The sequence below is a fragment of the Pelodiscus sinensis genome, chromosome 31 (genome assembly GCF_049634645.1).
Source record: "Pelodiscus sinensis isolate JC-2024 chromosome 31, ASM4963464v1, whole genome shotgun sequence".
In the NCBI taxonomy this organism is placed as follows: domain Eukaryota; kingdom Metazoa; phylum Chordata; order Testudines; family Trionychidae; genus Pelodiscus; species Pelodiscus sinensis.
In genome coordinates, this window is record NC_134741.1 from 76,604 (window position 1) to 218,504 (window position 141,901).

A 141,901-nucleotide genomic window follows, 5' to 3' on the forward strand; every position below is an offset into this window, starting at 1 on the left:
GCGTCAATCGAACTTACGTCGGATCCATAGTTACGAACGGAGGTCCTCACTGCTGCACGGCGTGGCAACGCTGACTTCGCTTTGGCCGGCAGCGTGGCTACGCAAACAACGCTGCAGCATCCGTGGCTAGTATAACTGCGCAGCAGCGAGGGCCTCCGTTCGTCACTACGGATCCAACGTAAGCGTAGTTAGCATAGCCACGCTTCCGGCCACAGGCTGCTACGTACGCTGGCTGACAGCCTACCTCCCGCTGGCATATGTATATACAGTAATCTCCCTACCTCCCGCTGGCTGACAGCCCAGGTTCACGCCGCAGTGGGAGATCACTGCTGCAGAGCTCCTGCTTGCTCCTTCAAGCTATCAGGACCAGCTCTACACTGCCACCAGCCCTCACCTGGCTCAAGACCCGGTCATGCCCATAAAGGTGACACCCCCCCCCCACCATCACTGGGTAGCCCGACTCCTCACAACGTGCCCCAAGCCTCCACAGGTGCCAACACGCCAATAAAGTTGAACTCCCCCCCCCCCCCCTCCCCCGCTCCCCCACCATCACTGGGTAGCCCGACTCCTCGCTACGTTCCCCAAGCCTCCACAGGCACTATCTTAGGCGTGTAACTCTACTGCTTCTTTTATTGTGAAGGTCCTGCACCTGACAATCGGCCCAGCCGGACTTCAAAACAAAGGTGCCTTGGGCCCGGCGTCCCGCTGACCAGAACCTGTGTACATACTGTACAGTGTTTTTTGCACCCTGCAACAATGCCTCCAAAACACAAATCTTATGCAAGTGCTGGTGATACAGCAAAGAAAAGAAAAACCATCACCATGGAAGATAAAGTAGAAATAATAAAGAGATCAGAGAGAGGTGAAAATCCATCCTCCATTGGTAGAGCATGTGGTTACAGTCGGTCAACAATCGCAACAATTTTAAAAGATAAAGGTAGAATAATGGAGCATGTGAAACGCCATACCCCAATGAATGCTACGATTATTACCAAGCAACGCAGTGGTTTAATTATCGAGATGGAAAAGTTGCTGACAATTTGGATAGAAGACCAAAATCAGCGGAATATACCTATCAGTCTTTCTTTAGTGCAAGAAAAGGCTCGAAGCCTTTTCAATGATTTAAAAGCTACTCGTACAGCAAGTGAAGGTGATTGCAATGAAGAATTTGTTGCAAGTAAGGGTTGGTTCAATCGCTTTAAAAAAAGAACAAATTTGCATAATATTAAAGCTCAAGGTGAAGCAGCGAGTGCCAATGTCAGTGCTGCAAGTTCTTTTCCCAAGATATTGGAAGATATTATTGATGATGGAGGCTATTTGCCAGAACAAATCTTTAATGTAGACACAACTGGCTTGTTTTGGAAAAAAATGCCTGAGAGGACATACATTTCAAAAGAGGAAAAAAATGCACCAGGACATAAGGCATCAAAGGACAGGCTGACTTTATTACTTGGGGGTAATGCATCTGGAGATTTAAAGCTGAAACCTTTGCTAGTGTATCGCTCCCTAAATCCGAGGGCCCTACGCAATGTCACTAAGGCATCTCTTCCTGTTATTTGGAGGGCAAATTCAAAGGCTTGGGTTACACTTGCTATGTTTGAAGAATGGTTTTCGAACCATTTTGTCCCTACTGTTGAACGTTATTGCTTGGGCAAAAACATTCCTTTCAAAATTCTCCTTCTCCTTGACAATGCCCCTGGACATCCAAACACTTTAGATGACATGCACCCCAATGTAAAGGTGGTATTTCTACCCCCCAACACCACATCACTAATTCAGCCAATGGATCAGGGAGTCATAGCCTCCTTTAAGGCCTATTATTTAAGGAGGACATTCTCACAAGCTGTCAGGGCTACCCAAAAGGATGAGATGACCTTAAGGGATTTCTGGAAAAGTTATAACATTTATGATGCCATCAACAATATTGCTGATGCTTGGGATGAAGTGAAAGAGACAAATATGAGAGGAGTTTGGAACAAATTGTGCCCCCAATTCACACAAGAATTTCTAGGGTTTACAGATGATGAAATCGCCGAAACCAGGCAAACTGTGGTTGCTATTGGTAATAAACTGCAGTTGGACATCACTGAAAATGATATCATAGAGTTACTTGACTTCCATGGCAAAGAACTAACCAATGAAGACCTTATGGAACTAGAGCAGCAGATAGAATCTAGGGAAGAAAACCAAGACCTAGAAACTCCACAATTGAAAAAATTTTATACAAGAGAGTTAGCTGATGCTTTTTGTCTTATTGAAGCAGGAATGGCAAAGTTAGAGGAGCAAGATCCTGATACAGAGAGGTTTGAAAAAGTTTACCGTACAGTTACCGAAGGTCTGAGATGCTATGGGGCTATTTATGATGAGGAAAAAAAAAGCTTTGTCTGCACAAAATGATTCAGAAACACCAAAATGCTTCAGTTTGTCACTTCAGCATTCAGCAGTGCCTGTCTTTGGGTGCTGCAGTTTCTTATAGGAGCCATTGTGCTTTTAAATCCACATGCAGAGACACATCATCTGGAAAATTGGTATTCTGCAATGAGGCTAGAGTACAGTGTGTAGTGCAAACTTGGGGGCACTTTGCAAAGGGGTTCCCAAAACACCTTGTGTCCTCTTACGCAGACACACACACACACAAGCTGCTTATAACATTTTCAATATCTTTTAAAGATTTGATGCAGGGTTATGGAAAAAAATACGGCTCTGTCCTTCGTTACCTGAATATCACTGGATTACTCCTGAGCTCAGCTACTAAAGGGTACCAATGACCAGTTTAGAAATATTTCAGAAGGGTGCACTGCAAAAGCTCTTCACCTCTGCTTACAAAGAGGTCACATCTCTGAAGGCTATTATTTCATCAGTAGTGCTGCTATAAATATAGCCCATAGGGCTAGCTTGCCTTTCTTATATTCTGCCTTTCTTACATTCAGCAGTAATGGAGGGAACCTGCAGGCCTTTCTCCTGAAAGACATTGGCTTCTGGCTTGAGGCCTATGAACTTTGCCAAAAATAAATGGCCCAATAGTAACCGCCAGCTGGAAATAGAATGTGTAGAGAGGGGGAATTTTGTTCATAATAACACTGGCCACCCACAGGACCATAAGCTGACATGAACATCCACAAATGATTGATCACAACCGTGCCATGGCAATGAATTAGCATATATGATAAGTTGAGGTCATCAGTATCCTGTTGAGATCACCTTAGAATTAGAATGAGGCATAAGTGCTGACTCTGTGGGTACTCCAGGGCTTAGCATCCCCTGGCAGTTGGCTCCCTGCCCTTCCCCCAAAGTGTCTCCTGCCCAATGTGATCAGCTTTATCTTCCCTGGAGCACAGACCACAAAGTATATGGAAATTGCCTCCTCCATCAATGTGGAGGAACAGGGGCAGATGAGGATTTTCAGGGCCCAGGGCAGCACAATTTTGCAGGGCCCCCCCTTTGACACGGCGCATGTGCTCTGCCCTATATCCGCCACTGTGGAGGAAGGTACACACGGTTTTCACACACTCTCGTTAGAGATTACATAACCTGGATTATATTACAAATAAGAAATAAATTTATTAACTAAAAAAGGTGTATTTTAAGTGGTTAAAGAGATAGCAAACAGAACAAAGCAGATTATTAAGAAATAATACAAAGCTTGAAAACTAAGCTAGATTGACTAAATAAACCAGTTACAAATAAATAATAATTCCTCACTCTAGATATTGTTTTAGGTAGAGTCCTTCACAGGCAAGCGACATCTTTCTAGCCTGGGTCCAATACTCCCTGCCTTCTCTAGTTCAAGACCTTTTGCTTCCAGATGTTTTCAAAGGTTTTATTTTTGTATTTGTTAATTGTTGTGGGGAGGCAGAGGAAAAGCACATTGAAGACCTTAATTGTTTTCCTCCCCTGCCTTATATGGAATTTTCATAAGGTGGAAATTCTTTGTTTGATTCTCCTACCTCATAATGGAACAGTCTAGCAAATCAAGATGCAGGTTAGTATCAGGTGACCAGGTCACCTGACTCTGTAGCATCAGAACATCTATGAGTCATTGGCAGTATGGGGTGCTCACAGGAAGGCCAGGCCTTTCCACAGTTTGTTGTCCTCACTAATGGGCTGTCTGCCCTGTCTGACTTTCCACTATAGTACCTGAAGTGTTAGCAGGAGACATCACACAAAGTAGCATAGGTTGTCCAGCACTCTTGTCTGGCAACATCCATGGTCTGGCATGATTTTAGTTAGCTGGATGTCCACTCACCATGAGTGTGGCCAATTTTCCCATGGACCCATAAAAATTGTTTATAGCCATCAGCCTGGCTCTTAGTGTTCTTAGCTGTTATTTAGCTCTAATGGACCCCTCAGTGTCTTCTAACAGCCCAGTCAGCAGTGGAAGTGTTGGTAATGCTACTAGAAAATATTGACCTCCTGTAGTCTGGCAAATTCTCTAGTTTGGCACCAGTGAGGTTCTGAGAGTGCCGGACTAGAGAGGTTCAACCTGCACTAGTAATTAAAATGTCAGAGTTGCATGTAATTATGGGGACATGGGGAGGTCAGACAGTAGGGTTCAAAAATGATTAAGTCAAAACATACAAAGTAAATATCCACAAGTCAAACTCTGACAAGTCCTCAAGCAACATTTTTCTTACATTCCCTTTCTGTATGTTTTGATTATTATTGATTGAACTATTTTTGTCAGTTTGTGTGTGTACTTTGAAATTGACATTTACCAACATTTATAATTAAAAATTAGGGCTATCAATTAATCATAGTTAAGTAATTAACTAAAAAATGAATCATGATTTTAAAAGTCAATCACAATTAACTGCAGTTTAACCATACTGTTAAACAATAAAATACCAACTGAAATGTATTAAGTACTAGAAGATTTACCTGGGATTGCTTGGGTTCTTCAGGACTAGGTGTGTGGGTGCAGGAGTTAGGGCAGGGGGTTGGGAGGTGTGGGAAGGGACTCAGGGTAGTGTGTGGGGATGCAGGAGTTAGGGCAAGAGGCTCAGAGGGGTTGGGTGATTGGAGGGTGGTGAAGCACTGGAACAGGTTGCCAAGGGAGGTGGTAGAACTCCATCCCTAGAGGTAAGTCCCATCTTGACAAAGCTCTGGCTGGGATGATTTAGTTGGGGTTGGTCCTGCTTTGGGCAGGGGGTTGGTCTCCATAACCTTCTGACATCTCTTCTAGTCCTAGGATTCTATGTTTGTTTCATGGCTGGGGCTAGCAAGTTTGTACCTGTAGATGCTGTGTTTCTAATTGTGCTGGGAAAAGGAGTTCATGTCCCCTTGGGATCTTACAATGCACACAGAACCTTGAAACCCTGGCAGCATTGGGACTGTCTGAGGAAGGGAGGAATGTCTGCTCACTGTGAGCCTTCTGCCACACCAGGGCAATGTTTTCTCTGTCATGAGTGTATGACTGGACCGAAGGCATAGTCGGCTTAGCTACTCAGTACACTCCTTTTAAATGATCAAGTGTTTGTAAATATGTAAGTTTGACTCGAAATTTCAACACATTATATTATTATAATAACTACATCGTTCTTGTGTGGATTGTGCCCCATACGTTACTGAAACATTCTTTAATGTGATGTTTGGTGTGGAATTCCTCTGTGTCTGAGGAATCATTTCAGAGACACGCAGCAAATGAACATGGAACATTTCCGGTCCACACTCAAATATTGGTGTAAATGGTAAATGACAAGATGATGTTTCTAAATGACTGTGCTAAAAGGAGCATCCAGATTCACCAAGCCCCTTCCTGTTCATTTCTGATTAGGCATTTGTTCTGTGGGAAGGGATGAAGCCATGAAATCATTTCTGCAGTGCCAAGCGTGATGCAATCCCAGAGCACTGAGTAAAAATAGAATGTCAATGTTGTTTTTCTTTCTGTTGTGCAGGTGGATGTGATGTCTCCCAGGGACAGGTGGGTTTGTGATCAGTGCCACAGTGTCCCAAGCTCCTTGTGCGTCACAATGTGGGGGGGGCCAGTCCTGGGTTTGACCCTATCCCCTTGTCCACTCTAGAACCCACCCCATCTCCCTGCCTTATCCTGCTTTCCTGGTGGGGGAGCCAGCTTTGTCCCTGAGGTGGTAGCTATCTGGCTGCTGCCTATGGGGGTGGGTAGGGCTTGAACCCACCACCCTGAGGCTACAAGGGTAAGTGCCCTATTTCTTAAGCCACTCCAGAACCCAGCCTAGCCTGCTACCTTCAGGGCATCCCTTATCCTGCCTTCCTAATGTGGGAGCCAGTTCCATCTCTGAGACAACTAGTGTCGGCTGTCTAGCTGCTCCCAGGGTGGGCGGGACTCAACCCCCCCTCCCTCTTTTCCCTTCCCCCGTGCACTCTGTTCCCCATTGACATGGGGGCTGTGTCTAAACTGGCAACTTTTTCCGCAAAAGCAGCTGCTTTTGCGGAAAAACTTGCCAGCTGTCTATACTGGCCACTTGAATTTCCGCAAGAACACTGACGATCTCATGTAAGAAATCAGTGCTTCTTGCGGAAATACTATGCTGCTCCCATTCGGGCAAAAGCCCTTGTAGACAGCTCAGATTTGTTTTGTGCAAAAAAGCTCCGATTGCGAAAATGGTGATCGGGGCTTTTTTGTGCAAAAAAGTGCTTTTGCGGAAAAGGGTCCATGCCAATCTAGACGCTCTTTTCCGCAAATGCTTTTAACGGAAAAGTTTTCCATTAAAAGTATTTGTGGAAAATCATGCCAGTCTAGACGTAGCCGGGGTGTTTAACTTTTGACCAGAGTCATTTCAATTCAGTGGTAAAGGTGGAGAATGAAAGGTAAGGAAGAGAAATAAGACACATTAAGAATGGCCTCTGCCATTTGGAATTGTTTCTCCTGATAACTCTTTATGTCCCCATATGTTCACTGGGACAGAAGTTCCAAGGCCCTTCCCTTCCCTTCCCTTCCCTTCCCTCTGGTGACAACCAGTGTTGGTGTGATGATGGCAGTGAATGATGACAGGAAATGTTGTGTTTATGTCGAAAGAGTCAATGTCTCCAAACCCATCAGTGGAATCTGGAGAGAGAAGGAAGGACAGTCTCTCCCCTGGTGGGAAGGTGGCCTTGCAATTTGAGTTACGAGGACATGAAGGTAAGACAGGGGCCCCTGCTCCTGTGAAACCATATCACTGTACTTTAGTTTCATCTATAGATTCATTAAGACCTGGCCATCGAGTTGCAGTGTCTGTGTAACTGACCCAGTTCAGCTCCCCTGTGTCCCATGTGTTCTCCATTGAGGGGAAATGCTGTTCCCCTGTCCCTTCCAAAGAGCTATAGGCCACGTCTCCACTCCTGACTCTTCCTCTTGGTGGTCAGCATGCTTGATCCTTCTCTCTGAATCTCCCAGCAGGAACGCCCCACTTAGTTGCTGCACCTCCTATTCAAGTTGCCCTAATGGAAACCATGTTTCTGAGCAGAGAAAGTGCAGAGCAGACTCCCCATGGGGGCAGAGGGAGGGTCAGACAGCTGGACACTAACTGCCCCGTTGCTCTGAGAAGAGCCTCTAAGCAGGCCCTGATGCTTCGTGACAACCTCGAGGGTAGGCAGGATGATCATTTATATATGAGAGGATCCTAGTTACCGACAGGCTGCCTTCAGGCCAGAAATGTCTGATTTGTTAGCTTCTCTGCCACTTTCTTCTCACCTAGTGTTCATGTCTCTACTGCAGCTCAGGAAGTTAATGCCAGCATGTCCCAAGCTGAGCTCCCATGCAGTCATCCACCTGGAATGTCCACAGATTGTAGAACCATAATCTATGGAAGCTGGGGAAAGTTGGGGCATTTGATGTGCTGTGAGTGTGTGCAGGACTCCCCACCCATAAGCAGCCCACATCTGATGCCAGTGGAGTCACCCAGTAATTCCAGGGAGTCAGCTCTCAGGAGGTATGTCTACACTACCACCCTAGTTCGAACTAGGGTGGTTAATGTAGGCAACCGAAGTTGCAAATGAAGCCCGGGATTTAAATATCCCGTGCTTCATTTGCATATTGCCAGGCGCCGCCATTTTTAAAGCCCCGGTAGTTCGGACTCCGTGCCCGCAGCTACATGCGGCACGGAGTAGGTAGTTCGGATTAGGCTCTCTAATCCGAACTATCGTTACTCCTCATGGAACGAGGTGTACCAGCAGTTCGGATTAGAGAGCCTAATCCGAACTACCTACTCTGTGCCGCGGGTAGCCGCGGGCACGGAGTCCGAACTACCGGGGCTTTAAAAATGGCAGCACCTGGCAATATGCAAATGAAGCACGGGATATTTAAATCCTGGGCTTCATTTGCAACTTTGGTTGCCTACATTAACCACCCTAGTTCGAACTAGGGTGGTAGTGTAGACATACCCAGGGAGAGCATGAGGTTGTGGCCTGGGGAATTTTATAAAGCGAAGACAATTGTAGGATGCTTGTTATGGGGATTGTTGTTTTTGGCACCTGGTCAGAGGTTGGGAGCCACAAGAGAGACTGCTCTAGGCGAGAGCAATGGAGATAAATAACCCAGCTATTCATGTCAATCGCAGAGAGAGTCTCAGAGGAACGGAAAGAGGCTTCAACTTGTGTCCGTAAAGAGGCTGAAAACCCTGTGCTTAGGAGAAACTATGGCTCTCCGCATCACAAGCTGGTATGTCATGTGTCCCTTCCAACTACTCTGGGGAGGTCAGTTATCCTAATGGCCCCATACCCAAGTCTCTCCTCTGATTCATAAGCAGAGGCCAACATTTACTGCTAGGCATTTGCACAGCCAGCCCAGCTTCTTATGAGGGAGGAGAGTGAAAGAATGGGAAAAAAGTCCCTATGGGTCCGAACACAATTCAACATCCTGAGGCTGCCTGAGCCTTGTCAGTCAAAGGGCTCAGCTCCAGCAGTCTACACTGAGTGGAAACTCTTAAATTATAAATGGCAGAGAGGTCCCAAGAAACACAAAGTGCAGGGGACAGCAGGGGTTGGAGAAAGGAGGGGGCACATCTGAAAAAAGCAGTCGGCAAGACAGCCAGAGTTCAGAACAGAGTGGTGTTCTGCCACAGGGCCTCATCCTTCCCAGATGTTCATTTCTGCTGAGTTCTCTAAGGTCAGCTTGCCCAGGAAAAGGAGAGGAAACTGTTGGCTGTTTTTCATGTTTTGCTAAAGTCAGTATGCTCTCCCGTGTGTGTATTATGGGATTGGGAGCTCCTTGGGGCAGAGGCTGTTCCTGCTGTTTGGAGATTTCCTAGCATAGCTTGAGCACAACTGGCCACAAACAAACACAAATAAGAAGATTATAGGGAGAGCTAGTAGAGCCCTTATCAGGTAGGTCTGTGGTCACCAACCAGTCGATCGTGATGAATTCATTGATCACAGGGGCACAGCCACTCGATAGCAAGGAGGTGTTCCCAGCCCTCCCTTGCTCCCCACCACCTCCAACGAGGAACCCACACTGGCGCTACAGTCTCCCGCAAAAATAGAGCTAGCTCCAGCTTCCTGTTGTGTATGGGGAAGTCCCATGGCTCTGGGCCAGATCTGACTTCTCGGGAAGCACACGCTGTTGTGGGGAGAGCAGGAGCAGCAGGTGCACTTCCTGAGAAGCTGGATCTGGCACAGAGCTTCAGGACTTGGTGGCTCCCAGGAAGGGGCTAGAATCCGCAACCCTGTAGGAAGGAAGATAGGCAGCATGGAGAAGGAAGGGAAGACAAGAAAGTGCACACTCCTCTCCTGCCCACAACAGTGCGTGCTTTCTTGTCTTCCCTTCCTTCCCTGTGCTCCAGGAAGGCGGGGGTGGGGGTACAGTAGTTAAGATGGCGATGCAAGATCTGTAGTGCCTGGATTCTTAAAGGAGCCATTCATCCACTTCTTCCAGTGCTGCCTGCAGATCTAGCCTCAGAGATCCTTGACCCTGGAGACCCCTAGGTACCAGCTGAGCTGCTCCTGCCCCGTCCGCCTTAGCCAGACCCCCACCAGCACCCTGTCACCTGCCCCCTGGCCTGATCACCACCAGTGCTCTGACCCTGACCCCTCCTTCCTGGCCAGACAGCTACCCCCAGCTTGCTCCTGTACCCTGTTTCCCACCCAGATTCTGCACCCCCGTCCCACTCACTGGCAGTCCTGCCCACACACTGGATCCCTCATTTTTAGCCCCACCTCAGAGTGTAGAGGGATCCACAAAATCCACTAACCCTGGAACCCTAGAAGAGTTAATCTGACCTGAGGCCTTGACCTCAGTCCTATCTACCCCACCCCGATGGGGCTAGAGTGCCAGGGCTGTGAGGTGTCTCAGCTGGGGCCACATCAGTGAGGCTTGGGGGAGGGAAAGTTGGAGGGCTTGTTTTTTTTGCATATCACTTGTGTGTTCCCTGACTGATTTTTTTGTAGGTCAGTGGCCCCTGACCCAAAACAGATTTCCCGCCCCTGCCATAAGTAAAGACAATGCTGAAACATTTTGTGTTGGACATAATATTTGATTTAAAAATGAAACTTTAACAAGCCCCCAATTGGGGCCAAGCCCGCATCTGGCCACAGTGTCATAACACTCCTGCACCCCCACAGACCCCAAACTTGAGCCCATCATACACCGGAACCCCCTATCCTGAGCCTCTCACATCCCCAAAGTCCTGCACCCCCATATCTCCAAGTCTTCTGCCACAACACTCCTGCACCATCCACATACCATAAACCTAAGCACCTGATACACCCCAACCCAAGCTCCTATACCCCCACATCCTCAAGCCTGTGGCTTGATCAGCACCCCAACCCTCCACCTAACCCCAACACTCTCCGGCCTGGAGCCCACCTCCCTGAGCCAGCATCCCCTTCTCCTGCACTCAAATTCCCTCACAGACCTTGCACCTCTCACTTCTTCCCGCTCCCAAATTCCCCGATCCCACCCCAGAGCCTGCACCTCCTGTCTCAATCCAGTGAGAGTGAGTAAGGGCTGAAGACAGCAAATGATGGAGAGGAGGGGAACGGAGAAGGTGGGGCCTCAAGGAAGTGGTGGGCTCTTGGGGCAGGGATGGGGTAGATCTTGGCTTGCCCTGACATTTAAAATGTGATCCTGGGTGTAAAAAGGTTGGAGACCACTGAGGTAGGTCATTGAATACCTGCCATTCTAAAAAGTTCCTCTGACCTATCTTTAAAATTAAATAGTTCCTCACTTTTTGCTACCAGCCTTTCCTATTTGACAGGGAATCTCCCTCAGGCTGGAGAAGTGTTTTTTTGGTGAATACTTTTTGCAGTTCAGATGGTGAAATATCCCCAGACTGGCATACAGAGCCATCCTGCAAAGGAAAATCTGATGTGGTTGTCTTTCTATTTCCTTGCTAGGCAGATGCGACATTCTTGAGTGGCAGGTGGGTTGTTTCTCTAACAATTATGTCTCTGGGGCTGTAATTTGAAAGGTTCCTTTCCCCTTCCCTTTCCTGGGATCAGTGTGTCCCTGAATGAAAGAAACAGTAAGTGATGACAGAAAAGACTGTGTTTAGGCTTCAGGGTCTGACAGCTGTGAAAGATGCCATGGAGTCTCAAAGGAGAAGGAAGGACAACGTCTCCCCTGGAAAGAATGTGGTCCTGCAGCCTGAGTTCCAGGGATATGAAGGTAAAGTATGGGGATCCTGCCATCTGATGTCGTTGGGTCCCCTTTGTGCTCTCTTTCACTGACATACTCAAAGCAATTTGATAGATTCACAGGACACAGGTTTCCTTTCCAGCTCTGCTAGTCAGAGCTTCTCCTATCACAGGGGTCAGGAAACTTTTTTGGGGGAATCAGGGGCCACTTACCCACATAAAAATCGATCAGGGGCTGCACAGAAATGAGAAGCCAAAAAAAAAAAAAATAAACCAACCCTCACTGTGGCTACCAGTTGAGAAGGAGAAAGACACTCCCCACATTGCCCTCACACACGAGAGCCTGGGGAGGGCCCAGGCTAGTAGATTTTGTGTCCTCCAGTCCTACGGTGGGACAGTGGGAGAGCTGGAGTGCTATTGTAGACTCCCCAGTACAGGGAGGCCCCTGGCTTGAGGTTTATTCACCCCTGTCTTATCAGCACCATATGGCTGGCTTAGAATTCTATTTGTATATGTCTACACAGCAGGGCAAAACTCAAATGAAGCTACACAACTTCAGCAACGTCAATTGCGTAGCTGAAGTCAAAATTAGCTTATTTCAGCTTTTGGCGCTGTCTACACAGCAAGAAGTCAAAGGAAGAGCGCGCTCCCTTCGCCTTCCCTTATTCCTCATAAAATGAGGGTTACAGGAGTTGGAGTAACAAGTCCTCCCACTAAACATTTTGAAATAAAGGCTTGCTGTGTAGACGTGCGCTGTGTTATCTTGGAGTAATGTCGGTTATTCTGTAATAATGCTGCTGTGTAGACATGCCCTTTATTTGCTGTTTCAACTAGTTTGCCAGGCACTGATGCAAGGCTCACTGGGCTGTTGTTCTCAGGGTTCATTCTTCCTAAGGCACAACATTCCCAACACTTGATTCTCCAGCATAGTAGCTGGTTTTAAACAGAGGTGATTGTTACTGAGAGCAGCTCAGCCATATCACTCCCCATCATGTCAGAACTCCTGGGCATATACCATGTGTCAGGGGTCTCCTCCGCTATTGGTGGCCCTTGGCTCTTTCACTTACCATCTTGCTGCAGCGTCTCCTCTTCACACTCACTCCCTGGTCTTTATTTCCTGAACAGAGCAACTCCAGGGCAGGTCTCTCCCCCAACACACTGGTGAGAAATCAGTTTTTCTCAGCAGTGGCAGATATAGGGCAGGGCAAGCGGGGCAGCTGCCCCAGGCCCCAAGCTTCAATAGGCCCTGCACCGAGCCACCACACGGGAGCAAGCAGCGGTGCAAGCAGCCATTTGGGCCCCGTGCTCCCTGTGCAGCATGAGGGTGCAGCACGGAGCCCAAACGCCTGCTTGAGCTGCTTGATCCCGCACGGCGGCCTGGCTGAGCGGCACAGAACTCAGCCAAGCACCACGGTGGGAGGCAAAGGGCGTGACAGAGGCTTCAGGTCCCACCTCCTGGCCATGTACATCACCGCCTCACCTCCCACCGTGGCACTCAGCTGAGTTCTGCGCCGCTCAGCCAGGCCGCCGCACGGGAGCAAGCAGCACAAACGGCCGTTTGGGCTCCGCGAGTGAGAGGCAGGAGGGGGAGGAGAAGAGAAAGAGAGAGTGCGAGGCGGCAGGAGGAAGAGGAGAAGAGAAAGAGAGCGTGAGAGGCAGGAGGGGGAAAAGAGAGAGAGACGGAAAGAGAGGCAGGAGGCGGAGGAAAGCTGAGAGAGAGAGCGGGGAGACAGGAGGAGGAGGAGAGAGAGAGAGAGACAGACGTGGAGGAGAGACCTGAAAATCCCGTCTTATGACGGGCTATTGGCTAGTTTTTTTAAGAAAGCACATTTAATAGTGATATGTGAAACATGTGTAATGAAGTAATGTGAATATGCAATGGGCGACAGATTGAAACTGATTTGCGCACGCTCTACTACCTGTCGGCTGTGGCAGTGATGCATGCGCCATGTTACTCACTCCGTTTTTTACAGATAAATAACAATTTTATAAGTGTAAATTCGCTGACAACCCTAAATTATAAAATGACTAGCAGAGCGAGAGATGCAGGTAGAAAATGTAGAAGAATGTAATCTCAGTCTAAAAGGTACAATGGAAAAATTGAAACTAATAAAGAATTACTTAAGATTTACTACGAGCCAGGAGCTTTTTGTGTAGGTCTTTCGATTGTATCGATTGAAAAAGACCTGTGTAAAGAAATGGACTTTAATGACATAATTGAAGAATGTGCTGCCAAAAGAGCTAGACAGCTATAATAGACTTAAATACAAATGAATTTTTTTAATTATTAATGCAGAATTTTGTTTAAGAATGACTTACAATATAATTAAAATAAAAATTATCCAACTAAATTAAGTTTCTATCAAATTTACCCAATTCACATTTAATATGAAAATGGCTTTCAATTTGCACATTTGACACTTTTTTTCTATTTTTTCTCCAAAGGGGGGCCCCCACAAAATTGTGCTGCCCTGGGCCCCGCAAAACTCTCACCTGCCCCTGTTTTTCAGCATCTTCCTTTTCTCTACTCAGTGACCCCTTCCACCTCCTCATCTGATCTGAGGAAGTGGGTCTGGCCCACGAAAGCTCATCATCTAATAAACCTTCTTGTTAGTCTTTAAAGTGCTACATTGTCCTGCATTTTGCTTCACCCTTCCACCTCCTCATCCTTCCTTTTCCCCTGCCCCAGTCTCACAAACTTCCTCATTTGGATAGAGTGAAATTCCTGTGTTTGTTTTATATCTCTGGCCATCTATTCTGCTAATTAAAATTGTAGCTTATCAATTCCCATCATACACATCACCCAGAGTACTTGTGCTTCACAGGGTTAATATTTTGCTGAAAGATCCCTGTTTGGCTTTGACTACTTCTTGCTCCTGGCTAGGTGGCTTAGTGGGGCTACTGCAGTTCTCCCTTTCACTATTCCTTTGTCGCCCTGGAGGTGCTAGGCTCTGGTCTTTGAGGTAGCCTCCAGGCCAAGTCTAAGGACTGTAATTTCCCTGTTTTATGGTCTTCTTGACTCTGTGATGGAGTGTGGCAAACCTTCAACCCAGGGAAGATCTTTTGTTTCTCTGGGGTGCCTGACTATTCTCTTGGGTGTGTCATGCCAACCAAAGACAAAAGGAAAGCTCACTTCCCATTTTTCTATAGATTTCACTGTGAGTGGGAACTTGTTCTCTCCCCCACCTTCCATGGAAAATTACCTGGTCAGACCTTCCCGGTTAGGGGGTCATGTGCCATCTTAAGAGGAACCACAGCTGAGACTTAAAGGACAAAATAGGCTGTAATCAAGTTGTTAAGTTGATCACCCAGTCATTGAGGTGTCTGAACATTGGAAACACCCTCAATGTCTTTCATTTGCACATTGAAAATCATAAAGCATCCCATCCCCCATATCTCTAACTTTACACACAAGAATGATACATGCACCAAAAAAGATATACAGAGCCAGCTGATTGTGCCATTAAAATTGGTAGGTCACATGAGGTAATTTGTCCAAAGCATCTTTGAGTTCTGCATATTTGTATCCGTAAGTCAACTGCATAAACCAGAGGGGGGGGGGAGGGGAGGAAGGGAGTAGGAACCGTCACAGACTCGCTTCCCTTCTGCAAGATAACATGACACTGAGTTTCTCTGAGTTTCACTTTCTGACAAACTCCAGCTGGCACTGAGTAAGTTCCATTCCCCGCAGTACAACCCTTGTGTGCGTGCATGTGTGCGCATGTGCATGTGTGTGCATGCGTGTGGCATTGTCTCCTGCTGAGTGTCTGTGCTCAGGGGCATTCTCATCCCACTCTCTGTGTTTGGTTGCAGGGTGGAGACGCACCCAGCTCTATGCAGGTACTGTACATGCCTGGTATTTGATCTTTGAGACCTACCACCCCCTCCTTGCCCTGCACAGAGCATGTGAAACTCAACGGGCTAGAAACAGCAGTGTCACGGGGGGAGAAGGAGGGTATGTCTACACTGCCACCCTAGTTCAAACTAGGGTGGCTAATGTAGGCATTTGAAGTTGCAAATGAAGCCCGGGATTTAAATATCCAGGGCTTCATTTGCATCTTGCTGGGCGCCACCATTTTTAAATCCCCCTTAGTGCGGACTCCGTGCCCACGGCTACACGCAGCATGGAGTAGGTAGTTCGAATTAGGCTCTCTAATTCGAACTACCGGTACACCTCGTTCCACGAGGAGGGTTATATTTTATTTTAGATCAGAAGTGAAGTCAATCCCAAGTCCTCCAGATTTCTTTCTTTAGTTAATATCTGCATACATGCTCTTCCTTTCCAGTATCCTGACTTCTGCCATTTCTCTCTCTCTCACCCTGTTGGCATACGCAAGGCAAGCTCTGGGAGAGCAAAAGGAAGTATACCACCAAGGCAGGACAGCGGGTTCACTATAAGGGTATGTCTACACTACAAAGTTAATTCGAACTAACAGCTGTTAGTTCAAATTAACTTTAATAGCATCTATACATACAAACCGCTAGTTCGAATTTAAATCGAACTAGCAGAGCGCTTAATTCAAACTAGGTAAACCTCATTCTATGAGGACTAATGCCTAGTTCGAATTAAGTAGTTCGAATTAAGGGCTGTGTAGCCACTTAATTTGAACTAGTTGGAGGCTAGCCCTTCCCAGCTTGCTCTGGTGGCCACTCTGGGTCAAACCAGGGAAACTCTTCTGCCCCCCTCCTGGCCCTGGAGCCCTTAAAGGGGCACAGTCTGGCTATGGTGCTTGTGCCAGTTGCAAGCCTGCCAGCACCCAGCCAGCAGACCCTGCTCCTGGCACAAGATGAGCCAGCCACCCGCTGCCACCCAGCCCTCCGCCTCTTCCCAGGACCAGGCTGGTAGCCCCCCTATCCTGGCAGGTGGAAAAACCTTTTGTTCCCTGTCTCATATTTTTACAAACACTGCAAATGTCTCCCCACCAACTGGAGTATTTTTTTCCTGCTGTCTGTGCCCCTTTCCCTTTAGCCCTTCTCTTGGCCCTGCAGCCGGATGTGTGACCTCCACCCATGCTGTCAGTTTGGCTCCTGTACAGACTTTTCCTTCCTTCCAATTTCATGCATCAACTTCCCTCCATGAAGAAACTTAGGGGTAGGGATCTTTTTCTGGGTCAGAGGCCACTGACAGAAAAATCAGCTAGGGTCTACATACCACTGAGAGAAAAAAAACCCTCAGGCTACGTCTACACTGGTGCAATCTTGCGCAAGAGCTATGCAAATGAGGCTAAGAGTGGAATACTGCTGAGCCGCATTTGTATCTCTAATGAGCCGCCATTTTTGTGGAAGAGGCTCTTGCGCAATAAGCTGTCTACACTGCCCCTTCTTGCGCAAGAAAAACCCTCTTGCGCAATGCCATTATTCCTGAAAATAATCAGCGTAACAGCACTGTGCAAGAGGGTTTTTCTTGCGCAAGAAGGGGCAGTGTAGACAGCTCCTTCTTGCACAAGAGCCTCTTCCACAAAATGGCAGCTCATTAGATATGCAAATGAGGCTCAGCAATATTCCACGCTAAGCCTCATTTGCATAGCTCTGGCGCAAGATCGCGCCAGTGTAGATATAGCCTCAGTGAGGCAGCCTCTGACATTCCCCACACACCAGGGCTGTGTCTACATTGGCACCCTTTTCCGGAAAAGGGATGCTAATGAGACAAGTCGGAATTACAAATGCCACGGGGGATTTAAATATCCCCCCACGGCATTTGCATGAACATGGCTGCCGCTTTTTTTCCGGCTCGGGGCTTTGCCAGAGAAAAGCACCAGTCTAGACGGGATCTTTCGGAAAATAAAGCCTTTTCCGGAAGATCCCTTATTCCTCTTAAAATCAGGCAGGGCTGTGGCCCTGTGCAGCAGGGGCTGTCTCTGACCCCGTGCATCCCGCCCTTTAGGGAGGCGCCGCCCTGGCCAGGCCCGGGGGGGGGGGACATTGCGCCAGTCAGATCCCAGCCCTGGGCGGGGCCTTGAGATGCGCCTCCAGCCCGGGAACGGGAAACACCCGCCTCTGCCCACGGGCCGGTTTTGCAAACACCGCGGGCAGCTTGACCCGCGCGGCTGCGGCGTGGCCCGGCCGGTCGGAGCGAAGCTCTGGCGCTGGCCCTCCACGGGAGTTAGACCCGCTGCGCATGCGCAGTCCGACCCCCCCCATTCCGCACCACTCCGGCCGGATTGTCAGTGCGTCTAACCCCCCCTCCCCCCGCGGTCAGTCGCGGCCCCTGCCTGTCCCACTGGTCGGAGCCCGCCGCAGCGTCTGACCCCGCGCGAGTAGAGGGAGGCGGGAGCGCCCGCAGCGGTTACTGCGCATGCGCCCTGAGGGAGCCCTTTGTGCAGTTACTGGCTGCGCCGCTGCTCCCGGGAAGGGCGGGGGAGGGGCAGGAGGAATCGGAGGAGCCGAGGTGAGGAGCGGGGGCGCAGGTGACATCTCAGCCGGGGGGCTGCGTCTCGCCCAGAGCTTCCATCCATGAGCGCCCCCCCCCTCCCGAGGTCGGGGTGTTGCTCACGCGCCGGGGCGGGGGGTCGCGGGGCCGGACGCGGGAGGCGGGAGGCGGGGCCGGACTCGCTCGTTTCCCGGGGAACCGGACACGCGGAGACTCGCTGCGGCGGGAATTGTCCGGGGCCGTCGCGGAGCCTGCTGGTGCCTCCGCCCCCCCGCCTCTGCCCGGCTCCCGCCAGCGGAGCGTGACCCCGCGCACACGGGCCGAGGTGATGGAGCTTTTCCAAGAGCGCAGAGAAAGTTAGAATTTGGGAAAGGACTAAAGAATCCCCGACTCTCGGGTCTGTGCTCACCTCACTCGATCACACCCCATCTAGGTCCTGGAAGAAGTTTTTACTCAATTTTTGGCATTTGGTAGTATTTTGGCTGCTTGGCAGACCTTTTCAACAAAGAACAGTGATCGTGTTTCTGTTGCAGCTATTCTACTGTAAGTATTTACAAAAACAAACAAAAAACCCCAACCAACGTTAAAAACAAAGCAGTGAGTGAAATTTCTTTGAAAAAGTTGCAGAGAGCTGTTTGTTTTACCTGTTACTATAAGAAGCTAACAACAATTTGTTGGGGGGGAGGGGAGGCGAGGTGAAGAAGTCTTGGGGGGGATCCCAAAATCTCTGAGGATCTCAGGGTTTTTTTTAGTGTTGATTGTGTATTGAAATATGTAATGGCAGTAAAATAAAACAAAAAGATTTATTTTTAAAGAAGATGCTTTATAGACACTTATATCATCTCCTCATACTCCAGTGTGTTATAGCATGTCCAGCTGTATCATTTTGCGTCCTGTATATCTTGGGAAATTATTTAAAAGATATTTTGGAACTGCTACCAAAATATTAATCTGAGTGCATATGAAAATTAAGTTAAAAATGGTAAAGATCAGTTTCTGTGCCTACACCATCTATAATCTATTATGTGAGCATTTATCTTCAACAATGTATTTTAAACCCTACATTTTCTGTAGACTATATGGTGCTGGACGATATTGTGCATGTCTCCAAATTAAAAAGGACTGGGAAAATATTTCTCTTTAGTGATATAATAGTTGATAGTGGATTTTAACTGAATTTTATTATGGAGTTTTTGCTTTATGTAACTGAAAACTGACAATTTTGCTGCATGTCAGAAACAAAAGGGAACACTTCAGCTCCCTTCTGATGCCTTTATTTGCCTTCTGTACTTACACTTCCCTTTTAGTAATTTACATAGATATTAAAGTGAAAACAATTGCATAGATGGAGAAAATAATTCAAATTAATCTAAAAATGGAAAATAACCTGTTTAATATGGTACATATTTCTAGAAGTTAATGCAAAAACAAGGGAATGCAAATATGTACATGTGTATATAGACAAAAACAACAGTGCTATGTTTCTTGTGGCAGAAGGGGTGAAATAATGTCTGACTGAAAATAGAGAAGTGCCTTCAGCAAGAGTTTAATCTAACCCCTTTGTAACTAGAGCTGGGCCAGGGTAAGCCATGTAGCGGCTGTCAGAGCTAGACCAAGGCCACAGTGCGGCTGTTCCTAGTGCAGTGGTCTCCAACCTTTTCACACTCAAGATCACTTTTTAAATGACAGAACAAGATCTACCGCCTCGCCCCTTCCTTGAAGCTCTGCCCTCTCTATTCTTCTCCTCTCCATCACTTGCTATCCCCAACCCTTATACCGCTGCTTTTTTTCCCCCAATTCTTCTGTAGGAAGAGGTTTTTCCAACATTTGGCCTGTCTAGACTGGACCAAATGTCAGAAAACCCCCTTTTTTTCTAAGTCCCCTTATTCCTTGTGGAAAGAGGAATATAGAGGTGACCGAAAGATCATGTTTGCTCTTCCACTAAAAGAAGTGGAAGAACAAATGCATCCCTGGATGCAGAAGAGGTTTTTCTGGGATATCTCCGGAATCCTGAAAAACTCCTGCAGTCTAGCTGAAACCTTGCTGGGTTGAGACAGGATGTGTAGGCTCTGGGGTGGGAATGAGGGATTTGGGCATGGGAAGGGGTGAGAGGTGCAAGCTCTGAGAGGAAATCTGGATGCAGGAGAAGGTGGATAAGGGGACACTGGCTCGGGGAGAGGGCGCCAGGCCGGGCAGTGTTGGGGTCAGGTGTAGGGTTAGGGTACTAAGCAAGCCACAGACTTCTGGATGTGAGGGCTCAGGAATTTGGGTTGGGGTATGTGAGGGGCTCAGGGCAGGGGGTCCCAGTGTATAACAGGCTCCGATGTAGTGTCTGGGGGAAAAGGGAGCGCAGGAGTGTTATGATGCTGTGGCCAGATGGGTTCTTAGCTCCAATCGGGGGTTTGTTGGCCAGGCTTCATTTTTAAATAAAATACTGTGGCAAACAAAAAGTTTCTGCATTGTCTTTATTTCTGAGAAGGGCAGGGAACCTGTCTTGAGTCAGAGGTCACTGACCCAAGAAAAGTTAGTTGGGGCCACACAAGTGAGATGCAAAAAAACCCTCCTCCACCCTCCAACCCCCTCCAAGCTTCACTTAATGTGGCCCCAACTGTGTTGGTGGGAACAGGGGACATAGTACTGGGGAAGGGTGCTAGTGGGTGCTTTGGCAGGGGACAGGGTGCCAGTGGGGACAGAGTTCTGTAGCTGGGGACAGGGGAATGGGGACAGAGTTCTGTGGTTAGGGAGAGGGAACTGGGCAGTGGGGAGTGGGAACAGGAGGCAGGGGGGGCAATGGAGGCAGAGAGTCCCCTGCATCTGCCTCCTTCCAGGATTCCCTCACCTCCCGCCACAGGAAGCCAGCATGTGCCTCCTTGGGGCCCAACTTACACTCCCCCCCCCCCCCGGCGCAGGGAAACCCCGTGTGTGTGCCTGCCCCGGGGCCGACCCCCCTCCTCCCCTCCGGCGCAGGGAAGCCCCACGTGCGCGCCTGCCCCAGGACCAAACACACACACACACACACACACACACCCCTGGTGCAGGGAAACCCCGCGTGCACCTGCCCCGGGGCCAACCTCCCCCCCGCCGCGCAGGGAAGCCCCACGCGCACGCCTGTCCCGGGTCTGATCTGCCCCCCCCAGCGCAGGGAAGCCCCGTGCGCACACCTGCCCCGAGGCCAACCCCCCCCATGCAAGGAAGCCCCACACATGCCTGCCCCAGGACTGACTCACCCCTCCTGTGTGGTGCAGGGAGACGATGCTCCCTCCCACAGTACATCCAGCAGAGCAGCTAGCGCACTTTTGGAATCGCCGGAAATGGCGCTAAGCTGCAGGACTTCTGTCTATCCCCGGGAAGCTGACACTACCTCCATTTTCACTTGAGGTAGGTAGTGGGGCTTCTCGGGGGTGGGAGGGAAATGGGGGCGGGGCGGGGCGGACAGGATGCCATCGACCTGTTTGTGACCGCGGTCCTAGTGGGACAGCTGTACCACTGTACCACTGCTCCAAGACATGGGGCAGCCATCTGCCATGTGGCCCTGCCCCAGGAGCAGCTGAGCAACCACCATGGGTGGGGATGGGGCAAATCTGTGCAAGGGGAAAACTGACTGTAGGAGTGGATCACACATCTGGCTGCAGGGACAGGAGAGGGGGCAAGGTGCAAAATCAGTACAGGTGGGGGGAAGGTTAGAACAGGATCTGGGCCTATAGCTAGTAGCAGAGGGAAAACCCCAGGAACAGAGGGGCAGAGGTGATGGGGACAGGGAGCCCTCTACATTGCTGGTAAAAATGAGGTATGGGGGCAGATATGGTGAGTTTCCCATTTCCTGGATGGGGCATTTCAGGGCCTGCTTCCCAGGGCTGTGATCTGAATGGCACAATCTTACCCAGGGACTAGACAAGACAGCTTTTCCTTGCCTGATAAGATGGATTCGCCTGTTAAATTGGACTTGATGCCATGAAATATTTTAGATAAAGCCCCTTCCAAACCCTGTAATGGCCAGACCTGCTCTTGGGGTCTAAAAGACTCCCTGATGGGTTTCTGTGTCTGCTTAAAAGGAGTTTGTAAATGTATCCTATGTGGGGATTGTAGAAGGTTGGCTACTTTAAAATCTATTATTGAATGTCCAGGGATGTTAAAACATTCCCTAGTCTAGTGGGTTTGTGTGCATTACTCCCAGGATGTTCAATAATGGATTTAAAAGTAGCCATCCTTCTACAAAATAATTGTATCATAATTTCATCATCTGATTAGAAAGGGAGATATCTGAACTGGTTTGTTTACAAGTTCAATACTATAACACTGATTCAGATGTGAAGTTAAACATTATTATTAGCAGTATGATACTGATTTTGAAGTTAGCAGTACTATTTTGCTGTAACTGGCATTTGCATCTGATTGTCTCATTGGCATGTACATACCTCATTTTTACAATGTGATGGAATAGCAATTAAAACATTTCAAACTAAAGGAATTAACGTAGGATTTTTACCCCCATTTCCCATTATTCCATTACTTTATGAAGGGTTTGTTTCCATGACATGACATTAAAGTTATGACGTCAAAGCTCGCAAGTTACAGCACCTTAAATCTGACAGATTTCAATGGTCACTCTGCTCAGTTTAAATATACTGTTGCTTAAAAAATAGGGTGAAAGGGTGAAAGCTTCCACTGTATAGCTGTGTCTAGATTATATCCCTCTTTCGACAGATGGATGTAAATTAGACACTTTGAAATTGCAAATGAAGTGGGGATTTAAATATCCCATGTTTCATTTGCATAATCGAAAATGATTAGCCTCTGAATCAAATAACTGAAGAACTGGTGAATTCTCCATCTACTGATGTCTTCAAAGCAAAACTTGATGACTTTCTAGAAAATATTCTCTGGGGGAATAAACATTTGTGTTGGGGTAATGGGATTACATATAATGGCTTGTGACACACATGAAACCAGAGTGTCATCTAATGATTCCCCACCCCATCCTGTGAAACTTAGGATCTTATCCTATAAATTTTCAGCAGGTGTGTTTAATTTAAAATATTTGAATGGTCACCTTGACTTCACTAAATCTGTTCTTGAGAGGTTTTATAAAGTATCTCAGTCTATTGAGTCCTGATGAGGGCCTAGGCTTGTGCTACAAACAAATGGAAGAAGATTAAGGGCTTTAAATATAGGAGCCTAAATTTAGATACATGAATTCATATTCAGGCAGGTGAATCTGTGGCTTTTTTAAAATCAGAAACACTTAGAATCGAGTCCCATTGTTTCAGGTGCAGTTATGTTGAAACTCATTTCATTGACATAAATGAATATGGATTTGGGATCTAACTTGTGTGCATTGTTTATTGAATATCTAGACTCAAGCATTTTCCCACAATGGCAGAGTCTGGCATGTGTGTCACCAGGGACAGATTCTGTGAAGAATGGGGGTGTGGAAAGAATTTCTGAAATGTCTCCAATTTCTGAAATGTCCCTTTCTGAAATGTCTCCAATTGCCCTTTTCCCCTTTCCAGGCTGCAGAACACCCATGTCTTGCTCCAGTGCGGCCCATGGCCTGCAGAGCCAGGGAAAGAAAATGGCTGTGGCAGAGCCGGTGACCTTCGAGGAGGTGGCTGTGTATTTCTCTGAGGAGGAATGGGCTCTGCTGAACCCAGGTCAGAGAGCCCTCTACAGGGATGTGATGCAGGAGAATTATGAGGCTGTGAACTGGCTGGGTAAGGATTCCTGTCCTCTTGGGTGTCAGAAGCTGGGTGGGCTCTAAGGCAGCTGGATTGGATTTGTTTCAGGGTCCCTCATTGCCCCCTGCTTCCCAATGGCAGGAGTATCAGCCCCAATAATCCTGGCTCATGTGTGAGAGACTGTCCCCTCCACAACCCCTCGCATGGGGAGCAGGTTCAGGGACATAACAGTGGTGCTGCTCTTCCCACAGCTAAGTCTCAATGTACTTCCCCACTATCTTGCCCATGTGGTGCCTTGGCCGGGGGTGTCAGTGGAAGGGCCCAGGCAGGATGTCAGGGTCCAGAGTTGTGGGTCTGGGTGCAGCTGCTGTTAGTGCCTGCAGGGTACTCCTCGTGCCAATGTGCTGAGCCCCTGGATGGAGAGGGCAGTTCCCAGAGTCCTTACTTGCCTGTGGCTGATCTCTGACATGCTCGTTCCTGCAAGTGAGAGGGGCTGTATGCTGGGCTAAGGGAGGCAGTTTGTGTTCCACAAGCATTCTGCAGGGAGTAGCTCTGTAGTAGATAAACATGAAGTAAATTCATTTTGCATTTCAGGCACTGCAGTTGGTGTTAGAGACTTGTGTTCAATTCCCTGATATGCCACAGACTTCCCATGTGACCTTGGTCAAGTCACTTACACTGCACATGCCCCAGTCCTCTGACTCTGCAATAGCTGTTTATAGTAAGTCCCTGTTTTACAGGGCTGGGGAGGGATAAATACATTAAATAGGGGAGATGCTCAGCTCCATATAAACACCCTGGTAGCACAGTGGGGTCTTGGTTTACACTGGGGATCCCAGGTGCGGCTGTGACTGATAATCTGCACATCCCATAGCGGCTGCAGTGCCGTATGAATTGTTGCTGGCTCCACAGAGCGTCGTTACAGATGCTCAGTGTGGCTCTTTCCAGAGCTCTGATGCCAGCTGCACTTGTTGCTATAGAAGGACACAGGATCCATTTGTGGGCTAAGGTGCTCAGCCAGGTTTATTGTTAAATGAGTCAAGTGCTGTGTCCCAGCTCCTCGGGCACAGGTACAGTGAGATGTGTCCTACCCCAACAATGGTACTGACTAAGTCAGCAATCAGAATGCTGCGCCCCTCAGCCAGCACGAACATGCCCCTTCTGTGAATTCCCCTTTCATACATTGACACAAACAAGGTGAATATTGTGCTTCACATGGTGCTCCCCTCTCCCCCCCCATTATCCTTGTACTTGCTCACTGGAACAAAACATCCTTATCCCCTCATTCTCCCCTGATTTACATGGGGATCTGTGTGCTCTTCTGCCATCTCTTAGGAACATATATTTGCAGTTACTGCAGAGATTGGTGTGTGTTGTATCCTCTTTCCCTGTCTGGAATGTGCTGACCTGATTAGCTGGTACCTAATGCGCTACCATTCTGCCAAGGCCTGGCCTGTTCTGTTTCCCAGCCATTGGTTAATACTGTTCTGCCGAGGGCTCTAGCAAGTCCTCCATTCCCAACCTTCTTGTCTTTTTATGGGAGGATGGGTGCACATCATTCCGGAAAAGCACGAACAGAAAATAAGCACCGGGTTAAACACTGTTTCTTGACCATTTTGCTTTACCCATCCAGACATTCATACCCCTTGTGTCCAGTGGACTCCATGTTGTTTCATACATCCTGTGGTCAGGTTTTCTCATCAAGTTATTTTCAGTTATTCTTTGTCAGGATTGAGTATTGCTGATTGGACACTGAACAAGATGGTTTGGAATAACATGTGGTTGAAGATGTAATCCTACTGACCCAAGTCCCAGAATACACCTCCTACCATGCCCTTGGTGGGACTACTTTACTATAGTGAGAAGGATGTTGATAAGAAGGCCTGAAGACTTGTGGGGCCTTATGTGGGCAGTGAGTAAATACAAATGTGAAGGCAAAAATGCAGGAAACCTGGCACATTCCAGATACAGACAGGTCTGAGCCCTAGGTCTCCCTCTTGCCCAGAACAAACAAGTGCCAGGGAAGGCTGAAAATGGAGTCAGCAACATGCCCGTGCTCCATGACAGAGCCCAGCCAACTGTAATTCCTGCTGGGGTGGGGAATGAAGACAGAACACAGGCTGGACCCCCACAGCACCTCATCCTGAAGAGGAGGCAGCATGTCTAGCCAGTGTGTAACTGGGCAGAACATGAGTCCAAGGGAATGACTAGGAGCAATGTGAATGTGCAGAGCTTCTCTGAGGATGGGATGAAGGTTCTCAGTATGAGTCAGGTAAAATGTGATGTTCAGAGCAATGAGTGGGAACTGATGCGGCAGGAGCCTGACATCAAGCGCTAAGCAAACCAGCTGATAGGGGCAGGTGGGGAACTCCTTGCCTAAGAAGAGCCACAAAGGCAGGGGACAGGGCAGCCTTTACCTCCTGGAGTACATCATAGATGATATGTTGTGTCTGCAGTGCTATACACTGGGCAAGAATAGGAGGGTCCATTCAGTCCCATCATCCATATTCCAGAAGGCCACTGACTTTGGTGACACCAGCCAAGACAAGCCTCTGGGGGCCCTGAGGAACCTCCACCACTTGTGCCACAATAAAGGGGTTGTGCAAGAGGAGTTCAGGCAGGAGGTTTCCTCTCTCAGAGCAGATCTGGTAGCAGAGAGCAGCTTTCAGGAGCTGAAGAGATATAATCCTAGGGCTGGAAGAGACCTCAAGAGATCGAGTCCAGCCCCCTGCCCAAGGCAGGACCAATCCCAACTAAATCAACCCAGCCAGGGCTTTGTCAAGCCGAGACTTAAAAACCTCTAGGGATGGAGATTCCACCACTCCCTAGGTAACCCATTCCTGTACTTCACCACCCTCCTAGTGAAATAGATTTTCCTAATGTCCAACCTAGACCTCCCTCTCTCTAACTTGAGACCATTGCTCCTTCGCTCTGCCATCCGTCACTACTGAGAACAGCCTCTTTGGAACCTCCCTTCAGGAAGTTGAAAGCTGCTATCAAATCCCCCTCACTCTTCTCTTCTACGGACTAAATAAGCCCAAATCTCTCTGCCTCTCCTCATAGGTCATGTGCTCCAGCCCCCTAATCATTTTGGTTGCCCTCTGCTGGATCCTCTCCAAAGCGTCCACATCCTTCCTATAGTGGGGGCCGAGAGCTGGACACAGTACTCCAGATGTGGCCACACCAGAGCCGAATAAAGGGGAATAATCACTTCTCTAAATCTGCTGGCAGTGCTCCTCCTAATGCAACCTAATATGCCATTTGCCTTCTTAGCTACAAGTGCACACTGTTGACTCAAATCCAGCTTCTCATCCACTGTAATCCCCAGGTACTTTTCTGCAGAACTGCAGTTTAGCCATTCGGTCCCCAGCCTGTAACATGCTTGGGATTCTTCTGTCCCACGTGCAGGACTCTACACTTGTCCTTGTTGAACCTCATCAGATTTCTTTTGGCTCAATCCTCTAATTTGTCCAGGTCACTCTGGACTCTATCCCTGCTCTCCAACATATCTACCTTTCCCCCTACCTTAGTGTTATCCGCAAACTTGCTGAGAGTGTAATCCATCCCCTCATCCAGGTCATTAATAAAGATGTTGGACAAAACTGGTCCTAGAACCAATCCTTGGTGCACTCTGCTAGAAACCAATTGCCAACCTGACATCAAGCTGTTAATCGCTACTCATTGGGCTCAACAGTCTAGACAGCTTTCTGTCCACCTGACAGTCCATTTATCCAATCCATACTCCCTTAACCTGCTGGCAAGAATATTGTGGGAGACCGTATCAAAAGCTTTGCTAAAGTCAAGGTACATCACATCCACCAACTTATCCACAGAGCCAGTTACTTCATCATAGAAGTGAAATAGATTAGTCAGGCATGACTTACCCTTTGTGAATCCATGTAGATTATTCCTGATCACTTTCTCCTCTTCCAAGTGCTTGCAAATGGATTCCTTGAGGATCCCCTCTATGATTTTTCTGGGGACTGAGATAAGGCTGACTGATCTGTAGTTTCCTGGATTGTCCTTCTTCCCTTTTTTGAAGATGGGCACTACATTTGCCTTTTTCCAATCATCCGGGATCTCTCCCAGTCTCCTCGATTTTTTTAAAGATAATGGCCAAACACTCTGTAGTGACATTTACCTCAATACCCTTGGATTCATTAAATCTGGGCCCATGGATTTGTGTATGTCTAGCTTTTCTAAATAGTTCTTAACCTGTTCTTTCTCTACCGAGGGCTGCCCACCTCCTTCCCATACTGCGTTACCTAGTGTAGTTAGTCTGGGAGCTGACCTTGTCTAAAGACAGAGGCAAAGAACGCATTAAGCACTTGAGCTTTTCTCACACTCTCTGTCATTAGGTTACCTCCCTCATCCAGTAAGGGCCCCACACCCTCCCTGATTACCCTTTTATTGCTAACATTTCTTGTTACCCTTCACATCCCTTGCTAGCTTCAATTCCAATTGTGCTTTCCCCTTCCTGATTACTCCCCTGCATTCTTAATAATATATTTATACTCCTCCCTAATCATCTGTCCAAGTTTCCACTTCTTGTAGGCTTCCATTTTGTATTTAAGCTCACCAAGGATTTCCCTGGTAAGCGAATCTGGTCGCCTACCATGTTTGCTTTTTTTATTGCGCATCGGGATGGTTTCTTTCTGTGCCTTTAATAAGGCTTTTTGAAAATTCTGCCAGCTCTCATGGACTCTTTTCCCCTTCATGTTAGCATCCCAGGGAATCCTGCCCATCAGTTCTCTGAGGAAGTCAGTCTGCTTTTCTGAAGTCCAGGGTCTGTATTTTGCTACTTTCCTTTCTTTCTTTTGTCAGGATCCTGAAATCTACCATCTCATGATCACTGCTTCCCAGCTTGCCACCCACTTCTACTTCCCCCAGTAGTTCCTCCCTGTTTGTGAGCAGCAGGTCAAGCTGCACATGGCCCCTGGTTGGTTCATTCAGCACTTGTACCAAGAAGTTATTCCCAACATTCTCCAAAAACTTCCTGGATTGTCTGTGTACTGCTGTATTGGTCTCCCAACAGATGTCAGGGTGATTAAAGTCCCCCATGAGAACCAGGGCCTGTGATCTGGAAGCTTCTCTTAGTTGTCTGAAGAAAGCCTCGTCTACCTCATCTACCCGATCCAGTGGTCTATAGCAGACACCAACCACAACAATCCTCCCTGTTGATTCCACCTCTAAATTTAACCCATAGACTCTCAACAGTCTTTTCTCCCTCTAAGTACTGGAGCTCCAAGCAATCATACTGCTCTCTTACATACAATACAACTCCTCCTCCTTTTCTCCCCTTTCTGTTCTTCCTGAACAGTTTATACCCTTCTATGACAATGCTCCAGTCATGCGAGTCATCCCACCAAGTCTCAATCAAATCATAGTTCTTTGACTGGGCCAGGGCTTCTAATTCTTCTGATTTGTTTCCCAGGCTTCTTGCATTCATGTACAAACACATAAGATAACCAGTTGATCGTCCTACAGCAGTCTCTGCAGCTCTGAGATTTTGGAGGAAACATCTCAAAAGGAATACAGCAAGCTGCTGGTCGTCTCAGAAAACTGGGCGGCAGTGAAGATGGACATAGGACCACAAAGCTATCAAAGTGGCCCTGAGAGATTCCTCTATTTGCCCCTCTCCAGTCTGCCACTCCCCATTTATTCCTTATCTTTCTTTCCCTTTCCTTAGAAATCCCTCTGGCCTGCCAGCGGAATGGTGCTTTTGCTGTGTCGGTTGCTTGGGGAGGTTGGGGAATGCAGAGAGCACAGAGCCCTTTGGTGAGTTCATGTCAAGCTGCTGCTGAGATCAGTGCTGCTCTGTGGGGACACAGAGAGAAGCCCGTGGTGTTTCTGGGTTAGCCTCTGCTAAGCCCTCTTGCTGGGTGGGATCAGTTATTGCCAAGAGCAGCACTAATGCCCTGGGGGGCTGCTGCAGCAGTAGATGTTTTTCCAGGCAGCCGCTCCTTCGCTGGATTGTTCTGTTGCACGGCTGCTCCTTAAGCACCTTCTTTCATCTGGGCATCATTCCCTCTAGTGTGTCTGCCTGCACAGCTGTGCATGAGGGAGTGAAGGGCCACATGCACATGGAAGAAGGTCATGTGATGAGGAAATAGGGTATGGGGGGGGGGTAACTTGGGAACATAGGGGGCTAGTGGCAGGACCAGTCCGTGCAGGATACAACTAACCATGTTGAGAACTTAGCCAGAGTGAGAGGAAGCTCTAGCCAGTTTTGGGTGCCCATGCTGACCACCAGGCTTGCATCCCACAGGGCCGCTCAGAGATTGGTTCATCTGGAGAGAAATGGCTGGTGTAGAAGACTCTCGCCTTCTCTCTCATCTGCTCTAGAGCCATAAGAGCAGCGCTGTCCTCTTCTAGGAGACCAAGGGCTTTCTTCTTTCTTCCTGTTCTCCAAGCACACGAGGAGTAGCCACAAACCATTCCCCCTCATGTGGACAAAAGCAGCACAGTCTCAGTGTTCGTCCAGGACCCAGAGTTCTTCCCATTTCTCCCGGCACTCCCTGCGGAGGCAGAGATGATCAGGATTAGGAGCCACATTCAACCACCATGACTTGACTAGGCAAAAAGACAGCTAGTCCATGAACATGTGCACTCAGCTACTATTGCTGCTAGGTTTAAAAACAGGCCTTGGAGATTCCTCAGCTAGCCAGGCAGGGCAGGTCACTGGTATCCTGGCTCACTCTTTAAGTGCCAGGAGTGCTGGGCAGGTGCAGCTACAGAGCCCTGTTGCTGCCCCTGATCCCCTGGGGTAGTCTCAGCAGATGCCTTTCCTGCTCCTCCCCATCTCTGAGCCTCAACCCTCATCAGGCCAGGCAACCTCCCAGAAGGACTCCACAAAGCCAACCTCCTCCTACAGCAGTGGTCACCAACCAGTAGATCGGGATTTACCAGAAGATTTTAAAGCCGGGGTGGGCAATAATTTCTGCCCAGGGGCCGCTTCAAAATTTTTGAAGAAGCTCCATGCCACCCCGGAAGGGGCAGAGCCTAAACTGGAAGGGGCAGGGCTACCCCACCCTTAGACCATGATTGGTCTGGGGTGGGGGAGCCCCTTTGCCCCCCCCTCCCACTAGGCACCCATACCTTGGAAGAGGCTTGGCACGCTCCCCCACCCTCAAGCCAATCAGGGCCTGGGGAGCGCAGGAAGCCTTCTCTTTGAAGTGCTCTGATTGGCCTGTGGGTGGGGGAGCACGCAAAGCCTCCTCTGCTCTCCTCCCTGCCCAGTGAGCAGCTTCAAAGCACCAATTAAGGCCTGGGGGCAGGGGAGCAGCAGGGCCTCTGTGGGCTGGATCCACCCTGCCTGGCTGGCCAGATTCGGCCTGCAGAGACCTTTTTGCCCACCCCTGTCTTAAAGCCTCTGACAGGTTTGGCCAGGAAGTTATCAGGTGCTGGCACTTCAATTGCCCCTTGTGACATAGTGGGGGAACCTGGCTGGTTTCTATGCTGCTGGCTCTGGGGTAACCCCCACTGGCTGCCGTGGGTACCACAACCCAGCAAAACAGGATGAGTCACTATGCAAACCAGTATGGCCAGACACCCCCCATGGAGAGGAACAAAGGAAGGTGGAATGCTGCCCTGGCTGGGGGGCAGGGCTGGAAGAGAGTTAGTTGGTTGCTGGCTGGGAGCATAGAGGAGACAGCCTAGGGAAAGGGGCTGGAGTTTAGGGGCCCAGTCTCCCCCATCTCAAGGGGGCCTGAGGCATCCTAGCCCAGCTCTGTGACCAGACTACATCTGTGCTGTGCGGTAACCTGGAGAGGCAATAAACTTCCTCTATTCCACCAGCTGGTGCAGTCTGTTTGTGCCATTTCAGGGTGCAGGAGACGGGGGACCCCCAACGCGCCGTCACACCCCTCCCCTGTAGTAATGCTGCTCTTGCCTTGGAGTGGTCCCCCACCCCCAGAGCCTCGTGCTTTGCTCTGCAGGGTGTGTAAGGGAGAAGAGGGAGCCCGCTGACATCAGGGTGTCCCTCCTCCCCCCACTTCTGTACTCTATCTCCACACAGACCGAAGGGAACGGAGGAAGCTTGGCAAAGCAGATTGCTGTCACGCTCACACACTGTGTGTGTTTCTGTCATTCTAACAAACACACGCTGTTTCCCCCCCTCATCTCCTGACCTAACACATTCTTGGGGGTGGTTGTTACTTCTGTTACTTCTTGTAAAGTGGGTTATTTTGGGGGTTTGACTTGTCTGTGCATTTCATAATTTTCATTTCTCTCATGCTTACATTTAATTATTTGAATAATGAGTTTTAAATGCCTAACCTGTCGTGGCTGGAGTAATTATCCCTGTGGGAATTGTGTTCCTGTAAGTGACTGGCATGTTCCTGCAACCCCTGAGAGAGGCAGAGGATGGGGTCTTCACATGCTGTCCGTGCCTGCAGACAACACTCATGCAGCTCCCATTGATCAATAACAGGGAACTGTGGCCAGTAGAAGCTATGGGCTCAGTGCTTGTAGATGAGGGTAACACATGGAGCCATGGAGTCATTGTTATCCATTGCAGCTGCTTTCAGAAGTGGTGCAGGGCCAGGGTAGGAGTAAGCCTGTCTGAACTCCACTGGTCCACCACTCAGCAGCTGTCTCAGTTAAACTATGCCCAGCCAGAGCTTGCTTCCTGAACCCCTGTCCTAGCCCTGAACCTCTTCCTGCACTCAACCACCTGCCCAAACTCCACACATCTGAGTCCCCCTGCACCCAAACTCCTTCCCAGAACTTGCACCCTGAAACCCCTCCTGGACCCCAATCCCCCACCTTTGGCTAAGCCCAGAGCCACTCTGGAGCCACTCCAAACTCCTTGGCCCAAGACTAGAGCCTGTATCCTTATCCCAGCCTTAGTGAAGGTAAGTGAGGATGGGTGAGGAAGAGGAATAGAGTGAGGCCTGAGAGAGGAGTGGAGCAGGGGAGGGGCCTCAGAAGGGGCAGGAAGGGAGTGGGGCAAGGGTATTTGGGTTTGAGGTATATCTTACATTGCACTTCAATTTTGAAAAGTGATCTTTTGGTTAAAAAGGTTGAAGAACACTGTCCTACAGCAGATATATCACACTGGCGTTTGGCGGGCCTCATGCAGCCCAATCGAAATTTTTTACTACCTGCCAGAATATTTTTATAAAAGAATTAAGTGCTGGCTGCCTGGAGCATATGGCCAGGTGCCTACTCTCAGCTGGCTGGGCTGCTCTTCACTGCAGCAACTGCTCATGGCCAGCTGGGCACTCTGCACTGGGCTCTCCAGCAGGTGCTCACAGCCGGTCAGACTGCTCTGCACATGTGCTTCTGGCCAGCTGGGTGCTCCAGCAGGCGCTCACAGCTGGCCGCTGTGCTCACGCTGCTCCAGTGCCTCAGGTGGCAACATCAACTCCAGGACCCAGCTATTAGGTTGGGGGGCCTGGCTCTGTGGGAAGGGGGAGGCATTAGGTTGGGGGGGGCTGGCTTTGGGGGAGGAGGAAAGCATTAGATGCAGAGGCTGGCTCTGGGGGAGGAGAGAGGCGTTAGGTTGGGGGAGCTTGGCTCTGGGGGAGTGGAGGAAGATTGGGTTAGAACGGGGGTATGGGAGTGCCTGGCTCTGGGGGAGAGGAAGGGGTTATTTTGTTAATGTTTTGGTTTTTTACTTATTTATTCCCCAATAAAATAATAAAATGTATATTATTTTGTCAATAAATATAAATTTTTTGCAATTGCATGAATAATTATATCTTGATGCAAAATCTCAAACTTACAAAGTATCTGAAATTTTCCACAGAAGCCTATTCTATTAGATTAACCATGGTCTATACCTGTTTTTATTTCAACAAAACAAGATATGTATCATATATTAAATTTAAAAGTACCTTAAATTTATATTTAAATTAAAAAATATGCAAAATTAATTTAAAAATTATTTAATATGAGCAAATAATTATACACATCAAATTATTGTAATATTGAAAAATATACCTAAAACATAATCTATAAAATAAATAACTACAACTTTCCGACAAAGTACATTTTCTTTGGTGACCCTAAGGTTGCCAGGTGTTGGGTATTGGTGCTTTCTGCCTAGCACCTAATTTTGCTTTTTTTCTCAACACATTTTTTCTTTTTTGATCAAACCATCTGGGAATCCTAGGTGGCCCTGAAAGCTCTCAGTTTTCGTTTGTGCAGCCCTAGGTAGGCTTCGAGTTTGACATGTCTGTTCTACAGAGTATTCTTACAGTGCCAGCAAGCTGGCCTAACCTTATGAGGTAGGCGTGTGTGACGTAGTGGGGGTACCTGGCTGGTTTTCTGGGGCACAGACGACCTGTTCCTTGGTCTCGCCCCGTAGTTGACTCCCTCGGTCGCTCAGCCGAGAACCGGTCTCTGCGCGGTTCCTTTTCTCTCCAGGACTCCCGTTCACACCCGGACTGGCTCTCCGTGAACTCGTCCGCCAGCCTCCCGGCCTCCTGGGGGTTCTCTGGCCTCCGGTCCTTGAGCCACAGCCTCAGTTTGGGTGGGCACGCTTCATAGAACTGCTCCATCAGGACCAGCTTGAGCAGCTCCTCTGCGGTCTGGGCTCTGACTCGAGACACCCACTTGCGGCCGTATTGCGACAGGCGGGAGGCCAGATCCACATAGGTCTCCCGTGGCCCTTTCTGTACCCCCCGGAACTTCTTCCTGTACATCTCGGGGGTCAGCCCGAACTTGTGCAGCAGGGCCTCCTTGACTTGGTTGTAATCCCCTGGCTGTAGGTCCTCCAGCTGACTGAGCACTCCGGCCGCCTCCTGGCTCAGTGCGGGGATGAGCTCCTGCAGCCAGTCAGCTGGGGGAACCCGTTGCAGTCCACAAGCCCTCTCAAAGGCACTGAGGAACCCGTCAATGTCACCCATGTCCTTCAATTGGGCCACCACGAGCCTCTCCAAGCATCTGGTAGTCCTGGGACCCTGGGGCCCATCCGCACTTGGCGCAGCCGGTGCCCCGCCAGTTCTCCGCTCTGCCATGGCCAGCTCATGCTGCCGCTGCCTCTCTCGGTCCTGGCGGTCCCTCTCTCGATCTTGGCGTTCCTTCTCTCGGTCCTGGCGGTCCCTCTCTCGGTCCTCTACTTCCAATTCCTTGATCCGCAGCTGGATCTCCAGCCGCCGTAGCTCCGCTGGGCTGGCCCCTGCCCTAGATGGGCTATGACTTGCAGGCCTCCCGGGAGACGCTGTCTCATCTCTCCGGTGGGTTCCAGCGCTCCTCCCTCTCTCTGAGCCTGACACACTCTCAGGGGGGGTCTGGCTGCTTCCCCTGGGGACAAGATCCTGGCCCTGTGGCCAGCTGGGCAATCAGCTGGGCCTTGGTTGCTTTCTGCGCAGGCAAGCCCCTCTCTCTTCACAGCTCCACCAGCTCTGCCTTCAAGAGTCGGGCGTAGGCCATCTGCGTCCCCTCGGTGCAGACTCACCAGTCTAGTGCTGCAGCGCCCCACGATTCCCAGGAACAGCTTCGCTCTGTCTCCAGCACGCCTGGCTCCAGGGCTCTTGCTTCTACTGCGCCTTGTCGCTCGCCGCTGGAAGCTCCATCCACGGGGTGCAGTGCATCCCACTCCTGACACCAGTGTGACGGCGCGTTGGGGGTCCCCCGTCTCCTGCACCCCGAAATGGCACAAACAGACTGTACCAGCCGGTGGAATAGAGGAAGTTTATTGCCTCTCCAGGATACAGCACAGCACAGATGTAGTCTGGTCACAGAGCTGGGCTAGGATGCCTCAGGCCCCCTTGAGATGAGGGAGACTGGGCCCCTAAACTCCAGCCCCTTTCCCTAGGCTCTCCTCCATGCTCTCAGACAGTAACTAACACTCTTTCAGCCCTGCCCCCGAGCCAGGGCAGCATTCCACCTTCCTTTGTTCCTCTCCATGGGGGGTGTATGGCCCCTGGTTTGCATAGTGACTCATCCTGTTTTGCTGGGTCGTGGTACCCACGGCAGCCAGTGAGGGTTACCCCAGAGCCAGCAGCATAGAAACCAGCCAGGTACCCCCACTACGTCACAGCGTGGGTGTCACTGTTAGGGATGCAATCAAATACAGACACACATTGCAACTTTCTTCCATCAGGTTTGAGCTGTTGATGGACTAAACCGCTGATAAGTGTCTAAACTGCTGATAAGTGTCTAGTTGCTTCCAAAAGATGGTCTCTGTCCTGCAGTTAGAATCATCTCAATAGGATACATCCAGGCTGTGTCTAGACTGGCCACTTTTTCCGGGAAAGCAGCTGCTTTTGTGGAAAAACTTGCCAGCTGTCTACACTGGTCGCTTGAATTTCCGCAAAAGCACTGACGATCTCATGTAAGATTGGTAATAGAAATGTAGCCGTGTTAGACTGGTGTAGCTGAAGCAAAATGCAGGACTATGTAGCACTTTAAAGACTAACAAGATGGTTTATTAGATGATGAGCTTTCGTGGGCAAGACCCACTTCCTCAGATCAAATAGCGGAAGAAAATAGTCACAACCATATATACCAAAGGATACAATTAAAAAAAAATGAACACATATGAAAAGGACAAATCACATTTCAGAACAGAAGGGGAATGCGGGGGGAGGGGAGGAGGAAGGTAAATGTCTGTGAGTTAATGATATTAGAGGTGGGGAAAGGTAGATGTCTGTGAGCTAATGGTATTAGAGGTGATAATTGGGGAAGCTATCTTTGTAATGGGTAAGGTAGTTGGTGTCTTTGTTCAACCCCCCCCCCCCCCCCCCCCCGGAGAGTGTCGAATTTTAGCATGAATGACAGTTCAGAGGATTCCCTTTCAAGTGCAGATTTAAAAGGTTTTTGTAGCAGAATGTAGGTAGTTAAGTTGTTGAGACAGTGTCCTTTCTGGTTGAAATGGCAAGAAACTGTTTTTTCTTTGTGATCCTGTCTGATATCTGTTTTGTGGGCATTGATCCTTTGGCAAAGTGTCTGAGACGTTTGTCCAACGTACATAGCAGACGGACACTTTCGGCACATGATAGCATAAATTATATTTCTGGATGCGCAGGAATATGTTTTCTTGATCTTAAAACTCACTTGGTTAGGTCCAATAATGGTATCAGCAGAGTGAATATGTGGACAAAGCTGGCAATGGGGTTTGTTGCAAGGGAAGGTACCAGGGTTGGTATTAGTGTGGTATGTCCTGTGGTTGTTGGTAAGAATCAAGCAGGCACTTTTGGGCAAAATCTTGCCAGTCTAGACACACCCTGTAAGTGCATTGCAGATAGTGCCAAGCTGTAACAATGATAATATAATTGCATGCAGTGAGTACGAAAGAGAGTGTGTATCTTTGAGAGACACAGAGATGATATTTACCTTCCAACGATGTGTGAGACAGAGAGAGGGTGTGGTGTGGTGTGACTGCTGGCGGGGAAGTTTCTGGGAAACCTCATGCGCTTTTTCTTTAAGACACTGCAAGCTGTCCTGCTTCATCCCTGAGCCCTGTTGTCTCCCCTCCCCTGCACAGATGGGGTCATGAGCAGGGGAAGGACAGTTGTGTGTGCACCCATCTCTGTGTGTGTGCCACAGAGTGTGTATATGTGTGAGTGAGGCTATGTCTAGACTACAAGTTTTTTGGGGAAAAAGGTGTGCAAAATTTGGTCTACACTGGGCCAAATTTTGGAAAAAGCCCTCTCTTTTGGAAGATCCCTTCTTCCTCGTGGTGCGAGGAAGACAGGGCTTCCGAAAGAGCACATCCGCTCTTCCGCAAAAAAAAAAGCAGAAGAGCAGGTGCATTCCGTGGACATGGTGGAGTTTTTCGGGATACCTGGAAAATCGTGCAGTCTAGACATATCCTTATAGACAGACTGTGTGAGCTGGTGGGTGGGGAAATCTCAGGTTCAGCAGGGCCCTACCTCTGTAAGAAAGGAGCTCCCCCTTCAGAGCAGACCTCAGACCATGACAAAGGTCTCCCTGAGCCAGGCTCTGTCCCCTCTGCCCTGCTCTGTGCAGATGGGCACTGGGGGAGAGGGCTGGAGAGTTTGTGTGAGAGAGAAACAGACTGTGAACTGGCTGCTAGGGACATCTCACAAGCAAAGCGCTGCTCTAAGAAAGTCAGGCTGTCACCATTCACACTGAAGCAGCTCGGAGTTCTCTTGATCCAGGCTCTATCCCCCTCTGTCCTGCTCTGTGGAGTTGGGGTAGAGGCACAGGGAACACACTGAGATCTGCACTGACCTCTTACTCTATGTAGCTAGCAGGAGGGTCCCTCCTGGGAGAAGCTGCAGAACAGTGCAAGGTGGGGGATGGGTACCTCAACACATGCTGCTGGCTGTGCGGGCTCTGCTGATCAGCTAGTTGTCGCATGAATCCTGTGCAGCCACATGTGTGCACAGCTTACAGGGAACACAGGTGGAGAGGAACTCATTGTTCCAACCAAAGCCCTCAGCACTGTGAGTTGAAAAGCACAGGGACCAGATGGAGTTGAGTTTCACATGAGCTGGTCACATGCCCTTGCCTGCTCTGATGCCCACTATCTGGTTAAAAAGTCTATGAGAAAGTCAGTTTGGTAGGGATGAGATTTCCATGGCCTGTGAGTTTTGTTGATGGACCATCTCTCTGAATGTTCTGTTCACAGTGTGCTGGCTGGACTGGATGGAAACTACTTTGTGGGTGTTTCCACAGCAGTGACCATATTTGAAATACTGGTGCATGGTCCATGTTCATAACTTGAGGTACAAAAATGATGTCTACATACTGACAGGACACAATCACATCAGAACTTTCCCACTGACATAACATACTTTGCACAAGTTTTGTTGACACTGTTTAACAGTGGTAGCTCAGATGGCCTACATGGTCATATTTTAATCCTGTAACATCACAAGGGGATCTTCCTAGCACTAGATGAAGATCCGAGAAGAGGTCTGGCTGAAGGTGTGAGGAATGCGCCCACAAGATGGGAAAAATGTGAATGGTAGATTCTGTGCAGCTGAGAGGAACAAGAAATGGCAGTCCGGGCTGGCCACAAGAGGAAGGCTGGAAACCACACAAATACGCTGCTGCTGCTGCTGCTGGCAGAGTAGAACCAAGGCAGCAGAAGGGGAGATCAGCTAAAGCAACAGCCACACTCCCTGAAGAAGCAGCAAATCCAAACACCGCCATAGCCAGCCATGGAAGCAGCAGCTATTATGGGCAATGGCAGAGCCCACCTAGCCACAAGCAGTCAGAGGTTAGAAGTGTGGATCATAGGCAGGGTCGAAGCATCCAGCCAAGGATTCACCTCACTGCTCAGGCAACTTCTTCTGTCTCCTTCTGATTGCAGTAGAGCATCTCAGCCAATGAGTAGGGTGAGCCGAGGACCCTAGCCAGGAGCTTTGTGGACAGAGCCCTCAGGTAGCTGAAGCTGGAGAATTGCTGGGTCCTTTCTCTCAGAGTTCTAGTGACCTGCGGTGTGGCCACTGCAGTCTGAAATCTATCTGTGGGCAATGGTGTCAGACCTGCAAACCCTCACTAGAGCTCACCTTTTGAGTAGCTTGTTCCTATCCTGGCCTGCGATGGGTGGGGAAATGGAATGGGCCATGAGGGAGACTTAGTTGTACCCTAGAGCTGTGGTTCTCAACTTTTTGGCCCATGGCCCACACTGCTCAATGCAGACCTTTTGTAGACCACAGGCCAACCATCTATGATGACAAAATGGGTGTAAAAAAAGGATTGGGGGTGTGTGATCTAGATGAGAGCTAGGGTACAGGAGCAGTCTGGGTGAAAGGGGTGTAGGAGTGGGCTGGGAGTGAGGGGTCTAGGAAGGGTGCAGAAGTGGGTTGAGGGCAGTGGTTCTGGAGAGAAGGTTGGGTGCAGGAGTGGGATGGACATGCAGAGTATCAGCGGGAGGGGAGTATGTGAGAGGAATAGGGATATGGGATCTCAGTGGGAAGGTAATGGGAGTCCTTCATCTGGCTCCATGCCTCCCACTGCTCCCAGGTACCGCCCTCACTGCTCTCATTGGCCATAATTCTGGCTAATGGGAGCAGCAGGGAAAGCCTTTAGGTCAGTGGTCTCCAACCTTTTTAACCACAAGATAGCTTTTTCAATTTAAGTGCAATGTAAGATCTACCTCAAACCCAAATACCCTTGCCTGGCTTCCTTCTAACCCCTTCTTTGAGGCCCTGCCCCTGCTCCATCCCCTTTGCCGACGCCACCCCCTGCTCACTCCATTTCCCTTCCTCTCTGAATCTCGTTCACTTTCACCAGGCTGGGGGGTGCCGGCTCTGGTCTTGGGCCAAGAGGTTTGGAGTGTGGGAAGAGAGTGAGGAGGGATGGGTTCTGGAGTGCCCTAGGGGATAGGGCATTTGCTGGGTGGTGTAGGGTTGAGGGCTTAAGTCCCTCCACCCCACCATGAGAGTGGCCAGACACCCAACACTAGCTCCCTCAGGGATGCACCTGGCTCCCACATTAGGAAGGCAAGATAAGGGACCCTCTGATGGAATGGAGATGAGGTGGGTTCTGGAGTGGCCTAGGGGACTGAGGCATTCCCCTGGGGAGTGCAGGGTGGTGGGTTCAAGTCCCACCAACCCTGGGAGCACTGGGACAGCCAGCAGCAGTCAAGGCAGACCCCCACCACCACCAACCAAAGCACCTGGTGTGCACCATCCCTCCACATCCACAACAAGCCCTGACCCTATAGTCTCCACTGGCCCCAGTGCTCTACTACAGATCAAAGGGAGCTGCAGGAGCAGTCCCTGCACGCAAGGACAGCACATGGGGGCTGCAGGGATATGCCAGCCACTTCCAGGACCACAACCACCATCAGGACAATTACTCTGGACATGACAGGTTGGGCTTTTTAGAGCTCACTTCTCAAAGAATTAATTTTAAGCATAAAAGAAATGCATGTTAGGAAATACGCACAAAACTAAAAACTAAAAACCCACTTTGCAAACAGTAAAAGTAGGACTAATACCCAATGTACGTGTTGGGTCAGGACAGTGTGTGTTTGTGAGACTGACAGACACGCACAGTGTGTGAGTGAGAGAGATTTGCATTGCCAAGCTCCCGCCATGCCCTTCTCTCTGTATGCAGACAGGGTACAGGAGTGGAGGGAGGAAGGAGACCCTGACATCGGCACCTCCTCTCTCCTCCCATCCCACACCCTGCACTGCAAGCAGGAGGTTCTCAAGGGACAGCTCCAAGGCAGAGGGCAGGAGCAGCATGACAGTGGGTGGAAGAGCAACTGAAGTGCCAGCACTTGATAGCTTCCTGGCCAAACCAGTCAGGATCACCAGTCAGAGGCTCCAAGATTTCCCGGTAGATCCTGATCTGCTGGTTGGTGACCACTGCTTTAGGTGTTTTCCAGCCAGAGAAAGGGGGAGTGGCAGCACATGGAGCCATTTCCTTCTCCCTCAAGTCATATTCGGCCCGCAAGGCTTGCTCTCCTCCCATCCCCTGTAGTGGGAAGCTGGTGCTGGCACTCCAGCCTTGGGGGTAGGAGCTAGGAGCCATAGTGCCAGCACTAGCTTCACACTGGAGGTTGGGAGGCAAGTCCCAAGCCTTCAGCCCACCTTCAAGATTGTTGCAGACCACTAGTGGTCCATGGACCACACTTTGAGGACCACTGCTCTACGGGGTGCAGCAGAGCACTCAGTTACCCCAGAGAATAAGCTGGGCCATTCCTCAGGCAGGGGAAGGAATCTTTACCACAGGTAAGTATGTCCTTGGATCTTGTACTATTCAGAATCCAATCTCTGCCAGGTGGGGAAGGAACCTTTCTGGGTTGGTGACTCATATCCTGGGTCTGGAAGCAGTAATGGCAGGGACCTCAGGGACCAGCACTTGGTTAATTACTCCCCAAGCAGGTTTTCCAGTCTCCAAAGCTCATGCAACTGTTACTCCAGAGACTCAGGTAATCAATTAATATGTGACTAATTGGGAAATTTAAGGATGTTAGGGTGTCTCTGCACAGAAGAACAAATCTGGCCTGGTGCTGCATATCTCTATCACCGCTGGATTGTTGTCACAAATCAGACAAATACAAGTTTAGGGCCAAATCATGCATTTGAAGAGGGTAAAGCACAATAGCAACAAATAACAGAAACGATCCCACCCTATTCCTAGAAGAAAAAGAAGATAGATAGATCCCTGACACAAAAGGTATACGTTACAATAGGAAGCAGTGATTGAGGCCTGCGACCTACAACCTCATGGCTAGTTTAAAGCCATGAGGAAGGACAGCAGGGAGATCCCCCCAAGGAGTTGATCCGACTGGACCGGCACATCTGGAGCCGATGGATCCATGCTTTCGTCGTGGTACGGTTCCTCTGGGCAAGGCTCCTACCAGTCCTTCGACTTCATAGATCCATCCAGTGGTTAAGATTAAGGATGAATAAAAGAGTCCAAGTCCTTTTGGCACCGGCCAATAATCCAATGTGTGGAGCATTCTCACACACACAGTGGCTGCCGCACCAAGGCCTAGCCTCACCAATCTTAATCCAGTATCCACAGATAACAAATTGGTGGATCGTCACGGGAAAACAATAACCTACACATGTACGGATAGACAGACAGACGAACTTGAGTTTCCCTCAGAGCACAGCTTATAAACCCTCTGAGGCAGGAAAACAGAGATAGCAAACGGGGTGCAAAACAAAAGGGTGGTGTGCAGAATCATGGGACAGTGTGCACCTGCATACTGCATGCACAACATAAAGAGGGTTGGGTGCATAGGTAGGAGAGGGGTGCAAAAGCATTAGAGAGGAGTGTAAAGGCTATTTTGGTGGAAAAAGCCTGTACAGGAGGGATATTAAAATGGAACCCAAGCAAACTCCATATTGAATTCTTATCTATGGGTAACACAATCTCCTGGGCAAAGCAAGAGTTGTGAGGAAAGGGAGATCATCGGCAACAGCCACACAGTTGAGCAATTGGCTAAACTGACTCAAACTAATTTCTTCTCATAGCAGATGTCACTTATGCATTTCCATCAAGTCTAACTGATCCATCAGTCTATCTTTAACTCTTGTCAGAGAGTATGGGGGAAGGATGGATTCTCTCCTCTGGGGAAGGGTTGTGAGGAAGGAGAATGAATTCAGCTCATGATTATGTAATCTTTCAAACCATTATTTGCATATGATCCCCCTTTTCTGTTCCCCTTTCAGGGTTTTCCTTTAGGCTCAGCACAGAAAATTACTCCTGTCTAGATTATCTCTCTATTCCAGCAGGTGATGGGACGCTGAGGGAGAACAGTGAGGAGAGTCTTCTTCAGGAAGGACAGGAACAAGTATCTCTATGTGAGATGCTATTGGAAAGATCTGAAGGGCATGTTTTCCAGAGACGTGAGCAGGGAGAGACCTGTGAGAGTGAGCATAGCCCAGAAAGACAGCAACAAATCCATCTGGTTCAGGGGCTGAGTAAATCTACTCACAAGAGAAGAAGAGTAAAAAGAAACACAGAAACAGTTCAACAGAAAATCGACCATCAAAAGGGACCCAGTACTTCCAGTGACTGTGGGGAAATCTTCCAATGTAGACAGGCCATAATTGTACACCAGAGTATACACTCAGGGGAGAAACCCTTCAACTGCTCTGACTGTGGGAAAAGCTTCAGTTGGCGCTCACATCTTATTAGTCATGAGAGAATTCACACAGGAGAGAAGCCCTTTGACTGCTCTGACTGTGGGAAAAGCTTCAGTGAGAGGTCAAGCTTTGTTAGGCATAGGAGAATCCACACAGGAGAGAAACCCTTCAACTGTTCTGAATGTGGGAAAATCTTCAGTCAGAACACACACCTCGTTCGACATCAGAAAATCCACACAGGCGAGAAGCCCTTTGACTGCTCTGATTGTGGGAAAAGCTTCAGTCGGCGCTCAAATCTTACTAGTCATCAGAAAATACACAGAAAGGAGAAACCCTTTAACTGCTCTGACTGTGGGAAAAGCTTTAGTCGGCGCTCACATCTTATTAGTCATCAAAGAATACACACAGAGGAGAAACCTTTTGACTGCTCTGACTGTGGGAAAAGTTTCAGTTGGCGCTCAAGCCTTAGTAAACATCAAATAATGCACACGAGAGAGAGACTATAACTGCTCTGACTGTGGCAAAAGCGTCTGTCAAAGTGCAGACCTGAATCTACACCAGAGAGAAACTTTCTGCTGCTCTGACTGGCAAAACCTTCAGTCAGAATGCAAACCTCATTGAATATCAAAGAATCAACATAGGCGAGGAACTGTATAACCTAAGTCCTCTTTAAGCTGCATGGCCATGTGTAGCAATCTATTAAGTGCTGTGGTGGAAAGAGATGCCTCTATGCACTAACTTGTGGCCAGTGGACTAGTAGCTATCCCATGACCAGTAGCTATTCCATGGCCCCAGCCCTAGAGTTGTCATGGCAGGGAGAGGTGCCTCTCCCCCTCCTTACAACCACCTGAGTTGGGGGAAAGAGAGCTGGTGGGAATCTTCTTTCCCCATTGTAGCCCTTCAGTAGACTGTACCTCAAACCTCTCATTTTTAGTGCACCCCAAAACCCACACTTCTAGCTTTTCTCCCATTCTGTCCCAGCCCTGTACCCCCTTCCTACAATCCAACCACCCAAGGCCCACCTCTACCACATGAATTTTGTTCTGTGCATCAATAGGTATGTTATGCATTCCCTCCATTTTGGTGCCCATTACAAATTCATTCCGCACGTGTGTGGGAAAAATTGGATGGAACACTGTATAGCTGCCCTGAGTATGAGAGAAGCTTCAGTGAACACTCACACCCTATTGCACATCAGACAGTTCACATAAGACAGAACCTCTATAATTGCTTTGACAGAGAGCAAAGGTTCAATTCAGAGAACACAAAGAGGAGAGACCCTATTTTAATGTAATAGGGTTTTCTGGGGGCACCACGGAGCAGATCAAATCAGGTGAATTGCTTAGAGACAGGGCTACTTACAACTGAGACGGAGCGGGCTGTGTCTGGGCACAGCTGAGGGCGTCCTCTCAGGGTGAATTGCTCAAATCCAGGGCTCCTTACAGCCCCCAGACTGGTGACCTCTCCAAACAGGCCACAAACCAGTCCCACAGAGCGCTTCCGCCGCCTGCCTGAAGCCTCACGAGCAAAATCCCTCCGACATCCCAGCAATATCTGTGCCCCAGATGGTCCCGGGCCTCATACAGAGGTGGGGGGTCCTAGCACCCAATCCCACCTACCCCGAACAAGTTCTGTCCGGTTCCAAGAAACCAGCCACAGATCCCTGGTCAATTTACTCTCTGGACCTTACCCACAAATCACGCTGGGCCAATCCTTTAGCATCTAACATCTAAAGGTTCATTATTACAGTAAAGAAAAGCCTGAGGGTAAGGTTGTTAAAGGAATAGTATGTTACATGCATCGAATCTCCCAGTTCTCGATGCAGGCTCTAGCAGAGATGTTACAGCTGCTGGTTTAAAAGTTCTTGTTGCACATCCTAGGATCAGGATGGTTCACAGGTCTTCCGGGCTCTTCAATCCCTGCAATGCTGCCTCTGGGATGAAGTGCTGAGCTGAGAACAAAATGGAGACCACCACATGGCCTATTTATCCCTCCTTCCTGGTCTCTTCTTGGCTATAGCAGGTCACCTGGTCCACCTTATTCCTGTGTTGCCTGCTGGTAGGCCTTAGGTATGAGTTACTACTCATTCTTTAGGTGTGTCCTTGGCCCATTGAGTGCCATTGTCCCGCAGGCGCCTTGCTGATTAGCTTGTCCATAGGCCGGGCTCTGCTCAATGCTCAACCACATGCAGAGAAATATTCAGTCTCCACACAGATTACAGATTCCTAACTACACACACAGACATCACACAATCATACAAATAGCGTACACAGGATCAGCAGACCGCAAACTTCTATTCAACACCCCACATGGCCCCCTTTTATACCATTTTCTGGGGCCAACACCCCCACCTATGGGTGCAGCAGCGACCTAGCTGCTCCCCTCAAAATCCAGTAACGTGACAACAGCCCAAGTCTGAGGGTCCTCCACTGTAAAGCATCAAACCTTTACAGTTGTGGACCCCCAGACTTGGGTTCTAAGTAGCCCTATCTCTAAGCAATTCACCTGCTTTGATCCTCTCATTTGTAAAGCAACTATCCAGTAAGTAGACACACAAGAAATCCTTTAGATGTGCCAGCTTCTCCTGTGCCACAACCAGTACCACACCTTACACAAATGAGAGATTATGAAAATCAGTTTTACCAAATCTGAGCAGATTCTTTAAGACCCAAAGGACCAACCCCATTCCCGGGTCAATTTATAACGTACATTTTACCCAAAAGAGCACACTGTACCAGTCCTTTAGAATCTATAATCAAAAGAATGAAATAAAAAGATTTAGAGTAAAATTGTTAAGGAAACAAATTACACACCCAAATTACAATGTTTCTGATGCAGGCATGTAACAGAGATTCAATAAACTGCTATCTTAAGTCTTTGGAACACATATTTTCTTAGTATGGGTCATCAGTACCTGAAAGGCTTAATTCATAGCAAAGATGTTCCTGAAGTGGGGAGGAGGAATGTTTAACTCCTACTCTGCCTTAGGCTCTGCTCCCAACTCCATCTGTACGCCCAAACACCCAACCCAACCCCACCTCTTCCTACCCCCATTCTCTTCTCCTCTTGCCCACATCAATAAGCTGGGAAAAACACAATCATGTCCTGAAACATTCCAAACCAGTCTCACACTGCAATCTAGAGCTGTGAGAAAGGTGATCCAATCTATCACCTCCAGATAAAGGGAAGAGCCTAGAAGATTAAAGGAAACTTAGGCTGTTACCTTTCTGACCAGCAAGGACCCTCTTATCATAGTTGGGGTTGTGAAATTCTAGTGTATACATTTTTCCAGGTATAAACTGATTAAAATGGTGGGACATAAATTATTAGATAATCATGTTAAAATATTAGAACCAGCTAGTGAAATTTCAGTAGAATGATTTGTGAAAGTTCCCCTCCCCCCATGCTTTATAAAATTGATTTATGGACACAAATGTGCATAACTCGAAGATGCTTTGGACAAAATACCTCATGTAACCTATCAATCTCAATGTTATAATCAACTAGATTGGTAGCCCTTATTTTGGTATATGTATCACTCTTGTATGTAAAGTTAGAGATATGGAGTATGGAATGCTTTATGATTTTAAATGTGCAAATGAAAGTCATCAAGAGTATTTCCCTCAAAGTCTAGATAATCACCTGTAAACAGCCCCTTTTGCCCTTTAAGTCTTAGCAGTGATTGGTCTTAGGAAGTCATATGACCTCCCTAACTGGTAGGGGCTGACCAGATAATTTTCCATGGAAGGGGAGAATGTAAATCAGAATTTCCGCCTGAAAGAGACTGAAGTCTATTGAAGATGCAAAGTTTTTCAGTCTCTTTGACTGGCATGGCTCTCCCAAGAAAATGAATCAGATCCCAGGAAGAAAGATCTTTCCTGACTTAGAGGTTTAGCTGAAATAAAAACAGTTTTAGGGTAAGTTTGTACTGAGTTTTAATATTAGAACTAGCTATGCATTTTCTGTTATTTTAAATTTGCAATCTGCTTTGCTCTGCCTGTTTTCACTTAAAACCATTTAATCCTACTGCTTGTGCTTAATAAAATCACTTGTATTTACAATCAAGCCTAGTGTAAATGATTGTTACCTGGGGGAGAGCAATCAGTATGTACATCCTCCTTCCATTGTTTAAGGGGGTTTATCTGAATGATTTATTTGGGGTTCTGATCAACATTCCCTCTAAGCTGTGTGTTTCTGCAGCCACCTGTCAGAAGGCAGCACTGTTGCACAGGTGATCAGGCCGCACAACAGACCACTAGATCCGGCTTTACACAACAACAAATCCACAGTGACTAAATATATCTTTAACAAACTTTATTACAAGCAATTCAGGAGCAGTTTAAAAGCAATATTTAAAACTAGTAATTAGCAATTAAAAAGCAGGTTAAAGCAATGTTTAAGTTGAGTAGTTAACTGTTTAATTCTTAACCCAATTTAGCGTCTAATTCTTACCCAGTTTAACACATAAACACCTTCACATATACCACTCGTCCTCTGGGGCTGGCCAAACCCCAAGTAATGTTGGTGAATTTGGTTGAGGTGGAAGTTTGACGTGGACATCACCCCAGTATGCCAAATTGATGGACTCCAACTCATGTGGCAAAATGGTGTGATATATATCGGCAAGGAACAGTTTGAATGGGGGTGATGTCTGATGATCTCACCACCTGCGAGTGTGCTTGCGACCAATCTTGGAACATCTTGCTTACAACACCCAATTCTGCTCTCCTAGCCATGAACGATAAGCAACGGAGAGTCCTTGGTCAAGTTCTTTCCTCGTTGACTCCTTTTGTTTGGGAACATTGCTTCCTTTGTGCAGTATTGCTTGTCTCAGCACACAGTCTTTTTCTCAAAGTGATAAACAAGTCCATAACTTGAACCCTAGTGTGGCCTCTCTTCAGCTCACTTACTGTTAATTCACTCATGCCAACCATTCACTACCCGTGATTCATGACACACGCAAAACTAATTCAAATGCCAGTTGATTAGCAAAGCACCTGTGGTTGGCAGCAGCCAACAGCATGTGTTTCTAATGGTGGTGCATATCTGCACATGCTTTGGTGCACAGGACAAAATTTATTCTGAACATGGATGGAAAAAATTAGAGGGAACATTGGTTCTGATCCCATTTGGGGATCTGCATTTTCCTTGGACCTGATGAGTTGCAGTGTCTATATTGTTCCTTGGGAGTGGGGAGAGAAGTGATTTCAGCTCTCTGTCTTGTCTGGGTGAAGACCAAGTGAGCTGGCCTAGCAGGACAGGGTGGTGAGAAGCCCCAGAGAGCATAGAGGTGAGTGTCAGTGTCTTCAGCACTCCAGGAAGCACTCCTAAAGGGTCTTCTGTGACTGCATCCCATCACAGCAGCGCAGTGAGCAGGGTAAATGTGTGCAGCTGGATGCTCTGAATGCTAGTCATGATTTTAAGTGTGTTCTGAGGCTATGTCTAGACTGCACAGTTTTTCTGGGATACTTCTGGCATTCCGGAAAAACTCTACCACATCCAGAGAACACGTCTGCTTTTTTGGAACAGTTTCCAAAAACGTGAGCGCATTCTTTCAGCATCCATGTATTCCTTTCTGAGAGGATTAAGGGATGTTCCGAAAGTGAAGGTTCTTCATCGAGTAGTGTCCCCGAGGGTGCTCCACTCGAGGTGCTGGGGTCGTCCCGGCGCCGCAAACCGGAGGAATTTTCACTAGCAGTAGCCCCCTACTGGACCGCGCATGCGCGAGTGTCCCTTCGCGCCTTTCATCTGAGCGTGGTCCGGTCTTGTCAGTTTCTCTCCAACCGTCCGCAGCCGCAGACGGAGTTAGTTTAGGCTCCCTTCTCCTCTCTGAGGGGAAAGGGAAAAACCTTCTTAGTTATAGTTGTTACTTGATTAGTGTTAGGTAGTTATCTGTTATACTGTTTCTAGTTGTAGTTCCCTTTTAAAAAAAAAAAAGCCGCTTTTTCTTCAGCGGTCAGTCAGTGCCTTCCTGACTGAAATTGACTAATAAACAACAAAGGACGCAAGGATGCCAGGATCACCCGGCTTCAAGAAGTGCCTCCAATGCCAGGAGGCTATCCCCATCTCAGATGGACATTCCCGGTGTGTCAGATGTCTCGGGGACACTCATGTCCCAGCCAATTGTGGTCACTGCGTGAAGATGACAGCTCGCACTAGAAAGCTGAGGTTGAGAGTCCTTTTGTTCAACAAGGCTCTCCAAGCTCTGGAGGTCTCCGAGCCGCACTCTGCATCTCCTGAGCAAGCCCCCAAGATCCACGGGACACCGAGTGGCACCGCGGACAAGCCGGGGAGCTCTGGCTATGCGCCGAGACCCCCCGCGGGCAAGGCGGGCAAGGGCCGTAGCTCTTCTGCCCCAACTGCAGCCTGTCCCAAAAGCTCCACTCCGACACCCAAGAAGGGGTCGAGAGCAGAGTTGGTGCCGGCAACGGCTTTAACGGCCATTGTGGAGCCGGCAAGAGAAGCCCCGGCACCGGGAGTTCCGGCGCATGCGCGCCCGCAGCCAGCAGTGTCGGCACCCACAGCGCCTTCCATAGGTGCCGCTCTGGGCTCCTCGGTGCCGGGCATATCGGCACCGGATGCACCTCCGCCGCAGGAGTCTCTGCCAGCCCAGCTTCCTGCTTTCACATTTCCGGAGGATCAAGCTGCACCGAGCCTTTACTCTGCCGTTCAAGTGGCAGACGTTCAAGTGGCAGAGGCTACTTCACTGTCTGCTGTTCTGCCACAAGCACCTCCTCAGCCTGCCTGCAATGCCTCGGTGCCAACCAAAGCACAACAAAAGTCTGCAAGGGTCCGGACACCATCAGTAACGCCGGACAGTGTCACCTTCTCACCTGGACCTGACTCACCTACCTCGTCCCATGCTGATTACCGTCGTCGTATTCACCGTTACACGACCTCCAGGGAACCCTACTATAGGCCATTTCATCATTCACCGCCACGTCGGTACTATCGGGACCGCTACTCACGGTCTCCTTCACGCTACTATAGGAGATCCCTTTCACCAAGATCCCCAAGACGTACAGAGTGCCATCGTCGCTATGACACAGTGAGAAGATACAGCCGTTCTCCCTGCCGCAGTCGGAGGGGTGACCGATGTTATCACGAGTACTCTTCTCATTCATCTCACTGCAGAAGGTATTCGCGATCGCGATCACCGCAATCTTCTCGGCATGAATCTCCACACGGTCTGGACGAGTCTACTCCTTATGTCGCACCACCATCCTCGGCTGGGGATTTGGATTCTCAATATCAGGAGGATAAGCAGGACCACACTCCTCTTCAAGGACAGCAGAGCCCTGATTCCCTGGCGCAGCGTTCCTCATCTTCGCCAGATGACGCAGTGATCCCTGTGGACTTGTCTCCTACGGAGGACCACAAGTAGTTCCAGGAGCTCTTCAAGAGAGTTGCACAATCCCAGGACGTTCAGACCGCGGACGTGCAACAGAAACAACATCGGTTGCTTAAGAATCTACAACCTTCCCAAAAGTCAAAGCTCGCTTTTCTCTTTGATGACGCTATACTGGAGATCGCCAACGACATCTGGCAGACGCCGGCCACATGGCTACCAACTAATAAGCGGTCGGACAAGAAGTACTTCATCACTCAGAAAGATATGGAGTTTCTGTTTACACATCCTCAGCCTAACTCCCTTGTGGTGGATGCCGCACAGCAGAGAACAAGATCGTCTCAGACCAAGAATCCCTCAAACGACAAGGAGGCCAAACGACTGGATATCTTGGGCAAGAAAGTATATTCCTCCTCTACTTCTGCTCTGAGGATGTGTAACTTTGCGGCACAGCTAGCAAACCACGATTTCGATAACTATTCGAAACTGATCCCTCTTTCTGAGCACTTGCCGGATTCCAAACGTCAGATGCTCAAGGCAGTGATACAAGAGGGCTATACGGTCGCCCAAACAGCCTTGCAGATCGCCCTTGACACGGCTGACGCAGCTGCTAGATCCGCAGCTTCGGCCATAGTCATGCGTCGGGCATTTTGGCTACACCAGGCTGCTGTCCCAAAGGAGATGCAGGCCAAGGTGGAGGATTTGCCCTTCGATCGCAAGTCGCTATTTGCTCAGTCAACAGATCAGGTCTTCCACTCGGGCAAGGATACACGTACAACTTTGAGAACGCTAGGGATGTACAAACGTAGGAAATACATACCCTACAATAGACAAAGACCATTCTCCTATGCGACGCCACGCGCCAGGCCATATGAGCAACAGAGGCCAAGACAACGGCCCCAGAAGCATCGCCAGCAACCCAACAAGACGCCTGTCCAGCAGCAGGGCCGACAGCAGGTTTGATGGGTTGATCAAGGGACTTCGGACCACCCCGTTAACAGAGACTCAGGACATCACAAAAGGCGTATTCCATCATCGTCTCAGGCCTTATCAGCATCGTTGGGCTCTCATATCCACTGACCGGTGGGTTCACGATGTAATCACTTCAGGATATGTCATCCCCTTCACCTCTCTTCCCCCTCCCTCCCCTCCTGCCCCGTCCCTTTTCAGGGACCCCTCTCACGAGACTCTTCTACATCAAGAGGTGTCACGTCTTCTCATATTAGGGGCAGTAGAAAGGGTGCCGACACCTTTTTTGGGGAGAGGGTTCTACTCTCGCTATTTCCTCACCCAGAAGAAATCAGGGGGTTGGAGGCCTATCCTGGACCTACGTCGGCTCAACCGTCATCTGAAAAGGCAAAAATTCAAGATGGTCACGTTATCTTTGATCATCCTGGCTCTCGACAAAGGGGATTGGTTCGCGTCCCTCGATCTTCAGGACACCTACTTCCATATAACGATACACCCGGCGCACAGAAGATTCCTTCGGTTCACAGTGGGGTCCAACCACTATCAATATCGCGTGCTGCCTTTCGGACTATCGGCAGCCCCACGGGTTTTCTCCAAGACCCTTGCGGTAGTGGCGGCCTACCTGCGACGCCTCGATATTACAATCTTTCCATACCTGGACGATTGCCTGCTAAAGGCTCCCACACTCGACGAGGCTACGAGGGCAGTGTTTATAACTACCACTTTGTTCACAGCCCTCAGGCTCATAATCAATATCGAGAAGTCCTTCCTAACACCTACTCGCGACCTGGAGTTTATCAGCGCAAGACTCGACTCCCTAACCGCGAGGGCATACTTGCCCGTGAAGAGGTTTCAACTCATACAAGACCTGGTACAATCAATATCAATTTCCCCAAAGTCCCAAATACTTACCTGTCTCAACTATTGGGACACATGGCAGCCACCACATATGTGGTTCCGCATGCCAGACTCCATATGAGAAGTCTTCAACATTGGCTGTTCACTGTGTACACGCCCCAGGTGCGCAGTACGAACAGGGTGGTTTCTCTGCCCAGTCAGGTGCGGACTTCCCTGGCATGGTGGGACAACCCCTACAACATGCTAACAGGGGTCCCCTTTCATGCCCGAAAACCATCTCTACAAATCACTACAGATGCCTCTCTGCTCGGCTCGGGCGCCCACCTTCGGGAGCTCCGTGCGCAGGGTCTCTGGACGCCCCAGGAATCACTACAGCATATAAATTTTCTCGAACTAAGAGCAGTCTTCAAGGCCTGCAAGCACTTTCTGCCCATCATCCGAGGACACTCCGTACAGATTCTCACCGACAACATATGCACGGTGTATTACATCAACAAGCGGGGGGGTCGCTCCCGCTCCCTGTGTGCGGAGGCTGTCCGCCTGTGGAATTGGGCTATTCAACAAGGTATCACCATAACTGCAGCATACCTTCCTGGCAAGGACAATGTAATTGCCGATACTCTGAGCAGGCACTTCCTCTCACAGCACGAGTGGGAATTGCATCCCGAAGTGCTCCGTGACATCTTCTTGCAATGGGGTTTTCCCATGGTGGACTTGTTCGCCACTCGACACAACAGGAAATGTCCTCAGTATTGCTCACGAGCAGGCATCGGCACGAACTCTCTCGGGGATGCCTTCCTTCTGGACTGGGATCGTCACCAATTGCTATATGCCTTTCCTCCTCTTCCACTCATTCCAAGGGTTTTGGAGAAGATAGCACTGGGCGGCACAACCGTGATTCTGATAGCACCTTTCTGGCCCAGGCAGATTTGGTTAACACAGCTGTCGAGAATGTCAGCGGCCTATCCACGACGACTACCGCAGCTGTCCAACTTGCTATCCCAGAAACACGGCACGGTTCTTCACCCAGCCATCGACCGCATGCACCTCACAGCATGGCTCCTAGTTGGCTCCAAGCTTCGGAACTCTCATGTTCCGAAGAAGTGAGACGCGTGTTGGTTAACGGTAGACACAGTACAACGCATAAATCCTATCTCTATAAATGGCGCCGTTTCCATTCGTGGTGTTTGGCAAAGGATCTTGACCCTCACTCGTCGTCTATACAACAGATACTGGATTATGTGATGCATCTAAAGACGACGGGACTAACTATTTCTTCTCTAAGGGTGCATCTAGCGGCAATTTCAGCCTTCCGTCTTCCCGTTGATGGCTATTCAGTGTTCGCCCACCCTATCACCAAGAGATTTCTGAAGGGGTTAGGCAACTTGTATCCGGCCCACAGGATCCCACCAGAGCCTTGGGACTTGCCTCTAGTATTGGACACTCTGACTCGCACACCCTTTGAGCCGCTTGCAACGTGTGGTCTACGGATGCTCACGATGAAAACTGTGTTTCTACTTGCCATCACGTCGGCGCGTCAAGTAAGCGAATTAGCAGCTCTTTCCGCTGATCCGCCGTATACGCAATTCTTCAGTCATGCGGCAGTACTGCGTGTCCAACCAGCGTTTTTGCCAAAGGTCAACTCAGCTTTCCATATAAATGAGCCCATAATCCTACCGACTTTCTACCCAAAGCCTCACTCCTCATTGGAAGAAGCACGTCTACACACCCTAGATGTCAGGCGAGCACTGGCCTTTTACCTTGACAGAACTCAAGTCTTTAGAAAATCTCAACGGCTTTTCCTTTCTACAGCCGAATGCTCCAAGGGCAAACTACTTTCGGCACAGCGTATTTCCCGTTTAGTCGTTGCTTGCATCACACAATGTTACGCCTTGCGCAACAAATCTCTTCCGAGCGGTCTTCGCGCTCATTCCACCCGGGGCATAGCAACATCCATTGCCTATCTTCATGGAGTACCATTGCAGGACATATGCAGTGCAGCAACCTGGTCGTCCACCCTCACATTCGCTAAACACTATGCCCTTGCGAACATACTTACCTCCGATTCGAGGGTAGCTCAGGCTGTCTTGTCTACAGCCCGAAGGCGATAGGTCCGAAGCACTCATGTCACGTTGGACCACTGCTGTGTACTCACCTCGAGTGGAGCACCCTCGGGGACACTACTCGATGAAGAAAAGAGAGGTACTCACCTGGTGCAGTAACGTCTGTTCTTCGAGATGTGTGTCCCCGTGGGTGCTCCACGTCCCACCCTCCTCCCTGCTTCGGAGCCTCTATTTATGTCTTTCAGATGCTTCCGGTTGGGAGGAAACTGACAAGACCGGACCGCGCTCAGATGAAAGGCGCGAAGGGGCACTCGCGCATGCGCGGTCCGGTAGGGGGCTACTGCTAGTGAAAATTCCTCCGGTTTGTGGCGCTGGGACGAGCCCAGCACCTCGAGTGGAGCACCCACGGGGACACACATCTCGAAGAACAGACGTTACTGCACCAGGTGAGTAACTCTCTTTTTTCTGAAATTTGGCCCCATGTAGATGGGACAAATTAAAGAAAAGCCTCTTCCACAAAAAAAAAAGCAGAAAATGCAAATTGTGGTTCGCAAATTGTGTATCTTTTTACAAAAAAACCCAAACCCTGCAGTCTAGACGTAGCCTAATTGTGGTTTTTGGAAGACAGAAAAAGTGGTTATTGATTTGTTATTTTTGTTGGCTTATTTTGGATAAGGGAAATAGAGCCAGGAAAATTAGCAAAATGAGTGAGGTTCAGAAGGAACTGAAGCTGCACAGAATCCAAGAAGCAGACAGGGAGGCAGACCATAAGAGACAAACTGAGTTAGAGAGGACAATGTAGCACTTTAAAGACTAACAAGATGGTTTATTAGATGATGAGCTTTCGTGGGCCAGACCCACTTCCTCAGATCAAATAAAAGTGGAAGTGGGTCTGGCCCACGAAAGCTCATCATCTAATAAACCATCTTGTTAGTCTTTAAAGTGCTACATTGTCCTGCATTTTGCTTCAACTACCCCAGACTAACACGGCTACATTTCTATCACTGAGTTAGAGAGGCTTGAGATAGAAGCCCAAATTGCTGGGGATAAAGCTATTCATGAGTGAACCCTGAAACTACAGCAACTTGAGAGAGACAGAGAAGAAAAAGCCCATCAAAGGGCCATGGAACTGAAACAGCCTGAACAAAAAGCTGCATGTGATTTAGCCTTAGAAACTCAGAGGAAAGCTCATGATTTAACCATAGAAGCCCAGACAGAAACTCAAAGGGCTGCTCTACAGGAGAGAGAGGCTGCATGAATTCGCTGTACTTGACTTCAAGAGTAAGCACCCCAGTGCTACAGGACCCTCCTTCCCAAAATCCCAAGGATGGCACTGACTGTGTCCCACTTATATGATGCGCCTAGTGGTCTCACTGCACATTTTATCACCTTTAAAAACTGCAATATCCATTCAATTCCTGAGAATATTGTACCATTCATTTTGGGAAATGCCCTTTTTAATATGGCAGAGTCCATCCCAGGGATTGGTAGCAGTGGTAAAGAATCTTGTGCTAAAATCCCAGATGGGGAGGCAAATGTCACAGGGGCCATGAAGAGGACAGGAGTTTGTCTCTGATTCTCCTCCAACTGAACTGGACAATTAACAACAAGGGAGACGGGTGGAAGAAGACAGCTCCGACCCTGAGTTATTGCCTAGTGTCAGTGAGTCTTTCTAAGCTGTGGTACATTTGGGAGGGACTTGGGAACAGCATGGGATAGGTCCAACCCCAGGAGGCACAGTGGTCTGTGTCATAGGGTATGTCTATACTTCAAGCTTCTTTCGAAATAAGCTTTTCCAGAAGATATCTTCCAGAAAAACTTATTTTGAAATAGAGCATCTACACACAAAAAGTGCAACAAAATAGTGATTTGCTATTTAAAAAAAAGTGTCCACACTGATTGGACGCTATCTCACATTTAAGGCCACCTGGAACTAGTTCACACAGGGCATTAGGTCAGCATTTGCTTCCTGGAGCTGCTGCCTAAGGCTATCTGAGACGCGAGCTTAAAGGGACCCCTCTGGACAGCCGTTTATTAGATTCTTCTGCTTGCTTGCCTACCTTTCTTAGGGTACATCTAGACTGGTGGGTTTTTCTGGGATACCATTTGTATCCCAGAAAAATTCTGCTGCGTTCAGGGAACATGTTTGCTCTTCCACCTTTTTTTGTGGAAAAGCAGACATGCTCTTTCAGGGAGCCCTGTATACCTCATTCTATAAGGACTAAGGGCTCCTCCAAAAGAGCAGGATTTCCCACCATTTGGCCCTATCTAGACAGGGCCAAATGGCAGAAAAGCCTCTTCTGGAAAAGCTATTGGAAAAAGCAATTTGTGTAGCTTTTTCCAGTACAAGAGTGTAGTCTAGACCTAGCCTAAGGGACAACAAAGCATTTTTTCTGCGTGCTCTCATTGCCCTGTGTGACGGGGTGAATCCGTCCCCTCCCACGGGCCAGAGCACACCTGAGGCACCAGGCCCAGGTATAGACTGGTGCGGCCTCCCCCGCCCCCCGGCAGTGCCGCGCTGGTGCCCTGAGCTGCGCACTGCATTTAAAAGCAGCAGCTGGCCGGGACGGAAGCGGCCAGAGATGCCAGAGCCAAGGTGGAAGCGGCCAGGGACACCAGGGCCAGAGCAGAAGCCACCAGAGATGCCAGGGCCGGAGCAGAAGCCACCAGAGACGCTGGGGCCAGCTGGGAAACAGCCAGGAGCAGAAGCTGCCGGGAGCACGGGAGCCGAGGCCAAAGAGGGCAGAGATGCGAAGGCCGGGATGACAGCAGCCAGCGTGGCCGAGACCAGGACCCAGGCTTCTGGGCAGGAACAACACCCACGATTGGCGGAACAGACTCTTCCAACCCCTGTGGGGAACACCCAGTGGAGGAGCATCTGAAAGTCATAGAAAGCAGTCCCAGGACAGGGCTGCCAACACAGACAGCAAACACCCAGAGAGGGGTGGTGAGTGAATCACGTACAAATCACCATTCGGGTGAGGTTGGTGTGGCCTCACCCTAGGGTCCTGGGGCCAGAGTTCGGGAGCGGAGGAGGGCCCAAGTTCCCCTACCCCACCTAAACTAAATACCGCAAAGATGGTGAAGATCGTTCTTCGGGAGGGATTTTCTTCCTATTGAACTCTTGCTAGTGATGGGGGGGGGAGGGAAGAGATGCCCCAAAGCAGGCGCAGACTATACCCCGTCACCCATAGCTGCTGTGCGGGGACAGTTGGCTCATGGGGGGAGAGGACTACCCTACTTCAGGCTCGACCCTTTTATATGAGCACACCTATCCCCTAGGATTTACAAGCCCAGATTAAACCTGGAATCGGGGCCTCCGCACCATTAACGTGGGTGCCCCGATCCCACATACCCCAGGGGTGGGGGTGGGAGTGTGACATTCTGCTTTTGGAAAATACAGTACTCCCTGCCATGGAGCTGGAGCTGGAGCTGCCCCTGGGCATGCGATGGTGCCACACTCCTGTGCGGCAGTTTCTGCAGGCTGCCTTCATGGCCCTGCATGAGCTCGACTCCGAGCTCATCATTGAGAACCTCTGCCTGTGTGCAGGAGCAAGGCCCTTGCAACTCTTCCCCTTTATGCCCCCAACAGTGGAGAGACGGTTCTGGAAGCTGGATACCAGTTCCAACTGGTGGGACCGGCTGGTGATGGAGCAGTGTGATGACCAGCAGTGGCTCCACAACTTCCATATGAGGAAGGAGACATTCCTGGAGCTGTGTGCCTGGCTTGCCCCTGCCCTCAGAAGATGGGACACCCAGATGTGACCCACCATTCACCTGGAGAAGCAGGTTGCCATTGCAGCCTGGAAGCTCTCCACACTGGACACTTACCGGTCCGTGGGCAACCAGTTTGGTGTGGGGAAGTCAACTGTTGGGGCCCTCCTGGTGATCTCAGGCTGCAGTCTTTGGAGGGGGGAGTACTGAAAAGAGGGACCCTAGGGAAAGGGGAGATTGGGAGTGCAGGAGGTGGCGGGGGGAAGCCCTGTCCCTGGGGGGTTCTGCAGTCCTGCCCTCACACAGCCCTGCTGGGGAGGGTTCCAAAGGGGGGTGGCTCCTTGGGTGTTTATGGGAAGGGAGAGGGAGGGGACCACCCAAGGGGTCAGGCACCCCCTTTGATTCTCTGTATTGTTTCTTTGTTTGTCTCCTTCAGGTGGTGAGGGCCATTAACAACGTTCTGCTGGGCAGGGACACCCCCTTGGGCAACTTGGACCCCATCATTGCTGGAATTACCACCCTGGGCTTCCCCAACTGCAGGGAGAACCCACATCCCTATCTGGGCTCCTGACCACCATACACTGCAGTACATAAACCAGAAGGGATACTTTTCTGTGGTCCTGAAGGCCCTGGTCAACCACTGCAGCATCTTTGTAGGCTTTTGGGGGAAGGCACATGACGCCCACGTCTTCCGCAACTCCAGCCTCTCCCAGAAGCTGGAGGCTGGCACTTTCTTCCCTGAGCGCAACATCAGGGTTGGGGATGTTGAAATGTCACTGTGCGTTGTGGGGAATGCAGCCTACTCCCTCATGGCATGGCTTATGAAGCCCTACGCTGGCCACCTTGACCCCAGGCCGCCTGGGCAGGGCCCGCATGCAGACTGAATGTGGCTTGTCCGCTTGAAGGCAAGATTCAGGTGCCTCCTGACCTGCCTGAATGTGGGGGAGCAGAACATCCCCCAGGTGAACTCCGCTTGTTGTGTGTTCCACAAGAGTGAGGAGAGGAAGGGGGAGGCCTTTCTTCCGGGGTGGGGGGAGGGCAGAGGCTGGCTGGGAGGGATGGGCTTTTGAGCAGCTGCCGTCCAGCAGGCCCATCAGGTAAGGGTGCACATCTGGGAGGTATTGAGGGAGAGTTTCTTTCAGGGATCCCAGTAACTCTCCACAGGGCCTTGCCTTGTCTCTCTATGCCTTTCCCACAGCACCTCTCCCTTCTCCCCTCCAGCCCTTTTCCCTGCAGACACAATAAAAACATCTGTTTTGTTTTGAAAAACAAATTTGGGTTAGAAGTAACAGGAGGAGGGGGGATGAGAACCTGGAAAGGGGGGAGACAGATAACCTGGGGGGGAAGGCTCAGGGCTGGGGCTGAGTGGTGTGTAACACAAGTGCTTCCTACGCCTCATGCGTGGGGACCTCTTTGACTTTGGTGGGGTGTCCAGGGAGAATAGAGGAATAGGTTGGTGGGAGCTGAAGCAGGGTCAGGCATGGGAGGGAGAGCCAGGACTGGGGCAGGGATTGGAACAGGGACTGTTGCTGGATAGGTCAGGAGCTCCTAGATGGTTGAACACATGTTGCATCCCTAATGCAGCAGCTCAGTCCATATCTGGGCCTGCCATTGCACATCATCGCAGGCTTTCTAGGCCAGCGTCTGCTGCGTGTTCCACGGGATGGCGATGTGCTCCCTCATCAGGTCCTCATGGTCCCTCCAGTGCCTGTGGCTTCCCTGGGGTCAAGCAGCTGGCTTGGGTGGTGTTGAATGCCCATAGTCACAGCTGGTCCAGTTGGGGAGAAGAGAGGTGGTCACTCATCCCTGGAGACACTGTCCCTGAGGCCTTGCCTTCATGTGTGAGCTGAGAGCAACAGTTCCTGGGCCAGAGGACGGTGATGTCCTGGGAGCAAGGCCATGTGTGGCCTGGACAGTGGGCCTTTCTTCACAGGGGCCCAGAGGCCCCCATGGGACCATGCTTCCCACCCCCAACCCACGCACAAGCAGGCAATGGGAAATGAACAGCCATGCTGGGATCCAATGGGCAGAAGAGGGGCCTCAAGCTGCCTGGGCTTCTACTGGGGCTGCACACACACTCCTGCACCTGGCAGTCCTGTCCCTGGGAGCGGTGCTGCCTTGAGCATGCAATCCTGCCTATGTGTCACGTGTGGCACTCCAGAGTCTGTGTGCATGCATGAGTGTGCCCTTGTCCCCCGCCTCCTTCCAGCAGTGGCTTGTGGTGAGAGGGTCAGATGTGTAGGTGGCCTCCCCAGAGCCTGTGAGCAGGAGCCTAGGGGTGCTCTGGTGCTGTCTCCCGGGACTGCATGGTGCAGACTGGTGTTGCACATGCATTCATGTGCACACACTGCAGTGAGATGGCCAGGCCAAGTGACGATTATACCACAGTATCTCAGCGCCCACCACTCCCATCTAGTGTGTGTGAAAAACTAAGAGCACTCACCTGATGATTCCTTCCTGGCCTTGGAGGATGCCTGGGAGAATCCAGGCCAAGGGGTACTGGCTGCAGGATGATGGTGGTCACCGTGCTCTCTGTTTTCTCCTCCTCGTGGGCTGTGACCCCCAGACAGGCAACAACAGGCATCTCTAGTCCCTAGTCCACCACCGACAGGTGAAGGGGCTGCATGTCCCCCAGGTCATCAAAATCCTAGACAGAAGTGGGGTCCTGCCCTAGAGTGTGAGCTGCACTCCTTCACCATGGTGTAGGCTTGCCAGAGCGCTTTCACTTTGTTCTGAACCTGCTCCAGGGTTCTTGTGTGGCCCTTTGTGGCCAGGCTCTCAGCCATCCAGCCATGTATGTCCACATTCCTGCATCTGGAGCGGAGCTATGGCACCTGGCAGACTCCTGGGACAGTGCTCCCTGGGACAGGCAGGAGGTTCTTGGTGGACTTATTGTTGGGATTTAATGCCCAGATGACAGGCAATGTGTGCTGCACTGTGGCTGGAAGCTCTGAGGGCTGACTTCCTGCCACAAGCCCTGTCCCCTGTGTCTGCAGCTCTAAGAGCTGCTAGGGAACAGGAACTATAGCATTTCAATGAGTGTGGACACCTCTTTTTTTGACAAAACTCCCTATACCGCCTCCACATACAACTTCCTCCAAAAAAAAGCTTTTTCAGAAAAGAGCTTATTCCTTATGGAATGAGGTTTAGCACCATTGGAAAAAGCCATCCGTTATTTTGACTTTCTGTCCAAATAACAATTGTAGAGTGGATGCTAGTATTGATCTATCTATCTAGTCCCACACGCACCTCCCTATCGATTTATCACTATATCTATCTATTCTTATTTCTCCAGCAATGGATCTTCCCCCTTGTCTTGGAGCCCCACCTTCACCCAGTGGTATCGCTCAGAGTGGGACTTGGTGTTTCTTATCAGGCAGGAGACATGCAAATACAAGTGTCTATTTTCTGTTTAAATCTGTGCCTCTCTCTGCCCAAGCTGCACCCGCAGGGACAATTCGCTGCTCCCTGGGTCTGGGCAGTGACCAACCAGTCTCTGGAGAACTTCCCCTGCCAGCACCAGGGACAACGGGACTTTGGCTCTCTTCACTGTTAACTTTGGAAGGTGATTTCTCCCCCTAGACATGCTGCAGAGGCAGAGGAACTTCTACTGTTGCTGTGGCTCCAGGGGTGATTTATAATGTGGCTTATTATGCCCTCAGGAGTCTTTCCTCCTCTGAGCACCTTGAGCAGGGTGGATGGTGCTGAGAGCTCCAAGGGAAAGCTCAGAAGCCACAGAGCAACCGAGGTAGGGTAAGAGGGGGGCAGGGCCAGGCCTATGCGTGGCTGCAGAGCCACAGAGGCCCCCTGGCCAGATTGCTCCCTGCCCTCTGGCTCCCCAAATGCTCAGCAAAGGCCCCCACCAACGAGCATGTAGGTGGCTGCTGACACTCCAGCTTGAGATGGTAGGAAAGCAGGGGCAGACCCCCTCGCCACTCCCCCTCAAGGGGCTCAGTGTGGCAGGAGATGTTGCCCCAAGAGCTTTCTCCCCCACAATTGAGAAGCAGAGAAGCACTCAGGGCTCCAGACATGCTATTAAATAAGCCCCCTCAAACCCAGGGGCACATTTGGGAAGAGAAACTGTGCCACACACTGGCCTGCCCCACACACTCGCCCCCTTCTCTTGCTGGCAAGGCCAGAATGGCAAAGGCTTCAGTGGGAGCAGCCAGGGCTCCCGCCTGCCCAGCAACTCCTTCCCAGAGCCCAGCTGGAGCCAGACCAATGGTCAGAGGAGCTGAGAGGAGGTTTCCAGGCTGAAGACAGCAGGCCCACAGGCCCAGACACAGCAAAGCCATTACCAGTGCGAAGGGATTCGACCCCTCAATCTCCTGATCCAGTCAGACACCATCTTTAGGCCACTTCTAGCTACAGCAGCTGGCACGCTCTGGAGGAAATACCTAATTCGTGCAGGGCTGCAGGCACACTGCTGCACGCTAATGAGGTGGGTGGGTTTTAAATTCTTCCTGCAGGACTGGGTGAGCAGCCTACAGGGGACTATAGTGGAGAGTTCAGTCACCTCTTTACTGATTGGCTACCAATCCCAGCATGATATGCTGGCTGCCGAGCTTTGGAGAGTGGATGGAAGGCAGGCCCCCCTTCATAGGGTGAATCTCCCATTTCCTCCTGGCCATCCCTGATGGAAAAGTGGCGGCCGCAGGGGCAGGGGAGCAGTTGGGAGAATGTTAGCCTGAAAACCTAAAGGTTCCTGACCCAGTTCTCAACTTTAGCAGAAGCCTTTGTCCTTCAGGCTCAGCCCTTGTTTGGCTCCTCTGTGGAGAGCCCAGCTGTGTGTCCTGCAAGGGCCTTGCTTGCCCTGCTCCCCCACCTAGGAGCCAACCAACCCTGCCTCTCTTCTCCTGCTCTGCCTCAGCCAGGAGAGGGAAGACAGCTTGGAGGGACAAGTCTGTCAGCTTGGGGCCTCTCTCTGTGGCTTCTGTCACTGCCAGGCAAGGGAAGGCTGAATCCCAGCAGCTTTCTGCCCCAGAGTGGCTGGATTTTGGGGAGAGCAAGTTGGAACAGGGAGAGGACTACAGGAGGCTGTCAAAACAGGTTAAGGGACCCTCTGAAGGTAGCAAGGAAGGGGTTGGATTCTGGAGTGGCCTACAGGATGTGGCATTTGCCTGGGGAGCACACAACTGGGGCCTTGAATCCTGTCTCCACCCTGGGAGCAGCCAACATGAGTTGCCCCAGGATGGACCAGGTTCCTGAATTTGGAAAGCAGGATAAAGGACCAGCTGAAGGGTAAGTCAGTGGGATGAGATCTCCAGTGAATCTGGGGATAGGGCATCAGCCTCTGGAGCTAGAGCACAGGATGGTTGGACTTGAGTCCCCCCCTCCACCCACTTAAGCAGCAACCTGGCAGCCAACATCAGTTGCCCCAGGGATGGAGCTGACTTCTGCATTAGGAAGGCAGGATAAGGGATGCCCAGGAGGTGGGGTGGGTTCTGGAGTGGCTTAGGAGACAGAGCATCCTCCTAGGGAGGCAGCCCCAAGCCCCACCCACACTGGGAGCAACTAAACAGCTGCCCCAGGGATGGAACAATGGAGCCAAGGCAGGCCTACTCCTGCCCTGGCCCTGCACCACTCCTGGAAGCAGCTGGCAAGTGCAGCAGTGGCTCCATGCACTGACCCTTATCTATAGACTCCAGCCCCATACCCTTCACTAGCCACTGTTCTTCATCATTGATCAATGGCAGCTGCAGGTGTGGTGTCCACAGGCAAGGCAGCATGTGGGGACCCCCTGCTCTGACTTTCTCAGGGGCTGCAGGGACATGCCAGCCACCTCCAGGAGCACAATTCCCACAGGGATAATTACTTCAGCCACAACAGGTTAGGCATTTTAGAACACACTCCTCAAAGAATTAAATGTAAGTTTGAGAGAAATGAAAGTTATGGAATGCACAGATCAGTCAAACCCCTAAAATAACCCACTTTGAAAGCAGTAACAGAAGTAACAACCTCCATGTATATGTTGGGGGAGATTGACATATTTGCATTGTCAAGCTCCCTCTGTTCCCTTCTGTCTGTGTGGAGATAAAAGTACAGAAGTGGGGGGAGGAGGGACACCCTGATATCAGCATGCTCCCTCTTCTCACTTCCACAACCTGCACAGCAAGTGGGAAGCTGCCAGGGAGGCAGCTCCAAAGAAGAGGGCAGGAGCAGCATGACCGTGCGGGAGGGGCAACTGACATGCCAGCACTTGATAACTTCCTGGCCAAACCTGTCAGAGGCTCCAAGATCTACTGGTAGATCCCCATCTACTGGTTGTGACCACTGATCTAGAGAAAGGGGTAAACAGTGAGGTGGCAAAATTTGCAGATGATACCAAACTGCTGAAGATAGCTAAGACCAAAACAGACTGTAAAGAGCTTGAAAAAGATCTCACCAAACTAAGTGATTGGGCAACAAAATGGCATATGAAATTTAATGTGGATAAATGTAAGGTAATCCACATTGGAAAAATGAATCCCAACTATACATACATATACTAGATGGGGACTAGTTTAGCTACAACTACACAAGAGAGAGATTCTGGAGTCATTGTGGATAGTTCTCTGAAATATCCACTCAGTGTGCAGCAGCAGTCAAAAAAGCAAATAGGTTAGGAATTATTAAAAAAAAGGATAGAGAATAAGACACAAAATATCTTAATGCCTCTATGTAAAACCATAGTACTCCCACATCTTGAATACTGCATACAGATGTGGTCGCCTCATCTCAGAAAAGATATATTGGCATTGGAAAAGGTTCAGAAAAGGGCAACAAAAATGATTAGGGGTTTGAAACGAGTCCCATATGAAAAGAGATTAAAAAGACTTGAACTTTTCAGCTTGGAAAAGAGACTAAAGGGAGATATGGTCAAGGTCTATAAAATCATGACTGGTTTGGACAAAGTGAATAAGGAAAAGTTATTTACTTATTCCCACAATATAAAAACTACAGCTCACCACATGAAATTAATAGGCAGCAAGTCTGAAACAAACAAAAGGAAGTTTTTCTTCACTCAGTGCACAGTTAACCTGTGGAACACCTTGCCAAAGGTTGTGGTGAAGTCTAGGATTTTAATGGGGTTCAATAAAGGGCTAGATGACTTCATAGAGGTTAGGTCCATATTATCCATGATGAGTAGGAATCGTGTCCCTAGCCTCTGCTTCTCTGGAGGTGGGTGACAGGGGAGGGATCACATGAGGATTACCTATTTCCAAATAGCTTATTTATCTCTTCCAGCCGAGACTCACAGGTACTCAGAGAAAACCCCGCCTCTCGGTTCCAAGACTTTGAACCCTGCAATCTGAGTTCAGCTTTCAGTGGGACATGCTGGTGAGATGTTGGTTTGTTGTAGATCCTTGGGAATCATTGCTTTTGCCTTCTTTCCCCTCTGGCTCAATTCCATTTTGTGCATCTTGACTTTCTCAATCTAAGGACTTTGGAGAAGCCTATTAAACAGCTGCTTCAGTGGCACAGATCTGGTAGGAGGGGCTCCGGATAACAAGATTTGAGCTGTGACTTAAGTTTTTCCCACAGTCAAAGCAGGTGAAGGGTTTCTATTCAGTGTGGGTTCTCCTATGCGCAACAAGGTTTGAACTCTGACTGAAACTTTTCCCACAGTCAGAGCATCTGAAAGGTTTCTCTCCTGTGTGGGTTCTCCTATGTGCAACAAGGTTTGAATGCCGACTGAAGCTTTTCCCACAGTCAGAGCATCTGAAGGGTTTCTCTCCTGTGTGAGTTCTCCTATGTACAACAAGATTTGACCTCCGACTGAAGCTTTTCCCACAGTCTGAGCAGCTGAAGGGTTTCTCTCCTGTGTGGGCTCTCTTATGTTTAATTACATCTGATCTGTGTTTGAAGCCTTTTCCGCAATTGGCGCAGCTATGGGGTCTCTCTCCTGTATGTATTGTGTGGTGATCTATAAGGCATGAGCGCCGACTGAAGCATTTCCCACAGTCAGAACAGCTGAAAGGTTTCTCTCCTGTGTGGGTTCTCCTATGTACAACAAGGTTTGAACTCCGACTGAAGCTTTTCCCACAGTCTGAACAGCTGAAAGGTTTCTCTCCTGTGTGGGTTCTCCTATGTACAACAAGGTTGGAACTTCGACTGAAGCATTTCCCACAGTCTGAGCAACTGAAGAGTTTCTCCCCCATTTGGGTTCTTTCATGTTTAACAAAGTCTGACCTCTCCTTGAAGCTTTTTCTGCAATAAGAGATGGTGAAGGGTTTCTCCACTGTGTGGGCTCTTTTATGTTTAATAGTGTCTGACCTGTGTTTGAAGCCTTTTCCATAATCTGAGAAGTTATGCGGTCTCTCTCCTGTATGTATTATCTGGTGATCCATAAGGTATGAGCGCCGACTGAAGCATTTCCCACAGTCAGTGCAGCTCAAGGGTTTCTCTCCTGTGTGGGTTCTTCTATGTGCAACCAGATTTGAGCTCTGACTGAAGCTTTTCCCACAGTCAGAGCAGGTGAAGGGTTTCTCCCCTGTGTGGGTTCTTTCATGTTTAACAAGGTCCGACCTCTCCTTGAAGCTTTTCCCACAGTCAGAACAGCTGAAAGGTTTCTCTCCTGTGTGGGTTCTTCTATGTGCAACAAGGTTTGAACTCCGACTGAAGCGTTTCCCACAGTAGCATCTGAAAGGCTTCTCTCCTGTGTGGGTTCTCCTATGTGCAACAAGGTTTGAACTCCGACTGAAGTTTTTCCCGCAGTCAGAGCAGTTGAAAGGTTTCTTTCCTGTATGGGTCCTCCTGTGTCTAACAAGGCTTGAACTCTGACTGAAGCTTTTCCCACAGTCTGAGCACCTGAAACGTTTCTCTCCTGTGTGAGCTCTTTCATATTTAATAAGAATTGCACAGTCACTGCAAGCGCAGGGTGACTGTTGATGTGGGATTTTCTGTTGAACAGTTTCTGTGTTTGCTTTCACCCCACTGCTCCTATAACTAGATTTACCCTGTCCCTCTCCTGGATGGTTTCCCGGCTGCCTTTGTAGGCTACACTGACTCTCACAGGTCTCTCCCTGCTCAGGATTCTGAGAAACATGCTCTTCAGATCTTCCCAATAACTTCCCACATGGAGCCATTCGCTTTGGTTCTTCCTGCTGAAGACTCCTATTACTGTTCTCAGTCAGCTTCCCATCACCTGCTGGGACATAGAGAGAATCCAAACCAATGTCATTACCTGTGCTGAGCTGAAAGGAAACTCTCAAAGAGAAGTAGAAAAGGAGAAATACGCTGTCATGATCATGAGAGATGGCCTGCAGCCTGGGGACTAGGGTTAACTACACCTAACCCAGGTAGAGTTGGCCAATAGGAATGTAGGTATGTAGCCAAACACAAACCCCATCTTGTTTTTCCACGAACCCCATCTTATTTCCCCCTCCCCCAGAGAGCAAGAGAAAGGCAGTCAGCCTTTAATGCCCTGGGAACGCAGGTGTGGTGCCTGTCCCTGACTCTACCATAAACAGAAACCAGACAGTAAATGGGCTAGCTGACGCCTGGGAGGCCTCCCGTCGCCGTGATGGCTAGTATCAGTAATTGACATGCCTGCACTGTCTCAGAAGAGGAATCTTCGCCCATCACATACCAGAGGTGCCCATTGTCTGCATCTTCTCAGGTGTGAATTATGCTTTGCACCCTTTGTGGGAAACTTGGCATTCAAAGCCATTTTTTTCCTAATTGGCCACTTGAGACCAGGAAGAAGCCCATGTAACCCAAGGGGTATAAAGAGGGTTGAGTTGCCCACCCAATTTGAGCTCCAATCACCTACACCTGCTGGCAGGTATTGATTGTCTCCCGAGGTCCGTGGGACGCCCAACCTCGCCCTACTTCTTCCCGAGGGATTGAGAAAAAAACGCTGGCCACACCAAGTCTGGAACGCAGGGGTGAGAATTGTACCTGCAATGTGTTTTCTTTATTTGTACACTCTAATTGTCTCTCTGTTGTAAGTTAGTTACTTTATTATAGTTTTCTTAAGTCAAACTGCTTCATTTCTATTGTAAACTGCCTTTGGTAAGGTGATTTAGCTATAAACTTTGGGAATAAGTGGGGTGCCCTCATTCACTTATAAATACATTTTATATATATATATATATATATATATATATATATATATATACACACTGAACCAAGTTTATTTGTTTTCTCTTTCTTTCTCCTATAAATAAGCCAGTGAGTGTCAAGCTTCTGACTTAAACCCGTGCTGCTGTACCCGAACTGAACACAAACAAAAAAAACTTCAGCCGGTCATAAAGGGACAGTTATAGGAAGAGCTTGGGCGTTTGGATCTGTGTCACTCCCAGGTGACAGGGTCCACTGGGGCACTTCTCAGCCTTTCCTGGGCTGCCCGCTGCGAAGGAATTACAAATTCTAGCAGCTAAAATCTGAAGTGTAATAAGCTCTTCCTGTACACACTGGGGCGTCTGTTAGCCTGTTTGGCTACCCTCTGCGACAGGACCTCGGTCCTAGCAGTAAAGTCACGGACGTTAAACTATTTTTCGGGGCGCCCTCCAGCCTCCTAGTCTGCCCGCTGCAACGAGACTTTGTGTCTCAGCAGTTAAAGACTTGGGTGTAACACACACGCACACACTGCCCTGACCATCGGCTGACAAGGTAGAAATTTCAAACTAGGACAAAGGAAAGTTTGGTTTCTCCCTCATTTGTCCCTGAGCAATTTCCCTCCAGCTACTGAGGGGGACAGACACTATGTCTCCCTCCAAGAAAAGACTCTTTACTATCTGTAAGTAGGGTAAAGTTTAGATAAATCCATTAGGTTTTATTGTTTTATGGTTTGGGAATGGGAATCTGATGTCTGTGCATTTAAAAATGGGTTTTCCTCTCCTTTGTAACTAAGCTCTCAACCCATGGGGAGGGGGGTTTCCCCCATGAGTATATTAATTAGTGACTTTTCCATCTAATCATTATGCTTGCAACAGGAATATTGTGGTGACAATAAAAGTTCTCTTTTCTTTTTATTAACCTGGTATTGGTTGATTTTTGTGTCCTGGTTTTTACTTTTGGGGCCGAGATTTCTGAAGTGGTTTCTCCCTGGTTTCCTTATCACTACTTGGGTGGTGGCAGATTTTTTACCCCCAAAATCTAGGTTTTTAAGATTTTTTTTTGGGGGGGGGGGTAAGTATTATACCAAAGCCTGGAAATATAAGGTTTTGGGGTACTTTTGTGGGCCCCCACTTCTGCATTTATTGGGCCAGAATAGGGAAGGAGCCTTGACACATGCCCAAAGAATGGCTGGAAAGGTTGAATAGTCATGAGTTGAGTTCACCCTCCTTCTCTATAACCCTTCCCCCCTGCCCAGCACCCTCAGATTGGAGTTGAAGACAGGTTGAATGAGACTTGATGGAAATGCACAAGTGACACCAGCTACAAGGACACAGAAATTAGTTTCTGAGTCAGTTTAGCTGACTGCTCACCTTTATGGGTGTGTCTGAGGATCTCCCTTTCCTCACAGCCCTGGAGATCTGGGACCCGCAGCTCCTCTCTTTGCTCCAGCCAGGAGATCACAAGCTTTGGAGACTGGAAATCCTCCATGGGGAGCAATTAACCAAGTGCTGATCTTGTTCATTAAGGTCTGTGCTATTACTGCTTCCAGAGCTATGCTTGGAGTCGCCCACTTCCTCACCTTGCAGAGACTGGACTCTGGCTTGTACAAGATCCCAGGACACACTCACTTGCAGTAAAAGTGCATCTCCCACCCCCTCCCCCCCCGCCTTAGGAATGGCCCAGCTCATTCCCCAGGGGAGCTGAGTGCACTTCAGCACTCTCTAGGGTACAGCTAAGTCTCTCCGATGGCCTGTTCCATCCTCCCACCCGAGGGCAGGACAGGAACACACTGCTCAGAAGCACAGCTCTAGTGAGGGCTGGCAAGTCTGACACTGAGGCCCACAGACAGGGCTCAGACTGCAGTTGCCACATGGCGGATCACTAAGACTTGGAGAAAAAGGGCCCAGCAGAGCTCTAGAGCCCCAAGGGATCTGTTCTACAAAGCTCCTGGCTGGGGAGCTCAGCTCACCAGGCTCTTTGGCTCAGATGCTCTACTTAAACGAGGAAGTTGTCTGTGCAGCTAAGTGAATCCTTAGCTGGTTGCGTCAGGACCTGCCTATGCTCCACACTCCTGATCCCGATTGTCTGTGCCAGGGTGGGTCCTGCTAGCTGCCCACAACAACCGTTGCTCCCATGGCCACCCAGGGCAGTGCCAGGCTGTTCCTGTGGCTGGCCAGGGTGGAGACTGGCTGTGTTACTTCTCTGGCATTGGAGGGTGTTGCTGCAGTTCAGTTCCCTCTCTGCAGCCTTGGTTCTACTTTGCCAGCAGCAACCTTTGTGTGGTTTCCCAGCCTTCCTCTTGTGCACAGTTGGGCCTGTCTTTGGTGCCACACTGGGCTGCAAAGAATCTACCAGAAGCAGGAAAGGACTCTGAGTCTGTGCCTTCATTCCAGGGACTCAGCACACTGTCATGAGGGGACCCTGCAGGCATTAACAGCAGCTGCACCCACCCCCACAACTCTGGTACCTGCTGTTCCTACCTGGGCCCTTCCATTCACACCTCTGGCCAAGGCACAACATGGGCAAGATGGTAGGGAAGCACTTTTGAGACCTTGGCTGTAGGAAGAGCAGCACCATTGTTATGTCCCTCAACCTGCTTCCTCTGGGTGAGGGCATGGAAGGGACAGTCTCTCACCCAGGAGCCAGGATTACTGGGGCTGATACTCTTGACACTGGGAGGCAGGGGACAATGAGAGACCCTGAACCAGCTTCTGATACCCGCGGAGACAGGAATCCTTACCCAGCCAGCTCACAGTCTCATAATTCTCCTGCATCACATCCCAGTAGAGGGCTCTCTGACCCGGGTCCAGCAGAGCCCATTCCTCCTCAGAGAAATACACAGCCACCTCCTCAAAGCTCACTGGCTCTGCCACAGCAATTTCCTTTCCCTGGCTCTGCAGGCCAGTGGCTGAGCTGAAGACAGACATGGGTGTTCTGCAGCCTGTCGGGGGAAGAAGGGCAATTGGAGACATTTCAGAGGGGGCTTAAATCCTTTTCACATCCCTATTCTGCCCTGATTCTGTCCCTGCTGACACACATGCTAGACTCTGCCATTGTGAGCAAAAGTTTGAGTCTAGCTATTCCATAAATAGCAAGACAAATTAGATCACAAATCCATATTCATTTCTCTCTGTACCTGGCTTGAGTTTCAGCACTACTTCACCTATATCAATGGGATTCAGTTCTGAGCACCCAGTGTTTTCCAGAAATAAGCGACTAATTATGCTGCCTGAGCATGGCTGCAGGTGTCTAAATTTAGTTTCTAGCTAAAGTACCTCTTTCCCTCCATTTATTTATAGCACCAAACTCAGATCCTCTCATAAGGACTAAACCAACAGAGACTTTATAAGCCCGCCTCATAACAGAGATGAAATTACATTAATACCAGTCAAATGTTTATTATTAAGCATGTGTGGTGAGTTTTTGCAGGATGAGACCCTAAGATTCATAGATTCATAGTAACCAAGAGGAATGTTAGCAATGCAGTCTGACCCCCCTCTGTGGCACAAGCCATTACTCTTACCCTAGTTATCCAGGCACACAGCTCTGTTTCCCTACAGCATGGCTGCGTCTAGACTGGCATGATTTTCCACAAATGCTTTTAACGGAAAAAATTTTCTGTTAAAAGCATTTGCGGAAAAGAGCGTCTAGATTGGCATGGACGCTTTTCCGCAAAAGCACTTTTGGCGGAAAAGCGTCCGTGCCAATCTAGAAGCGGTTTTGCCATCGGGGCTTTTTTGCGCAAAACAGTTTTTACCTGTCTACACTGGCCCTCTGGTGCAAAAGCATTTCTGCAAGAGGGCTTATCCCTGAGCAGGAGCATCATAGTATTTGCGCAAGAACACTGACAATCTTACATTAGATTGTCAGTGTTCTTGCGCAAATTCAAGTGGCCAGTGTAGAGAGCTGGCAAGTTTTTCCGCAGAAGCAGCTGCTTTTGTGGAAAAACTTGCCAGTCTAGACGCAGCCCATAGCTACGTCTAGACTGGCATGATTTTCCGGAAATGCTTTTAACGGAAAAGTTTTCCATTAAAAGCATTTGCGGAAAAGAGCGTCTAGATTGGCATGGACGCTTTTCCGCAAAAGCACTTTTTGCAGAAAAGCGTCCGTGCCAATCTAGACACGCTTTTGCGCAAAAAAGCCCTGATCCCCATTTTCACAATCGGGGCTTTTTCGCGCAAAACAAATCAGAGCTGTCTACACTGGCCCTTTGGCGCAAAAGCTTTTGCGCAAAAGGACTTTTGCCCGAATGGGAGCAGCATAGTATTTTCGCAAGAAGCACTGATATCAGACAGTAGGAAGTCAGTGTTCTTGCGGAAATTCAAGCGGCCAGTGTAGACAGCTGGCAAGTTTTTCCACAAAAGCAGTTGCTTTTACAGAAAAACTTGCCAGTCTAGACACAGCCCATGTGTTCTAGAAAGTCATCCAGTATTGAGTTGAAAACATCAAGAGATGGAGAATCCACCACTTCCTGTGACGAGCGATCATCCCTAGCAAACATTTGTGCCTGTTGTCGAGCCTGAAGTTGTCTGGCTTCAGCTTTCACATTGAGCCGTATCCACTAGACCAGTGGTTCCCAACCATTTTTTATACTGTGGACCGGTAAAGCCATTGACAAACTTCTGGCAGACAAGCAACATTTTCTTTGCAATAACAAATATGCAAATGAAATGCTGCCAGTCCATAATGGATAAGACTTTGCCAAAATCTACAACATAAAAAAAAAATTCAGAAAAAGAATTCCCCTCTCGTTATTGAGTGGGTGACTGGTGCAGGGAGGGGTACCCACAGGTGCAGGGGGCATTTGGGGCTCCCTATTTAGTAACTGAAATATTATCAGGAGCACAGGAGTGGGTGCCACCTATTACTATCACCAGTCACCTTTGCCCTCTCTCCTCCTGCCTCATGAGGTGGGGGAGGTGCCATTGTCTCTCCCCCATCTCCTTCTGTACAACCCCTGTCTCCCCCTTCCTCAGCCAGTCTGCTCTTGCTCCCATAGTCACATCCCTCCCTCCCCTTCGCATCCCCCTTCCCTCTTTTTGCGGAAAAGCGTCCGTGTCAATCTAGACACGCTTTTCCGCAAAAAAGCCCCGATCGCCATTTTCACGATCGGGGCTTTTTTGCGCAAAACAAATCTGAGCTGTCTACACTGGCCCTTTTGCACAAAAGGACTTTTGCCCGAACGGGAGCAGCATAGTATTTCCGCAAGAAGCGCTGATTACAGACAGTAGGAAGTCAGTGTTCTTGCGGAAATTCAAGCAGCCAGTGTAGACAGCTGGAAAGTTTTTCTGCAAAAGCAGCTGCTTTTGTGGAAAAACTTGCCAGTCTAGACTCAGCCACACTGTCCTGCATTCTCATCTCCTGACCCAACACATACTTGGGGGTGGTTGTTACTTTTTGCACACTGCTTGCAAAGTGTGCTACTTTTGCTTTTTGACTGGTCTGTGCATTTCATAATTTTCATTTCTCTTTTATGCTTAAATTTAATTCTTTAAGTGGTGAGTTCTAAAATGCTGAACCTATCATGGCTGGAGTCATTATTCCTGGGGTAACTGCTGGTCCTGGAAGTGGCTGGCATATCTCTGCAGCCCCTGATAGTGGCAGAGTAGGGTTCTCCACAGCTGTCCTGGCCTGCAGATATCACTCCTGAAGCTTCCATTGATCAATAACAGGGAATGATGGCCAGTAGAAGCTATGGGCTCAGTGGATGAGGGGCAGCACATGGCACCATGGAACCATTGCTGTCCATGCCAGCTGCTTTCAGGAGTAGTGCAGAGCCAGGGCAAGAGTAAGCCTATCTTAACCCCACTGTTCCAACACCCAGAAGCTGTGTTGAGTTAAACAGTGCTTGAGTTAAGATGCTGGTTCCTGCATCTCTGTCCCTGTCCTGAGCCTCCTCCTACACTCAATCTCTTGCCCCAGACGTGAGTCCGCCTGCAGCCAAACTCCTTCCCAGACTGTGCATCCTGAAACCCCTCCTGGACCCCCATCTCCCAACCTAGGCTAAGCCCAGAGCCCCTTCCGCACTCCAAACCCCTTGACCCAAGACCAGAGCCTGCACCCCAACCCTCTACCCCAGCCAGATGAAAGTGAGTGAGGATAGGGGCGGAAAAGGGAGGGAGCGATCAGGGTGAGGTCTCGGAGAAGGAGTGGAGCAAGGCAGGGATCTCAAAGAAGGGGCGGATGGGCAAGGCTATTTGGTAAACCTAAAAAACAACAAATGGTCTGGTAGCACTTTATAGACTATCATGAGATTTCGTGAGCACAGCCCACTTCTTCAGATGACCAGAGTTTTTGGTATTTGGGTATGAGGTAGCTCTCACATTGCACTTAAATTGAAAAAGCAGTCTTGTGGTTAAAAAGGTTGGAGACCACTGCATTAACCTATACGCTTTTGGTTAATCAATTAACTGATAATAGACTAGACTATTACATCCCTAGAGCTAACTCTGGTGCTCTCCTCTGAGCCCACTCTGGCAAGGAGGGAGGACACCCCCCTCTGCTGGTACCTGGAATCACATTTCCCTGGGGCAGAACATGGGCAGGGCCATGCCCCACAGGGAGAGATGCAGGAGCAGGGGGCTTGAAGAGGCAGGGTGGAGACAGCAAGAGAGGGAGGATGCAAAAGGTGATGGGCAGGCAGGGAGGAAACAAGTCACCAGCTGCTGCCTAGCACCTGCTCCCATGGACTAGCCATTGCTACTGGAAGCGCAGTCAGTGCCGGATGGCAACAGCGCGGGGCCCCGCAGGGAAACGCCTCCCTGCCCAGTCCCTGGGCATGTACTGCCCGTCAGATCCCAGCCCTGGCAAGGACCCTGAGATGCCCCCGAAACACCCGCCCCCGCCCCACGGGACGTTTGCAAACACCGCGGACGGGTCGGCCCGCGCAACCGCGCCCCGCACACACCGGCCCGGAGCAGCACCAGCAGCTGGTCGCAAGTTCGCTGCTTAGGGCGCAGCCCCCGAGCTGAGCATGCGCAGTAGCCGCTGCTCTCACTCTGCGCGCAGGCGCGGACCGGGGCTGGAACTCGGCGAGCGGCTCTGGGTCCAGCGGCGGCTGCTGCTCAAGTGGCGGGAGCCGGTTCCTGCGGGGGCGGGGGCAGCCCTAGTCTCAGCGAAGGGCCGGAACCGGAGTCCTTGGTCCGCGCCGGCTCTTCCGGGTTTCCCGCGCGTTCCCGTTCGCGCCAGTGCTCAGACCCCGCCCGGCCGCCGCCTTTGGCCCCTGAACGGAGCCCGCAGCCGCGTCCGGCGGGTCGGGCGCCCCCCCGCTTACTGCACATGCACCGCCCACCCTGCGGGGCGAATTCTCAGGGAGCTTCCGCTTCCGGTCCGTGTCGGGAGGGCGAGCGGAGCAGCAGAGCGAGGTGGATCGAGGGGGGGGCCGGGCGGTCACGTCGCTGGGGGGTTTCCCTTGCTACCCAAATCTCTGGCTGCCGGAGGGGCCGCCCGCACCGGCGCCTGCTCCCCCCCCCCCCCCGAGGGAGGGACTGGCTGAGGAGTAAATGCTGCCGGGATACTCGATACACTAATCACCTGGTCGCTGCCCCCCCCCCCTTTGCTGCGGTCACAAGGGCAGGCTGAGCGTGACCCACAGCGGGGGGGGGGCAGCATCCATGTATCTGCCCTTGCACTGCTCACCTGGCACTTGCAGGGGAAGAGGGAGGGGAGCTACAAAACGGGTGGAGCCTGAGGCCAGGGCCTCTTTGAAACACCATGTGCAGCAATAACGCTGCCTGAAATCTTATTTGTTCCGTTTAAGGCCGGAGACTTTGCATCTTTTGAGAGGTGATGGTGCTAGTCTGGCGATAAAGACTTAACTTTTGGAATCCTGCTGACATGGATTGTAGTCTGACTTGCCAGTGACCTATCTTCTCCCCCTCCCCCCTGTTGCATAAATTGATGGTTTCGTCCCCTTGGAGGCTAGTCTGATTTACCCCAAGAAGAGAGTCACACTTTCAGGCTGGGTCCAACTCAAGTTTATTGGTTGCAACCAAGGTACGGCTAAGGAACTCAATGTTCAAAGCAGAGCCGACCCTGAGCGTTGGCTAAGCATCCTTTTTATACTTTCTTTAACTTTCTTATCTAACTTGGCACGTCTTGATTTGTTACCTTAGCTTCGTGTTGCCGCGTTATTGGTTAGCATATTTCAACTCTATTCCATTCAGTAACAACCACCAGTATAGCTTACTTAAGCAATAGCAATTAGCAAATTTCCCTAACTCAAGTAATACGTGTACTCCAGTCCTTGAGAAATGGGTCTAAACAGCTAGTTCCCCTTTTTACTACAGCTTCTAAAACATGCGCAATTAGCTAAATGATATGTGCTGTTTCAAGCTTAAGTAATGGAAGGGGGAAGAAGCACACATAGTCTTTACTATATTTTACTACACCCCCATTCCCTGCACCTGTGAAAAGTCAGATTGGTAACAAAGGGACAAAAATGCTCATTTTTGTGCCATTGTGAAAAGTGAACTCAAGAATTACTGAAAAAGAAATTTCAATCTAACAGTGCATCAGTGACTCCTACCCAGCCTGGTGTTTCCATAGCCGCAGAATCTGCCCCTTCCGTGCCTCCTGACGGGTGGGATGTGGAGGGACATGCCCAGCGAACAGGTCCCACAGGTATATGGGCACATGGTTTGGTGGGGCAGGAGAGAGAGGTTGTTGGTGCTTCCTGATGTTCACCCTTGGTGGGGCAGAGGGGTAGCTGAGAGCTGGATATGAACTGGGGCACACAGAAGTGTGAGAGAGGACTGCAGAGTATGTGGGGGAATGATTTGAACACAGGATAAGGAGGGGCCCTGACATGAATGGCGCAGAGATGGAGTTCTGGGTGGGGCAGTTGACTGAGGGTACCCAATAGAGGCCCTGGCATGGGCAATGGGTGAGCAAAGCGTTTGGGGTTTTTAATTTTTTTTTATCAGTGCTGGTACATCACGTATTGTGGAAGAAAACATTGTCCTCACTCTGAGTTTGTAAGCAACAAGTAGCCAGAGGCAGTTTTATTACGAGCTGCAGCAAGGGAAAAACTGGTTCGGACGGGGGGGAAGCCCCCCCCCCCCTCCGAGGCAGATCTTCGAATACAAGCAATTATGAAGCAGTTTATATACTGTCTATTAAATATCATAACAATAACAATTAGTCTCCTTCCCATTACAAACACCAATGACTAATAGTTATTTAGTTCCACCCAGATGCTCCTTATCTCAAGGTCCCTACCAGAGTCAGCATTCTATCCTTATCTCCGTATGGAGGCGAGAGGCGAAGGCAGCGTCTAATTACAGATCTCGCGTTGTCAGGCCACAGACTTAGCCTGACTCTTGCTCTCTTGTTAACAAGACCAAGATGACTGCATACAAATTCCCTTATTCCCTTTTCCTGCCTCCACAATCCCCCCTTTTGTGCCCACAGCACAACTATCCCTCCAAACCTTTACCTTCATTAAACATTACACAATTAGCACAAACACAAAAGCTATCTCTACCACCACATCCCTTACAACAACAATCAAATATGAAACTTTTAATAAGCAAAAGCAATATAATCATTAATATCCCCAATATAATTCTATGATGGGGCTGTTCTATAATTTTAGTAACATCATTCAACATATAATTAGTAACCAAATTAGGGAGGGCAGGTACATGCTGATAGTACCTGTCCATAAGCACAGAGTCCAGATCAAAGGGAGAAACCAAAACCACTCCCACAAGTTTCTCCTTGGCAATATACAATACTTTGCTTCTTTCACCAAGGTCAGTTCTTAATGTCCTTTTGTAGTCACAAATCTTTGGGCTTTGCTGGTGTCAGAGGAGTGAACTTTTCCTCTTTTTTTTTTCTTGAAACAGTCGTGGTTCAGCATCATGCAGGGGAGAGGTTACCAGCACATCACCCTGTAATATTTTGGTTCTTCTGGTGTCCAGCAGGTAGGAAAGCAGGACCAGAAGAGAGAGGCTTATCAGCAATCGGGGTAGGATCATTTCGAGATGGAGGGATCTTTTTGCAGCGAGAAGCATTGGCCAACAGTCAGTTCTTGGCACTTCACAGCAGTGTTGGTGGTTAGCAAAACTTGGTAAAGGTCTTTCTAGAGCAGTCTTTCACTGATGGACATATGAGTCTCTATTCTCTGAGCTAAAAGCCAGCTAGCTCCTTTGGAACCAAGGTTATTTCCTAGGAATAAAGCAAATTGTAAAAACAATCCAGCGTGGTTGTTTGGTTGTTTGGTACCAGCCTTATCAAAGTGAGGCTCTTTTGGAATGTGGTTGCCAGGGGAACCAGGGTCACAGTAACTGTTGAACTGTTTTACTTCCCAATCTGGCCTAATACTTTGAGTTTGTCAGTTCTCAGCAAGATACCATGGACTGCCTCAGTTTACTCCTATAGTTCCTTTCTCTTGACTTTGGGGTTCTCCTTAACCCACCAGGTTAAATACAATTTAAGGGGTTTTAATTTACTCTGGAAGTACGAGTACAGCACCAGCACTGTTATAAATGTTATAATCGAAACTTCCCACATAATTTGACACACACTATTCAACTCCATCTTTAAGATATTTCATCGCCTTACTGGCGCTGCCCATGATTATAGGTTTGACCTCTACTGCCTGGTTGAGTGCTGCAGAGGTAGGTGTTTGGCATGGTCCACGGTGTTTCCCTATCTGTGTGTACCTCAGACGGCCAGCCCCGACATATCTTTGGGCATTGGCCACCAACTCCTCGATCTTTGCCTGCAGGGCCAGTAAACCCTCCTCTAGGTACTTACTTCCGCCGTGCCACTCAGAATCTCGTGTTAGGTTACTCATCACTGCCGAAGTGTGATAGAGCCGCATTCCATCAACGGTAAGGATCATCCGGCGAGGGGCTGTTATACACACAGACGGATATGTAGAGGGGCAGGATGGAGTGATCTGTCTGGGTAGTCAAACACCAGTAGGTACCGTTTATTTGGACCAGCTTGATGTTTTTGTTTCTCTGAGACAACCACATCAAACCTAGGCAGATTCGTCATGATGTTAAATGGGCAGGTACATAAAATTTCCTTATCAAAGTGGGTGCAACAATCCCTGGGCATAGGGAGGCTCCCACACCTTCAGAATAAGTGATGCCCTCGATCTATCTATATGCTCCTGCTTTGGTACAGGCAGGGAGGTTACCATTCTGATCTGATCTGAGTGAGGAATCCCCAGAGGGGCCAAAAACAAACTGTTATACTATGCCCTGTCCAGGTGGGCCTTTGGGTCCTCATGGATTCTCTACTTCTCCACTCCCATGGGTAGGCACGGGGGAGATGGGGACTCACCACCCTAAGGGCTGGGTGGTCAAAGCTATCCTATTCTTCAATACTGGCCTTCTAATACCTTTAATTTAGTTCCATTAATTAACAATCCAATTAATCTCTGGTCCAAATATATGGTTAGGTTTAGTGAAATGGACACAGAGCTGGACAGATCCTTCAAACTATTCAGGATCAATCGGTTGGCTTGGCTGGTGTCTAGGCCTTTACAGGTACTGGATATTACTGCATCTACCAGCCTGGATTCTCATACAATTTCTGGGCTATGACATAAGTGTTGCTGACAGAGTTTTCAGGCCCAAACCAATCTGCGATGGTATCCGCTAAGCCCCTTCATTGCCTAATCAGGCACTTGCCAATTTGATTAGCCAGTCTAGCACACAGCTGGTCTATACCAGTGTGGAACATCACCAAGGTAAGGACCAGTGACAGTTGTCCTAGTTCTGGGACAGGTCTGTTCAGGACATGATGCACAATTGGGAGGCTCTATTTTGTCCTTAAGAACCTGGTTAATAATATCCAAATGAGGGCAAGTTAGCAATGGCCATTGTTTAACAAATAACAGCCATGCCTCAGGGGTTACCTTTGTCTGGGCTTTAAGTGGTAAGCCCCAGTGGGAGTCAGTAGGTCCAACTTCAGTAGCCTAATGTTAGTGTTTAGCTTCTTTCCCACAATATTCCATACAAACTTTAACTCAGAGGACTGTGTATTCTTTGTCCTTGTAGTGTTCATGTTGTTACAATAAACAAAATAAATGTGAATGAGGGGTGGCCCAAGGCCATGAATTCCCCATTGCTATTAGTGTGTATTTGTTCTATGTATGTGACTTGAAGGAGGTTACATTGACTAGAGTCACTGTTTCTCTTATAGGACCAAGCATGGTTCACAGATATTTAATTGTTAATAGGAACCCATGCAATTCCATAATTCTTGAGGCCTTTTAAGGCATCAGGCACCAACGAGTAGCAGGGCAAGTAGCTGTTATTGCAATGGTGAGGTTACTAGTTTCCTCATTGTTGTGGGCATCTTTACTTAAATATGCTGATGTCCCACTTGCCCGTGTTGTTACTTATAGATTTCTTATTATCTCTGGCCAAACCACTTTTATGGTTGGTGTGCAAATTTGCAGAAGCTAAATATTTCATTTGTGTAGCCATTAAAGCAAAACCAATCCGATGGGGGAAGAGGGCTGGTAACCCACTCCCAGTCCTTCTGTTCACGTGCTGCACTCCTTGCTTCCTTCCAGTTCCTTTTTTGTTCACCTGTGGAGACATTGTTAACATTCTCCTAGCCTAAACAATTTCCAAACTATTATCCTTTCACTGAATTTTAAAGTTGCCAATTGATTGGGCCCAATTATTAATTTTGATGGTTTAAATTAATGCTTCTGCTTTTCTCAAATTATCCTTTCATTAAAACAATATCCTACACACAACAATATTTGCAATACGTATTACAATTAAGACACACAAGACAAACTTGGACAGAACACAAACTTATTGTGTCATGACACAGAACCATGATTTTTTGTCGTTGTTGTTTGTTGTTTTTCTTCAGCTGGCACCAGTGCTTTCTGATGATCTGAAAGACAAAAAAACATTTCTACCCCCGTCGGGGTGGTCCATTATAACTTAAAATACTGCCTAAGATCTGTTAGGGGAATCGGTTACAGCTAGTTCCTTACCACTTCCATGGGCGAGTGAGCTATAACTTTACGAGAACAAGGGCGCTTCATCGGTACTCGTGACCTTCCACTCCCTCGAATTACCTCTAGAGTTGCTAGCCCTCCCCAACAGTGGCATGCCTCAGTTTCCCTCTTGTACCACAGATTAGGCTTAATGTGTGAAGCTATAATGCTTCTCCTTAGCACAAGGTGTTGGTTAGTTATTGTTCCAGCAAGCAAAAACTTTTCTTTTCTGTCTCCTTGTTAGGGCAGATTTAGCTTCTAGTGATTACATCTTCAAATTCAATTCCCACTAGTTGGCTTTTAGGGTGGCTTTTAGGTTACGTCCTCCCACGCCCTCAAGCTAATTATAACTGTGTGAGGGAAAGATTTTAACTGTTTTTTTTTCTGGACGGCCCCCACTTGTGCATTGAGAAACATCCTTGGGTAGCCTGTGATTCCAGCCGGAGAGGCTGTAGTTATCTATTCGCTAACAAGGGCTTGAGAATCTCCTAAAGTTGCTTGGCAGCCCTTTCCTACTCTTGCGTTGTGTTCTGTGTATATGTTTCCAACCAAAATGCCTAGGGCCAATATGGCTTGATGGTCAGCAGGCATTCCTTCCTTGAGAATTTGGAGGAATACTTCCCACAAGCTGTCAAGTCTATTCCAAAACTCAGTGTTTTGCTTTGGATCGGACAGATTTGTAACTAGAGCCTGTTCTTCCAAAGGGAAGATCTGATACCTTTCAATTATCTTCTGTGCCTCCTCTCTATCTTCAGTAATGTGTGATAAGGGCCCATATAGGGCTGGGCATAGAGAGGAGTAGAGGGGGTAATGTTGGGCCAAATTCCCCCCAAAGCTTGGGAGAGGCTGTGCACTTGCGTGGGTGGATTTTTGCTTTTCTGAGTTTCAATCTCATCCCTCAGGGCTTTAATTTCTTTCTCTGTCAATCTGTCAAATGCTTACAGGTCCTTGGACCATGATGCACGTACATGTAGTACGCAGGGGTGCCTTTCAGCAGTCTGGGGGGGTATGCTTAGACTGACTCCCATCCATTTTAGTCATTCAAGGGGAGCATCCTGTCCAGTCCCCGTCTGTTCAGTGGCTTATAGGAAACTAAATCGACACACTCCAAAGAAGGGGTCTGCTGGGTCTAGAGTGTCAGACCTTATCAGCAGCTCATGAAATAAGGTGAGTCGTCACTCCCTCACATATCTGCTCGGTCTCGAGGTTCGGCTGACCCCCCTTGCGTTCACAACTCCCTTGTGGGAGAGCCCTGGTGCGGCTGGAATCAGCTTACTTTTCAGAGACCTGGGCAGCGGCATTCACACTCCACTCATTACATTCACACTCAGCATGCTTTTCACACAGAAATTTTCCCACTTTTAGATGCATCTCTCATTATGGACCTCGTCCATATTTGGGGCGGCAAACAACACTGTTCCCCCAGGGGCGGCAAACAACACGTTTCCCCCCAGAACCACAGCAGTTCCCAGCACTGCATAAACCTAGGTGCCTTATGTCCGGACGCAATACAACCTTCTTCCCGTACCCGGGGCGGCACCACCAATACCACAGCAGTTCCCAGCATTGCGTAAACTTAAGCCTACTCGGGGATAACAAAACAACCTCCCCGGAACCGTTTTGCGTCTGACCTTGTTGCAGATTCAAGAAGTTCGGATGGCGTGAGCCCACAAGAAGCAGATGACCCTACAGGCAGTCCTCCTCCATACCCCAGTAGAGATTTCAAAAGGTCTCTTACCTCTCGTTTGGCGCCATGGGGATGAAGGGGGATGGTCTGCAGCCACTGTCGCTGTCTTCAATCAGGCGTTGCCATCCGAGTCACGGCACCAAATTGTGGAAGAAAACATTGTCCTCACTCTGCGTTTGTAAGCAACAAGTAGCCAGAGGCAGTTTTATTACGAGCTGCAGCAAGGGAAAAACTGGTTCGGACGGGGGAGGGGGGGGGAAGCCCCCCCCTCTGAGGCAGATCTTCGAATACAAGCAATTATGAAGCAGTTTATATACTGTCTATTAAATATAATAACAATAACAATTAGTCTCCTTCCCATTACAAACACCAATGGCTAACAGTTATTTAGTTCCACCCAGATGCTCCTTATCTCAAGGTCCCTACCAGAGTCAGCATTCTATCCTTATCTCCGTATGGAGGCGAGAGGCGAAGGCAGCGTCTAATTACAGATCTCGCGTTGTCAGGCCACAGACTTAGCCTGACTCTTGCTCTCTTGTTAACAAGACCAAGATGGCTGCACACAAATTCCCTTATTCCCTTTTCCTGCCTCCACAGTATGCACCCTCTGGACCTGCCCCTACATTGCTGAGCTTAGGATAGTGAAACTACTCCTGTTCCCCAGCCCAGAGGTAGTCATGGCTGCAGAGAGCCCTGTGCAAAGTCTCTGGAAAGAAACAACGCGTCCTATCTGCCTGGAGGATTTCACAGCCCCTGTCACTCTGAAGTGTGGGCACAATTTCTGCCAGACCCCTCTCAGCTCTCAGTGCAGAGACACTGAGCAGCAGGGACTCCTCCAGCCCAACAGGCAGCTGGCAAAAATGGTAGAACTAGCCAAGCTGCTGAGTTTCCAGGCAGCAAAGAGAGCAAGATGGGACGGGGTGTATGGGGAGCACCAGAAGGCTCTAAAGCTGCTCTGTGAAGAGGATCAAATTCCCATCTGTGTGGTGTGTGACAGATCCCAGGCTCACACAGTGGTGCCCATACAGGAAGCTGCCCAGGAGTACAAGGTACAGAGTTGCTTTCCAGTGTAATGGGAAATAATGTTGGGTTTTAATTCTAGGCTAATTTCACTGACTGGCACAGGTGTGACACAGCTCTGTAAATCCTTCATGGTACAAGAGATGCTGTAAAAAGTAAATGTTCTGGCTTTGTGGCAACTTACATGAAGTCTTTACAGATACCTGATGTGGGAAATGTTTCTCTGAATTTCTGAATCCTGAGACTCAGCCCTCACTGGTGCCAGGAGGAATATCTGCACAATAGGAGATGTTAACAATCAGAGAGTTTTCAATCACAGGAGCTGCAGGCCAGTGTATAGGAGTGAGCTGCCTTGGAATTGGAGAAGAGGAGATTACAAGCTGTTACTGATGGGTTGAGAAGCAGTAGTAATTTGCATTTGCCTTATGGATCCACAATGGCATTTGGGCCCTGAACAACACCCAGCAAGAGACAGTCCCTGCCCAAAGCAGGTCACAGTCTAGTTAGACAAACGGTGGGAAGGAAAAGTGCGGTAGCAATTTGCTCATGGTCACCAAGTAAGTCAATCATAGGGTTTATCCGAGAACCCCGGTCTTTCCAGGCTCAGTGCAAGGCCTTAACCATTAGGCTATATTCTCCTGCCTCTCAGCATCACTGAACAGTGATGAAGTGTGACCCTTAGGAGGGAAAGATGTTTTGATAAAGCCCCAGGCCTAGTAGGGAGAGGAGGCTTCCCACTGGGATGCTGAACTCCTGGGCTGCTCCATGAGAGGTTAAACTCAGATGATGCAGATGACACTAGAGAAGGTTGCTGGTCTGGATGCTGTGTTGGACCCTGAGTGCCTTGAGTCCACCCACAGCAGGGCTGTCCATGCCAGGCACCACTGGGATTCAATGGGTTGTAGCAAGAGTTCAAATTGGTTAACTCATGAGCTAATGCTTATCGGTGCAGTTAGCAGTTAAACTCCGCGTTGCCCCTGGCAGTTCCCATTTGCCCCTGGCAGCTAATGTCAGTCTGCAGCTGCTGGGAGTCCCCACCTGCTGGCAGTCCTTGTGGCCACCTCCGGCAGACCATGGGAGAGAGCTCTGCCCCCAGGAGAGCCTGGGTCGGCTACTGGCCCTGCCTGTCAGCAGGTTAAAAATATTGTAACTGATTGTAATCTGTTACATGATTAGTATTTGTAACCCTTTTTACCTCCCTAATCTCCACCTGCATCATTCTTTATGAAGGTGCCATCACTGATCCATCTCCCACCCTCACAGGCATCCTGCTGCATCCTCAATCTCCTCCTGTCTCTTTTTCTGTGGACAAAGCCACATCCAGGGCTGAGTACCTGCCAGACAGGGACAGAGCTTCACAAAACTGGGACGGTGTAACTTAAAGGCAGAGAAATGGGCTCCTAGTGTCTCATGGGGTTTGCCCTGGTGCTTATTTCTTCAGGAAAAATTGGAGGCCCATTTGAAGACTCTGAGGGAAGAGGGAGAAAATCTGCTAGGAAGGAAAATGATGAGAGCGGGGAGAAGCCAGGAGTGTCTGGTAGGTGACTGTGGCTATGAACTGGCAGTGAGAGGGCTGTGTTAGGAGGCAGACTCCTGTGTGGCCTTGGTGAGGTTGGGCTTGTTTGTGTTTCTCCTGGATCATGGATTGCTGAGTTTAGATCCATGTGTGGACAGGTTCTGAGCTTCCATGTCAGTGAATGAATTAATGTCCAGTCCCTGTGACTTTCCCAGAAATCCTCCTAAGGAAGCTGACTGTCCCTGTGAAGGGCTGTCTGCTGAGTCTGCTCACTTTGTGCATTATCTTTGCTTCTTTTTTTCTCCCTGGCTGTGTCTAGACTGGCAAGTTTCTCCGCAAAATCGTCTGCTTTTGCGGAAAAACTTGCCAGCTGTCTACACTGGCTGCTTGAATTTCCGCAAAAGCACTGACGATCTCATGTAAGATTGTCAGTGCTTTTGTGGAAATATTATGCTGCTCCCGTTCGGGCAAAAGTCTTTTTCCGAAAAACTTCTGCACAAAAGGGCCAGTGTAGACAGCAGAGATTTGTTTCCCGCAAAAAAGCCCTGATAGCGAAAATGGCGATCGGGGCTTTTTTGCGGAAAAGCGCATCTAGATTGGCCACGGATGCTTTTCCACAAAAAGTGCTTTTGCACAAAAGCATCCTGCTAATCTAGTCGCGCTTTTCCGAAAATGCTTTTAACAAAAAACTTTTCCATTAAAAGCATTTCCAGAAAATCATGCCAGTGTAGACCTAGCCCCTGGGTATCTCTGTCAGGCCGGTGCTGAGTCCTGCTGCTCTCTGTATGAAATCCCAGTGCCCATAAATAACAGAACATGCTGCCCATAACAGACATGGGCACATCCCTTTCAGAGGGACATGGAGGCCAAAGGAGATGTTGGAAGAGACACCTCTGCTTAGTAACCACAGAGAAAAACCCTCTTGCGCAATGCTGTTACGCTGATTATTTTCAGGAATAACAGCATTGCGTAAGAGGGTTTTTCATGCGCAAGAAGGGACAGCTCCTTCTTGTGCAAAAGCCTCTTCCGCAAAAATGGTGGCTCATTAGATTTGCAGATGGGGCTCGGTGATATTCCACGTTTAGCCTCATTTGCATAGCTCTGGTGCAAGATCGTGCCAGTGTAGACATAGCCATAGAGTCAGATGTCACAAATTTTCCAATAAGTTCTCCCTGCTGCCCGCTGTGTTGCCCCTGCTGTCAGGCTGGGACAATTGGAGGGATTCTAACTGCAGGACTGTTAAAGCTGGGACTCACTAGCCAGAACTTATCATCAGTAAATGAAATACAATCACATGGCATTGTTTCTGTCCAGGTGTGAGATGGGGCAATTCCAGCCACCAGAGGAAATTTCTCCTGAATTGGAAGAACAAGTCAGCAGTTTCTCCCAGAAAACAATTGCGTTGTCAGAGACTTTGAGGCAGTTCACAGGTACCTAGAAGGGATGGAGAAGGGGAAAGTGATTTAAGTATCTGAAACTATTGAATCTGGCCTCTGACTCCAGCCTTCCCCTGCCTTAATTCCCACATGAAGAATGACGGCCCCATCATGCTGCTCTTCTTAGAGACACTGAGCGAATAGACAGAACTGCTAGGAAATAGTCAGGAGTTTTCAAACTTTGAACCTCCTGTTAGTGTGAAAGGGATCAAAATGAGTAAAGTTACTTTCATGGTAACGCCTTCTGCCACCACAGCTCTAGGTTATGATGAGGCTAATACTCTCAGTGACTGAGCGAAACCAAGTGGGAGGAGATGAGGAGAGAAAAGTAAATCTCATTTACAGCTTGTCTCACCTGGGACGGGAGTGAGTCTGCAGGGATGTTGGCTCCATTGCTGGGAAGTGCCTGAGGGAGAGAGGAAACAGAAGGTTTCAGACCTTTTCATATTAGACACCTGAGTATGTCTCTGTTTGGTCTTTTATACACTAGAAATGCAGAGTTCAGAGTGGGGACATTGTTATAAATAGGAGAGTCTGTAATCTCACCTCTCTTCTCCCTTTTCCTACCAGACACTCTGCCCTTTGCACTGAAGAGAGCAAGAGGAAAATCCCTGGGAGCTTTCAGACAAGGTGAGTTTGTAGGAGGAAAGTGTCTTTAAATTATGAGAAAATTCCCATGAAAATATCTTCATGGGATTGTCATTAAAGTTACCAACCAGACCCAGCAACCGTGGCACACGCAGCCCTAAATCTAACCCACTGATCAGTGAGGATACCCAGAGGCAGTGAATTGGGGACCTGCAGACCACTTTGAGAAACACTGGTCTATGAAGTGTGATGCTAATGGTGTGGAGTTAAAGCACACAACGGACGGCACCTTCGGACTCAGTTTTCACTGCTGTCAGTTTTAATATGGGGTTGGTTTCAAACAATCAATAGGCTGAAAGTCTGAGAGCTGAGTGCTTCCACTGTATCAGTTTATTCATGGCGAGAAACTGTTGGATTCCCAACGGCTCTTCAGTCTAGTGCAGGTCTGGGCGAAATACAGCCCATGGGCCAGATCCGGCCCACAATGCTGGGAGAACCGTGGGCTGGTTCTGTGCTTGCCATGCCCCATCTGCAAGCCACTCACAAAGCAACTGTGAGCCCGGAGGGGAGAGGGGAAGGCTTCAGGCACTGCTTCCAGTGTGGCCAGGACAATCTCATTGACCGGTTTCTGGGCAGAAATGAAGCACCATGCCCCTTCCCCTCCAGCTCATAATTATTCACACACGCATATAGCCCTGCAGTCTGTGTGAGGATCGGGCAGCCTGCCTGAGAAAGGTGCTTGGCTGCTGGCCAAGAGTCACTCAGGTAAGTCTCCCAGCCAGAGCTTGCCTCTGGCACCCCAACCTCTCCCTTCCCCTCCTAATCTCTGCCCCCCATTCCTGCCCCCTCCCCACATACCCAAACTCTGTCCTCTTCCTGCATCTGTATATACAAGAGCTCTCAGCGGTCAGAAACCCACAGCCCCTTATTTATCTACTCAGCCACTTCTCTAAATTAACTTTTACTTTAAATATCTAACGAGTAGTTGGCTAATCCAGTGCCGCAGGTCACACCTTCCTCCTTCACCCAAACTCCCTCCCAGACTCCTCTCTCCCTCTTGCATCCCAATCTCTTACCCACACTCCTGCTCTGTGTCCATCCCAGAGCCTGCATTTCCTCCATTGATGTAATGTAAGAGTGCAACTCTCAACCATTTTCCAAAATCTTGGACTGGCCCCCCCATCAAAATTTATTGCCCACCACTGGTCTAGTGGGTACGTCTCAGTGAGAGCCAATAACTGAAAGCTGAAGCCGGACAATTTGACTAGAAAAGAGGCACAAATGTATGATAGGGAAGAGGACTAGCTGCTGAAACAAATGAGCAAAGAACTGGTGGATTCTCCATCTCCTGATGTCTTCAAATGACTGGGTGACTTTCTAGACAACACGCTATGGGGAAGCAGAGCTTTGTGCCTGGGTAACTGGACTAAGTGTAATGGTTTGGGCCACAAGAGGTCAGACTGCATAACTAAGAATATCTTCTGATCCCATGAATCCATGAATTTTAAGATCTCATCCTGCAAACATTAAGCTCATGTGTTTAATAAGCACCTGAATACTCATATTAACTTCACTTACTCTCTGTTGTGAAGAAGTTTTAAAAAGTTTGTCAGATAAGAACCAAAGTTTGTGCTGCAAATCAATGAATGAAGACTAAAGGTTTTAAATACAGCAGCTTAAATTTAACCTACGTCCGTGTTCAGGCAGGTGAATATGTGGCTTGTTATCAGAAACATTGGGTGCTGAGAACTGAATTCCAGTGTTTCAGGCATAGTAATGTGACTCAAGCCAGTTCCAGAGAGAAATGAATGTGGATTTGGGATCTAACTTGTGTGTGCTGTTTATGGAATATCTAGACTCAAACTTTTGCCCACAGTGGCATATTCTAGCATGTGTGTCACCAGTGACAGAGTCTGGTAAGAATGGGGGTGTGGAAAGGGTTAAAGCCCCTTCTGAAATGTCTCCAATTGCCCTTCTCTTCCTGCCAGGCTGCAGAACACCCATGTCTGTCTCCAGCTCAGCCCCTGACTTGCAGAGCCAGGGAAAGAAAATGGCTGTGGTGGAGCCGGTGACCTTTGAGGAGGTGGCTGTGTATTTCTCAGAGAAGGAATGGGCTCTGCTGGACCCGGGTCAGAGAGCCCTCTACTGGGATGTGATGCAGGAGAATTATGAGGCTGTGAGCTGGCTGGGTAAGGATTCCTGTCCCCTCGGGTATCAGAAGCTGGGTGGGTTGGATTTGGTTCAGGCCCCTCAATGTCCTGTGCCCTCCAGTGTCAGGAGTATCAGCCCCAATAATCCCGGCTTCTGGGTGAGAGACTGTCCCCTCCACATCCCCTCCCAGAGGAGCAGGTTCAAGGACATAACAATGGTGCTGCTCTTCCCACAGCCAAGGTCTCAATGTGCTTCCCATCATCTTGCCCATGTTATGCCTTGGCCACAGGTGTTAGTGGAAGGGGCCAGGCACCATCAGCAGTTAGGTCTGGGTCTGGCTGGTGTTAGTGCCTGTGGGGCATCCTTGTGCTGCACTGGCCTGAGCGTTCAGCTTGTCCATGCCCCACAGCTCAGGGTTGTTGCTGTAGAAAGACACCAGTCTCCATTCAGGGGCTAAGGCTCTCAGCCAAGTTTATTGTTGAAGGAGCAGGGCGCTAGTGTCCCAGCTCCCCAGGCATAGGTACAGTGAGACTTGTCCCACCCTGACAAAGGTACCAGCTCAGTCAACATCCAGAACACTGCCCCTCAGTATGAGGCAGCTGAAACGGGAGGCTCAGAGCGATGGGTGGAAGCTGAGGCAGCAGGGGCCTGACATTAAACTCCAGCGAGCCAGGTGATACAGGCACAGAGGTGGGCGACAGGACAGCCTTTATCTCCTGGGGGACATGTTGTGTCAGCTATATACTGGGTAAGCACACTGGGGTCCACCCAGTACTGCCAAGCATTGTCCAGAAGGACACTAACTTTGGTAACACCAGCCAAGACCAGCCTCAGGGGCACCCTGTGCCACAAGGATGGGAGTGAACAAGAGGAATTCAGGCTGGAGATCTCCACCCTCGGGCCATGGGGCATATCTGGTTGCAAAGACCAGCTTTCAGGAGCTGAGGAGATCACTACAGCTCTCAGATTTCAGAGGAGACATCTCAGAGGGAGCCCAGCAAGCTGCTGGTGGTATCAGAAAACTGGGCAGCAGTGGAGGCAGATGAATCCCCTGGGGCCACTTTCATAGTCTTGTGGTCTTACCTCTACTTGCCCCTCCTCAATCTGCCACTGTCCAGTTGTTCCTCACCTTTCTTTCCCTTTCCTTAGCAATCCGTCTGGTCCACCAGTGGAATGGGGCTTCTGCTGTGTCGGTTGCTAGAGGGAGTTGGGGAATGCAGGGAGCCCAGAGCCCCCAGGCGAGTTCATGGCAAGCTGCTGCTGAGATCCCTGCTGCTCTGTGGGGCACAGAGAGAAGCCTGTGGGGTTGCTGGGTTTGCTGCTTGGTGAGGCTGCTTCTCATAGAAGCTGCCAATGTCGAAGGCAGCTCTGGAACCCTGCTGGGCTGCTTCTACAGTTGCTGCTTTTCTGGGCAGCCCCTTCTTTGCTGGATTGCTCTGCTGCTGCTGTTCCGTCAGCGTCTTCTTCCTTCCTGCTGGCGTTCCCTCTAAGGCAGTGGTTCCCAACCTGTCTCTCACTGAGGACCACCAAACCCAGACACAAACTTTTGGTGGCCCAGTAACGTTATATTTGCATGTTCATTATTCAAGTAATGAATATGCAACTAAAAAAAAAATCTCAGAAAAAATTCCCTTTTGGCTGCTGAGTGGGGCTCTTGTACTCAGAGTTAAATGTAAGTGCAAGAGAAGGAAAAAGTATTAAATGCATAGACCAGTCAGATCATTAACATACACACTTGGAAAGAATGAAATGACAGAGATGCATTGCAGGTAGTGCCAAGCAGTAACAACAATATTAATACAGTTATGTGCAGCGAGGTGAGTGTGAAAGAGAGTGTGTATCTGTGGGAGACACAGAGATTGTTTACTTTCCAACCAAGTATGTGACACCAAGACTGTGCATGGGTGCGTAAGGGAGGAACAGATACTGTGCATGTTCTGGCTGCTACAGGGGAAGTTTCTGGGAAATCCCATGCACTGTCTCTTTAAGACACTTCAAGCTGTCCTGCTTTGTCCTTGAGCCTTGTTGTCTCCCATCCCCTGCTCTGCACGGGGGGGGGGGGGGGGGGGGGGGTAATATGAGCAGCAGAAGGAGAATTGTGTGCATGCTTCTCTCGGTGTGTGCATGTCATAGAGTGTGTATTTATGTGTGTGCATGAGAGACAGACTGATCTGGCTGCTGTGGAAATCTCAGATTCAGCAGTGACCTGTAAGAAAGGGGCTCCTCCTTCAAAGCAGACCTCCAACCATGGCAAAGGTCTCCCCAAACCAGGTTCTGTCCCTCAGGCCTCCTCGGTGGAGATGAGTTACAGGGGGATGGAGAGTTTGTGTGTAAGACAGACTGTGTGAGCTGGCTGCTGGGTGCATCTCACAAGCAGAGCACTGCTTCTGAGAAAGTCAGGCTGTCACCATTCAGACTGAAGCAGCTTGGAGTTCTCCTGAGCCAGTCTGTGTTCCCTCTGCCCTGCTCTGTGGAGTTGGGGTATAGGCTTAGGGGACACCCTGAGATCAGCACTGACCTCCCCGCACGCTATGCAGTTAGCAGGAAGTTCCCTCCCAGGAGCAGCTGCAGGAGAGTGCAAGGTGGGGAAGGGGCACCTGAGCACACTCTGCTGGGCAGCGTGTGAATCTCTCCTGGGTGTGCACAGCTTCCAGGAAGCACAGGTAGAGGGGACTCATTGTTCCAAGCAAAGCCCCCAGCACTGAGAGTAGAAACGCACAGGGGCCAGATGGAGTTTAGTGTCACATGAGCTGGTCACATGCCCTTGTCTGCTCTGATGAACCATGGCAGGCATTGCCCACCGTCTGGCTGAAACGTCCATGGGAAAGTCTGTCCGGGGGGGGGGGGGGGAGGGGCGAGAGGGGCAGATGAGCTTTCCAGGGTCTGCATGTTTTGTTGATGGACCATGTCTCTGAATGTTCCACTCACAGTGTGCTGGCTAGACTGGATGGAAATGACATTTTAGATGTTTCCATAGCAGTGACTATATTTGAAATATGGCCAGTATTCATAACGTGGGGTACAAAAATCATGTCCACATGCAGACAGGATAATCACAATAATCACGTCAGAATGTTCCCATTGACACTGCACATGATACACTTACACAATTACAACAAAATTGTGCTAATAGTGGTAGCAATATGACCTACATGGTCATATTTTAATCTTATAAGATCACAGGGGATCTTCCCAGCACTAGAGGAAGGTCCAAGAAGGGGTCTGGCTGATTGTGTGAGGACTGCGCCCCCAGGGTGGGAAAAGTTGAACGGTAGATTCTGTGCAGCCAAGGGGGACAACAAATGAAAGGCCAGGCTGGCCACAAGGAAGGCTGGAATCCAGAATCCACACAAAGAGGCTGGTGGTGGCAGAGTAGAATCAAGGCAGAAGAGGGGGAGCTGAGCTACAGGAACAATGCAGCTATCGCCCCAAGACACTCCCCTTTCCCCCGAAGCAGCAGCACAACCAGACACTGCTATGCCCGCGATGGAAAAAGCAGCTATTGTGGGCAGTGTCAGGGCCCACCCAGCCACAGGCAGGGATTAGGAGTGTGGAGTGTAGGCAGGGTCTGAAGTAGCCAGCCAAGGATTTGCCTCATTGCTCAGGTAATTTACTCTGCTTCCTCCTGGTTCAGGTAGAGCATCTGAGCCAAGCCAATGAGCAGGGTGAGCTGAGCCATGCCCCCCAGCCAGGAGCTTTGTGGACAGAGCCTTTGCGGAGCTACAGCTGGGGAGCTGCTGGGTCCTTTCCAAGTTCTAATGACTTGCCATGTGGCCGCTGCAGTCTAAGCCCTGCCTATGGTTCTTGAGCAGCATGTTTCTAGCCTGGCCTGGAGTGGGTGAGGGGATGGAATGGGCCATGAAGGAGACTTAGTTGTACCCCGGAGCTGTGGTTCTCAACCTTTTTAGATCATGGCCCACACTGCTCAATGCAGCCCTTTCTACGGACCACAAGCCAACCACCTGTGATGACAAAATGAGTGTAGAAGAGTGTAGTTTGGGTGGGAGGTTGGGTGTAGGAGTGTGCTGGGAATGAGGGTCTGGGTAGGAGGTAGGGTATATAAGTGGGCTGAGGGTAGGCGTTCTTGCCAGAAGAATGGGGGCAGGAGCAGGTTGGGCATGGAGGGACTTTGGGAGGGGAGTGCCTGAGAGGGATAGGGGATGCGGGATCTGAGGAGAAGTCACTTACTTGTCTCCATACTTTCTGCCATTCCAAGGCACCTCACCACCCCCCCCCCCCCACTGCTCCCATTGGCCATAATTCTGGCTCACCTGTAAAATGGTCACAGACCACTAGGGGTCCATGGACCATACTTTGAGAACCACTGTTCTCAAGGGTACAGAGGAGCACTGTCAGCCGACGGTCAGGGCAGTGTGTGTGTGTATGCTTCCGAGAAAAGGTTTAACGTCCGTGTCTTTACTGCTAGGACCGGGGTCCCGTCGCAGAGGGTGGCCAGCAGGCCAACAGACGCCCCGTTATATAGAAAGAGCTTATTACACCTTAGATTTTAACTGCTAGAACACAGGGGTTCCTTCGCAGCGGGCAGCCTGGGAAAGGCTGGAAAGGTGCCCCAACGGATCTTGTCACCTGGGAGTGACACAGATCCAAACGCCCAAGCTCTCCTTATGTCTGTCCCTTTATGACCGGCTGAAGTTCTTTTAAATTGTGCTTGGTTCTGTTACAGCAACTGAAGGAGTCAGGTTAAAGCTTAAACAGTTACAGGTTTATTAAAAGACTTATAAAAGCATATGGTTACAATGGCTATTGCTCTATTTCTTAAATGCTAACAAATACAGATTTTAAAAATGGTTACAAAGAAAATAAAGATAGAAAATAGAAATAATGGTACCAAGTGACAGCTTAATCTTTAAAGAGCTCTAAGTCTATGTATATATATACTTAAACAAAGGACCACATCTAGGTACAATTTTTACCCCTTTCTGTGCCTCTCGACTCCAGCGTGTCAGGCCAGGGCCGGTCTCTCAATTCCTAGGAAAGACGAATACGAGGTGGGCGTCCCCTTGGAACCTCGGGAGATCAAACACCAAACCCGACCAGCAGATAGATGGTAGATTGACACTCAAAGAGAATGCGCTGCTGGACCTATCTTTATACCCCTGGGGGCCCGTATTCTCTTTCTTATCTAAGATGCCGAATTCTACTGGTCCGTTTTGTGGCGCCAGTTCTTACAAGCAAGTTTCAAGTTAATTTACACTTGCAAGAGAGATAACTAAATTGTGAGCACTAGACATTTTTTTACTGGGCGAGAGATTCCTCCCCCCGCGGATGGATGTGTGTTCGTATCAATATGGGTTAAGTCAAGGGCACTCCTTGGCAGCCTCTTGGTCAGCAATTGGCATATCTCTGTTTATAGCCATTCATGGTCACACAGCCTGGGCCTTCTGCTCTGTGTGCCCTGTATGCTCCAGGCAAGCAAAAATGGATGTTACAAGGGGGTTCCTGTCTGGCTACATTCCACCCCCTGATACGACACACCACATCCCAGGATACAAGATGGCGGTGATACCAGCACCTCTTGCCCACCTTGGGGGAATCTAGAAGTGCCCGATGGCCGGAATAGAAGGTTCAGGATCTAGGAATTGGCGAGGGTCCTTTCCTAGTGCTGTATATCGAATGTGCACAGAAAAGATAGCTGCATTAACTAGGCATTGCACAATACATAGAGCTATGCAGAAAATGATTACAAAAATTACAGTGGTTAGAGCAGTGGTTATAACAGAGTGTAAAAAAAGGAGTTAGGGAAAATCTCAGCTGTTGGGCTAACCAAGTTAGCCATGAGATGTTTACATTCTTAGTTACAGCATGTCTTACCCCATACCATCCATTGCCACTTCCTTTGCCTCCCCCCAAAGTTATTTTGAGGATTGCGGTGGTCGCTGTTATCGAACCATACCGGTCTCCATTGGAAGATGTCACTCTTGTTCCATCAGTTGTTTTGGGCTGAGAGGGACAAACTCGATTCTCAGTCCAGTAGAGGAGTTAAGTAAGGTGTTCTGGTACAGCAGTAGCAGTTGGGATGAGGAAGAAGACCATGGCGAGTTGGAGTACCATGTCTTGCTTCAGCTTAGGTTTCTTTTTCTATAGTTCAGTCTATAACAACAGCGATTGCAAGCACTGCAACAGCAAGCGGTATATATACAAAAAGTTCATGATGGTTTCCCGGATCCACACCAGCGCTGGGAGGGATACATCCCACTGGAGCACTGTTCAGGGCCATTGCCTCAGTTTCCTGTAATAAAACAAAAAAGTTCGCTGGTCTTGGATACAATCCAAGCCTCAGTAATGGTTATTGGTGTTAGCCCAGCGTCTGCAGTGGTCTAGACTCCTTTTCCTTTGTAGGAGTGCAGTACGTAGGTTTGCATTCTTAAACTGGGGTGTTTGATTACTACAGTGTCTTCAGGTGCATATTTAGAATCTTTGAGTGGCACAGTGTGGCTAGGAGAGGTTCTCCCTGTAGGGAAGAAATCTCTTACTGATCGGACTGCCTGTAGGGGTCTGCCGATTGTTTAATCTTTGCACCACAGTATCTAATCTGTTTTCCTATTTGCCATCTGTGGGCCTTTGGGTCCTCATGGATTCTTTACTTCCCCACTCCCATGGGTAGGCACGGGGGAGATGGGGACTCACCACCATCAGGGCTGGGTGGTCAAAGCTATCTTATTCTTCAATACTGGCCTTCTAATTCTTTAATTTAGTTCCATTAATTAACAATCTAATCAGTCTCTGGTCCAAATATCTGGTTAGATCTAGTGAAGTGGACACAGAGCTGGACAGATCCTTCAAACTATCTAGGATCACTTGGTTGGCTTGGCTGGTGTGTAGGCCTTTACAGGCACTGGATATTACTGCATCTACCAGCCTGTATTCTATACAAACTTTAACTCAGAGGACTGTGTATTTGTTCTATGTATGTGACTTGAAGGAGGTTACGTTGACTAGAGTCACTGTTTCTTTTAAAGGACCAAGCATGGTTCACAGATATTTAATTGTTAACCCATGCAATTCTATAATTCTTGAGGCCTTTTAAGGCATCAGGCACCAGTAAGTAGCAGGGCAAGTAGCTGTTATTGCAATGGTGAGGTTACTAGTTTCCTCATTGTTGTGGGCATCTTTACTTAAATATGCTGATGTCCCACTTGCCTGTGTTGTTTCTTATAGATTTCTTATTATCTCTGGCGCTCTAGAGCTATTAAAGCAAAACTAATCTGGTGGGGGAGAGGGCTGTTACCCCACTCCCAGTCTTTCTGTTCACGTGATGCACTCCTTGCTTCTTTCCAGTTTCTTCTTTATTCACCTGTGGAGACATTGTTAACATTCTCCTAGCCTAAACAATTTCCAAACTATTATTCTTTCACTGAATTTTAAAGTTGCCAATTGATTGGGCCCAATTATTAATTTTGTTGGTTTAAATTCATGCTTCTGCTTTACTCAAAGTATCTTTTCATTAAAACACTATCCTACACACAACAATATTTGCAATACGTATTACAATTAAGACACACAAGACAAACTTGGACAGAACACAAACTTATTGTGTCATGACACAGAACCATGGTTTTTTGTCGTTGTTGTTTGTTGTTTTTCTTCAGCTGGCACCAGCGCTTTCTGATGATCTGAAAGACAAGAAAACATCTCTACCCCCATCGGGGTGGCCTATTATAACTTAAAATACTGCCTAAGATCTGCTAGGGGAATCGGTTACAGCTAGTTCCTTACCACTTCTATGGGCGAGTGAGCTATAACTTTACGAGAACAAGGGCGCTTCATCGGTACTCGTGACCTTCCACTCCCTTGAATTACCTCTAGAGTTGCTAGCCCTCCCCAACGGTGGCATGCCTCAGTTTCTCTCTTGTACCACAGATCAGGCTTAATGTGTGAAGCTATAATGCTTCTCCTTAGCACAAGGTGTTGGTTGGCCAGTTACTGTTCCTGCAAGCAAAAAGCTTTTATTTTCCTGAAAAGAACCATATGTACAATGTTCCAGGCTTACTTATGAGGGACAGTTGGTTTCAAACCTCGTCAGAACAGACAGGCAGTCTGCACCCACTTACAACCTTGGATCTGAGAGCAAGCTAAAAGTGTTATCAACTCAGCCTTGAACATAGACACAGTGAAGTTTCAGAGTTTGGATTCTTAAAACAATAACTTGGTTTTCTTAGAGAGCAAATTTAACCTTAAAAGTTGAATGCCTAACGCAAGCACTAACTAATTTGTGCTTTGTCTGTTTGCAATTTTAAGCAAGAGGACATAATCTAAAACAAAATAAAACTAGTTCATTTGAAACCCACAAAATAAAGTTACAATATATAGAGCTCATTCTTTTATGCAGTTAACTAATTAAGTTTCAGTAGAATCCTTAATTTTCCTTTGGGCTATTCCCGGTGGCAACTCCTTTCCTTTCAATATGGGCTTAATGATTGGGAGAGGAGTGTGAAGTGTTATGGCTTGAGCTTGGGTTAGCTCCTTTGTTTCTCTTAGTGCTGTGTAGGCTGCCAGAAGCACTTTTCATAAAGCGTGTAATTTAACTATGACCTCTGCCATAACTTCGAGCCAAACTGTATGGGGCGGCGGGGTACAGTTTCTCCTTCTTGCCATAAGGCATAGGACATCTCTGTGTTTCCCACAGTAAGGTACAAATGAAATGGGACCCATTAGGGTAAATCGAACCTATAGACTGATAAGTGCGTATCTCGTTATCAGCTGTCTCAGAGCTTCCTTGTGGATGGGGGTTCATTCCTATCGAGGATGCTTCCTGAGCAAATTATACGGGGAGTAGGTACAAATTAAGATTCCCCGTTTTTCCAGATCTTTAATTAGTTCACAGACCGGAGCCATAGCTTCGGCTGGAATGCGGTACTGTTTTATCTTGGTTACAGTGGAAGGCGGGAGAGCGGGGGTTTGAGCTAGCAAAGTTTTAAAGCCAGCTCCAAAAGCTCATTTTTCTCCATTAATTACTTTCTCCTTCCCCTCTCTAGCTTCAAGAGGAGCCGTTCCTGTAGGTGCTCCATGTCCTTATTTAGGGTTCGCACCCGGGTATCCAGGTTCTGGCATTGCTCCCAGAGTTTGTATCTCTCTCTCTGCACCTTTATCAGCTCTGTTTCTAAGTTCCAGTAGCTAGAGCAGGCTGCTTGCCACACACCCTTTAACAGCCAGATGCAAGCGCCTTTCCTTAACATCTCTTTATCCCACTTAGGGTTGCCCCATCCCTCTCGGGCAAACTCCTTTTCTATACAGCTAAAATCCATGTCAATCGTGACTGGCTTCATGCTGCTGTATTTGAACCAATAGCACAATCCTGCCGACTACGCCAATTCTGTCAGCCGACGGTCAGGGCAGTGTGTGTGTGTATGCTTCCGAGAAAAGGTTTAACGTCCGTGTCTTTACTGCTAGGACCGGGGTCCCGTCGCAGAGGGTGGCCAGCAGGCCAACAGACGCCCCGTTATATAGAAAGAGCTTATTACACCTTAGATTTTAACTGCTAGAACACAGGGGTTCCTTCGCAGCGGGCAGCCTGGGAAGGGCTGGAAAGGTGCCCCAACGGATCTTGTCACCTGGGAGTGACACAGATCCAAACGCCCAAGCTCTCCTTATGTCTGTCCCTTTATGACCGGCTGAAGTTCTTTTAAATTGTGCTTGGTTCTGTTACAGCAACTGAAGGAGTCAGGTTAAAGCTTAAACAGTTACAGGTTTATTAAAAGACTTATAAAAGCATATGGTTACAATGGCTATTGCTCTATTTCTTAAATGCTAACAAATACAGATTTTAAAAATGGTTACAAAGAAAATAAAGATAGAAAATAGAAATAATGGTACCAAGTGACAGCTTAATCTTTAAAGAGCTCTAAGTCTATGTATATATATACTTAAACAAAGGACCACATCTAGGTACAATTTTTACCCCTTTCTGTGCCTCTCGACTCCAGCGTGTCAGGCCAGGGCCGGTCTCTCAATTCCTAGGAAAGACGAATACGAGGTGGGCGTCCCCTTGGAACCTCGGGAGATCAAACACCAAACCCGACCAGCAGATAGATGGTAGATTGACACTCAAAGAGAATGCGCTGCTGGACCTATCTTTATACCCCTGGGGGCCCGTATTCTCTTTCTTATCTAAGATGCCGAATTCTACTGGTCCGTTTTGTGGCGCCAGTTCTTACAAGCAAGTTTCAAGTTAATTTACACTTGCAAGAGAGATAACTAAATTGTGAGCACTAGACATTTTTTTACTGGGCGAGAGATTCCTCCCCCCGCGGATGGATGTGTGTTCGTATCAATATGGGTTAAGTCAAGGGCACTCCTTGGCAGCCTCTTGGTCAGCAATTGGCATATCTCTGTTTATAGCCATTCATGGTCACACAGCCTGGGCCTTCTGCTCTGTGTGCCCTGTATGCTCCAGGCAAGCAAAAATGGATGTTACAAGGGGGTTCCTGTCTGGCTACAAGCACTCAGCTCCCCCAGGGAATAAGTTGGGTCATCCCTCAGGCAGAGGGTGATGCACCTTTACTGCAGGGGAGTGTGTCCTGGGATCTTGTACCAGCCAGTCTTTGCAAGGTGGGGAAGGGTCTGTACACAATAATAGCACAGACCTTAATGAATAAAATCCACACTTGGTTAATTGCTCCCCAAGCAGGATTTCCAGTCTTCAGTGCTCATGTGATCTCCTGGGTGGAGCCAAGGGAAGAGCTGTGGATCCTAGATCTTCAGGCCTGTGAGGAAGGAGAGATCATTAGTGACACCCACACAGGTGAGCAATCAGCTAGACTGTCTCAGAAACCAATCTCTGTGTGCTCATAGCAGATATCACTTTTTCATTTTCATCAAGTCTTACCCATCAGCCTGTCTTCAACTCTAGTCAGAGTGGGGACAAAGGTTGGAATCTCTCCTTCAGGAAGAGGTTATGGGGAAGGAGGATGGGCTCAGCTCATGATTACTGAACTTTCTAAGATTATTTGGGCATGTTCCCCCTTCTCTATTCCCTGTTCAGAGTTTTCTTTTCAGCTCAGCACAGGGAATGATTCCTGTCTGGATTCTCTTGCTGTCCCAGCAGGTGATGGGACACTGAGTGAGAACAACGAGAAGAGTCTTCAGCAGGAAGCACTGGAGCAAATGGCTCCACATGAGATGTTATTGGGAAGATCTGAAGGGCATGTCTCCCAGATACCTGAGCAGGGAGAGACCTGTGAGAGTCAGTGTAGCCCATATAGGCAGCAGGGAAACCATCGAGAGAAGGGACAGGATAAGTTCAGTCACAGGAGCATAGGGGTGAAAAGAAACATAGAAACTGTTCAACAAAAAATCCTCCATGAACAAGCATCCTCCACATCCAATGACTGTGCCACTCTTATTGAACATCAAAGAATCCACAGCAGAGAGAAACCTTTCAACTGCTCTGACTGTGGGAGAAGCTTCAGTAGGCGCTCAAATCTTGTTATACATAAGAGAGTCCATACAGGGGAGAAACCTTTCATCTGTTCTGACTGCAGGAAAAGCTTCAGTTGGAAATCACGTCTTATTAATCATGCAAGAATCCACACAGGAGAGAAACCTTTCAATTGTTCTGACTGTGGGAAGAGATTCAGTAGGCGCTCAGATCTTGTTACACATAAGAGAGTCCACACAAGAGAGAAACCCTTTTATTGCTCTGACTGTGGGAAAAACTTTAGTAGACGCTCACATCTTTCTAGACATCAGAGAACCCACACAGCAGAGCCATGTTTCACTTCTGACAGTGGGAAAAACTTCAGTGAGGGATCAGACCTTGTTAAACACAGGAGAATCTACACACGGGAGAAACCTTTCATCTGCTCTGACTGTGGGAAAAGCTTCAGTTGGAAATCACATCTTAATATACATAGGAGAATGCACACAGGAGAAAAACCCTTCAGCTGCTCTGACTGCAGGAAAAGCTTCAGTGGGCATTCAGATCTTATTAATCATGTGAGAATTCACACAGGAGAGAGACCTTTCAACTGCTCTGACTGTGGGAAGAGCTTCAGTAGGCGTTCAATTCTTGTTACACATAGGAGAATCCATTCAGGGGTAAAACCCTTTGATTGCTCTGAGTGTGGGAAAAGCTTCAGGGAGAGGTGAAGCCTTATTAAACATTGGAGAATTCACATGGGAAAAACCCTTTGACTGTGGGAAAACCTTGATTTTGCACTCAGATTTTAACAATTATGATATATGATTCTCCACAGAGAAGACTCATAAAATCAAAGAACACTAGAACTGGAAGAGACCTCAAGAGGTCATCAACTCCAGTCCCCTGCCCTCACAGGAGGTCCAAACATCATCTGTTATCTCTGATAATGTCTATCTAACTTGCTCTTAGTTATTTCCAATGATGGAGATTGCACAACCTCCCTATGCAATTTATTCCAGTATTTAACCACCCTGAAAAAGTTTTTTCTAATGTCCATCCTAAACCCTCGTGGTTGCAATTTAAGCCCATTGCTTTTCCTATTATAAGAGATCTAGGAGAACAATTTTTCCCTCCTTGTAACAGCCTTTCAGGTACTTGAAAACTGCTATCGTGTCCCCTCTCAGTCTTCTCTTTTCCAAACTAAACAAATCCAGTTCTTTCAGTCTTTCCTTTTTGGTCATGTCTCCTAGAACTTTATTATTTGTTGATGCATTTCTCTGGCCTCTCTTATTCCTCTACATGTGTCACATTGAACAACCCAAAGATATGAGAGACCTTGTTGTAATATAAGATGGTTTATGGGGGCTGAGAGGGTCAAATCCGTGTGAATTGTTTAAAGCCAGGGAGTCCTCCACAATAAAGTGCACTGAAGTAGTCACAAAGAGCAGTTGTATTTGCTGCACTGGCCAGTAAGAAGACACACAAGCTGCTGACACATGTCTGCTTCTGCTGGTTCACACCTTACACCAGGGCTACTCAACACATGACCCAGGGGCCATATACAGCCCACAGACCTTTTTTTTTTTTTTTTACAGCATGTGGGTGGGAGCTAAAACAAAAATGTAGTCAATATAATGATCTGTTGATGTGCATTTTAGAAATTAAATTCCTGGGCTGTCATTGCTCATTAAAAGTCCTGTCATATGAGTGGAAATCAGGTAAATGCTGCATTTTATTATTATAAGTAGAACTAACTTAAATGGAGCATGTGTGTTGTGTAATCTTGCCTTAATCATTGTATTCGTGCCCATCAGTGTGAAAGAAGCTATTTATATATATTTGCATGCAACCACACTTAAGTTGCCACCCTCAGCATGTGCTGTGAGTATCATTGTGCCCTGGGGGGGGGGGAAGGGGAGCCCTGTGGGTGCTTCTTGGAAGGGTCGGAGGAAAGGGGTGTCTCAGGCACCGTCCTGCTGTGACTTCTGGAGTTGCTCAGAGCTGCTCAGTGAAAGCATCTGCTCTGAGCAAACTTCGTGCCACAATGGCTGTGCAGGGTGCCTGCAGCTTTAAGAAGGGCCAGAAGACAGGAGCAATAGAGTGGTGATTGCCTGCTACGGAGTGTCCAAGAGGCCACCTGTGTTTTTCCTAGGAGGCCAGTTCTTGTGCAAAAAACCCTTCAGAGCATCCACACATGCCTTGTTGCGCAAGAACTGTAGCGCAAAAAGGAGTTATTCCTCTTAGGGAGAGTAATAACTCTACTGGCAAAAGCTCTCTGTCCTGTCGATTTACTGTTTGTTTGTTTGTTTGTTTGTTTGTTTGTTTGTTTGTTTGTTTGTGTAAAAATGCATTTGAGGTGTGGGACGCTCCCCTGGTTTTTGCTCAAAAACCTTGAGGTATAGACATAGCCTTGGATTTCTTTGAAGGGGTCAACAAAGTTGTGGACAAGGGGGATCCAGTAGATACAGTGTACTTAAATTTCCAGAAAGCCTTTGACAAGGTCCCTCACCAAAGGCTCTTACGTCAATTAAGTTGTCATGGCATAAGAGGGAAGTTCCTTTCATGGATTGAGAACTGGTTAAAAGACAGGAAACAAAGAGTAGGAATAAATGGTAAATTTTCAGACTGGAGAGGGGTAACTAGTGGTGTTCCCCCAGGTTCAGTCCTAGGACCAATCCTATTCAATTTATTCATAAATGATCTGGAGAAAGGGGTAGACAGCGAGGTGGCAAAGTTTGTAGACTATACTAAACTGTTCAAGATAGTTAAGACCAAATCAGACTGTGAAGAACTTCAAAAAGATCTCACCAAACTAAGGCTACATCTAGACTGGCGTGATTTTCCGCGAATGCTTTTAATGGAAAAGTTTTTCCATTAAAAGCATTTGCGGAAAAGAGCGTCTAGATTGGCACGGATGCTTTTCCGCAAAAGCACTTTTTGTGGAAAAGCGTCCGTGCCAATCTAGACTTGGTTTTGCGCAGGAAAGCCCTGATTGCCATTTTCGCCATTGTCTACACTGGCCCTCTTGTGCAAAAGGATTTGCGCAAGAGGGCTTTTGCCCGAACGGGAGCAGCATAGTATTTCCGCAAGAACACTGACAATCTTACATGAGATCGTCAGTGTTCTTGCGGAAATACAAGTGGCCAGTGTAGACAGCTGGCAAGTTTTTCCGCAAAAGCAGCTGCTTGCCAGTCTAGATGCAGCCTAAGCAATTGGACAACAAAATGGCAAATGAAATTTAATGTGGATAAATGTAAAGTAATGCACATTGGAAAAAATAACCCCAACTATTCATACAATATGCTGTGGGCTAATTTAGCTACAACTACTCAAAAAAGAGATCTTGGGGTCATTGTGAATAGTTCTCTGAAAACATCCATGCAGTGGCAGTCAAAAAAACAAACAGGATATTAGGAATCATTAAAAAAGGGATAGAGAATAAGACAGAGAATATATTATTGCCTTTTATAAAACCATGATACGCCCACAACTTGAATATTGTGTACAGATGTGGTCTCTTTATCTCAAAAAAGATATACTGGCATTAGAAAAGGTTCAGAAAAGGGCAACAAAAATAATTAGCGGTTTGGAACAGGTCCTATATGAAGAGCGATTAAAGAGACTAGGACTTTTCAACTTAGAAAAGAAGAGACTAAGGGAGGATATGGTAGAGGTATATAAGATTACAAGTGGTGTGGAGAAAGTGAATAAGGAAAAGTTATTTACTTGTTCTCATAATATAAGAACTAGGAGGCACCGAATGAAATTAATGGGTGGCAGGTTTAAAACAAACAAAAGGAAGTTTTTCTTCCCACAGTGCAGAGTCAACCTGTGGAACTCCTTGCCTGAGGAGGCTGTGAAGGCTAGGACTATAACAAGGTTTAAATGGGAGCTGGATAGATTAATGGAGGTTAAGTCCATTAATGCCTATTAGCCAGTAGGGTAAGAAATGGTGTCCCTAGTCTCTGTTGTCAGACGCTGGAGATGGATGGCAGGAGAGAGATCGCTTGATCATAACCTGTTCGGTTCTCTCTCTCTGGGGCAGCTGGCACTGGCCACTGTCAGCAGACAGGATATTAGGCTGGATGGACCTTTGGTCTGACCCAGTATGCCTGTTCTTATTCTTATGTACATTATATTTTTATTGTGGAGGATTCAGTGAAGCTTAAAATGAAAGTTGTAAAATATTGCAGGAAGTTGTATGACTTATATTGTCTTTGTTCCCTAGCTTCCCTGTGTATACATAGCAAATAGGGACTTTTACAACAGCGCAGCATATACATTACCTGTTCTTCACCCAAGGAATACCTGGTGCATTGTCATGCTGTCAAAAGACTGCCACTGCCTGCTAGAAATCTCTGCAGCAAAACCACAGGGGTCTCTGAGATTGTTCTTTCCCTGCAGTCTGTCCCACCTGGCTGTTGTCATGGACTCTCTGTGAGGTCATCACCCCTCCAACCTTCTTTAGCCAATAAGCTGAGCTGCTGCAAAAGGCTGTTATGATGTCATTACCAATCCCTAATGTCCTGCTCATGCCAATCCCCCTGCATGCTGGAGCTGCTCCTATGGGTGAAAGTAAGACTGTTGGATCTGCAAGACACCCTCCTTGGGTGGGAAAAACACTCAAGGCAGAAGGGGGTTCTTACAGTACCTGTAAGAAGTTAAAGTATGGAGCAGAGTGCTGGAGGCTCAGTGCAGAGGGTTGGGGAAGCGTGTTGATGGGTGGGGGCTATGGGTAAGGGGTCAGGATGTGGGAGAGTATGGGAGATACAGCCCCCAGTGGTGCCTGGCAAATGTTCTCCCCACCATTTCTCCATATGTAGCTGGAGTTAGCTTTACCTTCAGTCGAGCTTTGTTGTAGTTTTGGCTCACATTTTCCTATGTCCTTCAGGGACACAAAAGAGGCCTCCCCTGGCACTGGTAAGGCGGGGCTCTGACTGCAATTGTTGGGACAGGAGAGCCGGTGCCACGCACCCTTGTCATTCCCTGGGGATGTCAGCACCCAGAGATCCTGAGAGTGCAGCTCCTGCAGCCATGGAGAGTTACTTTCTCTCCCTTCCCTTGTGACAGGCAATGGCAACATGTGGAGCATCTGGGAGGAAAGTCCCAGAAAGTGACCCCATTGCTAAGCTGGCTAAGCCTCCTGCCAGATACGGTGGAGGTGAGGGATGCAGCCCCCAGTGATACCTGGCCAATGTGTCTGCTCTTCCCACCATTCTTCAGTACATATCTGGAGCCATGGGGCTCCTCTCTGGGGATTTTTCTCCCAGCTGCGTGTGGCACTGGCTTTCCAATCCCAGCAATTGCACTCAGAGCCCTGACTTGCCAGTGCCAGTAAGAGAAGCCTCTGTACCTGCTCCAGGCTTGTAGTTTCCTTCTTTCCAATGCTCTCCTCCAAGCATCCTTTTCCTGAACAAGCAGTTCCATGAGTGGCCAGGGGAGGCCTCCTCCTGTGTCCTAGAAGGATATAGAACAATGTGAGGAATGGCTACAACAAGGCACCACTAGGAGTTGAACCCAGGATCTTCTGTTTATAAGGCAGGGGCTTTAAGCAAGCTAAGCCATGGTGCCCTCCACTGAAGTGCTTATGAAACTGTTCTATTTTATGGTTCCAGACAACACCTTTGACTCCTGAAGTGCAGCCATTCCCCCATTCCCTTCCAGCCTTCCACCCCCAGCTGCATCTGGCTCCCTGGGCACAGAAAGGCTATGTCTACAACAGTGTTTTTCAACATTTTTTTATACAGTACCCCCCTTTTAAAAAAATATAAATATCCCCAGGACCTACAGTTTTCAGATGCACAATTTTTTTTTCTACCATTGCAACACATTTGTTTAATTGTAGCTGGGCAGGCAATGAAATTTTTGGGTGTAAAAAGTCCAAAAATAATAAAGCTCTTTAAAACTTAAAACAAAAATTCAGTTTTTCCAAGTTTCAGTTGTGTTGATGTACCCCCCAGATTTCTCTGGAGTACCCCTAAGGGTATTTGTACCACTAATTGAGAAACACTAGTCTATACTACAGAGTTTTTGTGGAAAAACAGACGTTTCTGCACAAAAACTTGCAGAATGTCCACACCTCAAGTACATTTTTGTGCAAAAGAATCAAAAGAACAGAGAGGTTTTTGCACAATAGGTATTTCTCTTTCTATGGGGAATAACTCCTTTTTGAGCAAGAGCTCTTGCTCCAAAAGGCGTGTGTGGACAGAGAACAGGGATTTTTTGCACAAAAAGAGACAATGAAAAAATGCGCAGGTGCCCTAGAGTCCATTCTGTAAATAGATATCAGAGTTTCCTTTTGAGAGAATGTTCATGCAGTGTGGACCCTGTCTTGTGCAAAAGCTCATTACTTTTTCAATGCATTTTTTCAGTGTGGATGTGCTCTTGAACAAGAAGTTTTTGTGGAAGACATTGTCCACAAAAAACTTCTTGTACAAGAAGACTGCAATCTAGACGTAGCCAAAGCTACGGCTCAGTGGGCAGAGCCTCTAACATGCACATCTCCCCCAGCTGCTGTGACTGTAGATTTGGCCTTGAGGTTTGGCTGGATTGGGGGGAGGGAGAAGTGCGGCAAACATTGATCATCTGGATTGTAAACCCCTTGGTCTCTGGAGGTATGTCTACACTTCATTCCTCTTTCAAGAGAGGAATGCAAATGTAGACATCCAAAATTGGAAATGAAGCAGGGATTTAAATATCCCATGCTTCATTTGCATAATCGCGGATAGCCACTATTTTGAAATACCTTATTTCGAAATAAAATACGCTGTTAAGATGCAGTTAGAGAGAAAACCCTTCTTCTGAAATAACCCTTAAACCTCATTTTATGGGAGGGAGGCAAGACGTCAAGGTATCAAGTTTTACCCATGGCTAGTGTGGGGTGACCCAAACTTTGGGGGAGCCGGAGGTGAGGTCAGCCCTTCCTGTGTATCTGGCTCCTTCCAAGGGCTCCAATAAGGCACCTAAAAGTTGGGGAAGGTGTCTTTGAAAGACAGAATTTCTCTCTGTAGCTTTTGCCTTGGGTGCCCTAGTGAGTGGCCTAATGGATAAGGCATTTGTCTCCTACTCCAGGGGTTGTGACCCCCTAGCTGGGGGTCACAATTTGCATACTTCCTAGCAAATGCAAAAAACCAGTATGCTTCCCTTTTGCAATGGCAGCTGTGAGATTGATCACTGGGCGAGAATCCCCCAAAATTGCCATCTTCCCCAGACAGGAGCTGGGTGGACCCCTCCGTAGCAAACACCAACACTGGTGTTAGGAGGGGAGTGTTTGCTAAAAGCTGAGGTGTCCAAAGTGAGGTCACTTGCAAAGATGCAGGCGCTGGCTTCTCTGCATGAGCCTCGGCACCTGTTACCCATCATTACCCGCCACCATCTCACCCCCCTGTCAGCACCCAGACAGAAGGCCCATCTACAAGGAGCCAGTGATCATAGTGAGGGAGGCAGCTGCAGCACAATTCCAGGCCTGGGGCACATTGAACAACTGTTTCAAATATTTTTAAAATGAAAAATATGAAAAACTTTAATGTTTTATCTGTAAGATCTTTACCCTTTAAAGCAGTGTTTCTCAAACTGTGCTCCACAGAGCCCTAGGGCTCCGTCAGACATCTCCAGGGGCTCCGCGCGGATGACAAACTGGAAACCTCGATAGGTACAACACAAACAATCAGTGGACCGCTGGGGCTCCGCATAAATTTTTACTCATGTAAATGGCTCCGGAGCCCAAAAAGTTTGAAAACCACTGCTTTAAAGCTTCAGTCTAATGCACTCCCAACTGAGCTATTTTGGCACATGTGCTTTTTATTCTTAGGCCGCCATTTCTCTCTCAGGGTGTTTTTCCCAGTAGCAGCACACAAGAGAGAAGCTATTGCAAGTGGCCCTGCAAGGCAAGATGAGCTAGACACCAGACCCATGTCCCTCCCTGGAGCAGGAAGCTACGGCAGGGGAACTGGGTCTCCTCCAGGGACTTGATGGGGATGGAGGGGGGCAAACAGAGACTCACTTGAGGCACTGGCAAGGCTGAGGGGACTGGAGCTCTCCCAGTGACATTGGTGTGAGGGAAATGGGTTCTGCAGTTCAAGTCAATTGCTGAGAGTGGGAGCAGCTTCTGCCAAGGCTTATCCTACCCACCCCTGTGTCTCCAAATGACTGTCAGCCTGCAGGTCGAGCCTGGAGAGGGGCAGCAAAGAGGTGACCGGAGCCTCTTCCCTTGTGGGCCGCCCTGCCTGCTTCCTTCCCCTCCCCAAATGATTGGCAGCTGGCCTGATGTGCTCAGATCCAGGGCAAAGAGGCAGCTGGAATCCCTTGCTGCCAGCACCTTGCCTCCCATCTACTTTTCCATGATCGGCAGCTGCAGTCCCTTTTGGCCACTGGGTCAGCCCAGGAAGGGAGACAGGAAATGGGGGAAAAGTAGGGAGTCAGGCTTAGGGAGCAGGCAAAGCTCATCTTGCCTTGCAGGTGACGGAGAATTTTAATCCGAGGGTTCAGATGTGGGTCCAAGCCCATCTCAATTCATTCCAGACACCCTTCTTAAGCAACCAGCTTTATTCAGGAATGCATTCCAGGGCAAAAATCTCCAGGATACTCTCAGGAAAAGTTTTGCAACTTCTCAAACAAAAGGCAATGTCTTTTGTACTATCTTACATGGAAATCACCTTTTCCCCACTGACCACTTATAGTTGCATGCATACACAGGTGTAGCCAGACGTGAACCCCCATTTTACATCCATCTTTGTCTGCTTGAAACCATGCAGGGCACATAAGAGCAGGAAAACAGCATATCCTTTGAAAACCTTGGAGCAAGAGGTTTAGATATGCTGGCTCAGTGACCATGACTAACTGTAAGCAGAGATAAGAGGATGGTCAAATTAAAAGGCTGTACATCGTGCCCTTGACTTAACCCATACTGATACGAACACATAACCGGGGGAGGAATCTCCCGCCCAACAAGAATATCCGGCAGTCCTAATTTAGCTATCTTCCTCTCTTACAAGTGTAAATTAACTTGTAACCTGCTTGTAAGAACTGGCACCACAAAACGGACCAGTAAAATTTGGCCTGTTAAGATAAGAAAGAGAATACGGGCCCCCAGGGGTATAAAGATGAGTCCAGCAGCACACTTGCTTTGTGTGTCAATCTACCACCTATCTGCTGGTCGGGTTTGGTGTTTGACCTCCCGAGGTTCCAGAGGGGACGCCCACCTCGTATTCGTCCTTCCGAGGAATTGAGGGACCGACACTGGCCTGACACGCTGGAGTCGAGAGGCACAGAAGGGGGTAAAAATTGTACCTGGATGTGGTCCTTTGTTTAAGTATACGGGCAGTCCCCGACTTACGAATGGGGATTTTCTGGCCCCGGAGCTCCCATGTCTGCTGGGGGGGTCCAGCAAAGCCGCTGGACCCCCACAGCAGACCAAGGACACCCGAGCAAAGCCGCCGCCTGGGTGACTTTGCTCGTTTGCCCGGGAGCAAAGCCGCCCAGGCGGCAGGACCCCCGCCGTCTGGGCAGCTTTGCTCCCGGGCAAACGAGCAAAGCTGCCCAGGTGGCGGCTTTGCTCGGGTCTCCCTGGTCTGCTGGGGGGGGAGGGGGCGCAGCTAGTGCGCCCCCCCCCCCCCCAGCAGACCAGGCTTTTGTTGCGGGATGCCTCGGGTAGAGCAGTTGGGGTCCTGCCGGGTTGGTCCTGTGGGAACCTACCGGGCAGCGCCCCAGCTGTTCTGTCCCAGGCTCCAGATTCAGCAGCTGTTAAAGCTGATCAGGCTGATTCCAGGAAGCTGGGGGCAGAGCAACTCTGCCTCTGGCTTCCTGTAGTCAGTCCCTGGTCAGTTTCAGTGGCAGCAGCTGAATCTGGAGCCAGTTTCGACTTACATAGAAATTCAACTTAAGAACAAACCTATAGTCCCTATCTTGTACGTAACCCGGGGACTGCCTGTATATACATAGTGTTAGAGCTCTTTAAAGATTAAGCTGTCATTTGGTACCATTATTTCTATTTTCTATCTTTACCTTTTTCCTGTAACCATTTTAAGATCTATATTTTGCTAGCATTTAAGAAATAGAGCAATAGCCATTGTAACCATATGATTTATAAGTTCCTTTAATAAACCTGTAACTGTTTAAGTTTTAACCTGACTCCTTCAGTTGCTGTAATAGAACCAAGCACAATTTAAAAGAACTTCAGCCGGTCATAAAGGGACAGACATAGGGAGAGCTTGGGCGTTTGGATCTGTGTCACTCCCAGGTGACAAAATCCGTTGGGGCACCTTTCCAGCCTTCCCAGGCTGCCCGCTGCGAAGGAACTTTGTGTTCTAGCAGCTAAAATCTAAGGTGTAATAAGCTCTTCCTACACACTGGGGCGTCTGTTAGCCTGTTTGGCTACCCTCTACAACGGGACCTCGGTCCTAGCAGTAAAGTCACGGACGTTAAACTCTCGGGACTCCTTTCAGCCTTCTGGGCTGCCCACTGCGACGAGACTTCGTGTCTTAGCAGTTAAAGACTTAGGAGACACACCCTGTGACGGATCGGGCCGTATCTGGGCACAACTGAGGGCATCCGCTCAGGGCGAATTGCTCAAATCCGGGGCTCCTTACAGCCCCCAGACTGGTGACCTCTCCAAACAGGCCACAAACCAGTCCCATAGACCGCTTCAGCAGCCTGCCTGAAGCCTCCCGAGCAAAACCCCTCCGACACCCCAGCAATATCCGTGCCCCAGATGGCCCCGGGCCTATACACAGGTGGGGGGGTCCTAGCACCCAATCCCACCTACCCCGTACAAGTTCTGTCCGGTTCCAAGAAACCAGCCACAGATCCCTGGTCAATTTACCCTCTGGACCTTACCCACAAATCACGCTGGGCCAATCCTTTAGAATCTATATCTAAAGGTTTATTATTACAATAAAGAAAAGCATGAGAGTAAGGTTATTAAAGAATAGTACGTTACATGCACCGAATCTCCCAGTCCTCGATGCAGGCTCTAGCAGAGATGTTACAGCTGCTGGTTTAAAAGTTCTTGTTGCACATCCTAGGGTCAGGATGGGTTCACAGGTCTTCCGGGCTCTTCAATCCCTGCAGTGCTGCCTCTGGGATGAAGTGCTGAGAACAAAATGGCATTGACTGCATGGCCTCTTTATACCTCCTTCCTGGCCTCTTCTTGTATGCAGCAGGTCACCTGGTCAGAGGCCAATCTCTGTGTTTCCTGCTGGCTGCTCTCAGGTGACAGCCCCCATTCTTTGGGTGTGTCTTTGGCCCATCAAGTGCCATTGTCCCACAGGGCCTGGCTAATCAGCCTGTCCATAGCAATGCTTAACCACATTCAGAGAAATATTCAGCTTCCACACAGATTACAGATTCCTAGCTACACACACAGACATTATACATTCACATAAATAGCGTACATAAGATCAGCAAACAATAAGCTCCCATTCAATACCCCACATGGCTCCCTTTTATACCAATTTCTGGGGCCAACACCCTCACCTAGGGGTGCAGCAGCGATCTGGCAGCTTCCCCCAAATTCGATAATGTGACACACCCACACACACTGCCCTGACCGTCGGCTGACAACAGGTCATGCCCCTTTGCATCACATTTCCTCCAATCATTATCTTCCCCCTCACAGTCCCTTTTCAGGCCTTACAACAGGTTCAAACCAGTTTCACCTATCCCCTCCCGGTTGTATACCTGTGTCCAAGCACATACCTCTTTACAAAGACCAGACTTAGCATCCAGGTCACACAGAGGTCATACTGACAACAAATTAAGTTTATCCTTCACAGGGTCACTTGCAATAGCTTCTTTCTTATGTGCTGCTACTGAGAAAAACACCCTGAGAGAGAAATGGCGGCCTCAGAATAAAAAGCACATGTGCCAAAATAGCCCAGTTGGGATGCTTTAAAGGGTTCCCTGCATCAATCCCAGGGTTGGCAGAAACCTTTGTCCCTTAAGGCACATCTATGCTGAAGTGCTAAAGCTAAATTCAGGTTCCTCCAGTGTTTCAATTAAGTCAACATAGCACAATTTAGGATAAGCTGAAGGAAAACCCTCCTCCTTTGGCTTCCCTTACTCCTTGTGAAATGAGGGATGTTGGAGTAAGAAGTCCTCCAGCTTGATGTTATGTGAAATAAAAGCTCGCATTGAAGATGCGCTCTTTGTTATTTCCGAATAACATCAAGAGTAAGAGTTATTTTGAAGGAAGGGTTTTTTCTTGAAATAACCCCACAGGGACCATGTTTGTTTCCCCGAAATATGCTATTCTAGAAAAGCGGTGGTCCACAATTATGGAAATGAAGCACGGGAAATTCAAATCCGCGCTTCATTTGCGCTTCATTTGCAATTTTGTTTGTCTGCATTTGCGTTCCTCTCTTGGAAGATGGGCAGGGTGTGGAGAAGTGAAGCAGCTGAAGGGATGAAAGGAGCACAGAGCTACCAGCTGAGAGCCTCAGCATCCTGGCACTGCGAGGGTCCCATGGTGTAAAGGGCAGCACTCAGGCCTTTGACTCTTGCAATCTGAGTTCAAATCTCAATGTGTGAGACTAGCTTGTTGCAAATCCTTGAGAATTGGTGCTTTTTGCCTTTTTTCCTCTCTAGCTCAATTCCACTTTGTGTTTCTTGACTTTCTCAATCTAAGGAATTTGGCTACTGTGGATGGGAACAGGAATGAACGTTTCTTGTGCAAGAAACCCCTATGGCTAAAATGGCCATCAGAGCTTTCTTGTGCAATAGAGCATCCACACTGCCATGGGCGCTCTTGCACAAAAGCACGTCTCTTGCACAAAAGCACATGGCAGTGTGGACGTGCTCTTGCACAAGAACTTTTGCTCAAAAAGTTCTTGTGCAAGAAGCCTGCAGTGTAGACATAGACACTATGAAAGAAAGAGGAATAGCGCTGTTCTTTGCCTGTGTCCTCGCTACTGCTTCAGCTACTTTGCTGCACTTCTATTTTCTGCCTGTTTTAATGTCACCATTTCTGTTTGCAGCTATGCTCTCTCCCTACTGTCTTTTCCTGGCTTATATGGAGATTGCGAGAGGCTGAACAGTCTGCTCCCCTGTGCTCTTAGCTGGCCTGGGAGCTTTTTCTCAAAGGCTATGTCTACACTGCAGGCTTTTTGCCCAAAAACTGTTTTGTTCAAGAGTTCTTGTGGAAAAGGTCTTATACAAGAGTACGTCCACACTGTCATGTGCTTTTGCACAAGAAAGCTCTGATGGCCAGGAGAGGCTCAGGGTCAGAGCAGCTCCAGCCCTGTGGGTGTGGGAGCCTCGATGTCCCTGGGGGTGTAGGGAGGGTGTGGAGGGGGAAGTGGGAGGGAGAGAGGGAGTGGGAGGGAAAGCGATCACTGGGGAGGCAGCAGAGGCTGGAGCAGAAGGAGGCAGCATGCTCTGCACCAGAGTATGCAGATGGGCACAGAGAGAGTGGCCCTGTGCAAGCTGCTCCCACCAGCTCATAGAATCATAGAGCTGGAGGAGACTTCAGGAGGTCATCGAATCCAGCCCCCTGCCCAAGGCAGGACCAATCCCAACTAAATGAGCCAGGGATTTGTCAAGCTGAGATTTAAAAACCTCTAGGTTTTTAGAGATTCTACCACTTCCCTAGGTAACCCATTCCAGTGCTTCACCACCTTCTTAGTGAAATAGTTTTTCCTAATAGCCAATCTAGACCTTCCCCACTGTAACTTGAGACCATTGCTCCTTGTTCTGCCATCTGTCACTACTGTGAAAAGCCTTTCTCCAGCCTCTTTGGAACCTCCCTTCAGGAAGCTGAAGTCTGCTATCAAATCCCTCCTCACTATTCTCTTCTGGAGACTAAACAAACCCATATCCTTCATTCACTCCTCATAGGTCATGTGCTCCAGCCCCCTAATCATTTTGGTCATCCTACGCTGGACCCTCTCTAATGTGTCCACATCCTTCCTGTAGTTGGAGGCCCAGAACTGGACACAATACTCCAGATGTGGCCTCACCAGAGCCGAATAAAGGGGAATAATTACTTCTCTGGATCTGCTGACAATGCTCCTCTTAATGCACCCTAATATGCCATTAGCCTTCTTGGCTACAAGGGCACACTGTTGACTCTTATCCAGCTTCTCATCCACTGTAATTTCCAGGTCCTTTTCTGCACAACTGCTACTTAGCCATTCAGTCCCCACTCTGTAACAATGCTTGGGATTCTTCCGTCTCAAGTGCAGGACTCTACACTTGTCCTTGTTGAACCTCATCAGATTTCTTTTGGCCCAATCCTCCAATTTGTCTAGGTCACTCTGGACCCTATCCCTGCCCTCCAGTGTATCTACCTTTCCACCTAGCTTAGTGTCATCCGCAAACTTGCTGAGGGTGCAATCCATCACCTCATCCAGTTCATTAATAAAGATGTTGAACAAAACTGATCCTAAAACCGATCCTTGGGGCACTCCACTAGAAACCAACCGCCAACCTGACATCGAGCCGTTGATCACTACCCACTGGGCCTGACCTTCTAGCCAGCTTTCTATCCATCTTACAGTCCATTTATCCAATCCATACTCCCTTAACTTGCTGGCAAGAATATTGTGAGAGACCATATCAAAAGCTTTGCTAAAGTCAAGGTATATCGCATCCACTGACTTTCCCATCTCCACAGAGCCAGTTACCTCATCATAGAAGCTAATAAGATTGGTCAGGCACGATTTGCCCTTCATGAATCCATGCTGACTATTCCTGATCACTTTCCCCTCTTCCAACTGCCTCAAAATGGATTCCTTGAAGATCCTCTCTAAGATTTTTCCAGGGACTGCGGTAAGACTGACAGGTCTGTAGTTCCCTGGATTCTCCTTCTTCCCTTTTTTAAAGATGGGCACTACATTTGCCTTTTTCCAATCATCCGGGATCTTTCCCGATCTCCATGAGTTTTCAGAGATAATGGCCAAAGGCTCCTCAATGACATTTGCCAACTCCTTCAGTACTCTTGGATGCATTACATCCGGATTGATAGATTTGTGTACGTTTAGCTTTTCTAAATAGTTCCTAACCTGTTCTTTACCCACCAAGGGCTGTCCACCTTCTTCCCATACTGTGTTGCCTAGTGCATTAGTCTGGGAACTGACCTTTTCCGTGAAGACAGAGGCAAAGAAAGCATTAAGTACTTCAGCTTTCCCCACATCATCTGTGACTAGATTACTGCCCTCATCCAGTAGCGGCCCCACACACTCTCTGATCACCTTCTTCTTGCTGACATGCCTGTAGAAACCTTTCTTGTTATCCTTCACATTGCTTGCAAGTTGCAATTCTAATTGCACTTTCGCCTTCCTGATAACTCCCCTGCATTCTCGAGCTATACATTTATACCCCTCCCTAGTCATCTGTCCAAGTGTTCACCTTTTGTAAGCTCCCTTTTTTTGCTTAAGTTCACCAAGGATTTCCCCGGTAAGCCAATCCAGTCTCCTACCATATTTGCTTCTCTTGCTACGCATTGGAATGGTTTCTTTCTGTGCCTTCAATAAGGCTTCTTTAAATTACTGCCAGCTCTCCTGGCCTCCTTTCTCCTTCATGTTAGCATCCCAGGGGATTCTGCCCATCAGGTCTCTGAGGGAGTCGAACTCTGCTTTTCTGAAGTTCAAGATGTGTATTTTACTACTCTCTTTTCTTCCTTTGGTCAAGATCCTGAAATCTACCATCTCGTGATCACTACTTCCCAGGTTGTCACCCACCTCTACTTCCCCTATTAGCTCCTCCCTGTTTGTGAGAAGCAGGTCAAGCTGCGAACAGCCTCTGGTCGGATCCTGCAGCACTTGTACCAAGAAGTTATCCCCAACATTCTCCAAAAACTTCCTGGACTGTCTGTACTGCCGTATTCGTCTGCCAACAGATGTCAGGGGGTATGTCTACACTACAGCACTAATTCGAACTAACTTGATTCGAATTAGTTAATTTGAACTAAGATAATTCGAATTAGTGCATCTAGACCTAAAAACTAATTCGAATTAGCGTTTTGCTAATTCAAAATAGCATGTCCACACTGAGTGGACCCTGAACCGAAGTTAAGGCTGGCCGGAACCAGTGCCGGCACGGCATCAGGTTAGGACTTAAGAGTGTGGAGCTGCTGCCTCAAGCTAACCGAGGGCTGTGCTTAAAGGGACCTGACCCCCACCCTGGACAGACAGTTCTCAGGGTTCCCCGCTTGCTTTCAGTCCTGTGTTGGAGTGCCCCGAGTGCCCACACTCGACACATCACAGCACTTGGCCATCAGCCCGGCTGCACTTGCCGCAGGTGCCATCTGGGGGGCTCAATCGGGGGGCTGTCAGGATCCAGGAGGCCCTGCAGGAGAGCTTCCACCCCGAGAAGCCTGCAGAGCCACCCCAGTCCTCCCCATCAGGGGGCTCGTGTCCCATTCCTCCCTCACCTCCTTCCACTTACCCCTCTCTAGCCCCGCTTCCTGATGTAAAAAATAAAGGACACGTGTGTTCAAAAATAGAAACTCTCTTTATTTAACAAAAACTGGGGGGGGGGGATTAACCTCTGGGGAGACTGGGAAAAGGAGGTGGGAGAGGAGAAGAGAGAGGGTGGGAGAGGGGAGGGGGAAAACTGGAAGGAGGGAGCTGGAACAGGGAAGCAAGGGGAAGGAGGGGGAGGGGAAACTCAAGGATCAGGGAAGGGGGTCTCACTGGGCCAACCGCCTCCCAGCATGGCGAGGGAGGGGGCCTCAGCATCCCCGGGCATGGGGTGTAGGGTGCGGAGGTTGAGGTGGGGTGTGTGGACATTGAGGAGGAGGGTGTAGAGGTTGAGGAGGATGAGGTGAGGTGGGGGGGCAGGAGTGGGAGGAGGGACAGTTGTTGGGGGGGCAGCAGGCACAGGACTGGCACAGGGCACCATGCTCTGCAGCAGCGTAGGTTTGCATTTCTGGCTCGGTCCTCAGCCAGCTGCTCTCAGTGGAGCTGCAGGTTTGCCTGCATCCAGGTCTCCATGATGCGGTGCAGGGCTCGCAGGGACCCCAGGTGCTGGTCCCAGTACTCCTGCTCCGTGGTGGTGGTCCGGAGCAGGCCGCGGGCGTGGGAGCATGTCCCGGGCAGGGTGGTGCGCCCTGCACGAGCAGCTGGTGCAGCTGTAGAGAAAAAAGAGAAGTGGTCAGTTCTCCCTGGGGACACAGTGGATAATGCCTAGACCCCTCCCCCCGCGACGTGAGGGCAACTGTGCCCTGCACTGTCAGAGCTGTTGTGCTTGTACAGAGGCCATGGTCAGGATGTCTGGCTCTCCCCAGGACTGGGAGCTGCCCCAAGACTGCCCCAAGACCGCATGCTCCTATGCTGTGTATAGTGTGGCCAGGGCGGGGCGGGGGGGAGATGTCCCCTGCCTCTGTGTAGAGGGGGCGTGTGAAGGGAGAGCACCCTGCTGGGTCCTACCCCGGAGTCGGGAGCATGTCAGGTCTCTTCACACATGCATGTGCCTATTGGGCCACAGCCAATGGGTGTCACGCAGCTGGAGCCACCTGCCCAAGGGTGGCATGGCACGTGCTCGCATGTGCACAGGTGGCTGCATGATCCGTGGGAGGCATGGCCCATGCACGCAGTCCCTGGTTTCCCTCCCCGCCTCCCCCCCAGGCAGGGGACAGTGCTGGCACTTACCTGGTAAGGCCTCCCCGGTGCTGGAGCAGCTGGTGGTGGCCCCTCTGGTGCGCCCGGGTCAGGGCCCTCTGATCCTGGCTCGTTGCCATCCAGGCTGGCATGGACCGCCCCACCCCCCAAGAGTCGGTCGAGGGCGGGGAAGTAGGGACAGGTGGCAGCCCCTTCTGCGGCGCCGCCCCTGGTGGCCCTGGCGTATGCCTGCCGCAACTGTTTTACTTTCAGGAGCACTTGCTCCTGGGTGCGCCTGTGTCACTTTTGGGCCATGGCAGCCGCTATGCGGCTGCATTCCTCCACCTAGTGCGGAGATCATGGAGGTTGGGGGCGTGCCCCCAAACCTCAATGAGGTCCATAACCTCCGCACTAGTCCAGGAGGGCGCGTGTCGTCTACGGCCCCTGGCTGGCCCCTGGATGCTGGGGGACTGGGTGGGGGACGGCTCGCTGGCACTGGCTCCCTGGCTCATTGTGGGGCCATGGATTAGGGGCAGAGACTGCTGGCACGGCTTTCTCTGGCAAGTGCCGTCTGGCCAGAGTCTACCCCTTTAAGGACCCCGGGGTTGGGGGAGAGGAGAGGTGTTTTCCTGGTTTGGCCCAGAGTGGCCACCAGGGGGAACCTGGGAAAGGCTAGCCTCCCACTAGTTCTAATTAAGTGTCTACACAGCCCTTAATTCAAACTAGGCATTACTCCTCATAGAATGAGGTTTACCTAGTTTGAATTAAGAGCTCCGCAAGTTCGAATTAAGTTTGAACTAGCGGTTTGCATATGTGCCAGAGTGGCCAGCAGGGCACCCTGGGAAGAGCTGGAGGCCCCCTATTTTGAATTAGCTCCTATTCCCTGTCTACGTAGCGCCTATTCCAAAATAGCTATTTCAGAATAGGTGCTATTCCTCATAGAATGAGATTTACATATTTTGAAATAAGCCATCTGCTATTTCGAAATAGCGGTTCAGCTGTGTAGAAGAACTCCTCCCACCACCCGCTACCAATCAGAATGGATTTGGACCTCATAGTAGGATTGCCCCAAGGATTTGACCATGGGGACTCATGATCTGACAAAATATTTTTTTCTGATTTGTGAATTTATGTATATGAAAAGTCTTACAAAAGTATAAAATTTAAATCACATTTAGTTATACATTTAATGAATCATCTTCATTGGAAAGAATAAAATTAATACAAATACTTACAAATACAATACAAATACAAAATACAGGAAAAATAAATATATATCAGTTAATACCATAGGGTATGTCTACACTACAGCGCTAATTCGAACTAACTTAGTTCGAATTAGTTAATTCGAACTAAGCTAATTCGCACTAACGCGTCTAGAACTAAAAACTAGTTCAAATTAGCGTTTTGCTAATTCGAACTAGCATGTCCACATTAAGTGGACCCTGAACCGGGCTTAAAGATGGCCGGAAGCAGTGCTGGCAGGGCATCAGAGGAGGACTTAGAGTGTGGAGATGCTGTCTCAGGCTAGCCGAGGGCTGCGCTTAAAGGGTCCCGACCCCCACCCCGGACAGACAGTTCTCAGGGGTGCCCCGCTTGCAAAGCAGTCCTGGCTTGGAGTGCCCGGAGTACCCACACTGGGCACATCACACCACTCGGCCATCAGCCCGGCTGCACTTGCCGCAGGCTGCCATCTGGGGAGAGGGGACAATTGGGGGGCTGCAGGAGAGCTTCCATCCCCAGAAGCCCACAGAGCCAGCCCAGTCCTCCCAATTGGGGGCTCGTACCCCATTCCTCCCTCACCTCCTTCCACTTACCCTTCCCTAGCCCCCCTTCCTGATGTACAAAATAAAGAAAACGTGTGGTTAAAAATAGAAACTCTCTTTATTGAACAAAACTGGGAGACTGGGAAAAGAAGGTGGGAGAGGGGAAGAGAGAGGGTGGGAAAGGGGAGGGCAACTAAAATGATCAGGGGTTGGGAACAGGTCCCATATGAAGAGAGGCTAAAGAAACTGGGACTTTTCAGCTTAGAAAAGAGGAGACGGTGGGGGGACAGGATAGAGGTCTCTAAAAGCAGGAGTTGGGTGGAGAGGGTGCATACAGAAAAGTTCTTCATTAGTTCCCATAAAGAAGGACTAGAGGACACCAAAGGAATGGAATGGGTAGCAGGCTTCAAACTAGTAACAGAAAGTTGTTCTTCACAAAGCAAAGAGTCAACCTGTGGAACTCCTTGCTGCAGGAGGCTGTGAAGGCTAGAACTAGAACAGAGTTGAAAGGGACGTGAGATCAAGTCATAGAGGCTGGGTCCATGGAGTGGTATTAGCCAGGGGGTAGGAGTGGTGTCCCTGCGCAAGGTTTATGGAAGGCTGGAGAGGGATGGCACGAGACAAATGGCTTGGTCACTGTCTTCGGTCCATCACCTCCAGGGTCCCTAGGGTTGGCCACTGTCGGCAGATAGGCTACTGGGCTAGATGGACCTTTCGTCTGACCCAGGACGGCCATTATAAGCTCAGGGCTCAAGGTCGGGGGTCTCACTGGACCCCCTCAATTTTCATGCACACCTGCTCCTGGTTGGCCAGGCTGGCAGCTCTCCTGCCCTAGCTGGCCACTTTCCTGTGCCTAGTGCGGAGATCGTGGACGAGGTCCACAATGTCTGCACTAGCCCAGGTGGGTACCCGCCTCTTGCGGTCCCGGGCAAGCTCCCGGGAGCCGCCAGCCTGGTCCCGGGAAGAGGGGGAGGGCTGGGGGGCATCGGGTGTGTGGCTCGATCCGTGCCAGGTGCAGGGTCTGCTGGCTGGGTGCTGGCAGGCTTGCCCGTAGCCAGCCCGTGCCCCTTTAAGGGGTCCGGTGCCGGGAGGGGGGCAGACGAGTTTCCCTGGTGTTGACCAGAGTGGCCACCAGGGAAACCTGGGGAGGGCTAGCCTCCCACTAGTTCGAATTAAGGGTCTACACAGCCCTTAATTCGAACTAGCTAGTTCGAACTAGGCTTAATCCTCGTAAAATGAGGTTTACCTAGTTCGAACTAAGCGCTCCGTTAGTTCGAATTAAGTTCGAACTAACGGAGCGCTAGTGTAGCGCCTATGAAAGTTAGTTCGAACTAACGTCCGTTAGTTCGAACTAACTTTGTAGTGCAGACATACCCATATTTACATTTTTGTCATTCACCGACGGTTGATCTTAGTGGCGTATTGTTCCACCTACACTTGTTTGAAGAGCTCAGGTCACTCAATAACTGTTTATTCTTCTTAATTTTTTCAAATATCTCTTGGCAAGAATCTGAGTAATTAATCTGGATTATCAAGAGAGATTTTACAGTTTCAATGATTAACAATGACTTTTCTGATTCCCAAAAGTGGTTAATCAGCAAAACTGCCTTCTTGATGGCAGCATTTGTACCTAGCAATAAGAGGATGAATTCACACATTTTCTTAATGTTTGAAATACTAATGTTCTCACAATAAAAATCTTTAAGTACATTTAACCATGTCAGATCTGTAGATAATTTCTCTTTCTCCCATTTGGCTAGCAAGTTCTCATTAAGATATGATTTAATGACACAAAATTCATTAAAAGGATCATCGTGTGACAAAGTGGCAAGCGAACTTTCAAAAAAATTCTATGTCTTTTTCAGATCAACCCATTCAGGGCTTTTTTTCAACTGAATCCAGGATAATTTATAGAGGCTATTAAGATTTGCCTTCCAAAGATTTAGGTAATTCAGACAATTATCATAAAACTCCCCCATTACCTGCTGCACCAAATCCAAATCACAATGAATACCATCAGTAGCAGAAGAGTTCGTCTGTCACTCTTTTACTTTGAGCAGTGAAAACTTAAAATTTTTTCTTTCTTCTAAATTCTGATATAAGCGCAAATATTTACATGCAGCTTCTGGTGCTGATATGTTCTGCCCCTCCATTTTGGAAATAGCATTATGGAAAACAGTGGCGACATTGTGTAAGAACCAGAACCAAAGTTTTGATGTAGGATCTTGGAAAAATTTCTTAAGAATAATGGGGGCATTTTCAACTGATAAAAAATAAGCTTGTAGCAGTTGAAACATTATTAGTATTCTTTTGAGAGCAGGCATCAGTCTCAGAAATCTAATGTTCGAATGTGACAAAATTGAGCTTTAATAAAATCACAAAATGATTTCAGTGTCACCACTCGTACCGTATAAATGTGAAAAAATTTGAATATATTTACAACAACAACTTCCACCTCAACTGTAGGGCCGGCCTACAACATTTTGGCACCTGAGGTGGGGAACTCAAATGACGTCCCCATGCTCCCTCGCTTGGGCCAAAACTTTGAAAGATCTCAATTCTGCCTTCTTCCTGTTCAACTCCTCTCATGGTACTGTTCTGCTACCTACATATGCACCAGCTGCAGACACAATTGTCTACACTCTGGGTCCTAGTGGTGCCCGCTCCCCCGCCCCCCACAGTCTGGCACCTGAGGTGGCTGCCTCAGTTTGCCTCATGGTAAGGCCAGCCCTGGGATCCCACAGTGTGGGAGAGAACAGGGCCTGACCTGACCCCAAGTTCAAGGGACCCACTGAGGGAGGGGATTGGCACCAAAATCCCACTGGTGCTCAGGAGGCTACAGGACTCCTCTAGAGTGCACTCTCTCCGGTCAGTCCAAGGGCAGGGAGCACCGGCTAGCTCACGGAGGTATGGATGGGCTTTGGGGACCTGTCCCTTCTAGGCGGCACCAGCCCCTGTCTTACCCCATGAGGGCAATATAGAATCACAGAACATTAGAGCTGGAAGGGGCCTTGAGAGATTATAGAGTCCAGTCCCCCATCCTCACAGCTGTACCAAGCACCCAGGGCTACTGAACACATGGCTGGTTGACCGCATGCTGCTCACAGCCAGTTTGTTTGCAGCCCGTGGTGTGGTTTGGGTTTACGTGGGGATCAACACATGTCTGGCGGGTGGGAGCCAAAACAAAAAAATAATCAATGTTATGGTCTTCTGTTGAGATGCGAAGTTAAATTATTGGACTGTCACTGCTCGTGTAAAGTGCTCTCATATGGGTGGAAATCGGGTAAATATTGCATTTTATTAATATCAGCAGAACTGGCTTAAATGGGGCCTATGTGTTGTGTAGTCTTGCTTTAATCTTTCATGCCTGTCAGTGTGAAAGAAAGTATTTGCATATATATTTGCTTGTATATGCAACCACGCTTAAGTTGAGGCCCTTAGCATGTTCTGTAAGTATCAGTGAGGCCCTTGGGGCTCCAAAGTTGAGTTGCTCTAGCTCAGTGGTCACCAATCAGTAGATCAGGATCTACTGGTAGATCTTGGAGCCTCTGACAAGTGATCCTGACTGATTTGGCAAAGAGGCTATCAAGTGCCAGCACTTCAGCTGCCTCTCCCCGCACTGCAGTACAGCTCCTGCCCTCTGCCTTGGAGCTGTCCCCTGAGGAGCCTCCTGCTTGCTGGGCAGGGGAGGGAAAGGAGGGTGCTAATGTCAGGGTGCCCCCCCACACTCTGTATTCCATCTCCATAGAGTAGAGAGGGGACACAAGAGGACTTAGGATGAAGTTTGCTGGCTGCTTTTGGGAGTGGTGCAGCCTGCCTTAGCCCCACTGCACCACGATCCAAGAGCCACCTGAGGTCAGCAGGGCCCAATTGGAGCTCACATCCTGAAACCCTAGCCCAGTCATGATCCCCCTCCTGCACTCCAAGTCCCTGCCCCAGCCCCTAGTACTCCTGCATCCCAACACTCTCCCAGAACCTGCTCCTAGAACCCCCTCCAGCACGCCAGCTGCCTGTCCCAAGCTCAGCTCAGAGCCTCTCTCAGGGTGTGTCTAGACTACAGGTTTTTGTTGACAAAAGTGGACTTTCATCAACAAAAATATACCTGAGTCTACACTATCACCGAGTTCTGTTGACATAACATCGACAGGACTTGGCAGTTTTGTCGACTGCGGTAAACCTCATTCAATGAGGAATAACGCCTTTTGTCGACAGAGCTCTGTCGACAGAAGGCATTATTGCATCTACACTGTCCTTTGCATCTACACTCTCATATCAACAAAGTGGCTTGCTTTGTCGACAGAACTGGATGCAGTCTAGATGCTCTTTATCAACAGAAGCTTTGTTGACAGTATCTGTCAACAAAGCCTCTGTCAACAAAAGCCTGTAGTCTAGACATACCCTCATACTGCAGATCCCTAATCCAAGACCAGAGTCTGCACCCCAACCCTCTGCCCCAGCAGGTACGGGGGACATCACAGAAGGGGCAGAAAGAAGGCAGGGCAAGGATATTTGGGTGTGAGGTAGATCTTCCATTGCACTTAAATTCAAAAAGTTATCTTTTGCTTAAAAAGGTTGGAGACCACTGCCCTAGCTCATCCCTGACAGTTGTCTGTCTAACCTGCTCTTAAATATCTCCAGTGATGGAGAGTCTGCAATGTCCCGAAACCAATTTATTCCATTGTTTAACCACCCTCACAGGTAGGAAGTTTTTCCTAATGTCCAACCTAAACCTCCCTTGCTGCAGTTTAAACTTCTCCCTGCCTCCTGCTGCCCCTATTGGCTGGTTGCAGAGCAGTGGGGAAAATCTGTGGGACAGTCCCTGCACAGGTGTGTCCCCGGGAGGTGGGGGGGGGGGGAGAAGGGTGCACAGCAGCACTTTCTGCTTCCAGGACACTGTCAGTGCTTACAGAGACATGGGGCAGAGAAGTGAAATCAGGGCCTGTCCGGGGCAGAGGGTGGGGCCAGAGCCCTGGCGGGACATTTCTCACTAAAGCCTTCTGAGCTGCAATTCCCAGCGGCGACTCCCCTCCTAGGGCAGCTGGAGCCGGCGTGGAAAATTAAAGCTGCCCCAGGAGTGCCTAGCCTGGAAGAGTCATGGCCGCAGCAAGCCCCATGGAAAGTCTCCAGGAGGAAGCCACCTGTCCCCTCTGCCTGGAGTATTTCACGGACTCGGTGATCACAGACTGCAGGCACAATTTCTGCAGGGGGAGCCAGTCCAGATACCTCCAGCCAATCGCAGGTATACTGCAGGTGCTAGGACCCAGGGGGCACCAGGCAGAACAACCCCCCCCCTACACGGTAGGCACTAGGACCCAGGGGGTCCCCTCCCCCAAACACACACGCACACCCCGCGCGCTAGGAATTTTAGAGGGTCGAGCGGAGCAGCCCCGCTCCCGCAGCTTGGCCCTTGCAGCCCCCGGGGAGAAGGTGAGAGCTGCCCTCCCCGCGCTATTCTCCCAGCCTGGGAGCAGGGGGAGCCCGGGGCGGGGCAGCCACTCGCGGGGAGCCTGAAGGGGGCAGTGAGAGGGGAGCAGGAATGGGGAGGGGAGGGAGGACACTGGGGGTGTGAAGGGAAACAGAGAGGATGTGGGGAAGGGCCTGTGGGGGACTGGAGGCGGAATACGGGAGCAAGCGCAACCTGGCTGGGGAGGGGGAGAGAGACACTGGCAGCTTCCCCAGCCCTTGGGGAGGGAAAGGGGCCGCCCTGCCCAGCGTCCGGGGGAGAATCTGTTTTTAACGCAGACTGTAAATTGGGAGGGGATTGTGCGGGAGGGGCTGCCCCGGGATATTTGCCTTGGACATCCTGAGCCCTTCGAGGAAGCTCCCTCCCACCCCCGCGCTGGTTTGACCAGTTCTAGGGATACACTCGCAGCATTTGCGGGCCTGGGCCGACGGGGTGATCCGGGCTGCTCTGGTTTCTGCCCAGGATTGGGTGTCAGACCAGAGTCGCTGCCGCGCGGCTGGCAGGGGGCGGAACTGGGGGTGGCTCCGTGTAGATGCGGGTTCAGTGACAGTCGGTGTTTGGTTTCCGTTCTAGTGCAACTCACCCCGAATGGTTCTGTTTCCAGAGATGTGAGGGGAGGGGTGGGAGTGGACTGGGGGGCTGGCTGCAGTGGGGGACTCATTTTGGACCGTGGGGCCCGGTAGTGTGGCAGCTGGAGATAGGAGCAGGTGTGTAAGGAGGGGAGGGGGGATGGGAAGAAGCCTATCTCGGGAAAGTGTCTCCCTTTGCCTTCGTTTGAAGATTTATAGTAAAATTCTGGGGCCAGGGAGCCCCCCACAGCTACTCCCCCATTTCTTTCTACTCCTGTGGACTGCCCCTTGTACTACTGGCTGTGGTAGCTCACACACCCCTGTGTCCTGTGGCTCTCCTGTCTTAAAATATCACAGTCTTTTTTGTTTTACTTGATCAAACATTGTACTTGGGGACCATTTCCTCCAGTTGAGTTCAGATTCACTGATTAAGTCTGATTAAACAACAAATAGTCTTGTAGCACTTTAAAAAAATGTAGATGGTATCATGAGCTTTCCTGGGCACAGCCAATGGTTCAAGTCTGGTTCCAGCTCAGTTTAAAATCCTGGTTCCCTGGGCTTGGTTCAGTTCTGGCGAGTCCAGCTGTGCCCATGGAATCTGCATCTGCTGAGCTGTGTCTGGGGTATGGGGGCAGCCCAGGGGGTTCAGGCATGTGGGGAGGGCATCCCTGGTTACTGCGCAGGTGGAGGAGGCCAGTGTCTGTCTGTCTGCTCAGGATACAGAGCTCTAGAACTGGTTGAATTTCCTGGGTCAGATGCTGCTGATTCGGACATGATCTGGGAACCTAGACTGAGCAGTGGATCTGTAGCAGGGAGAGATGTTCACTGCAGCCCCTCTGTGCCCACGCTGGGTGGGGACATTCCCAGATGCCTGTTACTCGCCTCTTGGGGCAGTTCCCAGGCTCTGCTGGCATCAGCTCCAGGGGACAGGGAGAGAACTGGGGGACAAAGTTGGGGAGGGGCAGGAAAGTGATTCAGGCAAACCAGCCTCCTCCAGACTGAGTTTGTGCTGGAGGTCCCTGTGTGTGTGGGTCCCAGAGCTGCTGCCCTCAGTGATGCAGACAGGCTCCCACTGGAGAGCCAACGCCCATGGGCCTTAACCAATTATTTTAGTATAATTTTACTAACCAGTCATAACATACTGTAATAGAATTACCTAACCAATCATCCACCACATTAGTTGATGTACACCTAGCAAAATTAATTATACAGCAGACAGAAAGAATTACAAACCAGATAGAGATCACACAGAATTCCACTTGTCACTCAGGGCATGTCTAGACTACATCCCTTTTTCGATAAAGGGATGTAAATTAGACATATCAAAATGGTAGATGAAGCCAGGATTTGAATTTCCCATGCTTCATTTGTGTAATGACGTTTGCCGCTTTTTTCACAATGGGGCTTTTTTTTGGGGAAAAAAGGGCAGTTTAGACAGGGATCTTTCAAAAATAAAACCCTTTTTTGAAAGATCTTGTAAACCTCATTTTTTGAGGAGTACAGGGTCTTTCAAAAAAGGGTTTTATTTTTGAAAGATCCCCGTCTAAACTGCGGGATTTTTTTTCTTCAAAAAAGCCCCGTGTGACGGATCTGTGGAGACCCGCACTGAGATCGGCATACCCCCAGCCGCTTGCCCAGAAGGTGGGGAAAGCCGGGCCAGGGAAGAAGTGGCTCGCAGTTGGCGAATACAAGGTCACCGGTCGGCGGCCGCTGTGGGCGGGGGTGGGGTGGGGTGAGGCCGGGAGAGCACGGTGTGATGTGGCATCGGACTGACAACATAGTGTTGCCTCAAGCCATCCCTGATGTTGGCGGGCACGTTCAAAAAGGCACCCGGCCACGACAGCAGGGGGGAGACCTGGAGCGGAGCGCTGCCTTGGAGAACCAGCCACTGTGGCAACCAAGAGGCCGGGTGGAGCTGCAGGAGCCCAGGAAGGACTGCATCAGGACCCCGGAGGAAGGGGCTATGGAGAACCCGGTAGGACCCCTGGTTGTGGCACGGGGAATCAGAGATGGGGGGGGGGGGGATGCAGCCCAGGACAGGGCGATATTGGCACCCGTGGACTGACGAGTTTTGTGGAGGCTTCCCATTGGCCATGTAGGGGAAAGGAATTTTCCTAGGGTTCTGGGCTGGGACCCAGTAGAGAGGGAGGGCCCATGTCCCCCTCGCCTCCCTCCCATGGCCAGCAAGGAGAGTGGATTATCACAAAACGCTGCCTAAGCAGCAAAGCAGCCTCTCATTAAGGACACTAGAGACTTGGGCTCGACGGACTCTCAAGGACATTGGGGGAAATAAGGTGGTGGGACACATGGGGCCACCTCTCCAGACTCGGGGATGGGGACCCTGGCCTGGACAAACCCGCCACACCCTGTTTCCAAAAAAAGCGGTGGCTGCCATTATGCAAATGAAGTTTCATTTGCACTTTTGATATGTCTAATTTACATCCCTTTATCGAAAAAGGGATGTAGTCTAGACATACTCCTACAGTCCATAACTTAAACCCCTCCAGTGCATTATCCACAATCTACAACCTATCCTGGAAAATGACCCCTCCCTTTCAGAGGCACTGGGGGAAAGGCCAATTCTCACTTATAGACAACTCCCTTACCTGAAACAGATTATTTCCAGTAACCACGCAACACAGTTACATCATAAGCATCCAGGAACCCACCCCTGCAATCAGCTGTGATGCCAACTCTGCCCACATGTCTACACTAGCTGATTTCATCACTGAACCCAACCACATCAGCCACCAAATCAGGGGCTCGTTTAACTTCACATCTGCTAATGTGATCTATGCCAGCAATGCCCCACTGCCAGACTAGACAGTCCCTATGAGAAAGAATTAATGGACACAAATTAGATATCCGAAAAGGCAACACACAAAAACCTGTTGCCGGACACTTTAATCTTCCTGGACACTCATTAATGGATCACCAAGTCGCTGTTTTCTTTCAGACCAATTCCACAAGCCAAATACACAGAAGGATTGGAGTTTAACTTCATTCACAAGTTTAATTCTCATGCAAATGGTTTATATTGGTTCTTGATGTCTGTGTAGAATCTGGTGTTGGTGATCTTCCTCTCCAAGTGCAAAGTAATGATGCTTATCAGCCTCTTATAACTATTTAGTGTTTAAAGTGCCACGAGAGTCTATTTGTTGTCTTCTAAGTTCTTCCTGTTAGGGTGTGTCTACACAGCAAAGTTCCACAACCCTGAGCTTCCTCCCCCCTTCTTCTCCTTGCTTTCCTCTTCCAGATCTCTCCTCCCAGGTTTCCCTTTCTCCCTCCCCCTCCTACTCTCTCTTCTCCCCTCTCCCACCTCCTTTCCCCAGTCTCACCAGAGTTTCATTCCCTCCCCCCCCCCCGTTTTGTTAAATAAAGAGAGTTTATGTTCATGAAAATACATGTATTTTATTTTACATCAGAAGGGGGGTTAGGGAGGGGTAAGTGGAAGGACGTGAGGGAGGAATGAGGCACAAGACCCCAGTGGGGCAGACCACGGAGGCTCTTAGTGCTCCTCAGGATGGAAGATCTCCCACAGGGCCTCTTGGATACTGATAGCCCCCTGATGGAACTCCCAGATGGCAGCCTGCAGAAAGTGCAGCCAGGCTTGCAGCAACGCATCCATGAGAAACACCAGAGTGCCCAGGGGCAGCTCTGGCTCCATGTTGCAGAGTGAGTGGTGTACCGAGTGAGGGCAATCAGAGCACGCAGAGACAAAATGCTTTGCTGTCCCTCATCAAGGTAGGCAAGCAAGCAGGGAAACCTGAGAACTGGATGTCCGGGGGGGTCCCTTTAAGCACAGGCCTCAGATTGTGTGGCTGCTACCTGAGGCTAAGTAACTCCTGACCTGATGCCCTGCCAAACCTGGTTCCGGCCCGCCTTAAATGTGATTCAGCATCCACTCAGTGTGGACACGCTATTTTGAAATAGCAAAACATTATTTCAAAATGCATTTTGTGTGTAGATGCATTATTTCGAAAGAACTTATTTAGAATTAACTATATTTTGAAATAATGCTGTAGTATAGACATACCGTTACAGACTAATCCCTCTGAAGCTTATCTATTCACTGTCCTTTTTTCTTCCTCCCTCCCCCCTGCCTTATTTCTTCTTGGATCTGGACTTCCAACACTCCGGTCATCTGAAAAAGTGGGTTGTGCCCATGAAAGCTCATAATACCATCTACCTGTTTTGTTAGTCTTTAAAGTGCTACTAGACTATTTGTTGTTTAAGAGGTCACACAGAGAAACAGTAGGAAAGTGAGGAAAATAATCATTGAATGCGGATTCCACAGCCTCAACTACTGATAAGCAATTTCTTGCCAGTGGAAATGCTGTCAACTAAGTTTTTTTTACCCATCTTGATATCTGTTTTTTTAATCTGGTGACAGTGGGGGCCATTAGGACAAGGTCACCTTCTCACAGCCTGGTGTAGCACAATTATAATACAATTTATATGGAACTTGAGTATGTGACTCCAGGCTTTCCAGCTAATGGCTGCTGCCCTTCATTCTGACTGCAGAGGCAGGCTTTAGTTTAGACGTTCCAATATGGCTACATGCTCTGCCCTCTCCTCACTAAATCCTTCTGCTCTGGGTCTGACACTCGGAATGGAGCAGCCCAAGCTGGAAGAGTAGGAGGCTGAAGCCTCTGCAAACAAATGAGAAACCAGTGAATTGAAGCCCATTGCCTAGGCTGAGGGGCTGCAGTGAAGAGCTCGGCTCAGTCTCATGGCCCAGGACCAAGACATCTCCCTGGCACCCAAGCCTGTTCCAGCCAGAGCAGGGCTGCTGTGGTGGGTGACAAATGGCCCCAGCCACCCCCCAGGGCTAAGCTCTGCCCCTCACGCTCTGATTCTCACTCCCCAGTGACTAAAACAAAATACAGGACTATGTAGCACTTTAAAGACTAACAAGATGGTTTATTAGATGATGAGCTTTCGTGGGCCAGACCCACTTCCTCAGATCAAAGGAAGTGGGTCTGGTCCACGAAAGCTCATCATCTAATAAACCATCTTGTTAGTCTTTAAAGTGCTACATTGTCCTGCATTTTGCTTCAGCTACCCCAGACTAACACGGCTACATCTCTATCACTGGCGGGGGGGGGGAGGGGGAGGAAAGGAAGGTGAATGCCTGTGAGTTAATGATATTAGAGGTGGGGAAGGGTAGATGTCTGTGAGTTAATAGTGTTAGAGGTGATAATTAGGGAAGCTATCTTTGTAATGGGTAAGATACCTGGAGTCTTTGTTCAGGCCCCCGCGGAGAGTGTTGAATTTTAGCATGAATGCCAGTTCAGAGGATTCTCTTTCAAGTGCAGATTTGAATGTCTTTTGAAGTAGGATGCAAGTGAGTAGGTCATTGAGACAGTGTCCTTTCTGGTTGAAATGGCAAGCAACTGTTTTTTCTTTGTGATCCTGACTAATGTCTGTTTTGTGGGCATTGATTCTTTGGCGAAGTGTCTGAGACGTTTGTCCAATGTACATAGCAGACGGACACTTTCGGCACATGATAGCATAGATTATATTTCTGGAGGCGCAGGAATATGTATTCTTGATCTTATAACTCACTTGGTTAGGCCCAATAATGGTGTCAGCAGAGTGAATATGTGGACAAAGCTGGCAACGGGGTTTGTTGCAAGGGAAAGTACCAGGGTTGGTATTAGTGTGGTATGTCCTGTGGTTGTTGGTAAGAATCATCTTGAGGTTAGGTGGTTGTCTATAGGAGACTATGGGTCTGTCTCCCAGAGCTTCCTGGAGTTTAGTGTCATGTTCCAGTATAGGCTGTAATTTATTGATAATGTGTTGGACAAGTTTTAAGTTGGGAGCTGTAGGTGATGACAAGTGGTGTTCTATTGTTGGTTTTCTTGGGTCTGTCTTGTAGTAGATGGTTTCTAGGTATTCGTTTGGCTCTTTCAATTTGCTTTTTTATTTCTCCGGGTGGGTAGTTGAGGTTTATAAATGCTTGGTAGAGATCCTGAAGTTTCTGGTATCTGTCAGTGGGATTAGAGCAGATGCGGTTGTATCGAAGGGCATGGCTATAGATGATGGATCGTATGGCTGGGAGCTGGAGGTCGGAGGAGGGGTCAACACTGGACTGTGGGGGTGGCCAGAGAGTCTGTGAGCAGGAAGGGACAGATCAGCCATAGCCCTGAGTGGGCTGTGCAGCTGTGTGTGTGGGGGGGGGGGGGGGGGAGGAGGGGAGGAAGTCAGTTCTGGACTCTCACTTCCCCCGAGACCCCTTTGTCCATGAGGCAGGCCCCCTGCAGGATCTGGGTTTGTCTGGACTGTGACCTGGAGCAGGTGTCATTTATCAATGCTGGTGATGAGGCCCTTTCCTGCCAGCCTCCCTTTCTGGGGAGAGAATCCACCCCTGGCTGGGGATGTGAACAGGATCCTGACTCCGACTGGGTCCCTGAGACATCCCAGGGGGCCCTCGAGCCTCACACACCCCAGTCTCTAACACATCTCCTTTTCTTTCTTGCCATTGCTGTGATCTTGTAAATTGCTGCAGGTCTCAGCTCTGGGCAGCCTCTGGCCTGTCCTACCCCAGAGAGCACTGAGTGAGGCAGACACACCAATTGCATGGCCCCAGGGATTGTGCAGCCTATTTGCCACTGTCCTCTATGGTCCAAGGGGATCCTGGGTCAGACAAAATGCAGGACAATGTAGCACTTTAAAGACTAACAAGATGGTTTATTAGATGATGAGCTTTCGTGGGCCAGACCCACTTTCTCAGATCAAAGGAAGTGGGTCTGGCCCACGAAAGCTCATCATCTAATAAACCATCTTGTTAGTCTTTAAAGTGCTACATTGTCCTGCATTTTGCTTCAGCTACCCCAGACTAACACGGCTACATCTCTATCACTGGGTCAGACAGTGTCACTGGGACATAGAGGGGAACAGCCCACTAGGAATGAAAAAATGGGCTTCTCTAGCCAAAATCATTCTAGCCTCTGTGATCTGGAGCATTCCTGATGCCGTATATGAGGAACAAAGGGGCTGGAGGAGGAGAGATGGGAGCTGGGCAGGGGCTAAAATTAACAGCTGGGCTGGGGACAGGCAGTTGTGTGGTAGCAGAGACAAAATTAATTAATTGGTTTTTTGGCAAGAAGCTGGAGACTCTGCTCCAAGAGGGATGCTAGCAGGGAGAGATAGATACAGAGTAATTTGCATTCATCTCAGTAACCAGTAGAAATAAGTGGCTAGTGCAGACACCTTCTACATTGATGCATTTTTTCAACTGTGCAGTAAATTCACCTCTGGGACAGGCCATAGTTAGAACAGAAGAATTCTTCCACTGGCCCATCTGCCTCTACAGCAGGGCTTAGATCAACCTGTATAACAGATGGTGTGACAGTTTTCAGAGCTCTGAGTGATGTAGTTAGACAAAACTAACTTTTAGGTGTATGAGGAGTAAGACTGAGTATTTTTAGTCGCTACAGACAGGCCGCTGGGGGCGACCCCGTCTCCTACGCTGGAGTGTAGCTGCTTCCTACATTACTGTGTTAGGACAAAGCCTGACTAAGATAACAGTCCAGCTGCAACACAAGACCTTGAGCCTTGTTGAAACTTTTGCTGAGTTTGTTAAAATTGTAACCCACTCCTGGATTCTCACAAGTTTATATGAAGCTGTGCTGTCTTTCCTTATCTACAGAACCAGTTCACCCCAGCCTTTCTTCCCGCCCTCCCCCCTTACCCTAGCTCTATATCCTTGTGCAAAGATTTTTTTCCTTCTTGATCAAAGAACTGATTAACTAGTTGTAGCTGGTATGATGATATGTATAACGTATGTAACTGATATATAAGACTTGTAATGCTAATACTTCTTTGGAAACTGCTGTTGAGCTCTTCCCAAAGCATTGCTAATAAAACTGCTTAGTATTATCTGTGTGACTGAATTCTTGGGAAAAGAATTCATTTGTTTAACAGTCTGGCACAGTGAACAGGGTGTGGTTGGTGTGACGGCCTGTGTGGCTGCGAACGCCCCCTCCCGGCGGGGCAAGGGGGTTCAGCGGACCCGCCGTCTAGCTGTTTGAGTGCGATCACCCGGCCGTGAGTCCGGACCGGGGATCAGCGAACTCGTGGTTCCGTTTCCTCGGGGCTGTCCTGGGGTACCAGTCTGCCCGGGGTCTAGGCGAGGAGACGGGGTCGCCCCCAGCGGCCTGTCTGTAGGTTGGGCCCCCGTCGGGGCAGTCAAAGTGAAAGGGTCTTCGCCCTTTTAGCTAGTCACCCCTGCGGGGTCACGTGGGTTGGGGTCTCGTGGTAGGGAGGGGGGACGTGGGGGACCCGGGCCCGCCCTCTCCACCGGGTCCCAGCCCGGGGCCCTAAGTGGGGGGAAAACGAAGTGGACGTTCCTCCCATGACAGGTGGGGTTTATCCCCGTAACGCACCTGTCCACGGGTGCCAAAAGGCCCCCGCCCCGGGCTGCTTCCACTCCCCGCTCCTCTCCGCCCTGGCGGGGGAGGTCCCGCCGTCACTTACCCCGCCCGAGGCGTCGGTCTCGTCCCACGGCCGTCGTGGAGGTTCGGGGTCGTTCCCTCGTCTCCTCCAACGCGGGGGGGGGGGTTCCCCTTGGCGGCTGGGGCGGCGGTGGTGGCGGCAGCTCCCCTGAGTGCCGCCTCGTCCTGCTCCACCGGGCCACTTTTCAACCGGCCCGGGTGATGACGTCAGGGACGCCCGTTCCGCCCCCCGGGCGTCCTGGCGTCCGCTGACGTCACGGCCGGGGCGTCCCGGCCTGACGTTGGCTCCGCGCGGCTCTGGCCGTGCGGAGCGCCATTCGGGCTCCTTGCCCCTCAGATGGGGCCGTCCCTGGCCCCTCCTTCCCCGCCGGGGAGTTAGCCGCCCCTCCCCCTGCGGGGTTTCCTCCCTGGCCCGCTCTCCCCTGCTCCCAGGGCTGCCTGTCGGTTCGTCCGGCGGCCTCCAGGGGGCGCCGGCAGCCCCCGCTCTAGTGCGGACCTGCGGCGGTCCGTCACACACCTCCCCCCTTTGGAGGGACTCCCTCAGGGGGTTCGCGGTTTCTCCTATCCGCGAAAAGAAGTCCGCGTTTTTGTGGGTGGCCCCCGGCCGATGTACCACCTCAAAACAGTAGGGTTGCAGCGCTAGGTACCAGCGCATAATGCGGGCATTCATATCTTTCATCGTATATAGCCACACAAGGGGGGCGTGATCTGTTATCAGTTTGAATTTATTTCCCCACAAATAATATCTCAGGGCGTCAACCGCCCACCTCACCGCCAGGGCCTCCTTTTCCACGGTGGCGTAGCTTCTTTCTCTGGGTAGGAGTTTCCTGCTGAGGTATAGGATGGGGTGTTCTTCTCCCTGTCGTTCCTGGGCTAGTACCGCCCCGAGTCCCACCTCTGAGGCATCTGTATACAGGAAGAAAGGTCTATTAAAATCGGGTTGAGTTAGTACCGGGGCGTCCGACAGCTTGTCTTTTAACGTCCGGAACGCCCGATCCGCTAGCGGGGTCCACCTCACCCGCGTCGGTTCTGTGTTCTTTACCATCTCCGTCAGGGGCACTGCGAGAGTGGCAAATTGCGGTAAGAACCATCTATAATAACCCGCGAGTCCCAAAAACTGCCGCACCTGTCTCTTTGTTGTTGGCCTCGGGTAGTCGCGGAGTGCTTGGATTTTACTGTAAATCGGTTTCAGCTTCCCCCCCTCGACGGTGTACCCCAAGTAAGATACCTCGCGCTGTGCGAAGCGGCACTTTTTTGGGTTGGCCGTAAGGCCGGCCTGGCCGAGGGCTGTTAGTATTTTTTCCAGGTGTTTCAGATGTTCCTCCCAGGTCTGGGTGTAGACGACGATGTCGTCTATATAGGCGGCTGAGTATTCTTGGTGTGGGGTCAGCATGCGGTCCATTACCCTCTGAAAGGTGGCCGCCGCTCCGTGTAGCCCGAAGGGCATGGTGATGAAGTGGAATAGCCCCACTGGAGTCGAAAAGGCCGTCTTCTCCCTGGTTTCGGGGTCTAGCGGGATCTGCCAGTACCCCTTGGAGAGGTCCAAGGTCGATATGTACGCGGCTTGGCCTAGTCGTTCGAGGAACTCGTCCACTCGGGGCATGGGGTAGGCGTCGAAGCAGGAGATCGAGTTGATTTTTCTGAAATCAATGCAGAACCGCGTCGACCCGTCCGGTTTCGGGACCAGGACGATTGGGCTCCGCCACTCGCTCCTGGACTCTTCTATCACGCCCCACTGCAGCATCTGCTGGATTTCCTGGGCAACTGTGTCCCACACCTTTCGGGGTAACGGCCGGAGTGGTTCTTGGACGATCTTCCCGCCTTCGGTTTCTATTCGGTGTGTCCCTAGGGTCGTGCGTCCGGGTCGGGTGGTGAGGATCTTTTGGTGTCGTCGGAGGACGTCCTGTAGTTGTTCCCGCTGTGGGGCCAACCCCGCTCCTATCTCGGCCTCCCCTTTCAGCTCTTCTTCTCCGCCCCAGGGGCCGAGGTCTTCCCCTTCGGATGGCATCACGATCATCAGGGCCTCGCGGGGAACCCACTTTTTCAACAGGTTTACGTGGAAGACCTGGGTGCCCCGCCGGCTCCCCACCAGCCTGATCTTGTAGTCCACTTCTCCCACTCTCCTAACCACCTCAAAGGGTCCCTGCCACTGGGCTAGTAGTTTGGACTCCTTTGTTGGGAGTAGGAGCATCACCCGGTCCCCGGGTTGGAACTCCCTCAGCCGAGCCTTGGCATCATAATGCCGGGCTTGACGCCTCTGGGTGTCCTCCAGGTTTAATCGGGCGTATTCTCCGAGCCGGCTTAGCCTTTCCCGCAGCTCTGTAATGTAATGGACGGTCCCCCTCCCCGAGGTGGCCTGGCTCTCCCATCCCTCACGCAGCAAATCTAGAATCCCCCTGGGGTGGCGCCCGTAGAGGAGCTCGAAGGGCGAAAAGCCTGTTGACGCCTGGGGGACTTCCCGGACTGCGAACAGAAGGCCAGGGAGCAGCTGGTCCCATCCCCGTGGTTCGTCCTGCATGAATCGTCGCAGCATACCTTTTAACGTCTGATTAAATCTTTCGACCAATCCGTCCGTCTGGGGGTGGTAGACGGAAGTGTGAGGCCGTCGAATCTTCAACAGGCGGCAAAGTTCCCGGATGACCCAGGAGGTAACGTTCGGGCCTTGGTCCGTGAGGATCACCTGGGGGAGGCCCACCCTCAAGAAAATCTTCATCAATTCTTGGGCCAGGGTAAGGGCCTTGGTGTTCCTGAGCGGGACTGCCTCGGGGTAGCGGGTCGCATAGTCTATTACAACCATAATATACCGGTGCCCCCTCCCCGAAGGCTCGAGGGGTCCCACCAAATCCATCGCTATGCGTTCAAACGGCACCGTAACTATGGGGAGGGGTACCAATGGTGCCTTCGGCACCCGAGCCGGGGCCGTGCGCTGGCACTCGGGGCATGACTCGCAAAAGTCGCTTACGGCTCGGAACACCCCGGGCCAATAAAACCTCTGGAGTACCCGCGCGAGGGTTTTTTCCCGCCCGAGATGGCCCGACAACGGGTTGGCGTGTCCTAACTCTAGGCCTCCCGCCGGAACCGCGCCGGGACTACCAGTTGTTTGAGTTCCCCCCCCCCTCTCTCTTTGGTCACCCGATAAAGGCGGTCATTCAGTACCTGGAAGCTCGGTCCCTGGGCTGGGTGGTCCGGGTCCCCGTCCATCTCCCTTGGGCCGGTGGCCTGCTCCCAGGCATGCTGGAGTGACGGGTCTTGTCTCTGTTCTACTACAAAATCGGGGGCCTCCTCCACCTGCAGGCACGTGTCTCTGCCGACGCGTTCCCGGGGTTGTTGCTCGTCGCTCCGGGCCCCTTGGTCCTGCAGCAGTCGCCCGAATTCGGGCCAGTCTCGTCCGATTAGCACGGGGTAGGGCAGGTGCGGGGCCTTCCCCACTCTCCAGGCCCGTTCTTGTCCGCCTCCGGTTAGGCGGACCCAGACGGTGGGGTACGCCTTTACGTCGCCATGTACACATTTCATCCATACGGGCTCCCCGACGGGCCGTCCCAGGGGGATCAGGTCCGCCCGCACCAGTGTCATCGTCGCGCCTGAATCCACCAGGGCCTTCACGCGCCGATCTCCAACCCTCATGTCCGCGAGGACCCTCCGCTGCCCGTGTTGCCTCCCTCCGGTGGCTTCCGCTCGTTCCTCTTGGGCCAGGGTACAGTCCATGAGCGGGCAGTCCCTTTTAAAGTGCCCCTCTTGCCCGCACTGGAAGCAGGGTCCTTTCGGGCCGGGCCGGGGGCCCCTGGGGGGCCTCTCGGGGTTGTCTTCCCCCTCCGGTCTCTCCGGTGTTTTGGTTGGCCGGGGTATATTGTCCTTCCCTTGCCGGTTCCCCGGGGTCTGGTCCCTCTCGGCGGGCTTACCTTGTGGTCACGTGCCCCCTGCCTTCGGGCCTGGTAGCGTCTCTCGTCGGGTGCTGCCGCCTTCTGTCTCCGCCAAGAGGTGGGCCTCCATCAGGCCCACCGCCTCGTTCATGGTCGTGGGTCGGTTCCTCCGCACCCACCATTGTCCGTCCCGGGGCAAGATGTGGACGAATTGCTCCAGGACAATCAGCTCCAGGACCTGAGTACCTGTTTTGTGTTCTGGCTCCAACCACCGGGTCGCCCACTCTCGGAGGCGCTGGGCCACCGCCCTAGGTCGATCCCCCGCCTTCAAGGACTCCTGTCGGAACTTCTGGCGACAAGTTTCGGGAGAGTGCCCTATTTGGTCCAAGATGGTCTCTCGGACCTTGTGATAATTTAGGGCGTCGTTGACGGATAGGCTCCGGTAGGCCAGTTGGGCGGGCCCTGTAAGGTACGGGGCCAGCAGGGTGGCCCATTGTTCTGGTGCCCACCGGGCCGCGGTAGCCACCCGCTCAAAGGTTGTCAGGAAAGCCTCAGGGTCATCCTGAGGCCCCAACTTCGTGAGCCGGAGGGGCAACCCGGGTCCCTCCACGGGTCCCGTAGAGTTTGTTGCCGGCGCTCTGACTCTTTTTTCTACGGTCTGGCGCCATTGCTCCTGCTGCGCCGACAGTTCCCGTACCAGCTGTTGCTGGTACTCCTGGAACTGAGTGGTGAGTTGCTGGATTAACTGTGTCTGTTGCTCCTTCTGGGCCTGTTGCTGTCTCCGCTGTGTCTCCCCGAGCCAATCCAGTAGCTGGCGTGGCTCCATCGTGAGGGCCGCATCGTCGTCGTCGTCGGTGGCCCTCCGTGGGCGCCAACTGCTCGGGCGTCTAGAGTCTGTGTGACAAGGGGGGCACAACCGCTAGTGCCCACATTCTCCACCACTGTGACGGCCTGTGTGGGTGCGAACGCCCCCTCCCGGCGGGGCAAGGGGGTTCAGCGGACCCGCCGTCTAGCTGTTTGAGTGCGATCACCCGGCCGCGAGTCCGGACCGGGGATCAGCGAACTCGTGGTTCCGTTTCCTTGGGGCTGTCCCGGGGTACCAGTCTGCCCGGGGTCTAGGCGAGGAGACGGGGTCGCCCCTGGCGGCCTGTCTGTAGGTCGGGCCCCCGTTGGGGCAGTCAAAGTGAAAGGGTCTTCGCCCTTTTAGCTAGTCACCCCTGCGGGGTCACGTGGGTTGGGGTCTCGTGGTAGGGAGGGGGGACGTGGGGGACCCGGGCCCGCCCTCTCCACCGGGTCCCAGCCCAGGGCCCTAAGTGGGGGGAGAACGAAGTGGACGTTCCTCCCATGACAGGTGGGGTTTATCCCCGTAACGCACCTGTCCACGGGTGCCAAAAGGCCCCCGCCCCGGGCTGCTTCCACTCCCCGCTTCCCTCCGCCCTGGCGGGGGAGGTCCCGCCATCACTTACCCCGCTCGAGGCGTCGGTCTCGTCCCGTGGCCGTCGTGGAGGTTCGGGGTCGTTCCCTCGTCTCCTCCAACGCGGGGGGGGGGGGGGGGCGGTGGTGGCGGCAGCTCCCCTGAGTGCCGCCTCGTCCTGCTCCACCGGGCCACTTTTCAACCGGCCTGGGTGATGACGTCAGGGACGCCCGTTCCGCCCCCCGGGCGTCCTGGCGTCCGCTGACGTCACGGCCGGGGCGTCCCGGCCTGACGTTGGTTCCGCGTGGCTCTGGCCGAGTGGAGCGCCGTTCGGGCTCCTCGCCCCTCAGATGGGGCCGTCCCTGGCCCCTCCTTCCCCGCCGGGGAGTTAGCCGCCCCTCCCCCTGCGGGGTTTCCTCCCTGGCCCGCTCTCCCCTGCTCCCAGGGCTGCCTGCCGGTTCGTCCGGCGGCCTCCAGGGGGCGCCGGCGGCCCCCGCTCTAGTGCGGACCTGCGGCGGTCCGTCACAGTTGGCAATTCCTGCGGATCTCCACGACTGAAGACAGATGTGAGCAGGTTTTATATTCATCACCTCTGGCACCCTCAGTCAGGGCTTTCCCAGGGAAACCGTCCACACCCCTTAAAATAAATAAATGTGTGTGTGTGTGTGTGTGCGCGTGTGTGTGCGTGCACGCGTACACAGATAAGCGGGATTAAGCAGTTGTTTTGAGTAGGTTGTAGGTGCCCCCCTCGGGGGTGGGGAGAGAAGCGCCCTTCAGGGAAAAGGGTAGGGCCACATGTAAAGGCTTTGGGGGAAGGAGCTATGGTTGTGCCAGGTGGGCACAGACTTTAAAGTAGAAAGGCAGTACCACATAGAGGGGAAATTGTGGACAGATATGTGAGAGTATAGAAGTAAAGGGCTAAGAATGCCTGGAAAGATGGTATGAGTGTGACAATTAGTTGATGTGGTGGTCTAGTCAGACAAATGGAAGGACAGAGAAAGGAGTTGTAATCCTATGCCATGAATACCGGGAAAAGGTCAAAGAGAATGGTGCCATGTGAGAGTCTGCTCGCATGGTGCAGTCACTGAAGAACACGTTGAACAGTTGTTGTGAAGATGCTAAAAGGAAAAGTATTATGGAAAATAATTCTCGGTTTCTTTGCAGCCTTTCTGAGGGGAAAAAATGGGCCCTTTTCCTGAGGAATGTCTGTAAATAATCCAGGCAGAGGCAATTTGATTTAAATATTTGGCTATGGAAACTTTTGTTAAATTTGCTAAAGGGGAAAAAAGGAGATGCAATGTATGCATTGTAGATTTGTGAATCTGTTTTGTAGGCTTCAAATTAATTGGTTTTATTTTGTTTTGGATAATGCCCTTTCATTTAAAGTTGCAAACTGGCAAGACACATTTTACCAGTCACAGATAACTAGTGCTGCTTGTCTTTTGGTATTCGGCATTTAATCCTTAAGGTACCTCAGTGCCTTATAAGGTTCAATATCTTGGTATAGATCAAGTTGTGGCTGGTACTTGGGACAAGAAAAGGAGGATGGGTTCTGGATTTCTTATTTTTTGGGAGTTACCAGTAAGACACCTCATGTACTCCAGAGAGAAGCCACAGTGAAAAGTAATCAGAACACTGGAATTTCACTCTGTCCCTTTTCAAGGCTGAGTCTCTGGGGCTTTGTCTACACTACAGGCATTTTGCACAAGAAGCTTTTTGCAGAAGAGATCTTCTGTAAAATCTTCTTGCACAAAAGCGCATCACAAAAGCGATGTGCTTGTGTGTAAGAGAACGTCCACACTGAATAGACACTCTTGCACAAGAAAGTTCTGATGGCCATTCACAGCATGGCCATCAGAGCACCTGTGCTTTTTCTGATAGGCTCTTTTTGCACAAGAAAACCCTGTTGAGCATCCACACATGACTTTTTGTGCAAGAGCTGTAGCGCAAAAAGAAGTTACTCCTCTTGGGGAGAGGAATAACTCTACTGGCAAAAGCCCTCAGTCCTGTTAATTTTGGGGGGGAGGGGTTGG

General features: G+C 49.6%; 3 protein-coding genes and 1 long non-coding RNA gene across 22 annotated transcripts; 2 read left to right on the forward strand and 2 right to left on the reverse strand.

The window, feature by feature from the left end:
• Positions 1-4,956: 4,956 nt before the first annotated feature.
• LOC142821585 (uncharacterized) lies at positions 4,957-59,270 on the forward strand. 19 transcript variants are annotated; one of them, XM_075912988.1, is made up of 8 exons: positions 4,957-7,099; positions 8,517-8,617; positions 11,290-11,315; positions 11,448-11,560; positions 15,343-15,369; positions 23,410-23,610; positions 29,264-29,352; positions 42,696-42,863. In XM_075912988.1, the coding sequence occupies exons 1-8, from the start codon at positions 6,961-6,963 to the stop codon at positions 42,708-42,710; spliced, it is 711 nt and encodes a 236-aa protein (XP_075769103.1). In that variant the 5' UTR covers positions 4,957-6,960; the 3' UTR covers positions 42,711-42,863. The 19 variants fall into 19 exon arrangements, 18 of the variants coding, with proteins under 18 accessions (XP_075769103.1, XP_075769102.1, XP_075769100.1 ...); XM_075912987.1 differs by having other exon boundaries at positions 4,958-7,099; positions 42,693-42,863; XM_075912985.1 differs by having other exon boundaries at positions 4,959-7,099; positions 29,843-42,863.
• Positions 59,271-64,899: 5,629 nt separating this feature from the next.
• Positions 64,900-73,030, reverse strand: LOC106731416 (uncharacterized). The gene is made up of 2 exons (XM_075912966.1): positions 70,786-73,030; positions 64,900-67,131 (listed from the first exon to the last, which is right to left on the reverse strand). The coding sequence occupies exons 1-2, from the start codon at positions 71,015-71,017 to the stop codon at positions 65,546-65,548; spliced, it is 1,818 nt and encodes a 605-aa protein (XP_075769081.1). The 5' UTR covers positions 71,018-73,030; the 3' UTR covers positions 64,900-65,545.
• Positions 73,031-82,758: 9,728 nt separating this feature from the next.
• On the reverse strand, positions 82,759-90,745 carry LOC142821588 (uncharacterized). Its single transcript, XR_012898305.1, has 5 exons — positions 90,552-90,745; positions 87,039-87,089; positions 86,542-86,681; positions 83,916-84,005; positions 82,759-82,881 (listed from the first exon to the last, which is right to left on the reverse strand). It is a non-coding gene; the product is annotated as an uncharacterized LOC142821588 (long non-coding RNA).
• On the forward strand, positions 86,538-103,640 carry LOC142821584 (uncharacterized). The gene is made up of 4 exons (XM_075912971.1): positions 86,538-86,677; positions 87,254-89,460; positions 100,068-100,184; positions 100,488-103,640. Exons 2-4 carry the CDS (start codon positions 89,076-89,078, stop codon positions 101,528-101,530), a joined length of 1,545 nt encoding a protein of 514 aa, XP_075769086.1. The 5' UTR covers positions 86,538-86,677; positions 87,254-89,075; the 3' UTR covers positions 101,531-103,640.
• Positions 103,641-141,901: the final 38,261 nt, after the last annotated feature.

What these genes read in the sequence shown, in the direction of transcription:
- LOC142821584 (XM_075912971.1), top strand. Translation starts at nt 89,076, where the DNA reads ATGAATGTGGATTTGGGATCTAACTTGTGTGTGCTGTTTATGGAATAT. An exon ending in TGAGGCTGTGAGCTGGCTGG is followed by an intron (nt 89,461 to 100,067) that starts GTAAGGATTCCT and finishes TTGCTCCCCAAG; the next exon opens with CAGGATTTCCAGTCTTCAGT. An exon ending in CATTAGTGACACCCACACAG is followed by an intron (nt 100,185 to 100,487) that starts GTGAGCAATCAG and finishes CTGTCCCAGCAG; the next exon opens with GTGATGGGACACTGAGTGAG.
- LOC142821585 (XM_075912972.1), top strand. Translation starts at nt 6,961, where the DNA reads ATGATGACAGGAAATGTTGTGTTTATGTCGAAAGAGTCAATGTCTCCA. An exon ending in GCTCTCCGCATCACAAGCTG is followed by an intron (nt 8,618 to 11,289) that starts GTATGTCATGTG and finishes TTTCCTTGCTAG; the next exon opens with GCAGATGCGACATTCTTGAG. An exon ending in GCGACATTCTTGAGTGGCAG is followed by an intron (nt 11,316 to 11,447) that starts GTGGGTTGTTTC and finishes GACTGTGTTTAG; the next exon opens with GCTTCAGGGTCTGACAGCTG.
- LOC106731416 (XM_075912966.1), bottom strand. Translation starts at nt 71,017, where the DNA reads ATGTCTCCAATTGCCCTTCTTCCCCCGACAGGCTGCAGAACACCCATG. An exon ending in TGAGACTGTGAGCTGGCTGG is followed by an intron (nt 67,132 to 70,785) that starts GTAAGGATTCCT and finishes TCTATGTCCCAG; the next exon opens with CAGGTGATGGGAAGCTGACT.